The 109,824-nt window shown below is 41.1% G+C and overlaps 1 protein-coding gene across 1 annotated transcript; it reads left to right on the top strand.

Moving 5' to 3' along the window:
• The first annotated feature begins 16,752 nt into the window (after positions 1-16,752).
• Positions 16,753-107,532, top strand: dgkb (diacylglycerol kinase, beta). Its single transcript, XM_030749685.1, has 25 exons — positions 16,753-16,964; positions 19,403-19,540; positions 30,006-30,082; positions 30,421-30,441; positions 31,053-31,200; positions 35,465-35,602; positions 42,091-42,140; positions 43,980-44,054; positions 44,196-44,315; positions 49,112-49,229; positions 49,650-49,738; positions 50,079-50,195; positions 50,476-50,574; positions 51,318-51,419; positions 53,724-53,797; positions 54,436-54,510; positions 56,933-57,018; positions 57,709-57,798; positions 58,895-59,055; positions 73,813-73,877; positions 92,079-92,169; positions 93,109-93,304; positions 99,542-99,662; positions 99,902-99,962; positions 104,978-107,532. The coding sequence occupies exons 2-25, from the start codon at positions 19,471-19,473 to the stop codon at positions 105,083-105,085; spliced, it is 2,352 nt and encodes a 783-aa protein (XP_030605545.1). The 5' UTR covers positions 16,753-16,964; positions 19,403-19,470; the 3' UTR covers positions 105,086-107,532.
• The last annotated feature ends 2,292 nt before the right edge of the window (positions 107,533-109,824 follow it).

Raw genomic sequence — 109,824 nt, 5'->3', positions numbered from 1 at the left:
GCTAGCAGGCAGGGCATACATGGACCGCCATAACCAAGTGCCTGGTATAGTATACAGGAACATCTGTGTCAAGTATGACCTGGAAGTCCAGAGGTCAAAATGGGATACGCCCCACAGGTGGTTGAGAATGACCGATCCTGTGGGACTTCCAGATACAGATGGACAAACTGGTGATGGCTAACCAAATGGACACAGTTGCTGTGGACAAGCAAAGAAATGATAAGTGAACAATACCAAGTGACAGTGACATGAAGAAGAAGGAACGCGAGAAGCTCTATAAATACCAAGGGCTCAGAGAGGAGCTAGAGAGGATGTGGAAGGTGAAGGTAACCGTGGTCCCCGTGGTAATTGGAACACTCGGGACAGTGACCCCCAGACTGGGAGAGTGGCTCCAGCAGATTCCAGGAATGACATCTGAGATCCGAGAAGAGTGCAGTCCCAGGAACAGCTAAGATACTGCGCAGGACCCTCAAGCTACCGTGACTCTGGGAGAGGACCAGAAGTTAGAGGACAAAGGCCGCCCACAGGGCGATCAGGGAATTATTATTTTTTTCTTTTTTCAATCGTGTGTGTCTCTGTCTGTGAATACAAAAACAGAATGCATGGAATAAAAATGCAAAAACAAGATTAGGATGAGGACACAAACAGTATAATTATTATTACATCACTGTCCTTTAAATTCACCAGGTGAATCACATTTTTTGGAAACAGCAGCTCAGTGTGTGCAGAATCCCACAGAGCAGGAAACTGCAGTTCCTAGTGACTTCATATATCTTAATAACTGATGGCACTGTCAATATAATGACATCTCACTTTAATTTCCAGCAACTGGTAAAGTCAAACATTTGCTGTGTTGTTACTGCTGAATGGTGCGTGGCCAGATATTCAACTTGCTCTAAGGGTTGAAGCCCATAAAGGAATCACACAAGACACACACTTCACACATTCTTGTAGCTTTTACGTTATAGCGTCGTCCACGGTTCGTGAAAACACAGCTGTCATTCCTTCTGTCCACTGCATGCAGTGAACATAAGGAAATATCTCTGTGTTTTCATTTCTCTAGCCTGTTTCATAAACTGAAAACATCATTTAAAAACAGTTTTTTCTCCCCCTCCTCCACCCACATTCAGATGCAGTACCTGCAAATGTCCAAGTCATATTTCCTGGTAGTTGCTTGGTGATAAAACAGGACTTAGGGCAATAGAGAGGCAGTGTTCTGCTCAGTGCAATTTAAGGTTTGTCTCATTCTCACTTTGAACCTTAGTTATTTATCTAATGATTTTGTTACTAATTGCCTCCATTTCTCATACAGTGACAACAGATTTCTGCAGACAAAAAAAAAACAGTGCCAGCTGCTTAGTGATAGTTTAAAAGTATGCAACCTCTAGCAGGCACAGCCATATACTTTCTAATTTGTTCAAGATTGTAAAAGGATCTGTTTTAGCTCAGACTTTGAAATTGAGATAATTAGTTATTTAATAGCTTTTTCTAACAAAAAAAAAAAAGCTGTGTTATTCTGTCAGTTAGCAAAATGGCAGAGAGTACTGACATTACATTGTGGAAGCATTTGTATTATTTTGTGCTCAGGTGATAACACGTCTGTCAGCTGCTGAGGAGCTCTACTTCAAATTTTGAAGAAGCACCTAAATATAGCTCCACAGTGCTGGTGGTGAGCTCTGTGGAGGAGGAGAATGATTCCTGTAGCTAAAGCTGTCATTCTGAGGGACTTTAACGAACTTGATTATGTGATGGAGGGAATGAAACCAATATCAAACATGTAATGATGGAAAGTCAATACACTGAGAGGTAGGTGAACAGTGGGCTACACACACTCTGGACAATATGACCAACAAATGCAAGACAACTGCAAAGGAGTAAGTAATTGTACCAACAGGTTTTCTCAGTAGGGAATTCTGTAATGTAATATATTACTTTTTAAATTGTTTTTAGAAGTGATATGACACAATGTGCATGAATTGTTTTATGTGGTAGGAACAAACAACATACTGTATGTCTTTAAGTTAGATGACTTATTGGGTTATTCTTTTATTCAGGTCTAATTCTCTGATTTTAAATGATGCGTTGCTTTTATATTCATCCACCAGCAGCAGGACGAGACGCTGACATATCGATCCCAGTGCAATATGGCTTTCACCTTACTAACAGGCGCAGAGGGGATTCTGCCTGAAGCCTCAGCGAATGGATCGAGGAGCTGTTGCTCAAAATAGCTGATCAATAAGACATCAGTGAGAATTAGATCTCTGTGGGCTTGTTGCAATGTGAGAGAGAACAAAAACACACCAGGAATGATTTTATCCTCCGCAGAATAATTTCTACTATTTACAGTAAAAACCTCTGAATTATTTTTGTGATCAATTGGTTAAGTTAAAAATGATACCTATAATTTCTTAGTAATGGTACTGATATAAGCAATGTTTGTAAATGGAATGGAATATTCAAAGGTGTTTCAGTAAAGTTATGGCTGCAAGTTATCTGCAAGTAATACAGCTCAGTTTTCAGGAGCTGATTTAACTGATTGTGGCGCTCAGCCTCTCCGACTCAAGACATGCAGTAAATCAGTAAACAGGTCACATGACTGGGTATGCATAACAAGCTAAGGGTAGCTGTTTTTTTTTTATGTAAAATTATGTTTTTAAAAATGTTACATAATTTTTGGCTTTAAGCAAGGATTATTTAAACAATAGCAAACTGCGTTTGAGGAGGCTATTTTCAGCTATGGATATTACACATTTGTTGCCCCAGGGAAGTATTTACTGCAGCAAATGTGGGACCAAGTGCGAACATCCATCACAATAAAGGGAACCCACTGCTGTGACGCTGCACAGACGTAGATCTGCGACACAAAGGAATGAGCTCTGTAAGAAGGCAGTATTTGTCAGATGAGTTTATTACTACTTTTGGTCTTTGTACTGTTTTTTAAAAAGTTTAATAATAATAATATAATATGCAATATAGAAAGACCTAATACTTTGGAACTGACATATTCACTGGCTGCATCCATGACTTCCTCCTTAAACTTCCATCCAGTCCATCCAAAATCTACCCTTTCATAGTGATGGTAGTGAAACCTCCTCCCCTCGTCTCCTCTCCTCTCCTCTCCTCTCCTCTCCTCTCCTCTCCTCTCCTCTCCTCTCCTCTCCTCTCCTCCCTCGTCTCCTCTCCTCCCTCGACTCCTCTCCTCTCCTCTCCTCTCCTCTCCTCCCCTCGTCTCCTCTCCTCCCCTCGACTCCTCTCCTCTCCTCTCCTCTCCTCTCCTCTCCTCTCCTCTCCTCTCCTCTCCTCCCCTCGTCTCCTCTCCTCCCCTCGACTCCTCTCCTCTCCTCTCCTCTCCTCTCCTCTCCTCTCCTCTCCTCTCTCTGCTGAGGATGAACTCACAGCTACAGTAAAAATTCTACTACACTGTATAAAATAAATTTTACAAGTCTATTAATTCAATTCATTTTTTTTAAGAAGAAAAATCCCTAAACAAACCAGACTCATCACCACAATAAATAGAAATGCAAAATAGTTCAATACTAGATTTTCCATAATCTACAATGCCACTTAATAAAGTTTGTCACTCCGTTAAGTTCATATCAGCAGCCATAAAATTTACTACAACACATGTCTGTGCTGTTCACGCTTCAGCTGATGGCTTTTTTTACACATTCTGGTTATGCTCCCGATTTCAGGGGTTTCAGTCAGAGGTCGTGAACACGCTGCTCCCTCCAGCATCCCTCCCTGCTCATAAATTTCTGCTCTGGGCGAGCTCTCCACACTTCAAGTCACACAGTAGGCCCAGTTTGCAGCATGCGTTTGAAAATCTCAAACAGTAGCCAAGAGCTTATCTGACTGAAGAGACAGAACTCATCTGTCACCCACTAGGTGAATTTGCCCATTAAACTTTACAGCTTAGAGAACCTCACAGCTATCTCCAACGACAGCGTGCTCTGTCTTCTTACAGTTTTTGCAGAGTTACATCCTTCCAGCATGTAAATAGATTCTAAATGCATTCTCATTTGTACTGCAAAAAATATATATATAAAATGGTAAATTAAATGAAAATATGAAGTTAGACTGAAAGTGAGGAATGCATCATGACTGCTATGATATTGATTAATACAGCGTTCAGTCAACCATTGTAACTATACTTAATAAATGAATATTTAATATAACTTTTAGTAATTAATTAACTGATTAGTAATGTTTACTAATTATTGATATATTTTACTTATGTACATTGTTTAACAAATAATACTTTTATGAATAATTTAGTATATATAAGGCAAACTTTATAAAGGCACTGAATATTTTATATACCATAATATGTATTTATTTGATTACCAAATATTATTTTTGCTTTGCAGAAACCATCATTTCACATCATGTGGGGTTAATTTTGTTCACAGGTGTGTTTATGAGCAAATTATTGATGTTAACACAACTGATGCAATGGAGTATTGACAGTTTTATAAATATTGTGCAACTTTTTAATAACCATTCCTATAATGTTTAGAAGGTATAATTAATTTAGAATTATAGCAATTAAAATGTAATAGAATAGTTAAAAAATATGTATATATAATATGTAAAGGCGTGTGTGTGTGTGTGTGTATATATATATAAAAACAGAGCTCAGATCCTGTGGGACTTCCAGATACAGACAAACTTCTGCAACATCCGAGATCTCCAGAAGAGCACAGTCCTTGGAACAGCTAGGATACTCCGCAGGACCCTCAAGCTCTCAGGCCTCTGGTAGAGGACCTGATCTTGAAGGGCAAAAAGACTGCCCGTAAAAAAATCCCCTCTCCTACCCTGCGGGTAGTCTTTTTTTTGTCCTCCTAACTTGGGTCGTCTACCAAAGACCTGGGAGCTGCGCAATATCTTAGCTGTTCCCAGGACTGCACTCTTCTGGAAAGCGACCTCAGGATTTCCAGGTCATACTCGGCACAGATGTTCCTGTATACTATGCTGGCCACTTGGTTATGGCATTCCATGTGTGCTCTGCCTGCTAGCATCTTGCACCCTGCTGGATTGTCTCAGGGGCATCTCTGCACAGCCTGCACCTGGGGTCTTGCCTTGTGTGGTAGACACCAGCCTCTATCGACCTTGTGCTCAGAGCTTCTTTTTGTGCTGCCATGATCAGTGCCTCTGTGCTGTCTGTTAGTTCAGCTTTGTTCAGCCATTGGTAGGATTTTTCAGTATCAGCGACTTCTTCTACCTGCTGGTGGTACATGCTGTGCCCAGTCTTGCTGATGATCTGGCTGAGGGGGTTCAGGCCTATGCAGAACATCAGTGGGGACAGAGCATCTCCTTGGTAAATCCCACACTTGATGTTGACTTGTGCAGTTGGCTTGAAGTTGGTCTCTAGTGTTGTTCTCCTCATTCCCATTGAGTTCTTGATGAAGGCTCTTAGGGTCCTGTTCATCTTGTATAGTTCTAGGCATTCCAGGAGCCATGTATGAGGGATCGAGTCATAGACTTTCTTGTAGTTAGTCCAGGTGGTGCACAGGTTGGTCAGTCTAGTCTTACAGTCTCAAGTGACTGCTCTCTCTACCAGTAGCTGGTGTTTTGCTCCCCTGGTCTCTCTGCCAATTCCTTTCTGGGCCCCGCTCATGTATTGAGCCGTGTGCCTCCTCATCGTACCTGCTATGATGCCTGACAGGAGTTTCCATGTTGTACTGAGGCAGGTTATTGGCCGGTAGTTGGATGGGACTGGTCCCTTCTGGGGCTCCTTGAGGATCAGGACTGTCTGGCCTTCAGTCAGCCGTTCTGGGTGTGTCTTAGCCTCTAGCAGCTGGTTCATTTGTGCTGCCAGGTGCTCATGGAGTGCAGTTAGCTTCTTTAGCCAGTAGGTGCGTATCATCTTAGGACCTGGTGCTGATCAGCTCGTCATATTTGAGAATCTTTCTTGGATGTCTTCCACTGTGATGGTTACTAGATTCTGTTCAGGGAGGTTGCTGTGGTCTGCTCTTAGATCCACTAGCCACTGAGCATTGGTGTTATGTGTTGCATCCTTCTCCCATGGGCTCTTCCACTATTGCTCCATCTCCAGTCTTTGTCGGGGGCTTTTCTCATATTTTTCCCCTGCCACTGAGAGCACTCCTTGGATGGTTCAGTGGAGAACATCTGGTTTATTCTCCTGGCTTCTGTCTCTCTGGTATACCTCTTCAGGCAGTTAGCCAAGGCTGTGAGTCTTTGCTTGGCAGTCTCTAAGGCCTCAGGTATAGGCACCCCTTTCTTCATCACAACTTTCTGCAGTTCTGATAGCTGGTTAACTTACATATATATAATACACACACACACACACACACACACACACACACACACACACACACACACACACACACACACACACACACACACACACACACACACACACACACATACTGTGAGTTTAAGTTTATTTGAAATTTATAGATGACAGGTGTGTAAGTTGTATATTGTCACTTTGTTAAAATAATGGTCATTTTCTAACAACAGTTTTAAATCGTCATATTTTGATGTCTTTTCTGAAAAACCTGAAAAAAATAAATTAGGCCATTATTTTAACAAGGTGACGATGTTAACCGGCAGAATTTAGGTTAAACGTTACAGAAATTAGTTAAATTCCCTCTCTCGCTTTTTTTTTAGAATGTTTCTTCATTATTGTACACATGTTGTTTTATTTTTATATAAATATTGTATAAATAAATTGACTTCATGCATCAGTTACAACAATATTTGTCTGTGTGATTCCCTGTTTTTTTTCTCCTCTTTCCCTCATTACACGGCAGATGGGAAGAGTGAACAAATGTGATTTGCTCCCTCAGAGCCAAGAATGTTCCAGTGACTCATCCTAAGTTAATACTCTATAGTTCAGTGCTCTCCATGGGGACACATAGAGATCCTACTACATAAACACTGGAATAAATTTGTAAATGTGGGCACACGCAAACACCCCGAACAATCATACATGTACAGAGGCCTCCGACATTGTGTAGCTATGCTGTATTTCTGTATTTGCTCTTTGTGTAGTGGACTGCATTGCTCTGTAGTCTGTTCTGTCTGAGCCACAGGATGATGTGGATAATAGGCAGAAAACTTCAAATTACTTAGATATTTGTCATCTGATATATGAAAAATCTTTGACTACGAAAATGTTTTATTGGTGCTTTAAGCAAGTAAGTTTTGATCATCCACAAATATTTTTTCTGCTTATACAAACCGTTTGCAATTAACACAACCATAGTCTAAAAGCTGCACGTACCAAGTACTACTACAAATACCATGACAACAGAAACAAAGATACAAGCATGAAATACTGTATCTATGGTCATACAGACAGTGTCCTACTATTATTATCAGCAGAATCTCCCTTTTTATATAACATGTTACACTGGTTAGTAGCTGAAGGTCAATATTCCTAACTGCATTTTCTATGTATGTCATCTACATCATGTGTAAATGTTCTGCATTTAATTACCACTAGATAATTCACCAAAGATCATTAAAAGATCACTGTTCTGTTAATTTAATGGTCATCTTTATGTAAACACTGAACTAAAGGGGTCATTGCTTAGAATTAGAATAAACAGGCTCCACGCCCATGAAAATTTACCCCACAGTGGGGTCATATTTTCAGAAACCAATAAGAAGAAATATTGAAGCATAGGAACTGGTCTTCCTGCAGCACAAACCTGATTGTGCATGCCCGCTTGGTCTTGTTATAAATGCATGAGATGTGTGTTTTTTTCCTCTATATGACCACCCCCAACCTGCACTGATCCCCTGTGGAGAGGTTTTAATACAAACTCCTTAAGCAGCACAAAAATATAAATACAATAGATTTTCATCTTCAAAGAACTGATCGAGCATATACTGAGAAAGATAAGGTAGGCAATGAGGACAACAAAATTGTGGCATATTTACATTGTTTTGCTGAAATGTACTACATGTAAACACCAGACTGTATTAAAATCATATCTCATGTAAACGGTTGTTGGAAGATTTTCAGATCTTTAAAGCAAACAAAATGTGATTGAATGCAGAGTTTCAGCTCTAATTCAAGATGTTCTATAAAAATTTTACATGAACTATTAAGAATTACGGCCCTTTTTATACCCACATTTTCCGAGGTTTAAAATTAATGAAATAAACTCATATAAATTTAAATATAAAGCCTCTTTTTAATACTGAGACAAAAAAAAATTACAGCCAGTGCCTGCCTGTCTACCTGTGTTTCCTCCCTTGAGTTGCTCCGTTAGACCTTTACTGCTGCCACCTTCAGTTGCTGCTTGTTTGTAGGGCTTTCTGGGTTGAGCTCAGATGGCTGACTTGGCCACTGAAGAATATCCCATTTCTTTACCTTGAGAAACTCTTGGGCTGCTTTTGCAGTATTCTTTGGGTCATTATCCATTTGCTCTGTGAAGTGCTGTCTGATCAGTTTTGCAGTATTTGGCTGAATCTGAGCAGAGAGTATAGCTCTGAAAACTTCAGAATTCATCCTGTTATTTCTATCAGCAGTCACATCATTAATAAACACTAGCGGCCCGGGCCCCCCGGCAGCCATATAGACCCATGCCATAGAGCTGCCTCCACCGTGTTAGACAGATAATGAAATACGAATACGAATACCTTTATTAGTCCCACAGTGGGGAAATTACAGTTAACAGAACACCCATCCAAGAAATACAAACATAGAGACAAACACAAACGGGGGGGCAGGTGTCTGAGGTCGTGCAGCCGTTTTACCGGCGCTACCTTTAGCAGGAAAACAGAAAGAGATACACTGGGATAGTTAGGTTCAAAAAAATCATCTCGTTCTGTGTTCATTATGAACACCTTACGAGGTTCCAAAAAAACACCTCAGCAAAGCAGCAGCACATTTAAAGGCTGGAGAGCACTAGGGTGGGTAGGGGAGGGGCTGCCAGCGGAGACAAGCAGGATGCTGTGATGGACACACAGCTTCCAGACCAGCAGCTCATGATAATGTTCATGATAAGATGGTATAGTCAGCCTTCATTGCCAGGATACCAGTTTATACAGGTCACAACACGGGGCGGGGGGGAAGACCATCTGTTTACAAACATCTCCAGGAGACGATTTACATAGACAGCCATCCAAGGGTTAATTCCAATTAGTGCAATTGTTTTGGTTCAGGCCGTCATAACTATTAGCTGACAGACCTTACAGTTTTCTGGTTACCTCTCAGAAGTCCAATAATCCAAATTTGGTTCTACTCCGCCATGTAGAACAGAGACTCCAACACTCCTCCAGATGTAATCCACTTTGATTTAGCTCTACTGAGCCTGATTGAGTTCGTACTGTTTCTGCATCCTTCATAGGCAGCCTTACTAGGGCCTGAACAGCTGCCCGGATACCAGGTATCCCCAGGTCCAATTCGAGAAAAGAAATCCTGGTATCAATATATATGCCACACCCACACAGTGCAGCCAGGAACGTTATCTTCCATCCCCACGGGAATCCATAACATAGCCAGCCGGGTGTGTAGTCGGACCAGAGGAAAGAGGGTTCCCCTTCTCCCAATCTCCTCGTGATGAGAATTTGGCCATCGGTAGTGTTGAGAGACCAGCTGACCAGATCCATAATTTAATTTCCAGTTCGGGGATGTGTGAAGAGATGCTCTAAGCAGCAAAAAGCAGGGGTAGATAGAGAAGGCTGCGGAGAAGAGAAAAATGCGTCTGTCTCCACCGAGAGCACAAGAAAAAAAAAAAGAAAAAAAAATGTAGTATGCTTTGGATCATAAGCTGTTTCTCTCCCTCCTGTCATTCTGCACACGTTAACCTTGACTTAACATTTTGGTTTAACAGTTTTTCTTCACTGTGTTTAAATGCTTTCTGCCAAAGTCCAATCTGACCTTCCTAGTCTTGAGTGTAATCAGTGGTTTGCACCTTGTTGTAAATCCTCATATTTCCATTCACGAAGGCTTCTCTTGATTATACAGTGATACTTCAGCCTCCTCAAGACTGCTCTTGACATGGTTAGATGCTGTGGAGTTGTTTATCTTAACCATGGAAATAATTCTGTCATCGTACACTTGAGTTGTCTTCTGTGATCTTTCAGGCCTTTCGGTGTTACTGAGCTGGTCAGTGCATTACTTTTTATTTCTTCTAAAGTTGGGAGGAGGTCTCACCTGGACATGAAACTGCTTGTCAGTCAATTGTCCCATTAATTCTGAACGGGGGGCTGTGTATAAGAATGGCTGTAATTCCTACACTTCAATCACACATTGATTGTTTGAGTTACAATCCACTGCGGTGGTGTACAGAGGCAAAATGAAGAAAATTTGTTTTTGTCTGTACGTTATGGAGGACACTGTATTTAATGGTTTCTTTATGATTCCAGATCTTCCACACTCAGACTGCTATTTATAGCACAAAGGAACAGTGAGGTAGAACTGATGTGGACTTTAGACTTTAGATGGCAGTTTAGGGGAAGTGGTCATAGTTGTCACACAGATGTTGGCTTTCCCAAAGTGAACTGAGGACGAATACTGCTAACCTAATTTGTTTCATTGCAATGAATCTAAGTTAACCAGAGAGATTTTTTCCACCCCAACTGAGCTCAAGACAAGAAAATCATGCAGGACTAACAGAAAGCTCTGTGTGTGTGTGTGTGTGTGTGTGTGTGTGTGTGTGTGTGTGTGTGTGTGTGTGTGTGTGTGTGTGTGTGTGTGTGTGTGTGCGTGTGTGTGTGTGTGTGTCACTCTATTTCTGGAGGCAGAAGGGTTTTATTGATGCAGAGAGGCTAATTTAACCTGCCTCCACTGTGTCTGACCCACATATATAATGATCTCATAATGATGCAGGTCTGTTGCTCCTGGTGCTTCGTGACATCTGAGGTCCCTCTTTTGTGTCATTTACATCCAAAATGATTTATTAAAAAAGATATTAATTAAAAATTATGTTTCAGAAAAAATAAGAATTAAAGAACTGAATTCATCCAGAGCTAAAATAGCCTAAATCTTTTAAATATTTAGGCTCTCAGACAGGTAAACACCACTGGGGCTGCTGCTAAAGCAATAAGGCTAAAACTACATTATGCATATCAAAGCATTCATTTAATGAAATAACAGCTGCAATCTGTCATTTCCTTGCATGTCTTGATGATAGAACTGTAAGTCTGCACACATTCAGCATTTCTGGCTGCTTTCCTTGTTGGCTTCAAATAAGCTAAACATTATTAATATAGCAGGTCCTTTCCAGTTGTGCTGACCACAGCACTTAAAGCCCATATACAGTGTTTATATTACAATCATTTTCCTTTCGCTGACACACACATAATTCTTTGCAGCAAATGTGTTGCCTTTAGTATTACATATTTAACATCTTAATATATTTTTTAATATTAAAGTTTGAGCGTCATTGTAAAATATCATAAACAACTTCATGTAACTATTTAGCTTGATTGTTGATGTTAGGATAAGTGAAGCCACATAAGGTAAAAATCGTGGCTTTGATCACTTTTGTAGTACAGGCTGCAGTTGTATGTTTGGTCTTGTAATATTTGTAGAGTTTGTAGACTTATATATATATATATATATATATATATATATATACACATATATATATATATATACACATATATATATATATATATATATATATATATATATATATATATATATATATATATATATATATATATATATATAATAAACAGCAAAGTTGTCCAGCATCTTATCATTATAACTTCATAAGCTGATAAGGTCCATGTCTGTTTACCACTTGCTGGATAAAGTTTGCTTTGTGTAGGTTTAGACAAAAATGGTTCAACACATAACTTAAATAAACTTAAATGATGAACCTCATGTAGTGGATTTATGTGACTGAGAATGGACTTCATACTCTATAGACAAATGTGAAATTACACAGTGAAAGAGGCCAGATGCTGGCTGTGCATCACTCTGAGGAGCAGATGTCTTACAGTTAGCCACTGCTAGTCACATGTTCTGGACATGTCAATATTTCAACTGCCTCTGCCACTCTGACACAAATGTAAGCAGCCACGTGACCTACACAGATAGCCTGGAGCTGGCACTGCCACATAGCCAATATCTGGGTCATTGTTTAGCAACCTTTCATGGAAGTCAATTCATGTTGAGACTTGTGGGTTGAATTAAATGTTGCTTCCAGTAGGTAGGAGGTTATAAAAAAGGTTTCAATGTACAGGTTATTTAAAGGGATATATTAGAATGGGATATATTAGATTTGTTCCAAGATGTGAAATGTTAATTGCTCTCAAGTCTTTTTTTTCGTTCAACCTTGACTGAAAAGCAGAACTGCAGGGCAGAAGCTGTTGCCGAGTCACCTTTATGTCTGCTGAAGAAGTGTTTTGTTGTAAACATCGCACAAAACATTTATACTTCACACACTTGTGTTCATGCACTGTATTGCCAAAGGTATTCACTCACCCATCCAAATAATTGAATTCAGTTGTTCCAGTCACTTCCATGGCCACAGGTGTATAAAACCTTGCACTGCAGACTGCTTCTACAAACATCTGTGAAAGAATGGGTCACTGTCTGACTGCATTGTGCCAAGTGTAGTGTTTGGTGGAGGGGGGGGGGGTTTCTGGTGTAGGGGGTAGTCTTTCAGGAGTTGGGCTCGGCCCCTTAGTTCCAGTGAAAGGAACTCTTAATGCTTCAGCAAACCAAGACATTTGGGACAATTTGATGGTCCCAACTCTGTGGGAACAGTTTGGGGATGGCCCCTTCCTGTTCCAACATGACTGCACACCAGTGCACAAAGCAGGACAGGATGATACCCTTCATCATATGAATTATCATAAAAAGGAAGGAAATCAAAGCTTTACATGTAACACATTTGAAGTTATAATGAAAAGTCGGCTGTCAGATGTGTAGGTTTAGACAACCAAAGAACTTAAGGTGGTTAAGATTGAAACAATTTTTACTGTAGATATATCCTGCATTAAACCAACACTGACGCCAACACGTTTTTGAACATGATCATTCGGTGTTACTGGGGAGATTTCTTCCATCTCATCTGTTAGTGCTGTGGCTCTAACCCTCTGACTTCATTACTATTGATTGCTTCCACTGAGGCCAAATAAGTATTTGAGCAAATTTCTATGTGAGCACTCAGCATGCATATCTCTGGATATGAGTATCAGCTAAATGTCTAAAATGTCAAAGACTGTTTTGAATGTTAATGATGGATAAACATCCATTGCCTCAGGAAGCAGCCTCTCCTTTTTTTTTTTTTTAAATACAATTACAAGAAATGTTATTTTATTCTTAGAGATATGCTGATTTTAAAAGCTAAAGCAGTGATGCAAGGCCTTTATTTTCTTAGGTTAGTTAATCGCTCTCAGGAAATCTCTCCTGACTGTTGTTAGAAATTGGTATACCATGCTGTGATGCAGTCAGTATGTAAAAAATAGTTCACTAAATTGTTTTAAGTGTCCTCAGGAAGTAGAGCCACTGTTGGGCTTTCTTTACAAAGACAGTTGCACTGATTGCTCATGTATTTTTATTTTATTTTTTCCCTGTGATTAAGATGGGAACCAAACTGCCTGTCTCTAGAGCCAAACAATGAAGCCAGCAGTGAAGTACAAAAAACTATGGTTTATCAAATGGCCACTCGAGGCTGGCTCCAAAAGCAGAACAGTCCTACTGTGATAGACTCCCATGTTAAAATAACTAAAATAAAATTAAAATCCTTGTCCAAAAACAGGTGGGACCAGTAGCCACTGGCTATCAAGGCTTCACCTTTGATTCACCGATTCACAATTTGAGTCACTAAACTGGACCTCGTGACCATGTTTGTTGTGTTGGCTTTTGGATCATTTTTGATGCAGTCATTTGACAAATAGGTTTTGTGCAATTAATTGTACTCACACCCCCATCCATCGTATATGGTACTCCACTGTCTTATCATTTGTTAACATCTGGCTCCAAAAAACAAGATGGGGTTGAGCACAAGCATAGACAGTATAAAAGGTGGACGTAATTACCGTAGCATACAGTGGTTTCTGAAGTCCCGTTTTGAAGCTGTGAGATTTGCATTTTCAACCATCTTGGTTTCAGAAAACTAGATGTAATGAGGAGGAATGGGTCTGACCGTGAACCACTTGCTCACTGACTAATGACTTTTCAATCAGAAGTCATTAGTCAGTGGATAATCCTCCATTTTGAAACATAGTATGACCAAGTTTTACAAAATAAATCCAAAATTAGTTTCTATATATACCAATAAATGTATCAGGAAGGTGTTTTCACAGGTCAAGCCAGAAAGCCATTTTCTCATAGACTTCTATTAAATTTTTGCAGTCACATGACTGTAACTTGTCTGCCATTTTTGGATAACTTATGCACTTTAAAGCCAAGTGCATAAGGCCTCAGTCACACAGGCCTAGGGACCAGTCCGTGACCATCTGAATGCTAGGGGAAAATGTGTGTTCCCCAACTGCTTGGTGAGTGGTTGCTGGAGGCTGATGGCACTGATTGGTAAAGCACCAGTCACAAAGGTCTAGAAAAAGCGCACCCCAGGCGGTCACCTGTCACTAAGGGAAAAAAGTGTGTTCCCCGACCAGGTTGGTGACACCTCCTTGTGATTGCATTGTGTGCTTGTAAGTTGGAAGATGGTGCAAAGACTCGCTGACTATTTGCTGAACAGTAGTAAAATTTGAAAAAGTGCAACACAAGCTTCTTTCTTAAAGTTAAATGCTCTCTGTTTCTGGATTGTGTCACATTTTCAAGTTTTTACTACCGCTCCTCAAGTAGTTAGGAAGTGTTTGCAGAACAGGCAACTGTGGCAATATTCTTATGACAGCACAATTACAAGGAGGACAATTTCACAGAGAATCCCAGCAACCTCCAGTATCTGCAAACCAGTCAGGGAATACAAATTTTTCCGTAGCAACTGGTGGTTGTATCATGTCCAGTATGGCAGACAACTCTCGAGCTATCTGTGTAAGACATCACATGAGAAACCTGGACCAGCAGCCTTTTTGCAACCTCTGCTATCACCACCTAGTGGCTTTTAGATAGAATGCGTGTTCACACAAAAGCTCTCATCATGTTTTATACTGCCTATAGTCAGAAACCAGAGTGGTTTCATGGCGGTTTATACTGGTAACCTACCTCTCTTCTCTTTCATAATGTATAGAGGGGAGAGGTTCTTGCAGTCTGCGGTTTCTTTGTTTTACTGATGCTCAGTGACAGATTGATTTTCTACACTATGCGACTGGTTTGCAGATTTCATCTCTGTAGACTGTCTCATTTCCATTTGAAGTCAGTCCCTGCACTATTGTGTCATCTCCAGATTTAATGATTGTGCTTCAGGGGTGTGTGGGGATGCAGTCCTACAATTTGTGTAAAGCAAAAAGAGGAGGGGACTGACTTTGTATGCAGCCTTGCACTGAGGCTGACTGTAGTCAGTGGTTAGATAGAAAGCCTTTGATCCACATAAACAGGGAGTTATTGAGACCACGAATCAACCTATCAGCTAATGCTGAGCTGCAGTCAATCAAAAGCATCCTTATATACTGTATGTCCCTTCTGTTTGAGGTCGGTCAGTGCAGTATGGTAGCTTTTTTTCATGTGATGAGAAGATATCTAATCTCCTGGTGGGGTTTTTTTGGTATGTATTGTTGTGCTTACATCTGCAAATCTACATGACCTATGATGCTTTTTTTCTATGCATATATTGAAAATATTGTAGGTGAAGCATCATGTTATTGCTTTTTGTGTGTATAGCTTCAAATTAGTGACTACAAAAGATATATGAGCACTGATGTTGGGTCCATATTTTCTCTACATTTAACAAGCTATTCTAAAAGAAATCACATGTATTCTCATTATTCACTACAGTATACTCTTTAGAGGTTAGTGAATAATGAACCATCATTAGTGATTAATTTCCATGTGGGAGTGTTAATAGAAGTCTTTAAAAATACGTTTTCTGTATGCACTACACGATGGATTCATTACGCACTCAGAATTCAGGAACTAATTTGTGAAAAGGCACTGATTTCAGCCACAACACTCTCCACACTTTAATTCTTTTTAGTGAAAATGCAGAGATGTTAAGGCTCTCTTTGATGTTGTTTTTGTGTCCTTCGTGATCAGATGGGAGAACAACATGGAAAAAAAATTGCTCACAAAAAGTGTGCCCTCTTCCTCCGCCTTCTGTGCACCATCTTTGTCATTTTCTATTTCCACTCTGTCACCCTTTCTCATCTTCCATTCTCAACTTGTGCTTCCCCCTTCACCCTCGCCCACATCTCTGTCTTCATCTTTCCGGTTTTCCCACCTTCTCTCAGCTCTCTGGAGAGAATATCCTACAGGTTGCTGCACTTCCTGCCTGCCGTTTGGAATGGTAATATGGTCGGCTGATGCGTGACACAGTGACCAGAGTGAAGATCGCTTTGAAGGAGGAGGAGGGAATTGGGGAGTAGTAGGGAGGGAAATGAGAAAGACAGAGAGAAAGCAAGAGAGCATAGGACCTCCGGGTTTTCAGAGGAGGGAGGGGAAGATGAGGACCAAAGCAGTGGAGGGGAGGGATGGAGGGATGTGACGTGAGTGAGCGGGAGTATGGAAACTGATCATTGCAGGCAGAGCAGCGCTGGATGATTCTGCTCTCCCTCATCTTCTCTCTCTCTCTCTCTCTCTCTCTCTCTCTCTCACCACCCCACATCCCCAGCGATGCTGCTCTGACCAGACTCTGCCTCAGAGAAAAACAAACACTAAACCATCCACATACTCATACACTGACATGCAGCAGAGAGGGGTGCTGCTGCTCCTTCGTCTTCTCTTTTCCTTACACAGATACACACTCTTCCACTCCATCTAATTACACAACACCCACCTTGCCTTGCAGCTAAGAGAAGACCCAGAGGAGGACACGGCAGGAATGTGAGTGAGAAGCTTCATCTGAAAACGTCTGCCCAAAGGACTCCTCCCTCATCTGTCTTGGTGATTTACTCCAGATCTGCAGCAGGTGAGAGAGGCATATTGAAATCTCATCTAATTCATGGTGTTGCATGTCGCAGTAGCCACTACCTACTGATTCTGTGTGTCAAAGCATTAGTGGTGTCTCCAAGTGGGGTGTAACACTTGGATCCACATGTTATCTCCCTCACTGCACTATGAAAGCACAATGAAGCTTTTCTGATAACATTTGCAGAGCTGGGTTTTGTTCAGAGGATGTCAGCTGAGTGTTTTTGTGAGGATGCACTGCAGTTAGGCAACACCGGAAAGGAGGATGATTACAGTGCAGTGCAAAGGAGGAATGTACTGCACACACCAGTACTATATTTGAGACAGTATTTCTATATTGGAATTAGACTCAGTGGAGATCTGAGATAAACAACAAGATTTCCCATCAGCTCCTTTTCTTTCTTTTTTTTTTGCTGCCTGCGCAAAACATTAGAAAAGACAGTGTAGAGCATTTCTAGTTTAAGCTCCTGAGGCAGATCAAAGTTTATGTGAGGGAGGCTGATTCCCACGCAGCAGCACTGGTGGTTTTATATCGTGCTGCTTTATCTTGGCTTGTAGTGTATATAATACTAATAATGACACTCAATTATTTATATAGGCTTTATTTAGGCAATCACCTCTGCATAGTAACTGGCACAGGGTGATTTTCTGGATGTACACACACACACACACACACACACACACACACACACACACACACACACACACACACACACACACACACACACACACACACACACACACACACCACCATTGTCATGAGTCCAGACTAAATTAGACAAATTCAAATTCATAACAAGCACACCAATGTATATTATATACACACAGCCATGCATACCTACACACACACACACAAACACACACACAGTTAATATCCACATGAATGAACACTTGTTGATCCAGATTTTCAGTTCTCAGTAATTGGGTCAAATGCTTCACTGGTGATGTGAAACACATGCACACACCCACACAGATGCCTGAGTGACACCTACAGAAACATCCAATTGCATCCACGTTCATTCCACACACATGAAAAGGAACAAAAGGTCATGCGGATCTGAATGGCAGAATCGTGATATTGAATGAACTGGTACAACTTCAGCGACATGTTTGTGTGTCAGCGTGACAATGCAGTATTTAATTAAATGGCAAAAATCAGTGAAGCATGTTATCCTTTCTCTTATATGACGTATAATCCTCCTGAACCACGTTCATAATGCTCTCCTGTAAAAGATTAATGTTTGCACACTTCTGTTTTCCATGTGATTGATGTTCTGTGTTCTGCCTTTGCTAAGTGCACCTCAGTGCTTTATATCAGCTGCAGACTCTGAAATGTTTTGTTTGACATTATGCTTTAAATGCTGTTATAATGCAGACAAAGGTACCGTGAAGCACAAACACTGACGCCACTTAATTTACCTCCATTGAAACCCTGGATATTGGATTCAGCTCAAAAATGGAAGCACCTGCCTACAAAAACCCATTTAGCCTGAACTCGATCATGTCGTCTTCATAGCAACCAGTCAGGATGATGTTTGGAAGCAGCACTAATGCGGTTTTCTATTCTTTTAACGTCCAAATTAGGATTTTTTTTAATACCCCTCCACTTGTTGCAAACATTTTGTGATCTAAGCCTAACAGCTGAGCCTACATTAGATTCAGGGTTTCTTGTCTTTCCTGAAATGCTACACATACCTCACACCTATGTTCCAATTATATATTTTCTTAATTGGCTTTATTTTCTGAAACCAAATGCATTGTCCAAAACCACAAAAGCAATGATAGGAAGATTTCAGGTGTGACATTGTGTTCCCTTTCTGTTTTTCTTATATAGCACCAAATCACAACAGAAAGTTGCCTCAAAGCGCTCCTTCTTGTTTAGAATATAGCACTAATATTGCACTTCCTAGGTTGACTTTTAAGTTTAGATTTTTATAAATTTGAGTGTGAACATATGGAACTGGATATCACTTCCTCCAGTGCGTTTTTTGCTGCTAGGATTTGTTTCTATATATAAAAATGTCCCTATCATTTTTTAATTGTGGTGCATTTTGTAGCAGCATGTTTTAAACTGTAAATTATTCATCCTGCACTGGCTGACAAACATGAATCTCAATGCTTAAAACACCAAGATCCAGCAGAGGAAAAGGAACATTTTAGTTGAGATGGCAGCTGCAGGAGGAGGAACAGGCAGGCGGACAAAAATGTGTTCATAATATCATAGGACTGGAGACAAAATAATGTTTCTTTATTCCTGTAAAAGGTGCTGAAAACCGTTTGCTTTCTTCCTCTAATTACAGACAATATATTTTCCTATTGTGTCCAATTTAACAACATAGCTGCTGCCTCTAACCAGCTTTGCCTTTTGACATTATGTAAAGAAAAAGATGTCTGCGGTTATTAATGGGGCTGGTTTTGATGTCTGTTGTTGTTTTCCAGTGTGAGACGCCCTGCTGTGTGTTGCTGCACAGGGAATGCACGGTGGATAGAGACGTGGCCTGAACACAATGAGCAGCCAGGACAAATGGGTCACACTGACCCCAGCTGAGTTCGCCTTGCTACAGGAATACGCTCAGTGTGAGTAGAGGAGCTACTCTCAGGTTACCTCTGTGCTCAGGAGGCCGTGCTTTTTCTTCAGGGACAATAAAAGGTGACATTACACAGTCAGGTCGCCATAAAGGTATCTGGTCCACAATGCTCTAAGTGTTAAACATTTTACATAAGCTTTAAATCTTCAAATGACACCTCAAAAGAACACAGCAGACATGTTTAGGAACTGAAATGTTTTTAAAAACACACTATTTAAACTCTTATGCTTAAAAATGGCACAGATTTTCTGTTGAGATTATGTTAATGTCTCTACTAGCTTATCTGCTTCAGCTTGATGGCTATGCCCTTAAAGCACAGCTTAAAAAAGTAGCCTGTATATAAAAGATGGACCTGCAACAGACTGGCATTTATGTGGGGCTCTTCTGATCTTACCATTCAAAGTGCTTTTACAGTACAAGCCACATTAATTTGCCGCTTTATCTCACATAGATAGCCAATTTAGAATCACCAATGAATCTAACATGCATGTATTTTGAATACCCAGCACAAGGAAAAACATGCAAGCTCCACACAGGGTGGGCGGCAGCAGAGGAATATAGCTTCAAGGTCTGAAAACACAAGCCAGTGCAAAAGTGCCTGCAGTCTCTCTAATGGCCAACAGGTAGATGACTCCTCTAGTTGCAAAAAAGAAGTTTGGTCAGATAGAAATCTATGAGAAAATGACCCTCTGGCTCTTTTGATCCTTTGCCTCATTAGAAACACGTTTCTATTGAGTTTCTGATAAATCCCCATTAGAGTCAAAAAGGATGAAAAGTATGCTTTGAAGTGGACCAACCTTGAGCCTGCAGTGTCCCTCAGATCAACCTTTTACTCATCACGTCCACTTTCAACACCAAAACTGCTCAGCTCAACCTGTCGCGACGCTTGCTACTTCCATCTTTTTTATACAGTCTATGACCAGAACACAGGATCCTGGTAATCTGAGAAAATTAACTTTCTAATATTTATTAGATTCTTATGGAGGGAGGAGTTTTGTTTCATGTTTTTTCTTTTCTTAAGAAAAGCCTTACTCAGCCTCCCCGGTAAGGTCTATGCCAGGGTGCTGGAAAGGAGGGTGCGTCCGTTAGTCGAACCTCGGATTCAGGAGGAACAATGCGGTTTTCGTCCTGGTCGTGGAACGCTGGACCAGCTCTTTATCCTCTCAAGGATATTCGAGTGTGCGTGGGAGTTTGCCCAACCAGTCTACATGTGCTTTGTGGACTTGGAGAAGGCATTCGACCGTGTTCCTCGGGGTGTTCTTTGGGAGGTTCTGCGGGAGTATGGAGTGTCTGGCCCATTGTTGCGGGCCATTCAGTCCTTGTACAACCACAGTGAGAGCTTGGTCCGTATAGCCGGTAATAAGTCGGATTTGTTTCCTGTGGGTGTTGGACTCCGTCAGGGCTGCCCTTTGTCACTGATTCTGTTCATAATTTTTATGGACAGAATTTCTAGGCGTAGCCAGGTGGCGGAAGGCTTCTTCCTTGGTGGCCTCAGAGTCTCATCTCTGCTTTTTGCAGATGATGCGGTTCTGTTGGCTTCATCAGGGGGGGGCCTCCAGCTCGCAGTGGAACGGTTCGCAGCCGAGTGTGAAGCGGCTGGCATGAGAATCAGCACCTCTAAGTCTGAGGCCATGGTCCTCAGCCGGAAAAGGGTGGAGTGCCATCTCCGGCTCAGGAACGAGTTCTTGCCTCAAGTGGAGGAGTTCAAGTATCTCGGGGTCTTGTTCACGAGTGATGGGAGAAGGGAACGGGAGATCGACAGGCGGATCGGGGCTGCTTCTGCAGTGATGCGGACGCTGCACCGGTCCGTCGTGGTGAAGAGGGAGCTTAGCGTAAAAGCGAAGCTCTCGATTTACCGGTCGATCTACGTTCCTACCCTCACCTATGGTCACGAGCTTTGGGTAGTGACCGAAAGAATAAGATCGCGAATACAAGCGGCAGAAATGAGTTTCCTTCGAAGGGTGGCTGGCCTCTCCCTTAGAGATAAGGTGAGGAGTGCGGCCATCCGGGAGGGGCTCAGAGTAGAGCCGCTGCTCCTCCACATCGAAAGGAGCCAGTTGAGGTGGCTCGGGCATCTGATTAGGATGCCTCCTGGCCGCCTCCTGGGTGAGGTGTTCCGGGCATGTCCCACCGGGAAGAGGCCCCGTGGTAGACCCAGGACACGCTGGAGAGATTATGTATCTCGGCTGGCCTGGGAACGCCTTGGGGTCCCTCCGGATGAGCTGGAGGAGGTGGCTGGGGAGAGGGAAGCCTGGGCTTCTCTGCTTAGGCTTCTGCCCCCGCGACCCGGCCCCGGATAAGCGGAAGAAAATGGATGGATGGATGGATGGGTTTTTTCTTTTCCTAACCGCAGTCAAGTATCTTCAGCACCAAAATATTACCTAGTACTCTGGTGCTGTAACCTAAACAAAGGGTTTATGTTAAGGCACAAACCCAGTGACATCACTGACCTTGGACTCAGGAGCCTGTAGGATGAGGATTTACACGGTTAGAAAATGAGAAACTTAAAAATGGTTCCAGAGGAGACTTGAACTTAAGCCTCCTGGTCAAAAGTTGGTGACTTGAATTCTAATGCGTGCTTTTTCCCATGTTTTAAAGTAGAAATACTCTAATTTGATGTCTCAGGAATGCTTGAAGCTACATTCAATGTCCAGTTTATGTAGCCCTTTGGCTAACCAGAGAGGGTTATGGGACATTAAGTAATGCAGAGGCTGCAGAGATGGACTAAAGCCCAGTCTTCCAAAAAGCCAGCACCATGTCACCCAACAGCAGTAATCATTCCCCCTCACCTTTCCTTCTGCTTTTCCTTAGCAAGGAGACTTGTGGCAACCATGTCTAAATCACACCACTCCTTGGTTTTTTTTTTTTGTGTGTGTGTGTTGAATGAACACATAAAGGTTTGTCTGCTAAATTCTGATTGCAGGATTTAAGGTGAAAATCTTTGTTTTAATATTTGGTCACATCTTAATGAATCAAGCCTGTCCACAAAGAGGATTTTGCCTCAGCATATAGCTCAGACTGAGTCATTTACACAGTGGCCTCTTTTATACATGTTTGGACTCTGACTGAGGTTAAATCAACCAGTCAGTTTCTTGATGATAAATAAATACAGTTGCCATTAATACGCTTCTCTGGTCAGGTTTGCATCAGTGCATGAATTATACTTCTCTGAAGATGCAGGTAACCCTCTGAAGGCTGTCTTCAGAGGAGCACATGAAATATGAAAATGCTCTTGCGTTGTTTACTTTCACATCACGGGAGACATTTCGATCAGAGCACTAGTTACTGTTTTCATTGAAGCTGAATGCTGACCTTGATCTTTGAGTGGGTGTAGGAATGAAAATATTTTTTGTGAAGAAACAGAAATGTTTTGTGTAATAAAAGAGATTAGATATGTAACTATGCCCCCTTTTTTTGTTGTTTTTTAGGACTTTCTGTGTTAGGTTCTGTTGTCTTTGTACAGTTTGCTAAAATATTTTTGCTTGTACATGGACATTTCCTGTAATTTCTCATAACTTTATTTTAAAAATTATACCTGTATTTTGTAGAATACTGACTTCTCTTACTAGGAGCTATACAAGAAGACTGGGCCTCATTCAGCACTATGTGCTTAGAAAATAGGTTTGCAGGCAAAAGTACAGATGGATTCATAAAATGCATGCACCTGCCAATTTTGTTCTTACACCATGCATATCTTAGTGATTCAGAATCATTCTAAATCAAAAAGCCTGCGCTCAGTATTTGGAATCAGCATGCTGTGACTGCTGTTACTGCTGTTACTGCTGTGACTGCTGTGACTGCTGTGACTGCTGTTACTGCTGTTACTGCTGTTACTGCTGTGACTGCTGTTACTGCTGTGACTGCTGTGACTGCTGTGACTGCTGTTACAGCTGTTACTGCTGTGACTGCTGTGACTGCTGTGACTGCTGTTACTGCTGTGACTGCTGTGACTGCTGTTACTGCCACATTTCTCTGTAAAAGCAAGCATGTTTACCTCAAGGTGTATCGTGGGAAACTGATGAGAATCAAAAGCCTGGTCACTCACTAGGCTGGTTTTAGTTATGGGCAGGGTTGAGTTAGTCCCACCCAAACTGGCTTCCTGCCCAGCCAATTAAAAGTTGGGAAAACTGTTGTTTTTTTTTTCAGCCAATTGGAAAAAAAAAAATCACACAAAATCGCACCATTTCTAACGTCTGAAGATGGCTGCACACCCTGTTACTGTGATCAGTTCTACAAACACAGTTAACCCTCTTAGTTAACCTCACACTTGAACGTAAGGATAGCTCATTACTGACATTTCTTTCTGTGGTTTTGGTTGGAAAATGAGTGTCACTTCTGCTAAATCCATAGGAGATTTTTCCACCATTGCTTCTTTTCTGCCCGGCTGCATGGCACTGAAAGTGAGCCTGCAGATGTGGGCATGCATTAACTTTTCCAGTGGATGTGTGTTACAGTGTTGCGTTTTTATTGATAAAAATGTATAAGCGTGTGTGTGTGTGTGTGTGTGTGTGTGTGTGTATTAACTGCACAGGATGAGGAATGAATTTGCAGCGCTCTGCAAATTCATTCCTCATCCTACAGTGGCTACTGTTTTTTAGCCTGTAGAAACAATCTGATTGTTCCTGCATATGAATTGGAATTAATCTTCTAAATTTTTGATCAGATTTTTTAAATTTCTCATTAAAAAATGCTGTCAGAGTGGAGAAGCCACCAGATGAACAAGGACTCAAATCAGCAACCTGCAGGTTGCTAGTTGGCTGCGATAGTGTTGGGTCTTTGTCTCACTCGGGTTGCCCACCTGTTATTTATAACATGGCAGGCTAGAATTGGCTTTGGCCAAAGCGAGGCTGCAATAACTGAGGCAATGAATCTTAAATAAGGCCTCTGAATGGTTGATGCCTAGAAAGGAAAAAGAGAAAAGAGAAGGAAAGCCATTCTTGATGAATCCCAGATTTGTGTGTAAAACACTGTTTATGAATGAGGTTCTCATATTAAATCATTATCTGTGCATCAACTGCTGATACATGTAAACTGTTTGTGTACATCTTTAACATGGTTTATGACAAAGGTTGTAAGTAGGGGGCAGCAACTAAAGTACCTATGTATACCTTTCAGTATTACCAAAGCAGTCAAATTCAAGTAAATGTGTTTTTTTAATGTATTTAAGTCACTCTTAAACCAACTAGTTTCTACCTGGCAACAAGTAGACAGATTTTTCTTTAAAAACCAAACAAGAATTTCATCTCTGCAAACTGGTGGCTACCTCGTTTTCTAAAAGGGTCCAACATTAAAGCTGTTGGGCTCAACACATCCTGGAGTGACCTTTCCACAAAATACACAAAGATGAAATTTTCTGCTTCTAACTCTCTGCTAAGAAAGCAAAACAACCGTGTTTAAGTATCTCCCCGTTAACTCTCAGCAGTATTTTGTTTATTTAATTCCCCCAAATTCACACTTGAGTTTTGAGTTGAGACAAATTTTCGCTTCATCACTCGAAGTTCTTGGAAAGCTGGCAGGACTTCAGCATCATGCCTTCAGTAATCCTCCTCATAACATCACTGCACACCACGCACAAACACACGCTGTCTCTGACAGCATCAAACCATCGAGGTAACAGCAACAGTGGATCTGTTAGTATAAACTGCAGTGCAGTTAAATCCGCTGTGGTGAACGTCCGGTGTTCTAATTCTATAATTTTGACGTTGTAACTTGTCTTGCTCGTGTAGAAAGCTCGAGCTGCTCAGGCGTTTAATCTTTGTGGTGAGCTACGATTGATTCATTTGCAGCCCAACAATTGGCTTCCCTGCTCAGCAGACTGCGCTCCTCTGGATGCCTGCAGTTTATGTTACGCTCCAATATGTTGACACGTTTCGTCATTTGAAACGGTACCAGGAATGGAAAATGTGATGATACCTGGCAGGCTGACTGCAGGATGCTGCGCACCACCCACACGTAGTTTTGGACAGAGTCTGAAGATACAAACAACAGTCGCATTAAATCATTTAGAGGGAAGCAAATTATGAAACTCGCTGTGGAGAAGAATAGTTATGTGTCCAGTGTTTCTAGATCCTAAGTAATTTTGTATGAAGTGTCCTTGTGTAACATTATAGTAGCTATTTTCAGTGCCAAACAAGACGTCTTTCAGTCATTGAAACCATTCCTTCTTTCATTTGCTCTCAGTTTGAATATTATTTCTCTTAATCTTAACACTTGATCCAGCCTTTCACTTGGTTTAACTGCTCTTAGTTGGAGCCGACATCGTTCTTTATTCTGAGGAATTTTCCTTATTCTTTTTGGAAAGTGGGTCCTTCGCTCTTTGTTTTAGTTTTTTTTTTTTTTTTTCTGTGTTTTGCAAATATTTTGATTAGGATTTGAAATGTGAATAATTCAAAATAGAATAAAAGGGAGAAAGCATAATGAAAAAAGGGACACAGTGCACACATGTGGCTGTGTGTGTATGCAAGACAAGTTTTGGATAATTATGTTTCAATGAGCTCGGGGCTACTGTGCACACTGCAGCTACGGGTTATTAAAACATATCTTTCTCTGAGCTATAACAATAGACATCTCATGCCCTCACCTTCCTTTCTAATCTCTTCTTTTAGCTGCCTTGCACTGCATCTCCCCCTTCATTCTCATTAAAGTGAGGAGTGCACGCTTTCATAACACTTTAATGGCTGCGTGCCTCGGCGGGCACCGGAGATCTGGCTCACAACAATTAAGAGTTCCTATTCATATATTAGATTTGCTAATGCAAGTTATGTGGCAGTGAGCTGTTTAACAGAAGTGCAATTATTTTACCGCAGAAGGTAAAGAAAATCATGAGTGTTTATGAACCTCAGAAACATTAATTTTGTTCTTCTGATTATTGTGTGCCACCGAATGGTTAAACCATTACCCTGATTGGGAAAACGCACTGTAATTCAGCTGTGCCTGTTGAATGTAACAGGCAGCGGATGCATAATCACTCTGCTCAGTAATGGTTTTGCGTAGATGGTGTGCTCATAAAGATGGTCAATAATGATGACACGCAGTCAGTTCAGTGTGGGTTGTTTATTTCTAGTCTGTATTGGTAAAATGCGTCGTGAGAAAATCAAAGATCCAAAGCCATTAATGCAGGAGGTGATGAGAGAGGAGAGGGAGTTCAGATGCACATGCAAATAGACACAGAATACCGGCTGTTATTAGCAATTACACATAGATTTTCATATCTTTCCTTCAGAGTCGACAGTGTGGTAAAATAAGGTAGTGGCCCAAGCTCTTTTATTGTAACTGATGGCTTTAGAAATAGATCTACTGTATGTGAGGTCTGATATTTTGGAGGTATTTAATTTAAAATCTTTGGGGGGTTTTTCTTGCCAAGTTCTATTTATGCACATTTATTTATAAATATAATTATGTTTGAGCAACTTTTTTTTTTAACTATATTTTCCCTTCCTTAACTGCGAGGCTAAGCTCTCAGCACAACAGCTGATTATGAATCTGAGACATGCTCAGCAGTTTAATGAACAGCAACATAAGCCGGGCTGCTCAGGTTACCTCACTGTGGGTTCTGGTTCTATTTCTACAAATATTTCTTCAGTTCAGATGCTCCAGCAGACAAGCACACACTCACCGGCCATTTTAGTTACACCTGACTTGTACCGGATTGGACCCACTTTTGCCTTCAGACCTGCCATAATTCTTTGTGGCACAGATTCAACAAGGTGCTGGAAACACTGCTCGGAGATCTCGGTCCAATTCAACATGACAGCATCACACAGTAGCTGCAGATTGAATTTCCAGTTCCATCACGTCCCAAAGGTGCTCTGTTGGACTGAGATCTGGTGACTGTGGAGGACATTTGAGTGCAGTGAGCTCACTGTCATATTCAAGAAACCAGATTTAAGCTTTGCGACGTGGTCATAAAGGCACGGACATGCTCAGCAACAATGCTCCGGTAAAGAGTTAGCCTGTTGTGTTTAAGTGATGCTCAATCTGTACTAAGGGGCACAAAGTGTGCCAAGAAAATATCACCCACACCATTACACCACCACCTCCAACAGCCTGAACCACTGATACAAGGCAGGATGGAGCCGTGCTTTCATGTTGTGTACACCAAATTCTGGCCCAGTGCTGCAGCAGAAATCGAGACTCAGAGCAGTTGTCCAGTTTTGTTGAACCCGTGTGAATTGTAGCCTCTGCTTCCTGTTCTCAGCTGACAGGAGCGGCACCAACTGTGGTCTTCTTAGACTAAAGCACGTCTGCTTCAAGGTCTGACATTTTGTACATTCAGAGATGCTCTTCTGCATATCTTGAGTGTAATGAGTAATTATTTGAGTAGCTTTTGTCTTCCTATCAGCTCAAAGCAGTCTGGCCATTGTCCTATGACCTCTGGCATCAACAGGGAATTTCTGCCCAGAAATCTGCCGCTCACCAGATATTTTCTCTTTTTGGACCATTTTCTGTAAACCATAAACATGGCTGTGTGGGAAGATCCCAGAAAATCAGCAGTGAAATATTGAGCCAGTCTGGCATCAACAACCATGCTACATTCAAAGTGCTTAAATCACCTTTCTTCCCCATTCTGATGCTCAGTTTGAACTTCACCGCGTCTCCATGCCTGCACGCATTGAGTTGCTGCCATGTGATTGGTTGATTCGATAGGTGTGTTAATGATCGATTTAAGAGGTGGACCTAATGATGTGGCCAGTGACTGAATATTCATCTGCTGAAGTTGATGGTGAACAGTTTTTTTTTTCCTTGTATTTATATAAACAATATCCTTCGAAGGCCTGTTACATCTGCATAGAGGGAGAGGAAAGTTAGCCTATGCGAAGCACAAACTTAAAAAAGCTCCTTAATGTAATTTGTAATGAGCAGACACCAGTTTGTGCTTAGAGAGGTATGTGAGAAAATTAACTTCACTACCATTAGAACCTGGTATCTGTGGCGCAGCAAATTGATTCAGCGGCAGGGCTCATAAACTCTCTGTAGCATGCAGTAATTATCACAGCAAATCTTTGCCTGATGAAGTTATTTTCGTCCAGAGCTGAGTGCTTAAACAGAGAATGAAAATAATGAGCAACTGTGGTCATATTACTTCAGTTTGTCTCTTTCATGAAAATGACAATAATCTTTGCTTTTTTTTTTTTCTAGATTGCTTTTGTGTTGCCTCACATAAGGTTTACGTTTCATATGACCCATACTGGGCAAAGTTGTATGATGTATTATATACTAGACCACCACTGACTGTGACCACAGTAAAAGTGGATTTTACATTTAGAGAGATAACAAGAGCGGATACAGTTCACACAGCTTTTCTCCAACCGCTGCCGACGTTGCTTCTGGTTGTGATACATTGGTCTGCAATGGATGTACCAATACCTGCATGTAGCGGTAGCTTGTGTATCTGTGGCATATCTATCATAGAAGTACTGCAGATTGTATTGGGTGTACAACTGGACATATGCAGCAGATAAAGAGCAGAGAGTGAGGTCTGAGCAATAACCACATCCAGCCACAGCCTCAGTTATCAATGCCAGCCAAGCATCTGCATCTGTGCTTGCCTATACAGCCAGTGGCTCTACAGAGATTAGCTATTAATAAGTAATGAGCAGTAAATATTTGCTTAGATTTCCCTTAATGGAAAGTATATTATAATTCGACTGCAGCAATGCATCTTCTAATCATATGGTATGAACAATTTACCATAATTTTTAAGTTTCAGTAGAATTTACCTGATTATTTATTATATGCTTATTTGAGTAATAATTTATTTGCCAAACGGCCTGCATCTTTCATCAATGGTCCATCACTTCGCTGCTGACAACTCATGATCAAACCAAGCTTGTAATAAAACTGATATTTGGATGTTCTCAGCTTTAGTACACTATTTCTGAACTTTATGGGAGTTGGAAGTTGTGTTTTTATTATAAAGACAGGCAAGTTTTTTCCCCCGGTCTCAACTCCTGCACTGCATTTGGCACAGATATGGTTTGATGCACTTATACATTTGCCTCCCATGTACCTGTTTGCTTACGTGTCCAGTTAAAGGTTTTGGTCAGTTTGTGGTTGCGTTAAATGAGGATTATATATTTTTTGAAGCCCTGAATAATGGCTGATATCACAAAAGCTTCTAAAAGATCTTAAGTCATGTTTCATTCATTAGTGTTGGGTACATGTAGGGTACATTTGCACAGCTCTGACTCACATTTGGGGGGGGGGTGGGGGACATCAAGTTATAGCTGCAATACAAAGAGGGTGCCACAGCAGCGCTCAGAGGTGCATCCACAGTGTGGGTACAGGAAAATGATGTATTGCAGCCAGGGTGAAACCAGACGAAAAACAAGAAAATCACTTGCAGTAAAATGATGCGAGCCGCTTTGAACTGTATAATATAATAACGTTATGTAGACATCGATCAAATATAAAACAAAACACGAGTAAAACATGTCCTGAATGTTTTCTCTTAGACTCAACCAAGAAGCTGAAGGATGTGCTGCAGGAGTTCCATGGAGATGGTGTGTTGGCTAAATACAATCCAGAGGAGGTATGTTCAGTTTATACTGGATTATATAACACGTACTTTATAGTCTGTTGACTGAGACAATGCCAACAGCAACCACACATCACACGTATCAGCATTTCTTTCCTAACACATGAGCAAGAGATTTTAAACACACAAATGCAGACAGACGACATCAATGCATGCATGCAACTAAAAAAGATACATACTCAGCTGATTTGGCGGCAAATAATTGGATCTGCATTTACAAAGTTTATGTACATGTGCAACATGAATATGTTGTGTATTTTAAGTATTATAACTTCACAATGCATCCATGAACATGTTGTGATTCTTTCTTTCTTCAATGCTGCGGATTGTAGAAACAGGAAATCCTCAGCCAGGTAACTGCTGCCTCTTAATTTATTATGTATTGGTTTGCTGTGTGTTTATAGTTTTTGCTAATCACTGAATAACTCAACTCTCTCAAGGATTGGAGGAATTTCTAGAGGAAATGCAACCACTTACAGGAAAATATTAAACACTTACAGCCGGTTTCCCAGTCATGGATTAAGCATGGTCCTAGACTGAAAGGAAAAAGTCAATGAAGACCAAAATAGGAAAAATAATTAGTCCAGGATTAGACATAATCCCTGTACAGGAAACTGGGCCTTAGAGTGTGTTCTGTGGATGGCTAATAACCATGTGCATGAGCAAAGTGATGCGGTCAACTGTGGTCATCAAAGATGTGTCTTTAAACTTGGTGTAAAAACACATACAGTGCAATAAATAGAAGAAGCTGCAAAACTCAGAAACTCCACTAAAATAGATCTTTGCTGCCCACAGCCAAACAGCAGCTCAGGCATCCTTCTGAGTGCAGAAATGTGCAACATGAATTTTGCAACATTTTGCAAAAAAGTGAAAATATGGTACTGAAGATCATCTGTATTTCACTGAAATCTGAAGTCATCAACTAGATCTCTCATTTTTATCTCATTTCTTTCTTGGTTTTTAGGAGATCGACTTCCAGGGCTTTAAAGTCTTCATGCAAACATTCCTGGAGAGTGAACTCCCCGAGGAGTTCTGTCAGCACCTCTTCATGTCGTTTAGCAACAAGGGACCCAAACCCAGTCCCTCATCGTCTGACAGACCTCGAGTCTCTGGTACGTGTAGAAAAGAAATTCTTTTTCCTGAGATGCCCTCAGTTCATAAACAGCATGCTGGTGTTTTAAAGTCAGTGCTATGTGTAAGAAAACATTGCAGTTTGTGTTGTGTCAATTATTCTCTGCTGCACAGTGAAAAAGTTATTGCCAATATATAAAATGAATCATTTTTCTCTTCCTTTGCACCATTACTGTCTCTGTTTGTGGCGTTGGACAATTTCTCCAGTTTGTTGCCAAGTCCAGCCCAGTGGCACTCTCTGTAAATTGTAGTGTAGAGGCTGCCAATTGTCTTGGCGATAGTTTTGTTTGTTTATAGTATTATAGTAATGTCTCATTTGTGTGTGGTAATGACTAACTGATATTAAAATAATATTTAACACTTCAGATCAGTCCTCATTCAGACAGCATCCTCCTGCGCTGCCACTTGGCTTTGGCACCTCGTTAACTGCCTACAATCTCAGACAATTAATAATCACGTCTGTCTCGTGTCACCGAGCGCTAAAAACCAACATATGTTTTATCTTCAAGTGACCGGGCTCTCTAGCTGTCACTAGATAAGGTTGTTCTGCTCACAGAGGGGCGGGTGGATTGTAGGGATCTGCAAAGTAGACCCTTGTTTTTATTAGACTTCTAATATTAGGATTTCAAATTGGTAATTTAAGCAGGTTTCCTCTAATAAACTATAATAAAAATGATGTAATCTTAGTTTATGGCTTTCATAAACCCAACAATAAACATGTATAACCATAATGTTCAGTCTATTTCTCCAGTGTGATATCACACAGTGTGACTGAGCAGTAAGCAGTAACAGTGTGTTTGTGAAGCAGCTGCCAGAGCTCATCTTCTGCTCTCACTCTGATTCATGTGTAATTGGTCCAAAAGGAAAACTTAAGTAACTTTATCATAAACTAGCAATCATAAACTAGCAATCATAAACTAGCACAGCAGACCAAAGAAAAAACAAAGGAACAGCAGCCCTCGGAAATATTTTCTCTTCCCATAAACAAGATTTAATGGCAGGTATTTATACATCTGTGGGTCTGCCTGTGGACAGATTTGGTCCTGAAGGTTTACAGGTGTGCAGCTGAGATCACTTCATTTATAGAAAGAGCGACTGCTCTGTAAATGAACACACACAGAGCAAATAAAATCACGCTCTGGGCAGGATTTACTTATTTTGTACATATTAATTTTGTTTTCTTTGTTCTTTTTTATTATAAACATAGTTTAAGAAGTTTGTGGAGCAGTAAAACCAGGGCAGCATGACCGATGTTTACTTTGATTACACAAACATTATGGATAATAGGTATTGATTTTTAAAAAAAACAGACATGAATAACTTGAGCTTAGTATTATATATAATAGTACAACTACTGTATATTTCTAGCTAACTAGGCAGCTCATTTTCTTGACAATCCTTTAAAGATATATTTTGGGGTCAGCTTGAAAAAGGCAGATGTGAAATATAAAATTAAGATCAGTCCATTAAAATTTGGGTTACATCCACCGAGATCTTCAAACACTCATTAGGCAATGATGCGGGCATATGGGGAGTCTCAATATCACAATACAGTTCGCATCTAAATATCGCGTCACATTTGACCTCTGATCTCAATTTTATATTTCACATCTGCATTTCTTTCAAGGTGACCTTAAAATGTGTTACAGCTTTAAAGAAAGGATTGTCACGAGAAAGAGAACGAATCCACATAAATAAAATAATAATATTAATAAATAATTATACTCAAAATCACATCAAGTATATTAAAATGGGGTTTCAACAGAGCAAATAATAAAAGTCTGCACTTTGCAACTGCTTTTACTTCACTGCAAACTTTTTAATAAAGTGCATTTAAAAAAGAACAAAAAAATGAATACAAAATAAAATTCTACTCCCTTCAAAGTAAATGCTGAGCGAGCTGCTTTGGTGGAGGTTTGCATTCTTGAGTGCTTCTTATTTCTAACTGCTGTAAGATTAACAATAGCTAAAAATGAAGTGTGTGGGCTTTAGTGATCAGTAAATTTGATGTGAAGTGCTGTTAAAATAATGTAATAGCTCCTTTTTTTTTTCCTTTTTTTTTTTGCCTTAGCAAGACTGAGAGCTTTTTCTGCTGTTGAACCGCAGGAGAAAATGAGTTCATTACAGAAAAGTAAAAGAAATGTTCCCCAGTCTCTGGTCTTATTTGGTGCCTGGAAATTGAAATCTTTCCTCATGAGGATCAAGCAGAACTGAAGTTCCTTTGCAGTAAAAACTTTCATTCTATAAATGAATCTGGGGACTTTTTAAAAAATCTATATTGTTACCAATACTTGGTCGGCTAGTAGTGCATTAGAAAATAAATGGATAATCGTGCATCATTGCATGTTCTCCCCGTGTCTGTGTGGGTTTCCTCCAGGTACTCCGGTTCCCTCCCACAGTCCAAACACATGCAGTTACTGGGGTTAGGTTAATTGGTGGCTCTAAATTGCCCGTAGGTGTGAATGGTTGTCTGTCTCTACGTGTTAGCCCTGCAACAGGCTGGCGACCTGAACAGGGTGCACCCTGCCTCTTGCCCTGAGACAGCTGGAATAGGCTCCAAATCAGTTTAGCTGGAAATGGGTAACAGAAAATAACCAGAAATATAGTTGAAGTTATTTAACTCATATCATGATCTTTTGTACACGCAGCATTTGATTACATTGTTTGTCCCATTTAGCACACAGAGGTTGTGTGAAACTGGATCACTGCAGCATGTGTGAGTGTGCCAACAGGCCTTTATTGATTCCAGTTTGTTAGCTATAAGCCCTCCCATCACCCTTTGTGTGCATGTGAGTGTGCAAGTGATGCATTTTTAAAGAAGAAAGTCACACAACTTATTTCCTGTTTATAGTTGAGGGTCTGAAACAGGTACTGACAGGTAAAATTAAATCTTAGCCTTCAGGCCGCACCTGGTAGTCTGCTGCTGCCTCCACATTACTCCATTGTGTCATCAATAGTCTTGATCTCGAATGAATTCACAGGGGACACGTTTTTCTGATGCATCCAATTTTGTCTTATATAATGACACTCATCTGTTTATGGTCACGTGCCATTGTGCGTCACTGATTCCTACAAGACCCAGAGTTCTCTGCAGTTTACTGTGTGCGACGGCCTGTGGCATCCATCCACCCACGGGAGGGATGTTAGCTCATTATGGAGTCATTATTGTTAAAGTTACCCAATCCCACTGCTCCTGTCTGAGGACATATGCTCACATGCTTTTCTGAAGCATTTTGTAATGCTGGTTTTGACCCACACTCCTACCACAGTCGTACAGATTTGAGTCACTTCTGTGAATTTTAATGTGATGGCAGTTTTCCCATAACAGAAGAAACACAGCCTATTTATTTGTTTAATGTTAATAGTACCGTGTGTTCGCCTCGGTCCTGCCCTCTCTGCTCACGCTGCATTTTAATGCTGCCAAATTTCCAGTAAATTTGTTCTCATTTGCATATTTTTCTGTTTTTGTTTTCAAACTGTGGTACGGACACGGCATATTGAATGAAACACAACCCATTTAGGTGTAAACCAGCCGTCACTTTCAAACCATCATTAACCTGCTTCTCTGCACTGCTGAAATCCCAGCTTTATATCTGGGGAAAAAACAAACAGCTGTAGCTGGTTGTGGTTTTTCTAAACATTGTATTTTCACTATAATGTATGTATGACGTACTATAATGTGACTTCTGCAGGGCGTTATAGTTTCTGTGCGTATGCAAGGGTCTGCTTGGGTCTGACTGCTGTAAATTTTGTGTGCAAGGCTTTGTGTAGACATCTGTACCTTCTTTTTTTTTCTTTTAACTGTACAGCTTTCTAACCAGCGCAGTTCTCCAGTACTCACAAACGCAGAGGTTATCGCTCTGACATTAACTCAGCCTTGTGCCATTTATGTATGTAACCAGTAAAAGTCTCATCTTCACTGGATCAGCTGACCTTTCAGAGGAGGGTGGGACCTTAAAAGGAGCTACAACAGAGTGAAAAGCAGAGTTGCAGCAATGTACAGTATGAGAAAAATGTGTCAACCTGTTTCTTTAAAGCCAAATTATGAGGCTGTAAATGACTATATCGGTTGTGACCATTAAACACAATGTGATAGGGTTGAAATATTGCCATCCCTAGAGACTACTCACCAGCGACTAACCTGAGCGTATGACTGATATGAGATGTCCTAACCCTGCAGGTTACTTGGCTAACCTGACAGGTGTTATGAAGGATGTTTTAACCTTTCATCTGTTCTTCCTACAGGACTGAAGCTGATCAAAGGCAACTCCACCCCTCTGAAGACACCTCCTCTGCCCAGGCCTCAGGATGCAGTGCAGCTTAAGGACATTGTGTGTTACCTCTCCTTGCTAGAGGGGGGGCGCCCCGAGGACAAGCTTGAATGTGAGTATCATCCCATGTCACATGTCTGGCTCCTGTATTAATATATGCAGCAAACATCAGAGACAGAGATTGTACTGGTCCTGACACCATGTTATAAGCAATAAACAGTGGAAACCATGAATATCCAAATGAAAAGATAAAATACACACACCAAAATACTGAGTTACCAGGAGGCAGAAATAACGTCATTGGTTATTAGAGCTCAGTGGGTGAAAAAGCAAAAAAGGCCAAACTGAAGCCCAGCGAAAAGGACAAGAGGGAAAGTGGAAGCATGCTCTAGTGTGTGCTTAATATTAAAATAATCACCTCACATTCCTCATATTTTACTGACCTTGACTTGATCTATCTGAACTGAATGAGATCTCATGAAACTCGTGTAACACTGTGAAATGCTTCTGCCTTAATGTCCTGTTTAAGTATGAGGACAATCTCCCGCTGTGATTGGTCTGAAGAGCTGTGGCTCCCTGGCTCTGCCTATTGCTGTTTAACTCAGCCAATCAGATTATTTCTTTTTGGGTTTAAGTGAAAGATTTTTAGTATCCTCGATTCTAAAAAAAAAAAAAAATATATATATATATATATACTGATGATAGCCTTTTTGGCCCAACTAATAACAAATAAATAATTGATTTTCATTGATATCTATACTGTCAGAACAGGAGATCCTCATATTAAACATGGCCAAGTTTGAAATAATGTTTCAGCACATATGCAAGTGGTTATCATGGAACCATTCCTATCATCCAATCATCAGAAGCTCCGCCCACCAAAAGTTTAGAACTTGTTTGGGCAGCTGATCACAAGAAAAATGATTCAAAAGGAGGACGAAAGGAGCTAAAATTGCTTCTTTCAGACAGAGGGTGGACTGTAGGGCTGCATAAATGTTCAGTATGAATAAACAAGGATTATTTTGAACTGTGAATCATGCAAAGCTTCTAGAGTCCAAGAATAAAAATATGGAGTTGGAAATGAGCATAATAGGTCCCCTTTACTATAAATAATTCTCAACACAAACTGTTGTTTTAATGTCTTTGTGCAGGCTAGATATTCCCTGAGTCACATTTTCCCTCGTAGCCTTTAACTGCAGTGAGTCAGAGCTTCCTGAGATCTATCTGGTAATTAAGAAATGCATTCAGCCAAATTGTTTTTCTTATTGAGTTATTCTTCAGTTAAAAATAATTAAGGTACAATGTTTCATCTTGCAGCCAATGTTATCAGCCATTAACATTTCAGGTTTTCTAAACTCATGCGTTCTGTCTGGCTGGAAACTAAATTCCTATTTTATTGTAAATTTAAAAATCAATCGAGTAAATCTTGTTTCTTTTACCGTGTCTCCGCTTTCTTTAACGTCTTTTAAAGATGATCTTTGCAGCTACCATAAGCTTCTCCATCAGCTGTTTGATGCCTCATGTTGGCAGCTTATTGATACTTCTCTTAATTTTAGTTAATGCGTCTTTTATTTACAAAGTTTGCTTAATTGGACAGCAGCCTTTTTTTCTCTGTTGCTAAAATTCTCTTGCGTCTGTTGAATTATTGAATAATGGCGCTCCCATTAAGTACAGGCATTACTAAATAATTGAGCAGATGTTGCCTGTGTGTGGGAACACACTACCATTTCTGTAGTGGATGGCTCCCTCTGCTGGATTGTGTGAGAATCAGAATCAGAATCAGAATCAGAAGGTTTTTATTGCCATATGGGTGAACAGGTTCACAGCATTAGGAAATTGCTGCGGTACTTCGTGCTTACAGAAAGAAACAAATAAGTATAAAAACTATAAGACAATATACAAGTATACAAATTGCAAATATACAGAGATATTAGAGCTATAACTATAGCACAATATTACAAAATTACAAAATATACAGTGCAGAGACTAATTAAAAGATAGAAGAATGTAGACTATATTCCACTAATATGTACATCAGTGCAATCAGACAGGTGCATAGACATAGGGTCATCAGCGTTTGTGGAGGGTGGTGGTAACAGTCTTAGGGTAATTGTTCATGAGTCCAACAGCAGAGGGGAAGAAACTGTTCTTATGGCGGGAGGTTCTGGTCCGTATGGACCGTAGCCTCCTGCCTGAGGGGAGAGGGTCAAAAAGTCTGTGCCCAGGGTGAGAGTGGTCGGCTCTGAGAACTGCTCTGATTTGAAGCACCCACAGTTTTATTTTTAGATATTTTTGCTACTGGTCACTGTAAAGAAAACACTTGTTATGATAATAAAATAGTTAATAAAAATAGTTCTGAAAAAAAATAAACTAAGAATTAAAAAAATAAATAGAATAAACAAATACAAAATTTGTATTTATTATTTATTTTTAAATTCAGATAGTTCCTGTGCCAAAATCAAACTTTCTGGGGCATCATGAAGTTATCAAATATTTCACTCACAAATGTAACATGTACCAACATTTGTGTCTACTTGTTTAAAGTTTTATCACCAAAGTCCATAAAATGTGTTGTGAAAGTAAATGTGGGATTCATGTGTTTGAAACAGTTTTCTTTTCTTATTTTAGCCCATTTGTTCTTACGTCACCATCCTTTGCACTTTCTTGGCTTCTGGGTCCTCTTTGATCACTACAATCACCTCCTTCTAACACCCTCAACCTCCACCCAACAGCAGACACCAGCATCACCCACCCCCACCTCCCATTTCCCCTGGAAACTGGCAATTAGCTCCTCATTAGTGGCCTGACAAACTGCCATCTGACATCAACTCGTTAGTGATGATGTCAGCAGCCGCCATGTGCTGCGCCAAGGCCAGGCTGGAGGAGGGGCAGGGTGGGGTTTGAGCATTTTTCTATCTATAAGCATTAGCCTGCAACAATCTGCAGCTAGTTCATGATGTCACAACTCTGCGAGATTTACAGTACTGTGCAAAAGTCTTGAGCCACCCTTCATTTCTTTAAACGGGGTATCCCAAAACAATAAAATTGTAGTCTAATAGCAGCCAATTCTCACTCAAATGATCTCAAAATTTTTTTCAGCTTTTTGTGTTTTTTTTTTTTCAGGTGCAAATGCACCAACTGTAAAGCAGATTTGCTTCATGTGCAAATCTGCTTTACAGTTGGTGCATTTTTATTGAATTTTCTTGAAAATGTAAGCTGCATATTCTCATTTCACTGTGTTCAAGCATATTCTAGCATACAAAATGACAAAAAACATTAAAAATTAAACTTGTTAGTTTTTACACATTTTGTTAAAAGTTTAAATAATTTGAGAAATGGTGAAATGAAAGACAAACAGGTGCCGCAATTTAATGAAAGAGCTGCAAACATAAATGCTGTATATATGGCAAGAATGCAGCAGAATTACAGTGCAATAGTGTTGACAAAGCATAAGTCAAATATAAGCACAAAAGTAGTGTAGGCAGAGTTTTCCCTGGAAATTTTAAGTAAAAACATTAAATATCTGCTGAATGCTTTAATTTAACAATAACTAAAGTAACTTCACCCTGTAACTCTGCAGGAGCTGCACAAGATTGTAACATAATAAAAGTGAAAAATATTTTCTGCCTGGGATTTTCTATATTGGGTTGAGCTTTTTATCCAGCTGCTTAAAGTCCTTCTTTTCCACCATGTGATCTCAGTAATTTCCATCCATTCCATCAGGCCTCATGTTCAGTCTTTGCTGCATTTCTTCCTATTTCTTAAGGACATCACTTTCAAATACTTTCCATCTGCTGTGGATACAGCAGGTTTTTAGGTCTGCCAGTTCTTCTTTTGGCCTCTGCTTTTCTAGTTTCCTCAAATTTTTTAAGGACATATTGCACATCATGTCTAGATATGGCAAGTCTTCGGCTAATAGCTCTTTGGGTATCACCTTGCTGGTGCAAAAATACGTCAAACTGTGTTTGATTGGCATTTTTCATAGTTTCAACTATGGCTGCAATGATTCCTGGAGTAACTCAAACAATTCGATTATAAAAAATTATATTAACACAGTCCTCAACATGAGTCTCAGCACAGCAAGCACAACACACACACACAAACACACACACACACACACACACACACACACACACACACACACACACACACACACACACACACACACACACACACAAGCAACAAATTTGTAGCTTAGATGCTTCGTTTAAACTCTGCAACTCAGGCGTCTCAGTCTCAGGTGTTAAGTTCTCCTCATTAGGAAAAATGACCCTTTAACACTGAGTGGATCATCACTGACACGTTTTTCCACACCATCATTGCTCTCTACACTCGTGTGTGTGTGTGTGTGTGTGTGTGTGTGTGTGTGTGTGTGTGTGTGTATGTGTGTGTGTAGTGCTCACTGTGCTGCAGTGTTAATTTTGTTGACGAAATATTTTCGTCATAGTTTTCGTCGACGAACCTTTTTTTCATGACGATAAGAGACGATAACTAAATAAAAACTGCCTAAATTGATAAAAACTTGAACGAAATTAATTGACACTTTCGTCAACTAATGAAAACGAGATAAAAATGCTTGGCGGGATGAAATCCAATCAGAACTGATTTTGTGACAGGGCGGGACAAGTTAGGAAAACATCCAATCAAACGCACAGTTGCACAAATTTGCTCTAAACCCGGGAAGGACAAACTAGCCTGTGATTGGTCGTTACTTCCGATAGAACTAAGTGATGTAAACAGTGTCAGCAGGGAGAAAGAGAAGAGCCGATTTATGGACACATTTTTCCTTTGACGTTGTGACAAACAAAACGATGTGTAAACCATGTGGGGCGACTATCTCGGGTAAAAACACGACAAATCTTAAACAACATCTGCAAACCAGTCACCCAGATCTCCATGCAGAGGTCAGCATTTTAATGTCATGCAGGGTAAAGTGTTTTTCCCAGTTTGTGTTTAGAGAATATCTCCACACTGAGGTGGATTAGCCTTTATAATCTTAGTCCTGAACACTGCCCTGTACCTTTCAGAGCGTCCTGCTGTAAAACACTCGGATTATCTCAGTAAGGTGGTGTTAATGATCAGGTGTGTGGGAAGCAGGTGAAACACTAATGTTAATATTATTAATAATATTGCATAACTTTTAATAAATGTTTAGTTTTGTGTAAGTGTGTATAATGACTAATTCAAGGGAAGTGAAGAAAAAGATTTACATTTTACACCCTTTATATTTTAGTCGACTAAATCGGCTGTAGATTTAGTCGACTATATTCTTACGATAATTTCATCGACTAAAACTAGACTAAAACTAAAACTATTCAGATGACTAAATTATGACTAAAACTAAATTACATTTTCGTCAAAAGACTATGACTAAAACTAAATCAAACTTTGCTGTCAAAATTAACACTGCTGTGCTGAGAATTTCAGTTTGCTAGCGTCGCGCCGCCAGTAGCATTAGCAACAGTTTGGTACCAACAGGACCCCCAGACCTGGTATTTAGGAGGGAGCTTGTGAATAGAAAGCATTCCAACATTAAGTGCATGCAGCAACATTGATAACACAACAGTCCTCTGCAGTCCTCTGCACATGCGCAAAGAGGCGGAGCCATTACCCAGAAGGTGATCTCAGGTGGAGCGAAGGGAAACAGCGGCGCTTTTTTATGGCCGGCAATTTTTTTTTTTTTTTTAGTGGCAGAAACGAGCTTCCATACTTTTTCCTGTAACCACCAATAAACCTTTTCTGGGACACAGCTGGAGGTCCTTCATCAACCACCTGATCTGCAGGTGAAGAAAAGAGAACTTTGTAGCTGCTCCATCCTCTGCTGTTTGTTTCACACAGAGAAAAACTGCAGTAAATCTACAGGGGTTCAAATATGCAGATTAATAAGACAAAAGTATTTCTTATCCGGTTGATCAACAGAATAATCGATAGAATAATTGATAGAATACTTGATTACTAAAATAATTGATAGTTGCAGCCCTAGTTTCAACTAAAGAAATGGGACCAGATGCTGTGTTTTTGTACTTTTGTGCTGTGTTTATCTTTAAATTCATCATGAAGTCATTATTTAAAATTGGCTCTTTGTTAAATTGTCTGTAATGAGTATACACAACACTGGTTCATCCCTTGAGTTGGGTGCCTGAATGAGTCATAGGCCAGCATTAAGTGATTCAACAAACAAAAAAAATACATCCCTCTGAAAGTGGTCAGTACAAGGAGTAGGAAAAATATTCAGAAAGACTATTGTTCTACATTAAAACGGATTCAGCAGTCTGGGTTAATTAAATATAAAGGAATGAGGGGTGATTCAAGACTTTTGCACAGCACTGTAAATTATTGACATTAAGAGACGATCAATCACATCTGTGACTTAAGAGCTGTCCGTTTCCATAGCGACACGTTCAAGTGGTAATTGGGGGACACTTAAAGTTGCAGCTTTCAGAGGCTTACAGCTGCTGAGATAAAGGCTTTTTTTTTCTCACGCTGAGGAGTGCTGCCAGAACTGCTGTGGTACTTTAAATATTCACCTCAGAGGCTGAGAAACTTGGAGAATACGCGGTGTTACTACAGTTAACTGACATTTTCTTTTTGTCTCCACAGTCATGTTTCGCCTCTACGACACAGACGGAAACGGCTGTTTGGACAGCTCGGTAAATATTTCCCCTTTTAAAGTGTTTCTTTTAATATAATTGTGACTTGCAAAAACAGGCTGATCCCGCCTCAAAATGCCTTCATTTTTTTAATGAACAAAATCATTTTTTGTGATTAGCTTTTTTTTAAGTTCCATTTCTATTCTCGACTGACAAATAGTTGAAGAAGGGTGGTTTAAGTGACTTTGAATGTGGCACGGTTGTTGGTGGCAGATGGGCTGGTCTGAGGATTTCACATATTGCTAATCCACTGGGATTTACCCACACAACCATCTCTAGGGTTTTTAGAGAGAATGGTCCAAAAATGAGAAAATATCCAGTTTTTGATGTCAGACATCAGAGGAGAATGGCCGGACGGCTTCGAGGTGACAGGAAAGCAACAGAAACTCAAAGAACTACTCGTTAAAACTAGCGTATGCAGAAGAGCACCTCTGAATGCACAACATGTTGGACTATGAAGCAGATGAGCTGCAGCGACCACACCGGGAGCCACTCCTGTCAGCTGAGAATAAGAAACTGAGGCCACAATTTACACAGGCTGACCAAAATTAGAAAATAGAAGACTGAAAATGTTGTGACAGTCAGATGTTAGGGTCAAAATTTGGGATAAACAATATGAAAGTGGCAGAAATGAGCTTCTTCTGAAGGGTGGCTGGCCTCTCCCTTAAAGATAGGGTGAGGAGTGCAGCCATTTGGGAGGGGCTCAGAGTAGAGTCCCTGCTCTTCCACATCGAAAGGAGCCAGTTGAGGTTGTTCGGGCATCTGACCAGGATGTCTCTTGGGTGACGTGTTTCGGGCATGTCCTACTGGGAGGAGGCCCCGGACATGCAGGAAAGATTGTACCGCTCGGCTGGCCTGGGAACACCCTGGTGTCCCCCCCTCGGATGAGCTGGAGGAGCTGGCTGAGGAGAGGGAGGTCTGGGCTTCTCTGCTTAGACTGCTGCCCCTGCAACCCAGCCCCAGATAAGCGGAAGAAGATGGATGGATGGATGGATGTATGGATGTTATGAAAGCATGGACCTGTCCTGCCTTGTATCAACAGTTAATTATTGTGGTGGTGTTTATTGTCATTCTTTATTGTTTCTGTTCATCAATCTCTGTTTCTCTTTGTCTGTTTTCTTCATAAATAAATCTATTTAAATAAACTAATTAATGGATGAAAAGAGGAGAGTAACAGAGAGAAAACAATGATGAGTAAAATGTGTTGTTTGGACATAGTTATGAATGAAAGAGCATTACTCTTTATCTGTACTGAGTGTGTAGGAGGTAGTGGGGGCTTAAATTAAAGGGTTAAAAGGGAGATAGAGAAGGTGGAGTGGGTTTGGTAATGTATCCAGTTATTAGTCATCTCCCACCCATTATTGGATGGGAGATAGAAAGCATAAAAGAAAGCAGAGTGCTAATGAGAGGGCAGAGAGAATATAAATGTAGGCAGAGATAATCATTCAGTGGGACCCAAATCATACTCAAAAACACAGAGAAAATGAAAAAAACGGTATGAACTCTTCATTTACACTCATACACTGATTTTTAAAGACATCCTAAGTGCATCATAGTGATTCATTGTGCCACTAGATAATAACATCACCCGCATCTGCCCCCCAAATAGCAACCATTGTAATTAAACCTTCAGCCTCCAGCCCCTTCCCACACTGCCTTTGTTTTTCTCTGTGCAGCTCTTCTCTGTAGAAGAATGACATTTCCAGCCTGTTATTACCAGCTGTTCATCAGTCTATTCATGCCAAAGAAATTTAGTGACATTAACTTAAGGCTGCGACATACAGAAAGGTAAACACAGTGTTTTTGTGCCTGTAATGATCATCTGTGGTCTCACCGCAGGAGTTGGAGCACATTGTCTCCCAGATGATGCATGTTGCAGAGTACCTGGAATGGGATGTGACTGAGCTAAAACCAGTAAGAAGGACATTCCTGAACTATGCTGCGTGAGAAATGAAGTGTGCATGAAAATATTCCTTACTACACTGAGACAATAATGCATACTCAACTGCTTCTGTATTCTTTTAAAGAAGTCCTCTGTTCTTCTTTATACTGTAGATCCTTCAGGAAATGATGCAGGAGATTGACTACGATCACGACGGCACTGTATCGCTGGAAGAGTGGATCCAGGGAGGCATGACCACCATCCCACTGCTAGTCCTGCTGGGGCTGGAGACCGTGAGTCCACAGAGAGACGGTTTACGTTTGGTGCTAACACTGATCTAACCCTGTTAATGAGAAGAAAGCCTGAAAAAGACTCTAAGAAAGACAAAGTAGTTGTTGGCTACATGTTAAATGTTACCTGTAGCCTTTACCAAGATCAAGTCCAGACTTTAGAAAGCTCCAGGCACTGATTAAACCCCTAAAATAAATGTGACCATGAAAAGGCCCTCCTAATGCCTTAAAATGTATTCGGGCTCTTTATTGTAGTGGTTAACACATTTGCCTAACAGTGAATGATTCTTCAAGACTGGAAGGAGACACAGATGCCTCAGGATGGGCATCTGGAGTAAAATGCATGAAACCAAACACACAGATCCAGCTGCTGTGTTAACACCCTTATGAAAAAGAAGCTGAAAGATGCTTTTTTTAGATGTACTGCACTGAAGTCTTGTGCCACCTCTCATTTATAAACATTTTTAACTACTTAACACTGACCAATGAATCGTTCACACATAAAAAGGCAGCTAACGAATCAGTGTTGGGTCCAAAAACACAACAACTTGGCAAAGAAACGATTTAAAATTTCATCTTTAGGTACTTTTTTGTATCTCTGGGCATTTTAGTGTCTTTTTAGAAATAGTGTTTCTGTACCAACAAGGTGATTCTCAAAGACCTAATGAGGATGTCAGGAGAGGGACACAACAGTGAGTGTTTACAGCCATCTGTAAAACTCTGTCATGGTTTGGGGCTGCATTTCGGTCAAAAATCAGAAGCAGAAAAGTACGCTCAGATTTTGAAACCCATGCAATACATCTGGAAAACATCTCAGCTTCATTTTTCAGCACAACAATGATCTCAAACATGCTGCCGATGCAGTAAAAACAAACCTGGATAGAAAAATGGAAGACTATAAGTCATGGATTGGTCTTTCCAGAAGCCAGAAAACAACATTTCTGAAGCAGTGTGGGATCATCTGGACAGAGAGCAAACAAAAGGCAGCCAACACCCAAAGAAGAGCTTTGAATGTCCCCAAAAAGCCTGGAGACCGATTCCTGAAGACTGCTTAAATAAATGTGTTTACATGTTTCAATAAACTGCTGCATCCACAGCCAAATATGAAGAAATGAGGGTTGGCTGAAGACTTTTGCACAGTATTATAGCACTACATAGTGCCTCATTTATTATGCACAGATCTATGAAAATGCTAATTAGTCCCCTCCTCCTGCCTCAGCCGTGCCTGCAGCAGGTGCCACTCTCCCTCTGCATCTTTTCTGTCATGGTCGCTGGCTTCGATACTTGAGTTTCACGCTTTTCATTCTGGAATCTTCTTTTGGCTGCTTAGTTAATATGTTTGAGTCTTAGTTTATGCCTGATGTTTAATTGTTAGTCCAGTGCTTAAAGTTTTAAGCTCTTTATCGTTCTAGTATATGTGACGTACAGTCGTTCCTGTGTTATGAGGTCCTTGGTTCCTGTGTTTACTTTATGTTTATAGTTTTATTGCTCTCTTATTTCTTATTTCCTCTCTCCCTGACATTTTGTTTAGGTCTGTGTCAGTCTCTTTTGGTGATTTTCTGTTTTCTTTGAAGGTTTTCTTTTGTGTCCTGTGTTAGTTCTGCTTCCTGTCTGTCTCTCCTGTTTCCTCAGTGGCTTTAATTTGTTATTAACAGCCCAACCAACATAGGATTTTTAAGCCTGATGCATTTCCTAACATTTGTCATGTGCAATTAGTCATTTATTCATGTACACTCTGCCTGACTCTGCCCAGATGAGCTGGTTGTTGTGTTTGAAGCATTCGAAACACCTGTATTGCCAAGAGGGAAGTTGCTGAGAGCCCTCTGGTGGACAAACTATGCAAGTCCAGTAACATTGGTCCACCAATAAATGGTATAAATAAAGAAAAAATTCCCCACTTGCCCTGTAGGTGGTCTTTGTACTCCAAGCTCAGGGCCCAGAGGCCTGAGAGCTTGAGGGTCCTGTGCAGTATCTTAGCTGTTCCTAGGATTGCGCTCTTCTGGACAGAGATCTTGGATGTCATTCCTAGTATCTGCTGGAGCCATTCTCCCAGTTTGGGGGTCACTGCCCCAAGTGTTCTGATTACCACAGGGACCACTGTTACCTTCATCTTCCACATCCTCTCTAGTTCTTCTCTTAGCCCTTGGTATTTGTCGAGCTTCTCGTGTTCCTTCTTCTTGATGTTGCCATCGCTCGGTATCGCTACGTCTTGTGTGTACGATCTTGTGCTCAGAGCTTGTTCCTGTGCTGCCATGATTAGTCCCTCTGTGCTGTCTTTCAGCGCAACTTTGTCCAACCATTGGTAAGATTTTTCTATACATCTGCCAGTGGTATATAGTCATAACTGAGGGGATTGCACTACCAGAAGGCAACATTGCAGACATTGAGGAGAAGCTATAAGTACCTTGGAATCCCACACGCAAACGGGAACCATGAAGAGGCTGCTAGGAAAGCTGCACCCGCCAAGTACCTGCAGAGAGTAAGGCAAGTCCTGAGAAGTCAGCTGAATGGGAAGTCCTCTCTTTTCATAAAGGATGGTCCAGTGGATCCTATGATAAAGGAGCGAATAATCAAAGTGTTGAAGCACCTTTCTTGAACTAGCAGACCTATTACTGTGGCCCACCATTCAGATATTCATTGAGGAACCTTCATAAAATTTGAATATTCAAACAGCCCAAAGTTTTGTCTCCCCTTTGTCCTTTGTCAATATGTCTGTTTCCTCATGTGCTCCCAGTTCATACCATTTTAGATATATCTCCTGACCTGTTGTGCTTTATTTTGGATTTGGACAGCACATCCGGGACACTGCCTCTTCACCCTCATGCCTTCTGGGAGGTGCTACAGGACAGCGTGCACTCGAACGTCAAGACTAGAAAACAGCTCCTACCACAGAGCTGTTACACTGCTGAGCTCTGACTATATCAAACCCAACAGACATCCTTGCACATCCACTGCACCACTTTAGCAAATTGCATACAGTTGTAAACAGACCATTTATTTATTTGCTATTCATGCTGCCTCTGCCTCTAAATATCAGATCCTTATTTATTTAATTTTTATTTATTTATATTTCTTATATTTTATTTGTTATCTCATATTATTTATTATTTCTGCACCTAAAGGATGGCTCCAACAAAATTTCATCATATTGCGCAATGATAATAAAAATATCTTATTTTATCTTATAATCTAATTCCTTCTTTGTGTTTTCTACCATCTGGTCGTGGGCCCTCCTCCCATGCCACCACCATGATGCTCTTTTTAAAAGCTCTTCTCTTGGTAGAAGTAGCAGAAACCGAAGTGTGTGTTTTGTTTTGTTATTCACACTCTACAAGTGAACATGGTTGGTTCCTTTGGTTTGTTTTGTACAGTATGAAACTGTACAAAACAAACCAAAGTGTTATTGAAACTGTCCAAAGGAGAAATGCTTCATAACGGCTTCACATTTTCCTCCTGCTGCTGTGCAATGCCAAAGTCTGAACACCATCAGTTCTCAGTTTTCCCACTAGGTGGAAGCATTTGACTATCTTTTATATAAATCCTTACTAGATGTCCTTTTTTTTTTTTATGAATGAATATTACTACAAAAGAGTAACAGAAAGTCCTGTCATCTGTCCTTACTGAATTTGGACTGTTTGACCCAAAAGAATAAACAAAACTCAAAATGCTTTGTCGTGACGCGTGCTTATGAATCCAGCAGAGGAAGTCCCAGAAAGTTGTTTCTGTTCATCTGGATGCAGCATTTTCAGTGGGAGAAACAGTTCATCATCCAAGTGACTTCTTCAGTCTTAGCTGACTGCAGGTTTCAACCTTATAAACAGTTCAGCTGCATAATGACCGAAACCAGTAACACTGCCTAAAAATGGCCCATGAGCTCACTTTTATGATCGTTAATATGAAAATTGCCATGACCATTGAGCAGTGGCTTTGGGTGCTATTTACAGAGAGCTGGGGAATGGCTGCAATCACAGCATTGTCAGAGAGTAAATACCATCCCCACAGACACTGCGGCCCAGGTTAAAGAAGAACATCAATGACTAAATGTGGTTTTCCCAGCTGGGCAAAACTGGGAAGATGCCTGAGGAAACCTCCAGGCAATCCAGGAGAGAAGAAGGACAACTGCTGCCCAAACGTGTCAGGAGTATTGGAGTGGATGTTTTTCAAAATGCCACATCTCTGTAGCTTTCAAGCTCCAAAAACATGCTACACCAAAAACTGGTCCACCCCAAGGACCCGGTTCCCTGGCACAAACAGAGCAATATAGTGTACAGGGTTAAGTGCCAAGACGATTGCTGTGAATTATACATCAGGAAAACCAAACAACCTCTGGCCAAGCGTACTGTCAGTCCAGGACTCTACCATCTATTTACTCCTACGGTTCCAGTGGCCATGCTCTCAATGGTGAGGATGTGCACATCCTGGGCAGGTTTAAATGGGGACTCAAGGACTTTTATGTGGAAAGGAAAAAGAGCATCACTGAGCTAAGAAGGGGGGGGGCCTAAAACTATATCTCTCACTCTCTGTGATTGCAGCCATTCCCCAAATCAGCTGAGACTGAAGAAGTCACTCGGATGAGTGATGAAACGTTTCTCCCACTGAAAACGCTCCATCCCCGCTCAACACAATCTGCTTTCTGGGGTCGAAATGGTCAGCTTGTGAGACAAGCAACAAATTTAATCGGCCAGATGATTAACCGGTGATTCTGTAACCTGAATATGAAGCGCTGTAATACAGCAGTGGATACATAAACCAGTGACTGTTCCACCAATTAATCATTTCACCTGTTTCTGTTGCTGCAGAACGTAAAAGACGATGGGCAGCACGTGTGGAGACTGAAGCACTTTAATAAGCCAGCCTACTGTAACCTGTGTCTCAACATGCTAATTGGACTGGGGAAGCAGGGACTCTGCTGCTCATGTGAGTATTTCAATCAGTATTAAAGGTTCGACAGATGCACTTATCTATTTACAAAGATGTAATCTAACGTTATAGATCAGTGTTGTTTTTTATGCATTGTTTAAAACTGGACAAAAATGTTGAAGATGTTCAAAAATATCACAGGATACTGTGAAGTGAAGATAAAGGAGAAACCATTCTAATATATATATATATATATATATACACATTTTAAAAGGATAAAACCTGCTTGTGTTTCAGTCATACTGCATCCTACAACGAACCCTTCACTGAGTCGTAAAAATTTTAGCACAAACATCTTCTTGCACACAGATTACTCAAACCCTAGTGTTCATAATTTACAGCTACATGAAAAGTCTGTTTTTCTTTCCCTCATTGAAAACCTTGTAACTCATTTCTTTTCTTTTCTTTTTTTCCCAGTCTGCAAGTACACAGTCCACGAGCGCTGCGTGGCTCGTGCTCCGCTGTCTTGCATCAAAACGTATGTCAAGTCCAAGAAAAATACAGAGGTACGTCCAATTGGAGTGTTTACCAGTCGGCACGCTTGGATCAGCGATGCTCCGTGGAGCTTAGGATAAGAGCTTCTCTTCCTCTCGTGGAATTGCAACGACTCAATCTGCTACTAAGCATTTCTAATTACCAGGATAAACCCAGTTTAGAGGCAGGGATGCAGACAGCACTGTTCGCTCTGCCTTTCTCTTTCTTGCTCTCTGTTTTTCTTTCTTCTTCCTTCTTGCTTTCTTTAATTGTTGTGTCACTTGTGCTTTTGTATACGTCTTGTTTTTCTGCACCATGTTTCTTTTCTCACTTTTTTCCTTCTCTGTGTGTCGTCTCTCCTTTTCTCTGCAGGTAATGCATCATTTCTGGGTGGAAGGGAACTGCCCCACCAAGTGTGACAAGTGTCACAAAACCATTAAGTGTTACCAGGGTCTGACTGGGCTCCACTGTGTTTGGTGTCAAATCACGGTAAGCCGCCACCCGAGGAGAGGCAGCCACCTCCTTATTATACTCCCACTGCTTCTTGTTGTTTAGGGTTTCATTTTTGCACCTCTCGTTCCTCACAAGTCATCCCACCAATTTACACTCAGAAAACACTTGTTTGCAGCTGCAAGTTAATAGAAAATAAAACAGTGACAACGACACATGTAAAGTAAATTAGTCTGGAGCTTATACCAGAAACTGTACAGTTAAACATGTATTCTTATTGACATGAGCTGGTTGTTAATGATGGTGTCACCTCCTCCAGCTCCATAACAAGTGTGCCTCACATGTGAAACCTGAGTGTGACTGTGGACCCCTGAAGGATCACATCCTGCCCCCCAACTCAATCTGCCCCATCGTCCTGGTAAGACTTCACTTCTGATGGGTCAGCAGTCCCGAGGCTCGATGAACCTGACCTCGTTTGAAACTGTTACCCGAGGATCCAATCATCAGCCCGTGTTCTCCCACTGAGCTTTGAGATGGCACCAAATTATTTTGTAGAAGTTTATTTCCAAAATTGTACGAGTCTGCTTGCTGAGCAAAAACTCAATTTTAAACTTATGTTGTGAAAGTTTGCCAGGAAAGGTCAAAAGCCAGCGTAAAAACTGTTCCAGCCTGGCTCACAGTATTTTTTATGAATTACTTTATTGTTGTTTTATTGTATTTATGCATATAACCTTTTGTTTGGTTATAGCAGATAATTTGTACGTTGTAATTTGTAACATAAGCTTTTCTTTCAGTGAGATTCTTCTGGAATCCAGAATATTTTATCACCAGGTTAAGTGACCTTTTCAGGTCACTCACAGGAAAACTACTGGAAAATTACAAATAGTAGTTTATTGTCTGACTTCTTCATGCTGCCAAAACTGAAAATCTGTTGAAGAGTCTGCAGCCTACACTATATTGTTCACATCATTGTAGTCATAGAAAGAAAGCAGTCACGTCTGCCTGGTCTCTGGAGACGGGTTTACAGCAACAGCTATAGGACAGTTTGATTCTGGCAGTAAACTCATGTTGCATTGTTTCTGATTACTTATGAACAGTTCAGTCCAATTTAAAAAGAAAAAAAAAATGATGCTCTTGTAATTGTTTGACCTTTGACCTCAGGAAAGACAGTCTACGCTGAGGAAGGATTCTCGGTCAAGTCAGTCAGGCCGAGGAAAGATGCAGAGAGCCAACTCTGTCACAGTCGATGGCCAAGGACTGCAGGTTGTACTCAATTTTTTACTTAATTTTTGGGTTCTTAATTTTTTTAAAAAGCACAAGCTGAAAAATTAGCAGTAATCCAGTGAAAGTACAAGACTTCCCTCAAGCTTAGCTTATGGAACATGAAATATTCTGATTATTTTGGGGCCTTTGTGCACAATATATGACCTGAAATGTTTTACGGATGCAGAGAAACTAATAAACAAAATTTAGTGTAACTCAGCCAGTTACTGAAGCACATGTTAGAAAGCTTGCTGCTAAATTCTGCACCAACTACAAACTGACAACAGCGGCATTATTTTGAGATTTTAACCAGACATCAAACCTTTTTTTTCTTTGTTGAAAACCGTGGTTTGAAATGAAGCTCTGTGGTTGGTGCTGGGATGTATAATGGGGCTCTGCAGGCCCTGCTGGTAATCAGTATCCTATGGCAGAGCCCAGTCCACCCTGATGCTCTCTAATATCTGTCAGCCAGCATGCTGACGATGGAAGCCTGCCGCCGTCTGTGGCGACTGCACGTCTGTGTGTGGATGAGAGAGAAATATGATGAATCATATCCCAGGCACATCCATCTATGCTCCTCGCTGGCTAACCAGCGTAATAATCAAGATTATTATTTATAATTACAGGAAGTAATGGATCACTCTGGACTGGACAGGGAGCTCATTAATTCACCCTTGGCCTGCTGGGATAGTAGACAGGGGGAGTTAAGTGCTTCATCTGTGTCAGGGAGAGCACTGGGCGAGTTGTTGCAGACTGACTGTAGGACGGGTGATTCAAACAGGGGCCGCTGACTCAGAGCTTGTTTATGTGGCACTTTGTGAGATCGGCCTCCGGCATCGCAGCCTCTGCCCGTCCACAGTTTCACTACCACTCAGGGAAACGGGAACTTCCTCTCTTGTGTCACACAAGACAAATCGCCCAGCTGATTAGAAAGCAGTGACAAATAAGTACTATTGTGAATTATGAGATATCAGGTTGAGAGTATTGACTGAGTGTAAAACAGGGGAGTTTTTTACTGTGCTGTTTGTATACAGTACAGTACTTTATGGGCTCTGAAGCCAGAAGAACAACCTTCATCCAGCACTCCAGTACTTCTAAAGCCAGTTTAATGGTGCCAAACTTGAAAAATAATATTTAATGTTTTTAAAGCATTTAAGTATAAAGATGGTGTCAGCTTGAAGCTCCCATAAAAAACATAATAAAAAGGGAGAAAAACAATAAACTGATGTTCAAAAATTAGACAGGATATGCTGTAGAGCTCTGTTACTGTCCAAAAGGTTTAAAGAAAATATGAATTGGCTGCCAGAAGTCTAGGTGAGTTGTTAACATGAGTGATATGTTTGTGGCTTTAATTCACCAACCAGGAATGGCGCTCCCAGTTTCATTGTATTTTGTATAATACAATAACAATAAAGGCTTTCTATGCTACTCTATTCTTCATTTCAACTGTAGCTGATTTTGAGCCAGTCCTGATTAACTGCCGTGAAGCTGGAGATTCTCACTAGTTCATGTGGCTGTACAGTCGCCCACTGTTGGGCAGTGAGGGTACTGCAAGGGGGCTGCCAGGAGTTTTAATTGAAAATTTAGCCACTTAAGTTTCAATTTCCATCAGATTCCTACTTTTAAAAATAAATGTACAAAAGTAGAACTAATGAAACTAACTTAGTGGACTTGAAAATGATATATTTTTCTGAACCCGACCCTCATTAGTGAGGCAGGAGTTTAAATGGAGGAGTGGCTATCAGGTAGTAGAAAAGGTGTTAACAGAGATTCAGTCTCAACCAGCAAATCATCAAAAGATCCAAAGAAGGATATGCTTTGTCTTGTGCTTACCTTAGAGTTTTGGGAATGACTAGCCTGCAGTGAGCAGCTATTTACTTGACTCATTTTAATAGGAGTGATTGTCAGGCTTTTTTTTTTTTTTTTTGACAATAAGGAAAAAAAACAAGGTGACTTTGAAAGATAAAAATATCAGTTTCTCAAAATCCAAGGGAACTGTCGTGTGATGTATTTTCAGAGATACTGGTTAAAATCTTCATCACGGCTGCCCCTGTATAATTAGATATTATAATTAACCCGAGATGAAGTTTTTATTCAGGCAAAGGAATATGAAGCGCACACACACATCACCTCAGCCAGGTAACAGGAAAGCTACAGTATATAACAAATCAGATGACTGGCATGCCTTGAAAGTGCTGTATATACTTGGCAAAATGTCTGAGGGATATGGCTTGAAAGTGAATTCCTGTGAAGCATCCTGCAGTCTCCAAACACCAACAGTTTGTTTTGACATATCCCATTCAGATCACAACAATAGAGGGCACTCATCCTCTGCTGGTGTTTGTCAATCCAAAGAGCGGGGGGAAGCAGGGAGAGAGGTAAGTACACAATCTGTCTCAACATGCTACAAGAGGCCTCTGAAGGCGCGCTCTTCAGCCGCACAGGGAAGGCAGCAGCGTGGCCTCCGGCCGCCGAGTGCTTTCGGCATACTTAGTCAAATATAAACATAATAACAGTTCCCTAAAGCGCCGGACGCTCGCTTCTCTTTCTCTCTCTCTCACACACACACCTATTACACACACACACACTTCTCAGACACCCTTCTCACTGTCATGTCACTGGCTGGTCCCCCTTCTTTAACCCAGGGCTAATTGGGTTATTACTGAAACATATTCATTCACTCCTTATTACTCCGGCCCCCATTTGTTTAAATTATGAGATCAAAATATGACTTCAGCCAGTTGATATAATGAAATTGAAATTAAAATGAATTAGTCTTTCTAATGGTTTCTCCTCAAGGGGACTTTGGGTATGTCCCACCCCGCTGCCCAGTCCACCGCCTCGCCACATTGTGATTGGACCCTGGTCTGCATTTGTACTTAACACACCAAACCTCCTGGAGTGGAAACTAATATGTGATATTTGAGGGAGACACGTGCTTTGCTTGTTGGTTGTCTTTTTGTTTGGGACAGATGTTTTTTCTCTGGTGTTATTTCTTTCTTTCTTACTTCTGTAGGATTTATAGAAAGTTCCAGTATCTTCTGAACCCAAGACAAGTCTACAACTTGGCTAAAAATGGACCCATGCCGGGGTACGTTACTGACCGTGTGCTAGTACAGAAAAAGGGGGACGCTAGATTATATATCTTTTTAAAAATAGGTTATTTCCACAAAAGATGTGACTGTCAATATAATAAATGTTTCCATTTTTTAGGCTTAAAATGCCCAGACACACATTATGAAATATTTCACTGACTTTTCTAGGTGTGATTAGATAAAGACACAAAGGCGACTGCGACACCAAAAAGTACGCGTCCCATATGAAGCCTGAGGTTTGCTTTTTCTGAGAGGCCATTAAGAAACACATTCATACGGTGCAGAGGAAAAATCTGCAGCTCTTTTTCATCAAAGATAAAAAACAGAGACAAAGCATGCAGATATTTTTGTTTAAAATGAAAATTAAGACTTCTAATTTATATATTAAAAACATTGTAGCTAATAACTTTGCATCAGTGTAACTACAGATAAACATGGATAATGTGACAGCAGTCTCAGCAGGGATGATTTTACATTTTGCTCTTTCTACATAAAAAATGTGAACATGACCTTTAAGTTTTTAGGAGTTATGTCCAAAAACAAATACTGTGATGTATCTAAAGAATTAGTAATAGTAATAATAATGAATACAGTGTAGACACAAAGGAAAAAATAAAGACACAACGTCTTAACTGATGCACTATAATAAGCATTAGTTTTATATTTTTTAGTTTTTATTTTTTTAGTTTGTGTTTTTCACATTTTATACTTGGCTGCAGCAGCTTCTGCAGGGGAACCATGGTAGAAAATATGGGTCAGAAATTTTTATTTTATTTATTTATTTTCTAATGTCTAATAAGTTCCTTTGCATTAAAAAATAAATCGTTTTTTTAAATGAATTATTGCAGAAATAAAAGAAAAGAGCTGAAGAAGAAACACAAATCTGAAAGCATCCGTTTGTTTGTTACCTCACTAATCATATCAGCTAATGACCTTCTGTTTACACGTACACTAGTGTTTTGTGTTGTTGTTCACATATAATAACCACCATCACATGCAGGAGAGGCCTGCAGTATTAAGCCCCTCACTCGCCTCCCTCACACAGAACCGAAGCAAATGAGGTGAGTTCACACATAACAAATCCTGGAGACGACGGCGTCATGCTGTAGTCTCAGACAAGCAGCGGCTCCATATGCATAAGGCTGAACGCAGAGCCGGTGACACGAGTGACTGACAGAAGGAGAGAGGTGAAACTCTCGCCATACCACATGTGATCACGCATACAGACAAGCAGCTCGCTGCAGGCTGGTGGTGTGGGCAGCTCCGGGTTTCCTACGGTTCACATTTGTGATTAAGAAAATGAATGGATCATTTACATGCACGAGGCTCCCTCACTTTACCGTTTGCGTCCAGCAGCGTTTAAACACACAGGAATGCCTCGGCGTCGTGCTGCCACGTTGTTTGGCTTTGATTAGATGTGAAAACAGAATCTTTGTGTCTTATAAAAAATAAATACACAGCAGCACTCGCTGGGTACTGAGACTGGCACAGCTCTCATTGTGCCAATGCAACTCCCAAGTTTTAGGGACCTGACCTCCTTGTGGCCACTGTTTTGTTTCTCTGCTGATGTGCCTGAAACATCACCTGTCTCTCCTCAGCTGTCTGGACCCGAATCCAGAGCTTCTCCTCAGAGTTGAGAACATTCCAGATGACCCTGCCCCGCTCTAACCTCGTTAATATTTTGTCAAGTGTGCTCACCGCAGCACACATTAGCAGGGTGAGCGGTCACCGTCGGACACTGCAGGCCGAGGCAGCCGCACGCGCTGCTGTCAATTATCTGCCTCACTAATGCAATTACAGCAAATTAAGTGTTTGTTTCTTGGTATTTAAATATCCCCAAAGTTGCCTTTCATGTTTGCGGCCGTCTGTTTTGCGTCTAATATGGTTTGTGGTCCCAGTTGGAGAGTAATTGAGCGAATCATTTACCCGCCATACGAGGCTCGGAGGCTGGCTCATTCAGTTAGGGCTTTGTTATTGTGAAGGAACGGAAGAAGTTGGACTGAACATTGCCTGTCATGATCCAATTAGCCCTCGAACAGGCAGGCTAGCTCACTGAATGAATAATTATCAATGCGACATGTGTTATTTTGTGGGATTAGATGGGGGGTTTGCAGTGAAGCAGTGTGCTATCGCAGTGGGCTCAAAAATATGCTCATAATATGCACACCACGTCTTTGCCATGTGAATTTTTAAACACTAGAAACACTGAAAAACCTTTATTTTTAAAATCACCTGACCAAACGTGGCATTTATGGATATTTTCAGAGAAAACAGAAGGAGGTACAAAAGGATCTTGGCAAGAAAACACTTTTTTCTACATTTCAAAGTAACCAGACCAGTGAAAATATATCAATAAGTGCAAGACATTTATAAGAAATAGTTGCATAAAAAAATATGCGTCATCTGTGTTTGTTACAGGTTGAATTTCTTCAGAGATGTTCCTGATTTCCGAGTGTTGGCCTGCGGAGGCGACGGCACTGTGGGCTGGATCCTGGACTTCATCGGTATAGAATATGTTACTTTTTAATAACAATAGTTTATTTTGTCACAACTTTATCAAAACTTTGCTCCCTTCCACAAAAAAAACTCCAAACCTTCTGGGGTGCTACAGTATATGTACACATACTACATTCAGTTACCTGTAAAATAATAAACATAGTACTGTAGCACTTAAACACCCCATTTCCTTTTTTTTTTTTTTTGGCAAAATTGCCTTTGTTTTTATTATTTTTCAAAGGCTGCAGCCCTCTTGTTGTCCAGCCTGAAATGGTAAAGCGTAATAAATGGGTTGTATATGAACACTTTCATTACATCCAAGCCTGCATCTTCAGGGGTGGTAAAATGGGATGATTACGTGAGTTGGAAAACAACATATTAGTCATCATTTGAAGGGGAAAAAAAAAAAAATCACCTGGCCTTCTCTGTTTGGTCTTGAAGATGTGTTACTTGTTTGGGCTCTCAAAAATTGCCTCAATTTTTTATCAATCAAAACAAAGAGATGTAATAACTGTCAGGCAAAATGCGCCTCTTGAAATAGACTGTGCAACTGGACATCCATGTTGACTCGTAGTTTTACAAGTTCAGCCGCAAAAAAAAGGGATTTGACGGTTTCTTTGCAAGTTCTTGCAGTGAGTTTGTTTTCTCGCTTTGGCCTTGTTTCGCATCTTGTTGTGATTTTTGTCCCGCTGCTCCAGATAAGGCCAACCTGGACAGGAACCCCCCTGTGTGCATACTTCCTCTTGGCACGGGCAACGACCTGGCAAGATGTCTGCGATGGGGAGGAGGTACTGACAGAAAACAGATACATAACAGTGAAGAACATGGCCTCGCTCCCTTTGCTGTAGCAGTGTAAATGTTCCACATTAGAACTCCATTGTTAATATTACTTATCAAAGTATAATTATTCTAGAACAACAATGCAGCTGAAACTAGTAATTACTTAATTGAATTGTGTAAAAATAATATAAAAATTAACTGATTAATTAGTGTCAGGTCAAATACAGAAATATTTAGTCATATAAAACAAAGAAAAGAGGGTTTTTTTTTTAAGTTTTTGACTAAACAATTAAAGGATTATCAAAATATTGTGTAACTGATTTTCAGCATTAAACAACGTTACACTGTGAGAGGGCACAGAGCCAGCGGTCCTGCACAAAGTGTAAATACATGTAGCACAATTACATAAATTGGATGAATAATATTTGCTTTAATTAGCTTTTGCCACAATAATTTTCTGATCTCCTTGAAATCCAAACCAGCATTTAGATCAAAATGGGCACAAAAAAAAAAATCTCTAAAAACCAAACGCTGCGTAGCAAAGATGGGGGTAGCCTCGAGTTTGACATTTAGCTGCCACCTCCATCTTGGTTGTTGCCAGAGCTGAAAATATTTGGAGGACAGGGTGAGGTGCAAAGTTATCAAATCTAGCAATTTATTTATAAGGTGAACCCATGGGACGATGGGGTACTTTATGAATCTAAGGGGGAATTGCACAGAGACAAATACCATCTAAATAAAGTACTTTAGTATAAATAAAATACTCAAATACTAGAATTTCATTTACCACCACCCCCCCCCAAAAAAAAATAAATAAATAAAATAAAATAAACAGCAGTCAGCAGACATAGTTAAGACAAAATCTCCAATACATTATAGCCTAAGGAGCTTAATAATGAAACCAGGCAATTGTAAATAGCAAAATGAAATAATACTCCAAGTAAAAACAGTATATAGCTATATTAAAAAAATGATAAGAGGATCTCAGCGATATTTTGTTGTATTTGTTGCCCATCCACTTGTAGTCACAAAGTGTCAGTCATGTAGCATGAGCATCCTAGACCCATTTTAACATCTCACTTGTCTCATCTCATTCTTCCTGAGGCTATGAGGGTGAAAGCCTCCTTAAGATCCTGCGGGACATTGAGAACAGTACAGAGGTGATGCTGGATCGCTGGAAGATTGATGTCACACCCACAGACAAGGAAGAGCGAGGGGACCCGGTGCCTTACAGCATTATAAACAACTACTTCTCCATCGGAGTGGTGAGTCGAACACTGAGACAATAAGGTTTATTTTAACTTGGTGTGTTATGTTACATGATTTTGGGGTAACAAATACTAACATCCTCCCTTTCAACAGTATTTTGTGGTATTTAGTGCCGCAAGAGGAAACCAGTCATTGCATTTGCATTAAATACGTTTTGATGTAAATAATTTTTGTATTTGATTTCATGCATAATTGTGTCTGCACACAAGCAAATGGCAGCTGATTGCATGTTGCTTAGCAATTGCGTGACGCCTCGCACTACAAAAACACCTGCCTGCGAAGGGGCTCGGGGTAGGTCTCACATTTTAGGTGTCAAACTCTCAAGTTGAAACAAACAAAAGAAAAAGCAGTAAACTGCTCAGCATCTGCATATTCCTGGGGATCTGGGTATAATTTCTTCACACATTTTTAATAATCAAAATAAGCAACATAAATATTTTTGACTTTTTGATTGAAACATAAAAACTTTATGTGTTTTGTTTCCTTTATTATGCAAACCAAACATACGACCTCAGGCTCTGTGTGTATGTGTTTTAAAATGTGCTTAATCTCAGGTAGATGCTGGATGTTGAAAAGAGTTTAACAGCTTATATCAGAATGATGGATTGATGATAAAAAATACCACAATAAAGACACTCAATGATGAACCAAATACAAGAAATTTCTTTGTGTGGGTGGCCCAGGTAGTGGAATGTGCTGTCCACTAATTACAGGGTTGGTGGTTTGATCCCCTCCTTTGGCAAAACACTGAACCTCAAGCTGTTTGCGATGGGAGGCTGAAATACTATGAAGCCTCTCTGTAACTGGAGACAATTTACCATTTGTGTACAGCTGAAAGAACATGAATATACCTCGTTACACCTTTTTACACCAGAGGTGGGCTCAGCCATTGTAAGAAGACGTCTCAGACACACAATGATAACAGCAAACAGTTTAACCCAGAAAAAAAGTAGAACACAAACAGAAGCTACCATAGTGTGGACTCTCAGTTCCTGTCTTTGTCTGTCATTGAAGGCTGAATAAAGAAAGTGGAGCAGAGAGTCGAGTGCATGCAGTAACAGCCTAATCAGTCAATTTATTTGTTTTGATCACATTGTGGTTAGGCCTTTATTGAGATGTGCTCAAGCGTCAACCGTCTCTGATCGATAAACAGGGCCTGTTGTGTATCTGCATGAAGTTACGCACCCATTAGCGCCTCCCCTGTCCATCAGCACCATAATGACACTGATTTCACGTAGCTCATGTTAGCCATTACTGATAAATGTCAGGGGGAAATATGGTAATTGACATTTACAGGTGGTAGAGGAGAGAGTCACTTGGGTTTGTCAGATTTGCAGAGACCATAGCAGGGACATAAGTGATGCATGGCCTTAGAAATGTTAGTTGAATAACGCCTCCAGCCTGGGTTCCTAATGACGATGTTTGGGGATATTAGAGGACGGGTCTTGTTAACATTGTGATAAAGGAGAACAATAGCTGTAATCTGTCTACAGTGATGAACATATGGTGGTGCGTTCAGGGGGAAGTGGTAACAGTTTGAAATACATCTCAGAGCATTCATCCAAATGTTCAAATGCATTAATAGATTAGCATAAATGTCAAACATGCAAGTTACTTCATCTGCTGCTTCTTTCATAGATAACTTTCAAGTCAGACTTATTTGCATAGCATGTTCAAAATCAGCAAATGAGTGCACACTCAAAAACTGACTTCTGAAAAAGGCAATCAGCAAAGAAAGTAAACGTATCACAATCAAAAAAGAAACGCGTCTAAAAAAAAACTGAATCGGATTTAAAATTTTAAGATAAGCATGCTTAATTCTTACAAATTCAGTTAAAAGTCATCACATAATACATTTTATAAATCTGCATCATTGTTCAGTATAGAAACTGTCATAATGTTGAAGTGGTAAATTTTACACTACTTAATTTGAGATTGTCAGTGGTGAAAACAATATTCGGCCACAGGCAGAAAGCCTTTTAAAAAATAGAGCGTGCACTGAAGATTGATGTCAGTAGTGTGAAGCCACCCTTTGTGTTGTGTGCTATCATAGTCGCTTCTAACTAAACTTACCAAAAAAGTAAGGAAATTTGTTTTTGGGTGATTATTTCTTTGCTGTAACAGTGTTGTAACGATGCTTCTTGGCAATAAATGTTATACCTGTTGGAAAGCCTGTTTATTTCCCCTTAAATTGTAAAGAAAATCCATTTGTGGGTTGAGCAGCAGAGTTGAGTATGTGGGTTGTGTCCATGAAAAACTTGCCAAATTTTCTCTGCCAATGCCAAACAGCTTAATCTACTCTTGTTAACTCTTGTTAGGTGCCATTTATTGGATTAGGTGATTGGATGGACAGGGGCCTCAGTATCATGTGGAAGAACCATACACAGCCACAACAGCCTGGCATTTCCTCCTCGTGTTGGTCACCAGCTAGTTTGCAACTCTGCCAACCATCATCTTGTTTTTTTTTAAGCTAAAAGTGACCGTATTTGGATAAGAGGGTAGACTGCTAAGTTAACTATACCTAACTAGCTATTTTGGTTAGCAAAGTCCACTGCTCAAAAAAAATTAAAGGAAAATTATGAAAACAGATCAGATCTCTCTGCTGGATATCTATACTGATATGAACTGGGTAATGTGTTGGGAACTAAAGGGTCCCACATCATTGATGCAAATGAAAATTATCAACCTACAGAGGGCTGAATTCAAAGACACCCTGAAAATCAAAGTGAAAAAAATGATGCAGCAGGTTAGAACATTTTGCCCAAATTTCATTTCAGCAGCTCAAAATGGTACTCAGTAGTTTGTGTGGCCCCCAAGTGCTTATAAGCATGCCTGACAATGTCAGATGTCCCAGATCTGGATTGGAGCATCACTGAGCTCCTGGAAAGTCCGAGGTGCAACCTGGCAGCATTGGATGGAGCAAAACATAATATCCCAGAGGTGTTTTATTGGATTTAGGTCAGGCGAGCGCCGGGGGTCAGTAAATGGTATCAATTCCTTCATCCTCCAGGAACTGCCTGCATACTCTCGCCACATGAGGCCAGACATTATCATTCAATGGGAGGAACCCAGGACCCACTGCACCAGTGCAGGTCCAACACTGGGTCCAAGGATTTCATTCTAATACCTAACAACAGTCAGGGTGATATTGCCTAGCCTGTAGAGGTCTGGGCGTCCTTCCATGGATATGTCTTTCTAGACCAATATTGACCAAATAACATTCTTGTCGGCTTCTTTAGACCCTTTCAGGTCTGTCACATGTGCTCAGGGTGAACCTGCTCTCATCTATGAAAAGCATAGACCTGCCAATTCTAGCATTTATAGCAAATGCTCCACAGTGCTCAAATGCTCAAAGACATTCACACCAGTGACCTGCCGGAGGTCATTTTGTCAGTGCTCGTCCTGTGCCTCCTTGCACAAAGGTGCAGATACCGGTCCTCCTGATGGGTTAAGGAGCTTCTACGACCCTGTCCAGCTCTCCTAGAGTACTTGCCTGTCTCCTGGAATCACCGTCATGCTCTTGAGACTGTGCTGGGAGACACTACAAACCTTCTGGCAGTGGTACATATTGATGTGCCATCCTGGAGGAGTTCAATTCAATTCAATTCAATTCAATTCAATTTTATTTATATAGCGCCAAATCACAACAAACTGTCGCCTCAAGGCGCTTTGTATTGTGGGTAAAGACCCTACAATCATACAGAGAAAACCCAACAGTCAAAAATGACCCCCTATTGTTACAATAGGAACTACCGTTTGTATAGGTGAAGCGCTCGGACAGTTTTAGGGGCCGGAAGCGTATGCAGCAGAGCATCCAGACCGAGCTGTATTGTTGTTTTACACGCCTGAATTAATAAAGTTAAAGACCCTATGAGTTAAAGTGGACCGAGTTTGTGCTCTTTGAGGAATTACAAGAAAGAAACGAACAAGAATAAAACATGGTGGCAGCGGCGAGGACTTGGTCTGGATTACAGTAGCGTAGCACTACAGTGTGTGCCGTCTAGCGGTAGCGAGAGCTAACGAGGAGAGAGACCACTACAACACGTCATGGATGGCCTGAAGCCGCCCCGGACGCTATGCCTGGATTCCAGCAACATCGCAAAGACATGGAAGAGCTGGAGGGACGAGTTCCTGCTGTATGTGGATCTAACGCTGACAGATGCAGACGACACACAGAAGGTAAAGCTGTTCAGCTATCTAGTCGGTGACAGTGGCAGAGACCTTTTGGACACGCTGATGGGAGATACTGCTCATGATGCTTGGAAGCTAGAGGATATCATCAAGAAGTTTGATGATCATTGCAACCCCGGCGTGAATGAGACGGTTGAACGTTATCGTTTCTTTACTAGGAGTCAGGGGGCCAGCGAGAGCATTGACAGCTACGTTACTGAACTAAGACTGCTAGCAAAAACGTGCAACTTTGGGACATTAAGGGATTCGCTGATTCGGGACAGGATTGTGTGTGGAGGTAACAATACAAGCATGAGAGAACGCCTGCTTCGTGAAAAGAACCTCACACTGGACACATGTCTTCAACTGTGCAGAGCGGCCGAACTGTCCAAGGAGAATGTGAAAGCAATCACCAGCGCAATTGCAGAAGAGGTGCATGCTGTACAAGGAGCACAGTACCAGAGTACAGACAGCAACACAGTGCAGTGTAAATTCTGTGGGAAAACGCACGAGAAGAGGAAAGAAAAATGTCCTGCATTTGGGAAAAAGTGTGCTAAGTGTGGCACAAAGAACCATTTTGCAGCTAAATGCAAAGCAAAAATGGACCGGACAAGACACAAACATGTGAGTAACATAAAGACAGAAAGTGTGAGCGATGAATACGAGGATATCGCCAGTGTCACCTCAACAGAGATGGAGAAGGTGGACACTGAGGAGACAAGATGTGGTGAGGACAAGGGAATAAAAGAAAGAAAAGAGACAGGTACAGTTAAAAAAGACTCCCAGCTTCTGTACGCAGGCATGCTGCTAGGGAAAAACACAGTACAATTTCAAATAGACTGTGGAGCTAGCTGCAACATTATCCCAATCAACCTGCTAAATCCAGACGTTGAGTTGGAACATACCAAAAGTGTGCTAGTCATGTACAACAAAAGCAAACTGAGACCTATAGGGAAGTGTAAAGTTAAGATAAGAAACCCAAGAAACAATAAACTGTACCGACTGGAGTTCCAAGTGGTGGATACAGATGGTGTAATGCCTTTGATTGGTAGGAAAGCCAGTGAGGCAATGAAGCTGATTAAAGTGCACTATGAAAACATCATGGCAATTGATAGCATAGTCACAACGGCAAAAAAGCCTGCAATAGAACCCTGGACGGTGGAGCAGATTAAAGTGAGATACGCTGATGTATTCACTGGAGATGGGTGTTTAGAGGGAAAATATAAAATGGAGATAGACAGTACAGTAAAGCCAGTACAGCTACCAAAGAGACGTGTACCAGTGGCTTTAATGAAACCGCTTAAAGAAGAATTACAAAACCTACAACAGAGAGGGATAATCACACCTGTGGAATGCAGTACAGAATGGATCAGTGCCATGGTGGTTGTCCAAAAACAAAATGGCAAGCCTAGAGTGTGTATCGATCCCAAACCTTTGAACAAAGCGCTAAGGCGTAGTCACTTTCCACTGCCAACTATTGAGGACATTCTACCAGACCTGTCGAAAGCTAAAGTGTTCACAGTGTGCGACGTCAAGAGTGGATTTTGGCATGTACAGCTGGAGGAGGAGTCCAGCTATGTGACGACGTTTGCCACTCCATTTGGTCGGTATAGATGGCTGAGGATGCCAATGGGGATAAGTACAGCCCCAGAAATCTTTCAGAGAAAACTGATGCAAGCACTAGACAATATGCCTGGACTGTACATCATAGCGGATGACATTCTGATCACAGGGCAGGGAGAGACGGAAGAGGAGGCAGAGCAAGATCACGACAGAAAATTGAAGCAGTTTTTGGACAGATGCAGAGAAAAGAATATAAAACTGAATGCAGACAAGTTCAGATTGAAGCAGAAGGAGACTACATACATCGGACACCGCCTGACTGCTGAGGGCCTCAAACCAGACCCAGAAAAGGTGCGTGCTGTTGAGCAGATGCCAGCGCCGACAGATGTGAAAGCAGTGCAAAGACTGATAGGTATGGCTAATTACTTAACCAAGTTTTGCCCTCACCTGTCAGATCACTGTAAAGTGTTAAGAGACTTGACACACAAGGATAGTGAGTGGACGTGGAATGCAGAACAAGAGGAGGCGTTCCTTAATCTAAAAAGACAATAACAAATGCCCCTGTGTTAAAGTACTATAACCCAGAAGAAGAGCTGACATTGCAGAGTGACGCATCAGACACAGGATTAGGTGCAGCACTGATGCAAATGGGCAAGCCAGTTGCTTTTGCTAGTAGAGCACTAACAAAAACAGAACAAGGATATGCACAGATAGAAAAGGAGTTTCTGGCAATGGTCTTTGGCCTGGAGAAATTTCATCAGTACACATATGGCCACAAAGTGACTGTTCAGAGCGATCACAAGCCATTAGAAACCATAGTGCGAAAACCATTGCTGAGTGCTCCCAAAAGGCTGCAGGGTATGATGCTGCGCATACAGAAATATGATACAGAAGTCTTGTATGTGCCAGGAAGGGATTTAGTGCTAGCAGACTCCCTTAGCAGAGCCTATCCTCTGGAGGACGTACCTGTGGAGGCTGAGCTAGAAACAGTTAACATGGTACAACATCTACCGATCTCAGCAGACAGACTACAGGAGATAAAGACAGCCACAGAACAGGATAAAACACTGCAGCTTCTCATCAACACAATGACATGGGGATGGCCAAAGAACAAGCTGCATGTGCCAAGTGAAATCAGGCCTTATTTTTCATTCCAAGAGGAACTCAGTCACCAGCATGGGATAGTCTTCAGAGGGGAGCGTGCAGTTATACCAGATGCCATGAGAACCGAAATCACCAGCCGTATACATGCATCGCACCTGGGTGTCGAAGGATGTCTTAGAAGGGCAAGAGAGTGCGTTTACTGGCTAGGCATGAATGAGCAGATTAAACAGTACATAGCGAAGTGTGACATTTGCCGGTCCATGGATGACAAACAGCAAAAGGAAACACTAATACCACACGAAGTGCCAAACAGGCCATGGGCTAAGGTGGGCACAGACCTGTTTATGTTTGACAACAGGGATTACCTCATCACAGTGGATTATTTCTCAAATTTCTGGGAAATAGATTACTTGGCCGACACAAAATCAACCACGGTGATAAAGAAACTTAAGGCTCATTTCGCCCGTCAAGGTATACCAGATATAGTGATTTCAGACAATGGCCCACAATATGTGTCACAAGAATTCAAAAAGTTTAGCCAACTGTGGGGATTTCAACATAAGACCTCATCTCCAGGTTATCCCCAGAGCAACGGCAAAGCAGAATCAGCTGTTAAGACAGCAAAACGACTTCTGCACAAAGCCAAAGCCGCAGGACAGGACCCCTATCTTTCCTTGCTGGACCACCGTAACACACCGTCGCTGGGCCTGAACACCAGTCCAGCACAAAGACTGCTCAGTCGGCGCACCAAAACATTGCTACCAATGAAAAGTAGCTTGCTGAAACCAAGGGTTGTTCAAGTTCAACAGGAACTGATGAACAGGCAAACACATCCAAGCACCTACTACAACCGCTCAGCCAAGGATCTGCCTGTGCTTAAAAGTGGGGACTCAGTGAGGATACAGCCGTTCCCACCACAGACCGTCTGGAGATGCGGCAAGGTGCTGTCGCGGATCGATGAAAGGTCCTATGAGATACAACTGCAATCTGGGAGTGTCATCAGGAGAAACCGCAGACACCTCAGACTGGTTCCGGAAAGGGCAGTCAGGGACCCCGTTGATGTGGACATCAACTTCCCAATTCAGGCAGAGGTTACAGGACAGGGTCAGGCAGGGTCTGTCCATCCTCCGCACAGGGTTTTAGACCACACACCAAAGGACATTGGTAGCGGAGAGACCACTGTCACAACCAGAGCAGGTCGCACAGTCAAGATGCCACAACACTATAAGGACTATGTCCTGTCACACAGATAAAGTACTCAGTGTTGCTCATGGCCTTTGGGGGGTTTACATCGAAATGGGGAAAATGACAATAAGTGTTCAAAACAGAAAAAGGACAATGGAATATGTTTATGTTAATAATTACCTGTTATAAAGAAATGCACTCTGAACTGGAAAAAAAAAAAAACTGTACTGTATATGTTGAAATGGGGATGAGCTATGTTCAGGCTCGGAATGATGCGAGTCATGTGACAGTCAATGTTTTGTTTTGAATTTTTTCAGAGGTACTAGTCAGATGTTGAAATTAAGGGGAAGCTGTAATTCTGAAAAGAAAAGGGATGTTACAATAGGAACTACCGTTTGTATAGGTGAAGCGCTCGGACAGTTTTAGGGGCCGGAAGCGTATGCAGCAGAGCATCCAGACCGAGCTGTATTGTTGTTTTACACGCCTGAATTAATAAAGTTAAAGACCCTATGAGTTAAAGTGGACCGAGTTTGTGCTCTTTGAGGAATTACAAGAAAGAAACGAACAAGAATAAAACACCTATGAGCAGCACTTGGCGACAGTGGAAAGGAAAAACTCCCTTTTAACAGGAAGAAACCTCCAGCAGAACCAGGCTCAGGGAGGGGCAGTCATCTGCCGCGACCGGTTGGGCTGAGGGGAGAGAAAGACATGCTGTGGAAGAGAGCCAGAGATTAATATCAATTAATGATTAAATGCAGAGTGGAGTATAAACAAAGTAAATAAGGTGAATGAGAAACAGTGCATTATGTGAACCCCCCAGCAGACTAGGCCTATAGCAGCATAACTAAGGGATGGTTCAGGGTCACCTGATCCAGCCCTAACTATAAGCTTTATCATAAAGGAAAGTTTTAAGCCTAATCTTAAAAATAGAGAGGGTGTCTGTCTCCTGAATCCAAGCTGGGAGCTGGTTCCACAGAAGAGGGGCCTGAAAGCTGAAGGCTCTGCCTCCCATTCTACTCTTAAGTATCCTAGGAACCACAAGTAAGCCAGCAGTCTGAGAGCGAAGTGCTCTGTTGGGGTGATATGGTACTATGAGGTCTTTGAGATAAGATGGTGCCTGATTATTCAAGTTGGGGTACATATATAACCTCTGTAGGGTCCAGGTATGGCCTCATGCTACCAGTAGTGACACTGACCCTAGCCAAATGCACAACAAGTGAAAAAACAGAAAAGAGAAGGAGGGGAAAATGACAGTGGCCTCCACCTGTAAAACATTTCCTGTTTTGGGGGTTATTGAGGTCAAATTTATTTATAAAGCACATTTAAGACAACAGAGTTGACCAAAGTGCTGTGCATTAATAATATATAGCCCCAAGAAAACTACACTAAAATCTAGAAAAACTGTGCACAAAACACAACATTAAAAGACAATAAATAAAATAAGAAAACTGGATAAATTAATATGAAAACAGACCATAAAATGCAGTCAGAGGAGATGTGTTTTTAAAAAAGATTAAAATTTTAGGGTTGTGTCATTGTTGCCCCTCTAGTGTACCTGTTGTTAGTTTGATTAACACCAAAGTGCTGAAACTGATTAACAACCCCCTCCGCTACTTAACTGCCCAGATCAATGCTGTACTTTGATTAAAAAGTTTTTCTTTAATTTTTTGAGCAGTGCATGTGCATGAATGTGTGCATTATACAGACACAGGTACCTGATAATTAGGGCAAACGTATAAATAAAATATCAGTTTTATGCTCACTACCATAAACCAATGAGCACAGTCCATGTAGCCTCTGTGTTGACACTGTGAAGTTGGGCATTCATGGCATTGGAGTCTATGGGGACTGACTTGCTTTTGGAGGCAGCTTCATGTGACCATTAGAACTAAGAACAACCCCAGAGATTACTGCTTGGTTACAAAGAAGAAGAACGGATTGTATAGAGTATAAGACAGAGTCATGGGTCAAGATTTAAATGACAGAATCTGTTTGTGATAACACGGTGATTAACTGTGATGAATTCATGAAAATCAAAAACCTGTTCCATCTACATAAAGAGAAATTCACAATAACTACTTACATTCAAAGTCCAGCCAGAACCTCATTGATCTGAAACAGAAATTCCTCCACAAATAAGACTTGCTGTATGTTGGCAGTTTAGCTGCATACTGTCATAGGCACTCTGCAACCTTGCTATTATATAGAACTATAACTAGAATAGAACCAGTTTAGCTGAGTCCCCTATTGTAGAGAGATGTGCTGCAGATGAGATGCGCTTTTCAGCACAGAGACTGACTTAGACTGAGTGCAACATGTGGCCAATCTGTCTGCATTTATAAATTAGACGGCAATTATTTGGAAACCTTTGCCAATCTGTCTGAGACCGATTGCAGTCCATCTAAGTTGGACAGCGATTGCTTGGAGACAGGTTGCCCCCAAGCAATCACGACCTGTACAAACAAAAGTAGTCGCTCAGAAGTCGAGGGTGTCACACGGTCAAACTTGCAGCAATTACTCACAATTTGTTGCCAAATACAGTTACCGGGCAGCCATCGTTCTTTGCTAGTTGCAAGGCTGCTGCCCTCCTGTTTTTATTCGTGTGACTGAGCCATCAGGAGGTATAACGTTGCACCAAATGTTGTGGATGTTAATGTTTGTATGTCCAGTCAACCAAAACTACAGGACTCTAAAAATAACAGGAAGTTTTAAGGCTTTAATGATTGTTTCTTGTTGAAGCAAACATTGAAAGAAAACATCTTTGGGCTGGCTGGTTCATAAACTCATTATAACTCCTATTGTCTTTGCTCTGTTAGTGGGATTAGTACCCAGTGGGTGTGATGATGACAAATGAAGTTGTTTGCGGGGGATTAAGAAGACTTTGAGCTCTCTATGGATTTGAGTGTGACACAATATTTTGTTTGCATCAAATTTTTTACTTTCCGTTGAATGAAAAAATTACATTAAAGATTATGCGACAAGTCAAGCTAATAATTACTTCAGAGATTATGCAGATGAAGAGTAGATTGTTTCTGTAATGATGCTGTTGAAATCAAAAGATCAGCAATAGCATCCAACTTGGACAGTGAGCGTCACTGCCAGCATACACTTGAATCCAGAGTCATTTCCATGAAAGTCCTTTTAAATTTGTATTCATCTGGATCAACCTGAAAGCAGAGTGCTTGTGGCACATACCGGACAGGCTCGGAGCTCCAGGTCCAGTTACTCCCCCACTCGTGTGTTTCCTGTCTCTCCGTTTCAAAGTCCTTTGTAATAAAGGGCAGAGATGTTTAAACATCTTCACATTTGTCTGATTGCTCTGATATGGGTCAGCCACAAATTGTGAATGAAGAACAAAAGTGAAACCATCTCAGTACAACTTCATTTTCCAAGTCATTCTAATCCCACAGCACAGGTATTTCTTCCAAAAAGACGAAGGCCCATCTATTTTTTTCTTTTCTTGAATTCTTCCAACCTAACCTTCTGCCACAGCCCAGTTGGATTGAGAATTAATGGCGCCATCCCTTTGGGAGGATGTGGAAGTGACGTGAAGTGTAATGATCTCAATCAGGGCCAGGGGTGAGAGACAGAACTAATCACTGAGCGTGCTCCGCTACCATAATGCAGTCAGTCGCCCTAATGACCCTGGCACTCCTGTCAAAGCCATTACTCTCCACTGTAGTGAAAGGCACATCAAACCGCTGAAGCCCACTCATAATTGGACTAAACTTTGAGCTATGAGAGGACATTACACATGTCCTGTATTAATTTGGGTGCCAGATTTTTACATTGGTAATTATTTGAGGGCAGCTGGGGGGGAGAAAGAGAAAGTGAGTGAGCTGATGGCATGTCAGACCCACGAGGGGGTCAGTGTATGAGAATGTGCCATACACATGTTCAAGCTGTGGCCCACTAGTCCCATTATATTCAGGTTTTATGGGGTCATTTTTACAAATACAATCCAATGATGCTAGCCAAAGTCCATGTGATAATCTTTCATTCATGTCGAGTGACTGAGTTTACCCAGTTTACTTCATTTTCAGAATTCTTTAAGGACACTTCTAAATAACTGTGATTTAAGCTCACACTTCCTGAAGAAGAAGATGAAAAAAAAAAAAAAAAAAAAAATATATATATACACATCACATAATCTTAATCAGCAGACTGAGTTTTTAAACATGAATTTTGAACCTCAGACAGCTACAGTTACACTGGTTCAAGAAAGAAGAGTAAACCTCACATAGTATTTTAACTGAGCTGGCCAGTGAAAATGATAAATTAAAATGAATTAAAATTAAAATCAAATGATTGATTGTAAACAGCAAACTCATTATATTTCAATGGGAAAAAATAACTGGAGGGATTTAGGACCTGATTTGTGATTTTTTTAATTTTTTTTGTTACAAGTAATTTATAAATATTTATGAAATTCTGCAAACTCATGTGGTGGGTAAACATAATGGAAATAAACAAAACAAAAAACCTGAAACAGTCGTTTTCCAGCAGGCACGTGATTGTTTCACTGCACGTCGAACGACTGAGGAAGTGTACTCCAGTGTGTTATTATGCTGTAACGTGAAGGATGTTTATGGTGAATGATTAAAAAAGCAGAGGGCAAGGAGGGAAAAAAACCAAGATACTCAGTTCCTGTTCGCGTGTACTTTATTACAGGGATGGAAAAAAAAACTTTATATTCAGAATATTACAATGTTATTGTTTGTGATTTTCAATGTTTTTTATATTGGATAAAATTGTCACAAAATAATTTAAGAGGTAAAAAAGTGATTTTGTTTCTGAAGCTTTCAGGGCTTTTCTCTCGTTTCATTTTGTTTTTGTGTCTTTGCTTTTCTGACAAACAATATGAGGTTAGAGCCAATCAGGCAGTGGGGGTGATGACTGCTTCACTTAAATTGCTTAATTGTTGATGAAAGCTGACATAATAAAATGTATACTTTAGACTTGGATAGAGGTTGATCTTTCTTTATATATAATTTTGCATATAACCTTGTAAATTTGTCATGTTTTTATCTAAAATTCACATTGATAAAATTCTGTTATGTTATAATTTATATAGACTACATATGTGAATGCAGTAAATGTTCTCTATTTGTGATTCTGATTTGAGCTACAGGGCAACAATTCAAAGCAAATTTACAGTACAGCAGTGCAGAAGGACAAAGTGCTTTATCCACCGAAATCGCTGTTTACTGTTGCAAAGCCACAGCTCCACTTGTACAGATCTCACATTATAGCCCCCAAACCAAAGGGGAGACAACCTCTCCTGGCTTTTGCTCTCTTGTTTGCAGCTATTGTCCTGTTTGTAAGAAAATCAAGTTACAATCTCTCAGATATATCCATCACCTCACCTTTCTTGCTCACGTTGGAAGCGTGAGGCGAGTCTGCGGGGATCTTGAAGAAATCTTTTGGTCTTCTGCTTACAGCAGCTTGAAGAGACATCAAGAGAAACTCCATTGATTTTTCTCTTTTGGCTTCTTCTAAATTTCTGTACAGAGAGCTAGCAGGGGGTCCTCCCTGTAGGTGCTGTTTCAATAGTGCCACTCAAAATGGAGTGGGTCAAAACAGATTGCTTCATCGGAGGGGGGGCAAGGAACAAGCCCAGAAAGTTTACAGTAACTTTTCCCCCACTCTTTCTTGAGATGTCTTCAAACATAAGTTTTCGTCAGAGTTTTTCCACAAAGGCCAACCTGCATTTTTCTGCTGACACTGACTTGGAAGTGTAAATGAAAGGAAATTTTACTGTCATTTCTTCTTCTTTAGGTCCAGCCTCACCCCCTGAAGATGTTTTCTGCATCCTTTATGGCTTAATTGAGTTCATATGTTTTGTTCATCTGCTTATTGGTATTCTGATTAAACAGTGTTTAGCATTTTTGCACTCTGATATTAATATACAATATATTTATACTCAGACAGCAGTGCCATGTTACAGTACATTTAAACAGGTAATATGCAGGTTAATACAAAGAAAATGCAACACTGTGACATTTTATAGGAAAATTTATTGGTATAATTTTGTTATGTTGAATATGAGATTTCATAAAATAAGTCTATGTGGCTACTTTATACAGTTCATACACATTTATCTGATATTAAAAGGAGTCTTTGACTGCATTGTGACTTTATGCAAAAACCATGGAAAGTGTAGCGCTAAAATAGTGTAATTAGCAAAGACAAAACTGTTAGGGGGTCAGGGTTAGGGTTGGGGGGGTGGATGGGAAAATCTGAACTGGTGAGAGAAATGTCAAGAGTGACATAGAGAGAAAGGGAGAGACGAGGTGGAAGAAAGAAGAGAGAAAACAACTTGGATGCTGGGGTGTCAGCAGCATCCTGTAGGATCGTTGGGATTAATATGCGTTTAATTTATTAGCCCATATGGAGACAGTGGGCTGTCAGGGGTCTCTGTTAGTACAACTTCATTCAAAGCTCAGACCCACTGCCACCTTCTGCATACAGCTCCTGTGATCTTACAGAAATATACACAATGGACGTGCAAGTTGTGACTTCACTGTTTGAGAAGTGTGGCATGAACTACTGTCTTAAAATATCAGCTGAGGAATCCTACTGTAAGTGTATACCAAGTGTCCAAAACTGTAGGTTGCAAAATTGAGATTCACTTACAGTCTAGTTGTGGAAGAGGGTGGATAGGTTGTTAAACTATTACACTAACCTGCTTAAATAGAACTTAAGAATAAAGATTTTATTCTCGCTTTCAGGATGCCTCGATTGCACATCGTTTCCATGTTATGAGAGAGAAGCACCCCGAGAAGTTCAACAGCAGGTAACTTTCTGTTTTCTTCTTTTGGGCCATTGGAGCTGTTGGCATTGGGCGAGAGGCAGAGCACATCCTGGACCGGTAAATGACAGGATGCATCCTTTGCTTGCATTTTGTTTGTTTTGACTGCAGTTAACACAGAAATATAAGTTGTGTGTATATTACTGAAAAAGCAAGGAGGGAACTAGTTACTCTGTGAAGTTTCCAATGGTTGTGTGGTGATTTATTGTCTAGCAGTCCTTTCACAAACGTGTCCTTATACACTTCTAACACTACTACGGCCTCACTGTGCCCCTAACCCTCCCACCAATAGGGGGCATACTCAGCAGTGAGGGAACCAGTGCTTTAAGAGCACTGCAGTAACAGTTACAACTAACAAAATGTCATTTTTCAGTGTTTTTCTAAAGCAATGTTTTAAATCCGCCTGACATGAAGAAAATGTTTAGTTTAAGTAAAACCTCATTTAACCTGTCGTAGAGCTTACAGTGAAACACACTGATGGCATGTTCAGTACTATGGAAAAGTCTTGAGTACAAGCTAGACTTTTATTTTTTAAAGTGTTCTTGAGCAATAGTTCTCTCATCTTTCTGCTTTTTCACTCATTTTTAGTCCACTCCTTCTACCTGAACATTTTCAGAGGAATATATACAGTACCAGGTATATACAGTATATACAGTACCAGGTACTGTATAAATCATTCAAGCATAAAAATGGCACCTAACTCAAGGAATGAACCAGCGTTCTGTCTACACATAGCAGGCAACAAAGAAACAATTTTAAATTGTGTCTTTTGTTACTAGCAGGCTGTTCCATAAACACATAATTTGTTCCCATTTCAATAGTTGAATCTATGAAAAATGCCAAAGGTAACAGTTTTTTGGCAGTCATAAAATATTATTTTTGCACCAGCAAGGTGATTCCCAAAGAGCTATTGGCTGAAAATGTGGTACATCTTGGCATGGTGTCAGCATGTCCTTAAAGCTATCTGCAGGTGAAAATCAGTGGCTACAGGTCGTGGAGTGATGAATGCAGGAAAGAACCAGGAGATTTTGATCCACCATGCAATGCAATGACTTCATTTTTCAGCATGACAACGATCCCAAACACACTGCCACTGCAGTAAAATCATACCTGGATAGACAAACACAATGAAACACTGTCAGTCACGGATTGGCCTCCCTAGAGACTGGACCTCAGCGTTGTTGAAACAGTGTGTGTGTCTTGACAGAGTGGAACAAAAGGCAGTCAAAGAAGTCCAAAGAAGAGCTTTGAATGCCCTTCAATGTCTGTCTGCAGATATTTCAATAAATCGCTGCACCTATTTCCTAATTTTCTATCAAATATAATGAGAGGAAGGGTGACTCAAGACTTTTGCACAGTATTGCTGTAGTATTGTAATAGTATTGTAAAGTGGGGGAATGGGTGCTTCAAAATAAAAGCCCTGTTGTAGAAATCTGTCTCATTTTAAAACTTGCATTGGACCCCCTGCCTACTTTTGGGTCATACCATCATTTAATGAGTCATTATTGTCATTATTTAGTCTCTTATTTATAGCTCAGAATAAAAAAACTATTGTTTGTCATCATGAAGTTCAAATTTGTTCATTTACCACCTATGTCTAGCAACAAACTCCTCAGGCTGTGACTCAGGCGGTAGAGCAGGTCATCTGCTAATTGGAAGGTCGGTGGTTCGACCCCTGGCTGCTCCTGCCTGCATGCCAAAGTGTCCTTGGGCAAGATACTGAACTCCCAAGTGCTCATTGGAGTGTGATTGTGTGTGTGAATGTTAGATAGAGAGCATTTGGATGTAGAAAGCACTTATATGAAAGTGTGTAAATGAGACATGTTGCATAAAGTGCTTTGAGTTCCCGTGTAGAGTAGAAAAGTGCTACATATAAAAAACAGTCCATTTATCATTTTACCACCTGTATTTGTATATATGTCATTAAAAACACTTTATAATAGTCATTCCTACCAACAAGCTCAACATAAATAAACCTTAAAATCATAAAACATAGAAAAAAAATCCAAGAAATCAAACCATAAACATTTCACGGTCCATAAATCTGCAGTGCGTTTGCAGAACATCTGCTTTACCCTTTTCATGACAACAGAATATGTTGCTTCTCAGCAGGATGAATGGACAGACTGCATGTTTAGCATTTGTGATTACTCTGAGGAGATGCATTCACCTTTGGAGATGAAAAAAATGTGGCATCTATGTTTCCATCAATATTTAACATCTCCAATACATCTCCACTAGCGCCAGGGAGTAATTGCAGGCCTAATTGAATTTGCTTGGCTAGCTTGACATCACGGATCAGTCAGACTGATGACACACAGCCTCCTAATAATCCCATTTGTACTCATTATCATATTTTACTCTGGCCTTAGTACAACATTTAGCCAGCTATCCTTCTGGTCCTCGAACATGCAGATAAGCCAGCGAAACGGAAGTGAAGGGGGTTTCAAATAAACGCACATTCAATGCTGACAATGATTACGACAGATGTGGCAACGTGCTGGAAGAGAGCCAGCAAGCAAGAAAGGTCTATATCAACTCTGAATTTCCTCATTAAACAAAGAGGGTGTTATGTGGTCATCATCCACTCCAACATGGTGCCACATCCTTCGCAGATGCTGCTAAATTATTTTCCTCTTTATCGCACTCCTTCACATTCTGCATCTACATTTTAGGCATACACACTGCATCTGTGTTGTTTTACCCCATCTTAAGCCTTAGTGAAAAATGATTGAGATATTTTAAGAAAATTATTCTGTCTGTTATTTGAATTCAATTAATAATTCACACAGGGGAATGAGTTTAGGATCTCTCTATTACACACTATCCTTGCCAATTCAATAATGCATGATTATAGTTTTTCAAGGTAGCATAGATTTTGCTAGATTTGTCCAAAGGGCTCGTGTCCACTCGAAGTATATTGCAACTTATCACTGAGTCATTTTCCTGCAGCTGGAAGCTCTTTCTCAGGAACTTCTGTGACAACTGAAGCACAGGGTTGCATGTCTTGAGGGGAAAATTTAATTTCACTGTTATTAAGTATGCGTTGGTGCAAAGCGAATTAAAGAAGACTGAGCAAATACAATGTTTTAAACAGGATTCAAAAATCATGAAACTGACTTAATATGTCAATGCACTTTAAGGTTTCACTTAAAACAGTTTCATTGTTGTTAATAAAGGCAACTAAACAGAGATATAATAATACCTACACTTTGGTATAAAATAAAATAGTAAAGGAGCTTTCAAATAATACACCTCATAAGTCCAAGTAATATAAAAAAAAACCCTAATTGGCAGCTTTATTACTGCAAAAGAAGTTTGCAGATTTAAATTTGCAGTTTTCCTTTTATTTATTTATTTTTGTCTTAAAGAATCAAATGTGGAGTTTCATATAAAACACACACACATGATCTTTATAGCTGATGCTATGCAGTACTTGGTTTTCATCACCCTTCTAAACACTGAATATAACTGATTCCCACTAAACCTGATTCTTTTTTATCAGATAATGTGTAGCTTAAAATTAAAATATGCCTATTTGTGTTTTATATACACAGTAATGTAAAAATGTGTGAAAAAGAGAAATGTCACAGTGTGACAGCAGTGATAGGTGTTTTATGAATAAATCTATATATTTCTGTCACTGCTGTGACCTTAAAGAAACAGCATGTTTAATCAGCTTTAATTGCCAGACAAACAACATAATTAAGCAACAACACTTAATTATGAAATGAGGGGATTTTACTGATGTAATGCTGGGGTCATACGCTCTCCCTCTTTCCATTTTTCTCGTTCTATCCATCTCTTGTATTTACACCTTGGGGTGATTACCAGGGAGAAGGTGTGAAGATTTGACACTCGGCAGATAGATTCATTTACTGCCACTGCCGGACCTGGAGGTGATAATGAGGTCGAGGATTAAAAGCAGACAATCAGTCGGCCTGTGACGAGGGCCGTGCCACCTCCACCCCCCCCAAACCCCCATGCCACTCCTCTTCAACCGCCTTGGTAAAATATACCGGTCCCCCCCCCACCCCCGTTTTTTGCTGATCTCCCATGTAATTACACACTAATCTCAAACTCTGAGGGGAGAGATGGATAGTGAGAGAAACAAGGAAAAAGAGGTGGTGGAGAATGAATGGAAAACTTTGTTTTCCATTCATTCTTTCATGTTGTTAATTTTCTTTTTTGAGGGTTGAGGGGTTTTTATGCTCTGAGCCAGAGCTCAGATTTGGCTCAAAACCTTATTTCTATTTTACAAGGTAATTCATATCAAATATAGTGACAGAAAATTGAGCTGCCAGAAAGATCATTTTTCTGAATTCTCTTAAGAATTTTTGGTAAAAATTTTCTGACTTGATGGTTGTGCATTTCCTAAACAATCAGTTCAATGTTTTTAACTTTTTTTTGTCATCAGTTTTTTGTTCATTTTCCAGTGTTAAACATATTTTACTCATAACAAACATGTTTGAATTTCTGTGTAGTTTATAAGTTGCTTCCTGGTCTCAACCCTGGGTAGTCAGGCCCCTCTTCTGTGGAACCAGCTCCCAGCTTGGATTCGGGAGACAGACACCCTCTCTATTTTTAAGATTAGGTTTAAACTTTCCTTTATGATCAAGCTTATAGTTAGAGCTGGATCAGGTGACCCTGAACCACCCCTTAGTTTTGCTGCTATAGGCCTAGGCTGCTGGGGGTTCACATAATGCACTGTTTCTTTTTATTCACCTTATTTACTTTGTTTATCCTCCGCTTTGCATTTAATCATTAATTGTTATTAATCTCTGGCTCTCTCCCCTCAGCCCAGCCGGTCTCAGCAGATGACCCCCCCTCCCTGAGCCTGATTCTGCTGGAGGTTCCTTCCTGTTAAAAGGGAGTTTTTACTTCTCACTGTCTCCGGTTGATGGAGAGAGACAGGACAAAAGACACACTGTGGAAGAGAGCCAGAGATTAATAATAACTAATGATTAAATGCAGAGTGGGGTATAAACAGAGATAAAAAGAGGTGAATGAAAAGAAACACTCTGTGCATCATGGGAAACCCCAGCAGCCTAGGCCTATTGCAGCATAACTAAGGGAGGGTTCAGGGTCACCTGATCCAGCCCTAACTATAAGCCTTAGCAAAAAGGAAAGTTTTAAGTCTAATCTTAAAAATAGACAGGGTACAGTACTGAACAAAACCTCTTGAATACATTCACTATAGTGTTATTTAAGCCTCATTTTATGTAATATCCACACATTGTAGCTATAGCATAATTACAACATTCCTGTTTTAGATACAGCTTAGAATATAACATGATACATGTCATACCCTCCACTCTTTCCTTAAAAGTCCATCTGCCTCACCCAGTTAACTTTCCACACAAGCTGATAGGTTCTTAAAAAAAAAAACTCTAGATAAGTTTTAGTCAAGTTAAGACAGGGTATCTAACAAAATAAACTTGGTTAAGATTGGAGGAAAATCTGGTAGTATGATAAATAATAATTTTATAAAAGGCAAAAATAGCTGCATATCTGGGACCAGACTGTATATAAACAATGTCTGAAAAGTGAAGCCACTGCTTTAGCCAGTGCTTTAAACATGTGTTCAATGTAATGACCAACAGGGGGCGAAGCTGTATCACAGTGTATAGGAAAATTATCCTTCCACTGCCTCAATCTTTTACCTCAATAAACACTTTCCAGATGCGTTTATGGGTTTCACTAGTTTTGGGTTTCATTAAATATACAGTGATGGTTGGCTTTTAAATTATGGTCCCATTAAAATTAAAAGGTATATTAAAGGGCAGCACTGTGGCACGGTGGTTAGCACTGTTGCCGCACAGCAAGAAGGTCCTTGGTTCGAATGACCCTTTTGTTCCTTCTCTCTCCATCAACCGGTCTCAGCAGATGACCCCCCCTCCCTGAGCCTGGTTCTGCTGGAGGTTTCTTCCTGTTAAAAGGGAATTTTTCCTTCCCACTGTCACCAAGTGCTGCTCATAGGGGGTCCTTCAGACTGTTGGGATTTCTCTGTAATTATTGTAGGGTCTTTATCTTACAATGTAAAGCACTTTGAGGCGACTGTTGTGATTTGACACTATATAAATAAAATTGAATTGAATTCAGTTAGCATGAAAGGGTTGCTGGGAGAAAAGCCTCTTCTCTCTAAGAAGAGCATAGCAGCACAGTTTAGGTTTGCATCTATACAAACCACAGACCTCTGGAAAAATTTGGGCAGACAAGACCAACGTGGAAACGTTTGGCCGTAACGCACAGCGCCTCTGTGAATCGCCACCTTATCGTGGTGGAGGGGATCCCAGGAGCTATGTTGTCCGGGGGCTTGTCCCCCTGGTAGGGTCTCCCATGGCAAATTGGTCCTGGGTGAGGGTCCAGACAAAGAGCGGTTCAGAAGACCCCTATGTTTGCAACAACGAGGGAACAGTTTACCCTGCCTGGGATAGGGTTACCGGGGCCCCACCCTGGAGCCAGGCCTGGGGAGGGAGCTTGAGGGAGAGCGTCTGGTGGCCGGGCATTAGCCCGTGGTGCTCAGCCGGGCGCAGCCCGAAGAGGTTACATGGGCCCGCCCTCCTGTAGGCCCACCACCCGCAGGAGGTGTCGTAGGGGTCGGGTGCAGTGTGTGTCGGGCGGTGGCCGAGGGCGGAGGCCCTGGCGGACCGATCCCCGGCCATCGAAACTGGCTATTGGGACATGGAATGGTGGGGAAGGAGCCTGAGCTAGTGCGTGAGGTTGAGAGATACCAGCTAGATATAGTTGGGCTCACCTCAACGCATGGCCTGGGCTCTGGAACCAGTCTCCTGGAGAAGGGCTGGACTCTGAGGCAGCTGACAGGTATCGGCAGGCCAAGCGGAATGCAGCTCAGGCAGTGGCCGAAGCAAAAACTCGGGTGTGGGAGGAGTTCGGTGAGGCTATGGAAAAAGACTTTCGGACGGCATCGAAGTGATTCTGGCAAACCGTCAGGCGACTCAGGAGGGGAAAGCAGTGCTCCACTCACACGGTTTATAGTGCGGGTGGGGTCCTGCTGACTTCAACTGAGGCTATAGTCGGACGGTGGAAGGAATACTTCGAGGACCTCCTGAATCCCACACGCCTTCTGTAGTGGAAGCAGAGTCTGGGGACGAGGGAGATGACTTGACCATCACTGGGGGTGATGTCACTGAGGTAGTTAAACAACTCCTTGGTGGCAGGGCCCCTGGGGTGGACGAGATTCACCCTGAGTTCCTGAAGGTTCTGGATGTTGTAGGGCTGTCTTGGTTGACACGCCTCTGCAACATCGCGTGGAGATCTGGGGCAGTGCCAATGGATTGGCAGACCGGGGTGGTGGTCCCCATCTTTAAGAAAGGAGACCGGAGGGTGTGCTCCAACTTTCGGGGGATCACACTCCTCAGCCTCCCCGGTAAGGTCTATGCCAGGGTGCTGGAAAGGAGGGTCCGTCCGTTAGTCGAACCTCGGATCCAGGAGGAACAATGCGGTTTTCGACCTGGTCGCGGAACGCTGGACCAGCTCTTTATCCTCTCAAAGATATTCAAGTGTGCGTGGGAGTTTGCCCAACCAGTCTACATGTGTTTTGTGGACTTGGAGAAGGCATTCGACCGCGTCCCTCGGGGTGTCCTTTGGGAGGTCCTGCGGGAGTATGGGGTGTCTGGCCCATTGTTGCGGGCCATTCAGGCTTTGTACAACCGCAGTGAGAGCTTGGTCCGTATAGCCGGTAATAAGTCGGATTCGTTTCCTGTGGGTGTTGGACTTCGTCAGGGCTGCCCTTTGTCACCGATTCTGTTCATAATTTTTATGGACAGAATTTCTAGGCGTAGCCAGGTGGCGGAAGGCTTCTTCCTCGGTGGCCTCAGAGTCTCATCTCTGCTTTTTGCGGATGATGCGGTTCTGTTGGCTTCATCAGGGGGTGGCCTCCAGCTCACAGTGGAACGGTTCGCAGTCGAGTGTGAAGCGGCCGGTATGAGAATCAGCACCTCTAAGTCTGAGGCCATGGTCCTCAGCCGGAAAAAGGTGGAGTGCTCTCTCCGGCTCAGGAACGAGTTCTTACCCCATGTGGAGGAGTTCAAGTATCTCGGGGTCTTGTTCACGAGTGATGGGAGAAGGGAGCGGGAGATCGACAGACGGATCGGGGCTGCCTCTGCAGTGATGCGGACGCTGCACCGGTCTGTCGTGGTGAAGAGAGAGCTTAGTGTAAAAGCGAAGCTCTCGATTTACTGGTCGATCTACGTTCCTACCCTCACCTATGGCCACGAGCTTTGGGTAGTGACCGAAAGAATAAGATCGCGAATACAAGCGGCAGAAATGAGTTTCCTTCGAAGGGTGGCTGGCCTCTCCCTTAGAGATAAGGTGAGGAGTGCGGCCATCCGGGAGGGGCTCAGAGTAGAGCCGCTGCTCCTCCACATCGAAAGGAGCCAGTTGAGGTGGCTCGGGCATCTGATTAGGATGCCTCCTGGCCGCCTCTTAGGTGAGGTGTTCCGGGCATGTCCCACCGGGAAGAGGCCCCGTGGTAGACCCAGGACACGCTGGAGGGATTATATCTCTCGGCTGGCCTGGGAACGCCTTGGGGTCCCTCCGGATGAGCTGGAGGAGGTGGCTGGGGAGAGGGAAGCCTGGGCTTCTTTGCTTAGGCTCCTGCCCCCACGACCCAGCCCCGGATAAGCGGAAGAGAATGGATGGATGGATGGATGGATGGCACAGCGCCACATTTGATGAAAACCAAATGTGGTGCATATCAGCACAAACACATCACACCAACTGTCTAGCAATGGACAGGAGGGGCTTTGGGCTTTGTTTTGCAACCACAGCACCTGGGCACCTTGCAGTCATTGAGTTGACCAGAGGTGGGAAGTAATGAAGTATAAATATTTTGTTAATGTACTTAAGTACAATTTTCAGGTATCTGCACTTTACTCGAGTATTTTCTGAAAACTTTTTACCCTTTTTACATTTTTACACAAATATCTTTCTACTTATACTTTAGGTTAAACACATTTGAGGGATGTTAATATTTCACATCACTGCAGGCCTTCACACAATAAACTGATCTGAGCCTATGAGTTGTGGTTGGGCTACTTCAGCATCTAGCTAGTGCTAGAAAAGGTGAACGAGCATAAAGGGAGTGAAGTTTTTAAGTGGCAGCTAATTTCAAATGATACTTTTCCAACTGCTCAACAAAAATCAGCAAACACACAAACTGTTTGTGTGCATTTTGCCACACAGTGTGTCTCCATCTCACTCAGAGATGGAGAAAAACATAAGAAAAACAGGAGAGGAGAGGAAGAAGAGAGGTCATATTTAAAGTTAAGGACGCCTCAGTGACACTTGACAAACTGGAAATTTAAAGCTTACATGTAATGTCCTCATTTTTTAAATCAGATATTGGATCTGTGTATGATGTGAAGTTCTGTTTTTTTCATATTGTGAAATGTCCTGCAAAACAAACTGAGGTACGCTAACTTTGTGTTATTCAAATGTTGCATGAAAATACTCTGCAGTTTAGTGCAGGATGAACAGGTTAGTTTTTCGTACTGTGGTGAGTTTACAGGTGTTCATGGTCACAGTTAGGTTACATCATGTGTAGCAGAGATGAATTTGAATTTAAGCTTATGATGATTAGATAATCTAAGCATTAAATTTTTGTGTAACATTCCTACTAGACAGTGTGCAGCTGGTGTAAAGATTGACTTCAGTGAATGATTCTGACTTAGAGCCTGTACTTTTTCACTTTTACTTGAGTAAAGAAGTTGAACCAGTACTTCAGCTTTTACTGGAGTATTTTTTAGAACAAGTATCTGTACTTCTATTTGAGTAAAGAATGGCTGTACCTTTGCCACCTGTTCTGAATTATCATGTCATTATGTCACTCATGTCACTAAATAATGATAAAGTCATGAAGCCTCTGTGCAGCATTTTCCATACTAGTCAGATAATATTAGATCTGCCAGGAAAAACATCTGATTCGGGTCCTTTCAGCTGCAGTGCGAAAGCTTCACCTGCAATGTTTGTTTGTTCTGTGGCATCCATCATGGCACCTTGATGTTCCCATGATATTTGCTCTGCTTACCCAGATCTATTTTTGGTCCTGAGACATCTAACACCGTCAGCACACTCCTCCAGAGCCTCTCTGCCCCCGTGTGCCCACAGGTTCTTGCTGTGCTGTGTAACCATCCTGAGTTAACCTTTCCTGAAGGCACAGGGAAGCCCAGGCATGAAGCACTCTTTAGCATAATGAGTATGTTCATCAAAGCACTTCGATGTGCTGGATGGGGCTGCTGGATTCACCAACACACACACACACACACACACACACACACACACACACACACACACACACACACACACACACAGTCAGCCCATGTAAATGTGTGTGTACGCATGTATGTGTTTCCTGCTGAGCTGGAAACAGTGCCACAGGTGATGGCACCATTACACACACTCAATTACACACACACAAGCATGGTGGACCTCAGTGGAGGCTGCCCTCATTTGAGGATGAAATAATTTCTGTGACCAAAGTGTCTTCTATAATTAATGACCATTTGTGTGTAATTTAGAGGGATCTCACCTGTGGCCCTGTCCTCAGCTCAGTGGGAGCACACACCAGACACACATGCAACAAAAAAAAAGGCATAAACTGAACTAAATGTCCACACAAAAATGTGCACAAGCTTTAGGTATGTGAAAGAAATCACATGATTAAAATGTAACCTGTTAACTTTGATACATTAAACTAGATCATACTCCCACTAACAAATTTTGCTAGACCTCAGATTAATGTTACTAAAATGCCTGAAGTCATGTAAATAATATGAAATTATTCATTAACAGCATTGCTTTATTAACTTTATTTAAGAATTAATTTTCTAGCTGTGCAGAATGGCAGTAATTGTTCAACAACAACAAAAAAAGAGTATTCGTGCACAAGATGAGTTTTTTTGGCCACAGCGGCTTTTATGGGCAGTGGAGAGAGACAGGAAATGGGGGAAAAGATACAGGGGAAGACACGCGGGCAAGTTGGCGACGGGCCGGGACTCGAACCCTCGCCACCCGCACCGCAACGTGGCATATGTATGTGGTCGCCGGGTTCACCACTAAGCCACCCAGGCGCCCCTAAGACGAGATATTTAATCCAACTTTAGAATAATCCAATGCAGTACCACTGTTAAGTTGGTTAATTTAAGTAATATTGTCTTCCCCACTTAATTATGTTTTTACACACTGGAGCGTAGGTATCTGGTCAGATCCCTTTTAAAAAGTTAAGTTCTGAAGGTCTGGTCAATGTTGATTGGTTAAGCTGCACGTGGACTAAAAATGACAAACCAGAAAGATTCCAGCACCAAAAATCAAACCCATTGCTTAGAGGGATTTCAGTTTATCTGCTTTTTAGGAGCACCAAACCAACCTTAATTGTTTTTGAGTAAATGTTACCTTTGAATCCCGCTGATGGATGTCCACACAGGAAGTGATTCACAGCAACATGGCAACCAGAGACCACAGGAAGTCAGAGAGACACATCTTCAATAGGTGGGAAAAAATAAAGACAAAAAAACACCAGTGGTGCAAAGTAAATAAATCTTTCTCAACTTTGAGGCAAAAGATTGAAGGGACTGCCTCTGAAATTGAAGGATACCACTAAATGACATATGAAAATACACTATATGGACAAAAGTATTGTGCCACTTCTCTTAATCTTAATTAGTCATTCTTAATCTCTGTCTCTCCTCCACAGCAACTATTTTGTCCTGTCTCTCTCCCCTCAGCAGATGACCCCCCCTCCCTGAGCCTGGTTCTGCTGGAGGTTTCTTCCTGTTAAAAGGGAGTTTTTCCTTCCCACTGTCACCAAGTGCTGCTCATAGGGGGTCGTTCTGATTATTGGGTTTTCTCTGTATTTACCTTACAATATAAAGCACTTTGAGGTGACTGTTGGTTCTGATTTGGTGCTATATAAATAAAATTGAATGGAATTAAATTGAATTGAATCTTTGAATTCAGGTGTTTTCAGTCCACTTGCCACAGCGTAGTACTTTAATGCAACAAACACGCTCAAGAAATGTCTCCCCTCCTAGAGAGTCCACGGTCAACTGTAAGTGGTTTTATTGGAAGCATTTTGGATCCACCACATGAAATCACAGAAAGCCAACGCTCTGCTGACTCAATAACTGCCATACCTCCTCTGGCATTAACATCAGCACAAAAACTATTAGCCGGGAGCTTCTATGGCCCAGCAGCTCCTGCAGGTGTCAAATACTTTTGTCTATATAGTATAGGTTTGGGGGTTACCTAGGCAACTGGATCCTGAAATGTCCACTAGCAACCTTCAGCAGCCATCAATGACAGTGATGCCTGATGAGAAGCTCTTTTCCTGTGTGTGCAGATGAGTCTAATTTAATAGTGAGCATTTCAACGACACAGTCATCATCTAGCTGCCTGCCTTTGGCTCAAAATTAATTTGCTGGCTTGTTTGTTTGTTTGTTTTCTTGGATACCCAGTGGAAACGGATAATATACTGTGTTACATACAGTACCACAATAGCTATATTTCCATATTTACTTAGAATTAATAGTATATGTTAGCAAATGTCTTAACAATTGCCTCTGCTTCACAAAAAGCAAATAACTGGGTTTCATTTAAAATAAATTTGTCAGTAATCAACAAACCAATGCTGACATTCATAGACAAAAGTGAGCCGCTTTGGCAAAAGCAGACTGCGTGTGTAAAGATAGCTACACAAACAGAACGGCATCGTGTGTCCAGCTGCAGCGATGTACTTTTACTTTTTGGTAGTTTTCATCAAAAAGTTGACCTGAAGTTTTGGGGCTGCGTCTCAAAGTTGTCCTCAGTGGCCTGATGATATTTAGCAGCTCCATTTGCATAACTAATATTGGTGTAAACCAAAGATATTTAGGATCTCTGGCTTATCATTTCACTTATAGCCATCTTGTGCCATCAGTCTATATGCGCTTGAAGATTTTATATATCATTTTTATCAGTTGTTTTGGTCAGGAGAAACACCCTTGAATTCATTGCAGCGCAAAGCTGCTTGCTACATCTCTGAGGGCAAGAAGATGTAGCGTGGGTCATTTCTCAAACTGCCATTTGGAGTTGGAGTGCTCTAGGCACTGTCATGTTAAACAAAACAGTGCATTGATGCAATGCACAAAGAGTTGGTTATGTCAATGTGATATTTATCACCTCTGATCAAGAAGAAATTAGTGTGAAAATAAGGTCGTAGATCATCGTGGGTTAGATTAAGTGTCAGAGAGGGGGGGAAAAAATCAATGACCGTGTGCTTCATGTTCAGTGTGACCAGTGAAAAGTGCATCTGAAGGTGCTGTGGCCTCAGGACAGCAATGCTACGCTGAAGCTTATCACCTATGACGTCCTTTCTTGGTAACCAAGCAGGAGCAGTTTGATGAACATTGTTCAGATTCAGGCTGTTTGTGTTGCTCAGCTCGCTGTCATTTTCTTTTCTTGTTTTTTCTTTTTTTCTTTTTTTTCCTTTTGCCGTGTGATGTTTTTCTAAAGCTGTTTTTTTTTTTGCGTGCTTAGCCGCACAGTTTGTATTTGCCCTCTCTTTTTCAGTTTTGTTTCGTGATTTGTCTGTGCAAATAAACCACACCTCGATGGCTCTGGAAACCTGAGCCGCTGTTTTCTTTTGCTCTGTCGGCTATATGTACGACAGCTGATCTCACATGTACACCGCTAAAGTTATTACTGCAGTGCACTTTGCATTGATACACTGCAGCTACAATCACAACAGGACTGCTGCAGCTGCTCAGAGAACTAAAAACCTGCTGCATGTTGGTGCTAATGTTTTTTTATTTGTTTGTTTTTTCCTAAAAATACAAATCACTCTCAGCAGCAATGCAATTAATGAACTTCAAAGTCACCCTGGAAGGATTCAACAGCACAACATCGTCCAGCATTTTAACTAAATGGGCTCTTTATGTTCACTTTTATTACACTTAACATAGAGGGAGGTCCTCTTAATCCACCTTAAAAGTATGCTCTTGCTCAAATGGCCTCCTTATTAATTCCTGTTGAAGATGCTCCTCATAGTCAGTCTGTCAGATGAATCCAGCGTTTGGCATCAGTTGGTAGATAACAAATGACTGTCCGATGTAGCCAATGAGATTCTCCTAATTACCTAATGACCAGGGACATGAGGTGATTTGTTGCCCCAATGAGCTTGTTAGGTTAAGTGGTGGGGATCGACAGGGCGGTCAGATGTTATCTCTTGCTGTATTTCTTATTAGTGTGTTTGCTTTCCTGTATTTGACTCTAGTTTGGGGTCTCTTGCTATAAAAACCCAAAAATCTCTTTCTTTTTTTTTTATCATACTTGCGATGCAATACTATTGAGATAAGCAATGTAATGAAACAGCAATTCTGTAAACACAGGATATGTTCTAAAATGATCATCTCTGGGAAATCGCAGTATTTGTGTAACTGAAGATGGAAAAATTGTGCTCAAATAGGATTTACTTTGCCTTGCTGTCTACACTGTCTGCTTTCCAGCTATGAGTGACTTCTCTTATGAAAGTTAGTGAACTTCCATTTACTTTATATTATGAAGTAGTATTTTCTATTTTTGTCCACACCTCACCTTACTTGCCGTAGTCAAATTGCTGGAAAAATCCTCCATGCTTTGATAAAAAATATCTATATATTCTATCAGTGTATTGATGCCATACTAGTAGAGTAAATGGCATGATTATACCTCCTTCTCAACACTGATGTGAGTACCCGGGAAACTGAAGGTGTTCACCCTGTGCACCACTTCTCCGCCTTTATGAAGTGGGGTGTGTTGCACCCTCCTTCTCCTTGGATCAACAATCATTTCCTTAATCTTGCTGGTATTTAAGGAAAGATTGTTGTCCTGGCACCGTGCCACCGGGTCTGCCACCTCTCTCCTAAATGCCGTCTCATCAGTTCCAGTGATTAGTCCAATTACTGTGGTATCATCAGCAAACTTGATGATACTGGTGTTGAATTCAATTTCAATTCAATTTTATTTATATAGCGCCAAATCTCAGCAAACAGTCGCCTCAAGGCGCTTTATATTGTAAGATAAAGACCCTACAATAATTACAGAGAAAACCCAAGAATCAAAACGACCCCCTATGAGCAGCACTTGGTGACAGTGGGAAGGAAAAACTCCCTTTTAACAGGAAGAAACCTCCAGCAGAACCAGGCTCAGGGAGGGGGGGTCATCTGCTGAGGGGGGGCTGAGGGGAGAGAGACAGGACAAAGTGCATGCTGTGGAAGAGAGACGGAGAGGAGGCAATGCAGTCACAAGTAAAGAGAGTGTACAGCATCGTACACACAACCTTGGGGCGTTCCAACATTCACAGTCACTGTTGTTGATGTGTGCGTCATAATTCTGACAGACTGTGCAGAACGCTCCCGTTGCAGATGGTGTTCGACAGTCCAAGTGCGCGAAGTTTCTCAGTGTGTCTCTGTGTTGAACGCTGAGCTGTAGTCAATTCTGACATAACTGTCTTTGTTCTCCCCGCCCCGTCTCCTCTGTTTGAGTCAGAAATGACGAGTAGAACCAAAGCTTGCTGAAAAGAGAAAAAAAAAATTAAAAGAAAAAAGAAAAAAAAAAAAAAAAAAAAAAAAAAGAAATGACGAGTAGAACCAAAGATATTATGTTCTATTTCTGTCTAACTTTGCGGGTATACTATAACTAGCTAATAGTTAAGAAAATACAACGTTTTTGAAAGCACTTTTTAACACCACGTCACAGATTTTCATAGCCACACATAGCCCCAACCAACTCTAATTCAAGAAACATGAATCTGTCACAGTGATTTATGAGGTTTCACACAGATGCCTCCAGAACTATAAAGTTTCTGTTAAAGCTCTTTTTTATTTTGGCAATAATGCTCCCCAAAACAGCAGATTTTGGTTTGTAAATCTCAGTGCACCTCCCCATTCAGCTGTGTTCCCACTGAATATAAAGCAAACTTCATTTATTTGGGCAGTTTTGAACCTGTGCAGCATTTTTTTTAGTAATTGATTTATGCCACAAATATCCATATTGGACACTTCATTGTAGCATGTCACAACCACCTTGGTGAATTTAAATGAGGAGTGTTGTGAGGAGTAAAGCTGTGTTAAAGATGCTAACTGCAAAATTTAACAGCTGTATTTGTTATTTCACTCTATTTTCCCACCATTTTTCTCAGGTCTCCGTATGTTCCACATTTTGCACATTTTGGAGTAAGTGCAAGGTTTTGTCTCAAGTTAAAAATGTAAACTTATAGACAATCTTCAGCTCAGTTTATGGCACTTCACTGCTAACCCTGTCCTTTTGTCTTTGAATGCATCTGTGTTGCCTTCAAAACTCTTGATTTGCATTAGTTCTAAATACACATTCAGCTATAAAAAAAAAAAACCCAAAACATATAGAGCAAAATCAGCTTCAGGAAAGCAGCAACAAAGAATGAAAGGTCCACACACTGAATGCACTGCATCTGCTTCAATTCTCTGCATCAACCATAAAATTTGAATATGCTTTTCAGAGTAGCCACCTTCATTTGTTTATTTGCAAATCTGCACAGTCTTTGTTTATGTGTTCTCCTGGGTTTTCCCTCCTGACTGCCCAGTTTATAGACTCGTGATGATGATAGTGGTGGTGGTGGTGGCGGTGGTGGAGATGTGTTGTGTAAAGCCTCTCAGCATGGCCCCAGTCGCCCTTCTGCCTCTTACCACCTCCCTCTGCTCCCATCCCTCTGCTATTGACCATGTTGCACATTATAAATCAACCATACCTTGCAAGTACCCTAATGAAAGCTCATTTATAAAGTGGCTAAATGGTCCTGACAAAAGTCCTAATGAGGAAATCAATAATTCAGTGATTGTTACTGTGCTTATACTAATACGTTCCTCTTGTAGTGCTTTGATTCCAGCTAGGAAAGGAACATTTGTTACTGTATTCAGTTCTGCTTGTCAGCATTGTTGTAGTTTTTTTTTTTCCTTTCCTTGAATCTTTGAGATGAATGATGTGCTGCTATCTGTTGTTTCTAACGCACATCAAAAGCTGTCTAACCTGTTCTTCAATATTCAGGAAACTTCTTTCTGTTGAGAAATGAATGAAGAAATGAAAAAGATTTTCATTTGAACTGTTAATGAGAAGAAAAAAAATGTGGCAGGTATTTGCTCTGCATGTTGCACCTCAATTAAAGAGAGGTTTGATGGCTTTATTGAATTGGTCGAAATGATCATTTGTTCCCCACTATCCCACCATGTACCCCACTGAAGTACTTTTCACTGAAGTCACCAGAGGAAGGTTCAGATGTTTGCCCAAAAAAAAGTTCAGAAGAAACACATCGAGTAATTCCCCTCATAGCAGGGTGGAAGAAGTTAGTGCTGACTTACTTAAAGTTCAGTGTCACCGCAGTAAGTGACAATAGTCTGTGTTGCAGCAATTATTTGTGTCAGTTAATGCATTCTGCTTGTTCGAGGGATTCAGTTATTCAAGGAATAAAATAAATAATGTGGTCTTTACATTATCCTCACATCCTCTGCACTTTTATTGTCCCTGCAAGACATCTGTTTGAAACAAAAATACACATACTGATGTGTTACTTTATTAAGGAAAAATAAATGTATAACAACAGTCCACACTTGAATATAGAATTACAGATCCATTTTATTTGTGTATTTGAGATAAAATGTGATACAGTGTAGCAGCATTTGGACAGATGGTGACACACCCCTGCGAGGTCATTGATCATCAGCTTTAAGGAGTGTGTGCTTTAGGAAGCCTGGGGAGCAGCGCCCCAGTCCTCTGTTAATTGCAGGGCAGGTAGATTACCCTCTTATGCCCCTCCCTGGTCTTTAATGTTGGGCTCGGCCACCTTAAGTGCTCCCTCCTTATCCACCTTTGAATTCAGTATATGATTAATGAAACACATTATACTTTTTTTTTTTTTGGATTAATGACTGCGTGGTTTTAGCCAGCAGTAAACATTAAAAGTAAGTTTCCTGTGTAGATTCGAAGATTGTTTTTCAAACATGAATCAAACACAAATGCACCTTCATGGAGAGGTCTTCTGTGTTTTTATATATATAATCCAGTATATAGTAGACTAAAGACAGACAGTGCAAGCTTCAGATTTTGATGTGGGGAGAACACTCCCGTGTTTCCTTTTTTCTTGGTCCCTTTGCAGTTCCTGTTGTTTTGTTTTTTCAGAACAAAGAATAAGCTGTGGTACTTTGAGTTCGGCACTTCGGAGACTTTTTCGGCCACATGTAAGAAGCTCCACGACTTTCTGGAGGTTGAGGTAAAGCAAACCATGTATTTTCTTTTTTTTGGAGACTCGTAAAAAAAAAAAATCAAAAGCAAAGGAATATATTTTGAAATTTGCTGCTTTGTAACTCATTCTTTATGATCAACATGCAATGTGATCGATCTTTATTATTAAGAGTACTTCTATAAGAATATTGATGCCATGTCAGATATTCTGGTCATCCCCTGTTCCATAAATAGCACTGATGTGTACTAGTTTCAGATTCACCCAGACAAAGTGTGGATGTGTGAAGGCTATCTGCGCACCTCCCCACCTACTTCTCACATAACCTTAGTGTAACACACAGGTAATTAGCCCTACACGACCCTGCTGTGTGTGATATTGAGTGATAATGAAGATGGTGTCTATACAATTCATCTTCCCCCTTCTCAGAGCTATCCACACAGTGCAGAGGTCTTCATTAATTAGGGCTGAATAGTGCCTACATTACTGAAGAGGGGCAGGTAGGGAGATGATGAGACATCCGTGAGTGTTATCAAATACACTATTTAGTGCAGTACAGTTTTACTGGCTTAACAGATGATGACTATGAGGAGACTTGCCCCCTTGTGTTGGGCTCTTTTAAGCATAATTAAATCAAATAAGACTGTCCTCCCCTGCAAGCAGTGAGTATGAGTCATAGTTGTGTTTTAAAGTTTAGCATCCAAGTGCTCTGGTGCGGTTCATCTTTCCTACTCTGTCAATGATCACCAGTCTCTGTTTCCAGTATTTGTGAGACCAGTGTCACCTTATGACATATTCAGGTTTAGACTTGGACAAAAAAACTGCTTAGGTTCATGGTTGTGTGGACAGTTTTAGGCTCAAACTGTTGCTTAAACTACAGTTAGTACAGCTTACATCACACCTAACCTGTCATAAAACTTGTGATGAATAAATTATGTTTGTCTTTCTGTTTATGTCTCCTTTTAAAAGTGCGATGGCGTTACCCTGGACCTCAGCAGCATTTCCTTGGAAGGCATCGCCATCCTCAACATTCCCAGCATGCACGGCGGCTCCAACCTTTGGGGCGAAAGCAAGAAGAGGAGGGGTAACCGCAAGGGAGGAAAGAAGAGTCAAGACAAAAGGACGCCGGTGATCGACCCCAAAGAACTCATGTTTGCAGTTCAAGGTAGCTCTGACGCCGGTTATAATACATCCGAGTGTTTTCACAGTTGTTGGCATAAAACCTGAAGTGAACCTGAAGTGCGTACATCACAAATCCAGACTAACAGAGGAAATATATAAGCTGCTCCAACAGTCTGTGTTTTAGCCACATAGCTTAAAGAATATATTAACTATTGAAAGAACTGACATGAAGCTTTGTCCAGACATTCCTGATGACTTTTGGTGAGCCACCGTAACATTCAGCTTAGAGTACTACTGTTCCAGGATCAGCCTCACTGAGCTGCCAGCATGGCTTTTACATCTACTGGAATCAGCTCCATTGTGTGTCTGCATAACATGAACTATTGAGCCAGTCGTGGCCACGTATGACAATAGTTGTCGTTCTTCTAGACATCCCGCAACAAATCCCAGAAGCAGCGCTATGAGTCACTTTGCTACAAAATGTATGCTTGCACGTCAAGCTACACAAAGCAGATGAGAAGCAGAAATGGCAATTTTCAAAATAAAACACCTTGCGCATCTTCGGAAACATTCCCATTGAAGTATGTGGTATAACACCAATATTACAGGTGTGTGTGTTGATAAAATCCACTATCTGCAATCCACGCACAAGACAGCTGGTGCAGCTAGGACTAAAATTGGTACAAAAATTGGCATTTGTTGTACTTTCAGTTGTGTCAAGTTAGGCATAGTTGGGATAGTATGAGATTTTCAGACCGTGCTCATTTGGTTGGAGCCTCTCCCAGCTGTCGCTGACAGAGATTTATTCTGTTTCAAAAACCATCTTATGTGACTCTTACGCATATGATCCAAATCGTTTATTATGGTCTTATAGTTAAATAGTTGCAATTTTACTGGCTAAACCTGGCAGTTTGTTCTGTGAAAATAAACACAAAAGGCTAAGGCTGAAAGGTTTCAACAAAAATCCTTCTGAAGACGTGTCACAAATCTCAACATGTGGTGACGTAATTGGTGAGTCATCAACAGCACTCAAAGCCCTGCATGCTGCAGTGCATGGTTGGTCGCCACTATTGAACAATAACGCTGCAAGTTAAACAGTTTTGACAGTGCGGGCGGCTCTTTTCCCTGAAGCGCACATCAGACGCTAACAGTCTGTGTCCTTGCTCCTATCACATAGATCAAAGACTAAACTTTGGCCCAAACTTTTCCTGAGCACATTAATATTTCACTGATGACAAGGTGAATCACAGCCAGCAGGTTTTGTTTGCAAAGAGGAGGTACAATCATGTCACAGTTTGGAACTGTCACTTGTGTATTAATGGTCTGTGTGGGCACCAGTGGACAGGCTCTGTTAATAGGAGCTGACTGAGTGGGGTGTTGGGCATACCCCTGAATCCATTTACGTCAAAAGGAAGCCCATCAATGGGAAAATGTGAATGAACGGAACACAGTGAGTCAGCTACTCTGTGATAGCTGGTGAGATGGTGTGAGCAGCTTTAAGGATTTCATAGAAAGGGGGAAAATATCCAGAAAGCAGCAGTTAATATTTTCTCCTAATACTGCAGTGGAAAAGGCAAACTTGCTGGTAAATTACCTGCATTCAGAAGAAATAAGAGAGATCATTTTTCATCTCAATGCATATCAAGACATATATATTAAGATATATATGGCTTAATATACTATCAGTGTCCTGTGACAGGCTGGCAACCTGTCCAGTGTGTACCCTGGTTCCAGCCGCCCACGACCCTGAAAAGGATTAGCAGAAGAGGATGGATGGATGGATGGATGGATGGATGGATGGATGCTATCAGTGTGCAAGCATTCTAAGTTACTGTAGTCATATTGAAAGGTAATACAGCTTAGTTTCACTTTTACCAGACATCAATAATCATTTTAGCCATGTTTACAGCGTAGTTTGAATATCAGCAAAAAATTACTGATTCATTATTTATTGAAATAATTTTATTACTAATCAATGCTGCTGAGGATTCTTTTGTAGACTCACAGCTATGAATACTGGGTTTGTTTGGCTTTTGTATTTTATTCCTATCATGTCTAACTGAGCCTGTTCAGGTGATGCACAGTATGTTTTTTAGGTTTCCTGCTGAGTTGGTGTGTTTGTACTCGGGGATGAAGTGGATGTTACAATCAGTGTCTGGCTTTGAGGCGTGACGAGCCAGTGAGGATCTCCAGACATGGCTGCCAGGGATCCCTTATGAGACTTCACTGGTCAGAGCACAACTTGTGGAAAATGAAAAAGCTCTCTGTGAAGCTTTATTCATTCTTTTTAGCTGTGTCCTGGAGCTGTTTTAGCTTTAAAGATCATTAAAATCTGCCAGAACATTTTAAATTAGACGTTTTTAGGTCGTCTGTAAAGCTGAGAAAACAAGTGAAGGACAGTGAGGAAACGCAGCTCGGTACTACAATAAAACTACAATAACCCAAACAAAACACAAGTCATTCTCTGATACATTAATGTCACCTTTGTGAAGCTTAGCACTTTAGCATTTTCACCATCTTAGCTTTTTGAAAGCAGATCACAGCATCCCCGTAGCAACTTTTCAATCAGAAGGCAGGCCCACCCTAAAGCACACTCTGCACTGTCATCCCTCTGGACACCAATTGGGACCATCATTTACAAAAGAAATGTCATGTTGTATTTAAAAAGTCTTCTAACTTGCAGCCGAGACCATAAAATCATCAGGGGAATGTTTACTGATGGCACTTTTCCCCATAGACTTCTACACAGCCAGACTTCTTTTTTGGACGGCCCCCTGCTGACCATTAGAAAAAATACAGGTTTAAGGCATTCTGTTTTTTTTATATGCAGTCTGTGCGTTATACTAACAAATGCTGTTGCATGATGGGATGCAAAATACTTCCCAAATCTGATAATATGCCTGTCAGATAAAGGGACCATGTGGCACAGAGGGGCATATTTGATCAATTCAAAGGCCAGCTTTGCTACAGTGAACACTCCATTTATCCCTGGAAAAAAAAAAATCAATCACTTTTGTGTTTGTATTAAAAAAAAAAAAAAAAGAGGCCACAGTCTGAACCTGGGAAGGCACTTAGCGTGAGTGGGGAGCGTGCATTTGTATGTCACTTCGTTTATGTGTGTCCACGCCCATGTGTATCTGTTTGTGCCTGTGTATTGATGTGGGTGGGTGTGTTTGTGTTGTCCACCTGTACTGTATATCTTAGAATAGATGCCCTTGTGGAAGGTGCCCTCAAGGTGAGCAGCCAAACTTGTTAGATCAAGAGAACATCGTATTTAGAGGTAAACACAGGAGTGCTTTAGCCCAGAGGGGGCACGGCCGAGTGTAACGCACAGATCAAACTGTTGGTGGAGATTATTATTTTTTTTGCCGTGTGTGTGTGTGTGTGTGTGTGTGTGTGTGTGTGTGTGTGTGTGTGTGTGTGTGTGTGTGTATGGGTGGGCTGGTGGGTGGCTAGGGAATGAAAAAAAAAGAAAAAAACCTGACCTTTCGGGAGCTGTTAAATCGTCCCGCTGGTGACGCCAGGAGACAAGCCCCTCAGGTGGAAGGGAATGGCTGCAGAGTGAATTATTTAGAATAGGGGCTTCATGTGTGGGTGGAGGGGTTGATGCTTGGGACTGATCCCCCGTGACAAGCCCCATGAAGCTTTCATTGGAGGATCGGCCTCCACATGCCCTCCCTCCCTATCGCGCCATTCCACTTTAGTTTTACTTTCAGCAGATCGGCTGCTGGTGCTGCTCTGCTCCGTCACTGTCTGTCTTTTATTCCTCTGCTCTCACCCTGTCGCCCCGCATGTGTCAGTGCAGCCGCTGGCCTGGACAGGTAGTTGTTTGACAGTGACAAGGACGTTGTTTCTAATCTCTCTCTGATGGGAAGACGTGGCTGAGATTGAAGCCACAGTGCTGCTTTTGTGTCCCATATGGACACTGGCTCATATGCATTATCACCTCTGTTTGCGTTTGTGTTCATCACTTTGAAATCCTGATTTCTTAGCCTACGTCAGGCACATTGATTCTAGTTTGATTTGGTTTATATTTGGCCACAGCCTGTTTATCGTGTCTGTTTATAATTTAGCCTCTCTTGCATGAATGGTTAAATGACTCAGTTTTTCTCCCAGTTTATCCCCAGGAAGTAAACATGTTGCTTTTTTTCTGTATTTAGGAGAGTGCACTTTTTATTGTAGACCCAGGTGAATCATTTGAACTTCTTATGAAAGGAATATTGGATGGTGATTCAAATCAAAAATGGAAATTCACCATAAAAAAAAAATCAGACTAGATGAAATATGACTTCAGTCCATTAAGACACTTATTGAAGTCATGCATCCTTGCTTCTTAGAAACAGATTAAAATATGAACAGGCGTCGGGTGGCGTGGACACCCAGCTTTGCAAACACGTTAACTAGAGAACAAGGCATCCCTGCTTGGTCATTCAAAGTGACCTGATAATGCAGGTAAGAGCATAATTGTACTTATGGAATATTCAGCTTTTATAATTGTTTATTTGAAGTTTCCAGTTGATTTAAGTCTCTGAAGTGTTACTGAGGGGTGGCACTGGCAGCCACCAGTTTTTTTTTAAGCATTTAAAAAGAATATTCTCTGGCCTTGAAATTATGGAAGCTTGTTTCCACCCCTAAAAATAAAATCACTATCCGTAACTCGAAATTTCAACTTAGTAACTAGAAATTTTGAGTTATGGACAGCGATTTTTTTTTTTTTTTTTGTGGCGGAAACAAACTTCCATATGAAATAATAATTTTTACCTGAAATGTAATATGTTGTTCCAGGTTTTGATAAAAGCAGGACAGAATAGGAACTGCAATCCAGTTGGTGGTATCACTTGTTTTATGGCTGTCAAATTGTGTTAAAGTAAAGTAACAGGAAGTGTTTTGTGACATGCTGTTATTAACAAAGTGTCTAAATTTACAATCTTAAATTGGTTTTCTGTTAAGTTACCTGTCATGTGTGGACACAACACCGGTTCATCCCTTGAGTTAAGTGCTTTTTTATATAGTTGAATGAGTCATAGGTCAGTGTTAAGCAGCTCAACAAAAAAAACAGTCCTTTGAAATGGTCGGTTCTGAGGATTGGAGTGAAAAAGCAGCGAATGTCCAAGGAAAAAATTTGAGAGAAAATTTCTCAAGACGAGTTTAAAAAAAAATACAAAAAAGTCTTAGAAGGAAAATATAAAGAAATGAGAGGTGGCTAGTACTGTGTGCATATAGTCTATATATATATATAGACTTTTGCACAGTATTGTATGTTACTGCTGCATGTCCCCCCCCCCCTTGTTAAACTGGCAGAGCTGCAGCCTGAGCACACTAGAGGAGAGTGGATCTTTGCAGCTCAGGACAAGCAGGAGTCCCTATCGCTGTGGTGATGCTGTCCATCATATGTGTCAGCACGGGCCTGCATGAGCCGCTCACATCAACGTGAGAAGTCACAATGGGGGGGGGGGGGCCAACTTTAAAGCTCAGTGTTAAAGTTTAAGCGTCCTGCTCTGGACAGTATGTACACACACTTTCCACTCTGACCCCGGAAAGTCCAGCGCTGAGATAGGGGCAGACGCATGTCCATCACCACGGTGACAGCTGGACACCACAGCTCGGCGGCGACAACAACATCTCACCGCAACGGCAACATTGCCCACGACATTCCTTCAGGAAAGCGACACGACTCGTGTACACACGACACGGCGGCGCTAACGCGCTCACACGCACCGAGTGCCTAAAAATGGGTCTTGGTTTCAATTAGTGTCTGTATACTACCAACAGCGAGGCAGCAGCTTCTTAATTTGTGGAGGGACGAGTTGATGGAGAGTCGGAGGCAGAGCAGGCCGCTGAAACAGATGGGCCCTGCGTGACACTGGGCTTCCAGCAGGGGCAAAAATCAATGCTCATAACTGAAAAACAGAAGAGAAATTAATAATTATATTATCACAAGATTGCTTTGCATTGCCGGTGCAATCTAATTAATAGCTGTTTTGTTTGTAGCTTGTTGCCTTTTTTTTTTTAAACAGTGAATATTAAATATTTCAGCAACAGAAGGCAAAGTCTGAAGTGAGGAAGATCACATGTCATGTTCTTTTATTCTTCCTCACCTCCTTCTCACTTTCTTCTCTCCTTCCTCGCTTTCTTACTACATTTCATTTGTCTTCTCACTCCCACAAGTCTTTTTTGCATTGTCTACCTCTCATATTAAGGTTAGCAACATTATAAAGCAAACAACAGAACAGAACGTGACTCCACGACTAAAAAATGTTTTTGTTTGTTTTTGTCTTAGACCTGTCTGATCAGCTGCTGGAGGTCGTGGGGCTTGAAGGAGCCATGGAGATGGGTCAGATCTACACTGGCCTGAAGAGCGCTGGAAGGCGCCTGGCACAGTGCTCCTCTGTGACCATCAGGTCAGTCTTTAACCAGCTCTAGTGCCTGCTGTTTCCCGCCAAAGAAATGATTATGTCTTTTAAGGATATTAGGGCAGCAAATGTTGCGGCCTATAAGGAAAAATGTAAAAATGCTTTTTGAGTATGAATTAAAGTGATATTTTTTAAGTGTCGTGGTGGAGCATGCTTTTGATTGATTTGATTGTATAGATTTGTTACTGTAGCTTTGTCCATGTTTTCTTCTTCTTCTTCTCTGACAGAACCAGTAAATCCCTTCCAATGCAGATCGATGGGGAGCCTTGGATGCAGACGCCCTGCACTGTAAGTTGGACTGCATCTCCACAAACTGGAGACAGAGTATTCTATAATAAACAAAAACAACTGCTATTTCAACATATGCAGCAAAGTCTGTCAATCACGTGATGCTTGACAATTTTTCCAACATCTGTCAACGAGCATCAGTGATTCAGCTGTAAGTTCAAGCTTTTTGTTTGAATCTGAGCTTAAAGAAGAACATCAGGCTGTTTGAGGAACCTTTGAGGAAACCTGCTGTTACTGTCGTGTGAAAGGTCTTAGAGTTTTACTATGAAAAGTCCCCACACAGCCAGGACAAAGTGGCACAGGTGACCTGAAGCTCTTCTCTGGTTTCAGATGGTGTTCACAGGCTGGAGCTGATATATCACGTGCCCAGATATCATCTCTAAAAACATCATAAAATCCTGAATACTTTTTAGGTCATAGGGAGGGATTTTCAAACCACACCAGCTGTTTACCTGCACACAACCGAAGCCTCCTCGAATACAACTGCACTACAAAACCAAAAGCTTATCCCCTTCGCTGCTTACACATTCTTTGTATTCATAAGCAGGTATCAGTTTATAGAGATCATGCTCTAATTAGCCCAAATAATCTGCATTTATGTCAAAGATCTTCAAAGATGTTTAGATATGCAGATGTCAGCAGTATGACCCACTTTCCTTGACCCCTTTTTCACCTTAATTAATGTGATTTCTATTTAATTGTGGCAGATATTTGATCAAAGTGACAAACACATTTTAAAAAGAATGAAATAAATATGCTTTAATAAAAAGAATAACATAAAACAAATCAGCTGAAATTTAAAAAAATAGATTCTACATGTAATGTCTGAAATTGTAAAGAACTTTGCTTTTCAATATTTTTTGCATTCATTCAGGATAAAGATGATTTGAGCCTCACTTCTACCAATTTGCTCACCGTCTGCGTCTCAAACATGAACCTCGTTAAGTGTTTTCTCTCTGTCCAAGTTGCTCGTTTCTCAAAGCGAAACTCCTCGGTTTGCGTTGATTACGGTTGTGTTTAGCTTTAATTAGAACGCCACTGCAGATGAAGTGTTGCTGAGATTTACATATGGATCGCCCGGGCATGACAAAACAAGTGGCCTGCAAGTGCTCTTGTGTCTGCTGGCACAACTCCACAGAGCAAAGTTGGGCTCTGACGATACATAATTGAGCTGCGACGATTTCCACAGCAAGTTTTTCGTTCTGTGTGTCAGAACTGACTCGGAATCACTCAGTGCGTTAAATGCCTATAAAAACATCACAGTTCAAATGGGATGTTGTTCCACTAATTATTAACAACAGCTATGCAAATGCATCTCAGTTCTTCTGCATGCATAACATATCTAACGCCGTCAACCATTTGCATCTTTAAGCGATTTTACGACGTGTATCATTCTGATAACTAGGCCTGAAAGAGCTGGTACCGTATTTCCAGATGGGATTTTGGTCAAATGCAGCTTCATTAAGGGTTAAATAAAATCTCCCCTTGGTTTCCTTAATTTGGATGATTATTTGTGGCCTGTTAGCTCAGGACATCCATCCTTCATTTGATCAAATTATTTTATTTTCGGTCAAAGAGCTGTATTGTTCAATGGGCTCTTGAGGCACATAAATACTTAATGCTGTATCTTAAAGAAACAGAGCTTCCATTACCATCCAAATTTGTTTCAGGTATTACTTTAGATCTTCTCTTTTTTTGGCCAGTGTCTTGTCTATAAAGGCCATAATGTTTATGGTAACGCACTTGATAAACATTAAGCTCAATCATGTTTAATGATGGCAGAAAGCCCACAAAAGCTGGTAATTGCACCAGAGTCAGAGTGCAAGTACAATAAATGGCAGCTTTCCTTTGAAGTGAACGTGGTCCTTTGAATGCAGATGGAAGCATTTCCCCTCCCCATTACTGCGTTTAGACTCTCAGTGCGATCCCATAATGATGCGCTTCATGACAGCCCCTGATGGTTGATATCTGGGGTCCCATCGATCTACAGTTTCAACTTCTGAAAGAAGTGGCATCATCGCGGGCAAACAGGATATTGTCAGATAATATAAAAGTCAGTCTTTACAGTAATCCACAATAATATGTTTTCAGAGTCATGAACCCCGGGGTTTCTCAAAGTTTGTTATAGTCAGGACATTCAAATATACATTCATAAGCCCCTTGACAAGAACCCATATGAACACGAGATCCATATGGAGGATTTTCATTTTTCTTTTGTTAATGCGTTGCTAAATTCACATCTGTGGGGATACAGAGCTGGGGATAATGAACAGTGGATAGAAACCTTATTTTTTCATGAGGATAACTTTCTGTTATTTAAATGAAAGGTAAATGTAATTACAAATTAATTTGTTTATTAGTGCTATGGAGGCATTTTAATTTTTATGGCAAACTTCTGTAAATGATGCAAGCTATGAAAACTGAATGATAGTTTAATTTTTGAATACAGTTGTGTTTATTATAGTTGTTGATATTTACATCAAATCAATAAGCTATAACATATTGCATGTTGCAAGTCTGTCATGGAATTCAGGGTCCAGGCAGTGATAAAGCTGCCATTGATCAAAAGTATAATCTCCATTTATCTGAAAACAAGAAATATCCTACAAAAAAAACAAAAAAAAAACAGTTTCACAACATAATGGGAACTGTTTCAAAACCAGGTGTGACATGTATGGTAAAGCAATTAAATATAATTATGACAAAAGTGTTTTTGTGTGATAAATTATGAGGAATAATCCGTGAAAGTACCGAAACATATAAACTGGGCCTAAATCATAGATAACTAAAATATGTAAAGGTGTTAATTGGTACATTTTACCTTTTTGCCAGGTGTGACGTATAATTCAGTGGTTTTTGTTTAAATGACGAGTCTCTAAATGTCTTAATTCATCAAAGAGTGCATATTATTGAAAGTAAATTGATACATTGTGTATTACCAGACTTGTGACAATTGTAAAACTGCATTGATATTGTGTAACAATGTATTTTGAGCATCTTTGTCCTACAGTGGTTATTTTATTACCCTAAGCAAAATTCAGCCATATTAGTTCTTTAGTATGGAGTGGAACTTCTTCAAGAACCCTTTTTTAGGGTTGGTTATGGTGTATGGTTACAACTGTATGGTTGTTTCCACACAGCCACATTTAACAAAGAAACCAACAGCATTTCACTTGTAATTGTGTCTTATGAGCCTTATCAATAGTTAATAAAAAAAATCTTAAAACCATCTCAGTTTTTGAGAGTTACATAAAATAGCTCACGTCCATGTTTCAGAGCATCAAACAGTTTTTAATATTAGACAAAGTTAACCTGAGTAACTACAAAATGGGGATTTAATGTATTTAGGGAACAAAGCTATCCAGGGTGGCTTAGTGGTGGAGCAGGTGATCACATGCGTACGCCGCCCCACGGTGCGGACGGCGCAGGTTCAAGTCCCAGCCTGTCACCGATTTGCCCGCGTGTCTTTCCCCCATTTCCTGTCTCTACACTGTCAACAAAAGCCGGCGTGGCCAAAAATTAAAAAAAAAAAAATTAGGGAACAAAGCTATCCAAACCCACCTGCCCTCTGTGAAAAAGTAAACTAAACTTAATAACCTGTGGAAGCAAGAACGGCGATCAGACATTTACAATGAGTCTTTTACATCGCTGTGGAGGAACTTTGGCCCACTCTTTGTTTTTATTCATACATTGGGTTTTAAAGCCTCTTTAATGCTGTGCTAAAATATCTCGAGTGTGGGACTTGCTAGTGTGTTTTGTCCTGCTACATAACCCAAGTGAACCTGAGCTTCAGGACCTGAACTGATGGCCGGATATTCTCCTTCAGGATTTTCTGGTAGAGAGCAGAATTCATGGTTTCATCAATTACAGCAAGCTGTCCAGATTTGGTGGCGAAGCAGCCCCAGACCATCACACTCTCACCACCATGTTTGACTGTCGGTGTAATGCTCTTTTCATGAAATCCTGTGTTAGTTTTACACCAGCTGTAACAGGAATATTTCCCTAGAAGTCTCGGGGGTCATCAAAATGTTTTTTGACAAATGTGAAATGAGCATGTGTGTTCTTTTTTGGTCAGCAGTGTTTTTTGCCTTGGAGCTCTCCCATGGATGCTATTTTTGCCCAGCCTCTTTCTTATTGTTGAATCATGAACTCTGACCTTAACTGAAGCCAGTGAGTTCTTCAGATGTTGTTCTGGGTTCTTTCGTGACTTCCTGGATGAGTTATCAAAGGACTCCAGGTGTAATTTTGTAGGCCGACAGCTCCTGGGAAGACTCATCTGTGTTCCGAGTTTTCTCCATTTGTGGATAACGGCTCTCGCTGCGGTTCTCTGGAGTCCCAAAGCCATAGAAATGACTTTGTGACCCTTTCTAGACTGATAGATCTCCATGACTTTGTTTTTCATCTGATCTTCAGTTTCTTTGGATCAATGTGTTGCTTTTAGCCTGTTTCACTTTGTCAGACAGGTTCTATTTAAGTGATTTCTTGATTCAACAGATCTGGCAGTAATCAGGCCTGGGTGTGGCTAGGGATACTGAAAAGGTACTGCTGTGTAGAGTACTTTTTCACAGCACTTTACATAGCAGGTGTGCTGGTGTAAGCAAATAATGAGAGTGAGTGGTGCAAGAAATTGACTAAATGTCCTACAGAGAGCAAAAAGACAAACCGACAGGACGGCGAGTTTTGTGCCACCTCAGTGTAAGCGATGGGCTTAGCCTGGCCGCTCCTAGAAGGAGCTGGTGGACAGTACTGTTTAAATTGTTGTGTGGAACTTTTTGGATGAGTCAATTTGAGCAAAAGGTGATTTTTGCCATTGAGGATTAAAGAGTAAATGCATGCAGGTAAATACTCTCAATGCGGGACAGCATGGCAAACTCACTGTAATCTACTGTAGAGTAAGTAATGAGCAACTTCAGCCAAAAGGGAAAAAAGGGGGCAAGCACAAAGCAGGAAGTGGTTAACAAACAGCTTAACTCACTGAAGCTAAATCGTAGCTCTGTCTTTCTATCTTACACCAGATTGAGATTGTCCACAAGAACCAGGCCCCCATGCTGATGGGACTGCCACAAGGTCGAAGCTTCTTCTCTTCGCTCATCAGACGAACTCGCACCGAGAGCAAAGATTGAATCTCCAAGACCTCCGAGTGCTCACACACACCTGCAGGGCACCAGTCACCGGTTGATCTTCACTGGGCCCGTTTGTAAAGGAGCTCTTTGTCTGATTGATAGCCCAGCGTACGGTAGCAAACTGTAGGTTCAGTATGTGTCGCCTGCAGCGTGGAGACGTCACTGAGGAGCCCGCATCGGATCCAGTGTGAGGCGAGTTTAGGACTGACACTTTCCTCTACAGTCTGTGGTGTACTTTAGCTCCAAAAATACTGAAGCTATTTATGGAAGTTCATTTCTGTTCTTCTATTTTCTAAACTTCTGTTTTTATTCATTTTTTTTTGCTGTTGTGCTCTGTGCCATGTGGAGCTAACCCACAGTTGAATGTGTTTTGTGAGATGTATTTATTTATTTATTCATATTTAACTGCTATTGATGTTTTCTAATGTTTTATTTTTGTATTTGCATACCCCTGGTGCATGATGGACAGTGAAAGAGGCTGCTGCTGTTGGAGCTGACATATCTGGAGTTTGCATCTGATTTTTTTTCCCTCCCCAAGTGTTTAGTAAGAAGTGAAGTGTCTTTGCCCAGCATCTCTTCTGCGCTTCACTCACGAATGGCTTCAAATAGTGCAACGACAGAGAATCACATTTGCTTTCTTTTAATGTTTCTTGCAAGTCATCCTTGTCATGTTTTGATTGGCTCTGTTGCTTCTCCGTCAGTGGAAAGATTAGGAATGATTATTGATTGTTCATAAAAAATGCATGACACTCTTTGTTTTACGTCGCACGAGAGATTTCCAGACAGTTTTACCAAATGTGTGCACACCTTTTGTTGCATGAGTGACCGAGATCTCTTTTGACACTTATGGAAATTGTTGATTTTTTTTTTTTTATCTGCATCTACAGCGCAGCTCAACCACATCATCCTTTATCCGCATTTTTATGGGATCCTGTGTTTTGTTAACAGGTACTCGGGCACATTATCATGAAAATCTGTGAAAAGCCACAGAAAACTACAGTATTCAATTAGACTTCTTATCGGTACTGCAAATGTATAGTTATGTTCACAAGAATCAGTTTGACCTTCTGTGGTCATTGATTTGTTCTGATGTCTGTTGGTGAGGATTTACAGTCCACTGCGCATACAAGCACACATTAAGCAGTTAAAGGCTACCTACAAAATGACTATTCATGTATATATAGTACTGTTAAAAAGCCTAATTTCTTTATATTTTACTTCCAACTAGACAGGCTTTCTTGTAATTTTTTAAAGTGGTCTTGCGTAACAACAAAAAAAGGATATTGTGGAGGTGAGGTCGCAGAGGACAAAAAGTGGCAGGCCTAAAAAAAAACTGTATGATGAACTGTATGAAGGTCATGTCCTTCAGAAATAGGAAAAGACCCGACAGAGAACCTGAGAGATGCATCTGGCCCTTCAGTTAATCCATCTATTGTTCATAGATGTTCTACTGCATTTCGACCAGTGGTGTTGGGGATCTCGTCAAAGTTGATGGAATTATGGACACAGAAAAGCACCAAGAGATTTTGATCCAACCTGCAATTCTATATGGAAAGCATCCGATTGGCAACATCTTCATTTTTCAGCAGCAGTGATCCCAAACACACCAATGCAGTAAAAACATACCCGGATAGGAAAGACACACACACTGTCAGTTATGGATTGACCTCTCCAGAGCCCGAACCTCAACATTGTTGAAGCAGTGTGGGATCATCTTGACAGAGAAGAAAACAAAAGGCAGCAAACATCCAAAGAAGAGCTTTGAATGTCCTTCAAGAAGCCTGGAGAACTGTTCCTGAAGACTACCTAAAAGTAGTAAATTATAAGAAAGCTTCCTAAGAGAGTTCAGGCATACCAGGCACAGGTTTGGACACACTGGGTGAGTGTGTCCAAACCTGTGCCTGGTACTGTATATATCAAGAGAGAGCAAGAATCAATACTGAAAATCTGTTCCATCCAATAACAGTCACTAACATATGCAATTTATAAATAATTCATGAGTGTCCTCCTTAATACAAACGATTTGCTTTATTGTGGGTGGTATTGGTAGTGATTCAGTGCATTTCTGCACTTATTCATTTCATTCAGGCTCAACAAAGACAAAAACTCTCACTCATTCACATTGTGGGGATAATATGTTACAGACCTTACAGTGATAAATGCATTTGTTTTTACAGAACTGCACTTCTGCATGTTTTGGCAAGACTTTTAGGCTTGACTGTTTCAGTCTTTAAAACTCATCAGACCGAGGTGCGATGAGTCTCCCGTGTCCTTTTGCTTTGTACGGTGTAGCGTTTATACAGTGAGGTTGTATTTTTGTACACAGTATTACTTATTTTTCAGCTTTTTGCTTCAACTCGCCATGTTGTTGTTGCCTAAAAAGAAATTATGCCTGCCAGAGTTGACTGAGAAAAATGATTGAAACAATAAAAAAGCTTGTTGTTTGATATGGTGTTCAGGGTTTTGGTTTTTTTTGTTTGTTTTTGTGCCTTTGACTCCTTGATGATGCATGCTACTCACATATTATTCCAAAGACTGTAGTTATAACAGATTAATATTCTGTGGGTGACACAGTTAGTGCTGTTGCCTGACAGAAAGAAGGTTCCTGGTTTGAACCCTGGCTGGGGTCTTTCTGTGTGGAGTTTGCCTGTTCTCTCTGTACCTGTGTCTCCTCCAGTGACATGCACGCTAGGTTAATTGATGATTATAAACTAGCCGTGTATGTGAGGTAGGTGTTTTAAATATATAGAATAACATGCTGTATCATCAAAATCTGACTTGTAGTCTAAAATGCTTTGAGTACTCAGTAAGACTGGAAAAGTACTACATATAATGTATACAATTGCCAGCTGTATTCTCACGTGTGCTCAGTCTTTGTACTCGGAATGGAGCAGTTTAAAGAATGTTTGCAGTTGGGCATTTGAATTGTCACATACAATACAACTCTGCTGGGCAACACAGTGAGGTCAATACATTTTTGGACAATTCAAGTAATTTGCCTTTGTACACAAACAGTGGATTTAAAATCTAACACAATTGCATCTGATTGAAGTGCAGACTTTCAGCTTTAATTTGAGAAGATTTACAAAAGTATTGTATTAATTGTTTAGGAATTACAGACATTTTTATTTTAGTAATTGGACACGCCATCCATCCATCCATTGTCTTCAGCTTATCCGCGGTCGGGTCATGGGGGCAGCAGCCTAAGCAGAGAAACCCAAACCTCCCTCTCCCCAGCTACACCTTCCAGCCTATCTGGGGGAATACCAATGTGTTCCCAGGTCAGCTGAGAGCTGCAATCTGTCCAGCATGTCCTGGGTCTGCCCCTGGGCATCTTCCTGGTAGGACATGCCTGGAACACCTCATCCAAGATGCGCCCAGCAGGCATCCTAATCAGATGACCATATTACCTCAACTGGCTCCTTTCGATGTGAAAGAGTAGCGGCTCTACTCAGAGCAACTTTTAAATGGCTGCACTCCTCACCCTGTCTCTAAGGGAGAGGCTAGCCACCCTTCGGAGGAAGCTCATTTCTGCCGCTTGTATTCACAATCTCATTCTTTCAGTCACTGCCCAAAACTCGTGACCATAGGTGAAGGTACGGACGTAGATTGACTAGTAAATCGACAGCTTCACTTTTGTGCTCAGCTCTCTCTTCACTACAGTGGGCGAGTGCAGCATCTGCATCACTGCAGCCGCAGTCTGTCAGTCTCAGACTTAGAGGTGCTAATTGTCATACCCGCCGCTTCACATTCAGCTGTGAATTGCTCCAGTGAAAGCTGGAGGCAACCACCTGATGAAGCCAACAGGGCCACATCATCCACAAAAAGCAGAGACGAGCTTCTGAGGCCACCAAGACAGAAGCCTTCCACCACTTAGCTACGCCTAGAAATTCTGTCCATAAAAATTATGAACACAATCAATGACAAAGGGCAGCCCTGAAGATGTCCAACACTCACAGGAAACAAGTCTGACTTATTGCCTGCAATGCAGACCAAGCTCTCACTGCAGACACCCCATACTCCCACAGCACCCATCACAGGATACCCCAAGGAAAGTGGTTGAATGCCTTTTCCATGTCCACAAAACACACGTTAATTGGATAGGATAACTCCCACACACACTCAAATAACCTCAAGAAGATAAAGAGCTGGCCCAGCGTTGTATAACCAGTACAAAAACTGCATTGTTCCCCTTGAAGTTCAACTAATGGATGAACTCTCCTTTCCAGCAGACATTCCCAGGGAGTGTGATCCCCGATAGTTGGAGCATACCCCCGGTTCCCCTTCTTGAAGATGGGAACCACCATCCCACTCTGCCAATCCAGTGGCACTGCCCCAGATTTCCATGCAATGTTGAAGAGGCATGTCAACCACGACAGCCCAATGACATCCAGAGCCTTCAGGAACTCATCCACCCCAGGGTCCTGCCACCAAGGAGTTGTTTAACTACTTCAGTGACCTCACCCCCAGTCACAGTCAAGTCATTCCCCTCATCCCCAGACTCTGCTTCCACTACAGAGGGCACGTCAGTGGGATTAAGGAGGTCCTCGAAGTATTCCTTCCACGGCCCTTCTATATCCTCAGTTGGAGTCAGCAGTGCCCCACCGGCACTATAAACCGTGTCAGTAGAGTACCATTTTTCCCTCCCGAGTTGCCTTTTTTGACTTTTTGTCAGGATGGCTTTACGGCAGTCCGAAAGTCTTTTTTCCATGGCTTCACTGAACTCCTCACACACAGTT

The sequence above is a fragment of the Archocentrus centrarchus genome, chromosome 16 (assembly GCF_007364275.1).
Source record: "Archocentrus centrarchus isolate MPI-CPG fArcCen1 chromosome 16, fArcCen1, whole genome shotgun sequence".
Lineage (NCBI taxonomy): Eukaryota > Metazoa > Chordata > Actinopteri > Cichliformes > Cichlidae > Archocentrus > Archocentrus centrarchus.
The sequence above is the reverse complement of the archived record's forward strand: the minus strand, read 5'-3'. Positions and strand labels throughout refer to the sequence as shown.

Excerpts from the sequence above, each read along its gene's own strand:
- dgkb (XM_030749685.1), top strand. The coding sequence starts at position 19,471 with ATGAGCAGCCAGGACAAATGGGTCACACTGACCCCAGCTGAGTTCGCC. Across the intron at positions 44,316-49,111 it reads TCCTGCTGGGGCTGGAGACC|AACGTAAAAGACGATGGGCA; the intron begins GTGAGTCCACAG and ends CTGTTGCTGCAG. Across the intron at positions 93,305-99,541 it reads ACTCATGTTTGCAGTTCAAG|ACCTGTCTGATCAGCTGCTG; the intron begins GTAGCTCTGACG and ends TTTTTGTCTTAG.